The 125,094-nt window shown below is 35.2% G+C and overlaps 9 protein-coding genes, 1 long non-coding RNA gene and 1 other non-coding gene across 23 annotated transcripts; 5 read left to right on the top strand and 6 right to left on the bottom strand.

Moving 5' to 3' along the window:
• The first annotated feature begins 12,663 nt into the window (after nucleotides 1–12,663).
• TRNAQ-CUG (transfer RNA glutamine (anticodon CUG)) lies at nucleotides 12,664–12,735 on the top strand. Its single transcript has one exon. It is a non-coding gene; the product is annotated as a tRNA-Gln (tRNA).
• Nucleotides 12,736–14,777: 2,042 nt separating this feature from the next.
• On the bottom strand, nucleotides 14,778–19,494 carry LOC145581810 (putative glutathione peroxidase 2). Its single transcript, XM_081638838.1, has 6 exons — nucleotides 19,257–19,494; nucleotides 18,525–18,601; nucleotides 16,605–16,666; nucleotides 16,394–16,512; nucleotides 15,135–15,302; nucleotides 14,778–15,025 (listed from the first exon to the last, which is right to left on the bottom strand). Exons 1-6 carry the CDS (start codon nucleotides 19,395–19,397, stop codon nucleotides 14,993–14,995), a joined length of 600 nt encoding a protein of 199 aa, XP_081494964.1. The 5' UTR covers nucleotides 19,398–19,494; the 3' UTR covers nucleotides 14,778–14,992.
• A 5,273-nt stretch (nucleotides 19,495–24,767) lies between these two features.
• LOC145582877 (isoleucine--tRNA ligase, cytoplasmic-like) lies at nucleotides 24,768–39,598 on the top strand. Its single transcript, XM_081639918.1, has 27 exons — nucleotides 24,768–25,416; nucleotides 25,643–25,708; nucleotides 25,805–25,948; nucleotides 26,039–26,262; nucleotides 27,930–28,095; nucleotides 28,180–28,293; nucleotides 28,559–28,656; nucleotides 28,955–29,033; nucleotides 29,143–29,301; nucleotides 30,436–30,519; nucleotides 31,130–31,263; nucleotides 32,004–32,163; nucleotides 32,286–32,369; nucleotides 32,501–32,713; nucleotides 33,379–33,504; nucleotides 34,613–34,750; nucleotides 34,875–34,978; nucleotides 35,063–35,126; nucleotides 36,833–36,921; nucleotides 37,034–37,175; nucleotides 37,670–37,733; nucleotides 37,815–37,882; nucleotides 38,227–38,349; nucleotides 38,517–38,582; nucleotides 38,948–39,059; nucleotides 39,142–39,233; nucleotides 39,337–39,598. The coding sequence occupies exons 1-27, from the start codon at nucleotides 24,883–24,885 to the stop codon at nucleotides 39,439–39,441; spliced, it is 3,552 nt and encodes a 1,183-aa protein (XP_081496044.1). The 5' UTR covers nucleotides 24,768–24,882; the 3' UTR covers nucleotides 39,442–39,598.
• Nucleotides 39,599–42,028: 2,430 nt separating this feature from the next.
• Nucleotides 42,029–48,193, bottom strand: LOC145581808 (N-glycosylase/DNA lyase OGG1-like). 2 transcript variants are annotated; one of them, XM_081638836.1, is made up of 4 exons: nucleotides 47,947–48,193; nucleotides 46,701–47,502; nucleotides 45,780–45,990; nucleotides 42,029–42,721 (listed from the first exon to the last, which is right to left on the bottom strand). In XM_081638836.1, exons 2-4 carry the CDS (start codon nucleotides 47,465–47,467, stop codon nucleotides 42,503–42,505), a joined length of 1,197 nt encoding a protein of 398 aa, XP_081494962.1. In that variant the 5' UTR covers nucleotides 47,468–47,502; nucleotides 47,947–48,193; the 3' UTR covers nucleotides 42,029–42,502. The 2 variants fall into 2 exon arrangements, with proteins under 2 accessions (XP_081494962.1, XP_081494963.1); XM_081638837.1 differs by having other exon boundaries at nucleotides 46,701–47,496.
• A 2,031-nt stretch (nucleotides 48,194–50,224) lies between these two features.
• LOC145581807 (NADH dehydrogenase [ubiquinone] iron-sulfur protein 5-B-like) lies at nucleotides 50,225–53,415 on the bottom strand. Its single transcript, XM_081638835.1, has 2 exons — nucleotides 53,189–53,415; nucleotides 50,225–50,445 (listed from the first exon to the last, which is right to left on the bottom strand). Exons 1-2 carry the CDS (start codon nucleotides 53,336–53,338, stop codon nucleotides 50,347–50,349), a joined length of 249 nt encoding a protein of 82 aa, XP_081494961.1. The 5' UTR covers nucleotides 53,339–53,415; the 3' UTR covers nucleotides 50,225–50,346.
• Nucleotides 53,416–55,590: 2,175 nt separating this feature from the next.
• Nucleotides 55,591–58,381, bottom strand: LOC145582876 (uncharacterized). The gene is made up of 5 exons (XM_081639917.1): nucleotides 58,128–58,381; nucleotides 56,525–56,639; nucleotides 56,305–56,394; nucleotides 56,097–56,195; nucleotides 55,591–55,980 (listed from the first exon to the last, which is right to left on the bottom strand). Exons 1-5 carry the CDS (start codon nucleotides 58,193–58,195, stop codon nucleotides 55,879–55,881), a joined length of 474 nt encoding a protein of 157 aa, XP_081496043.1. The 5' UTR covers nucleotides 58,196–58,381; the 3' UTR covers nucleotides 55,591–55,878.
• Nucleotides 58,382–62,297: 3,916 nt separating this feature from the next.
• LOC145582875 (actin-related protein 9-like) lies at nucleotides 62,298–85,506 on the top strand. 7 transcript variants are annotated; one of them, XM_081639914.1, is made up of 20 exons: nucleotides 62,299–62,541; nucleotides 62,622–62,694; nucleotides 62,809–62,927; nucleotides 63,030–63,089; nucleotides 64,481–64,543; nucleotides 65,762–65,864; nucleotides 68,903–69,120; nucleotides 69,244–69,364; nucleotides 70,860–70,924; nucleotides 71,989–72,078; nucleotides 72,537–72,587; nucleotides 72,663–72,794; nucleotides 73,338–73,427; nucleotides 75,119–75,189; nucleotides 75,316–75,512; nucleotides 75,596–75,639; nucleotides 76,928–76,977; nucleotides 81,872–81,917; nucleotides 82,037–82,087; nucleotides 84,997–85,506. In XM_081639914.1, exons 1-20 carry the CDS (start codon nucleotides 62,539–62,541, stop codon nucleotides 85,051–85,053), a joined length of 1,704 nt encoding a protein of 567 aa, XP_081496040.1. In that variant the 5' UTR covers nucleotides 62,299–62,538; the 3' UTR covers nucleotides 85,054–85,506. The 7 variants fall into 7 exon arrangements, with proteins under 7 accessions (XP_081496038.1, XP_081496040.1, XP_081496041.1 ...); XM_081639915.1 differs by having other exon boundaries at nucleotides 62,301–62,541; nucleotides 84,992–85,506; XM_081639916.1 differs by having other exon boundaries at nucleotides 62,302–62,541; nucleotides 84,984–85,506.
• Nucleotides 85,507–88,106: 2,600 nt separating this feature from the next.
• Nucleotides 88,107–90,964, top strand: LOC145581806 (protein PSK SIMULATOR 1-like). The gene has a single exon (XM_081638834.1). The coding sequence runs from the start codon at nucleotides 88,463–88,465 to the stop codon at nucleotides 90,218–90,220; it is 1,758 nt and encodes a 585-aa protein (XP_081494960.1). The 5' UTR covers nucleotides 88,107–88,462; the 3' UTR covers nucleotides 90,221–90,964.
• A 2,574-nt stretch (nucleotides 90,965–93,538) lies between these two features.
• LOC145581805 (bet1-like SNARE 1-2) lies at nucleotides 93,539–98,368 on the top strand. The gene is made up of 6 exons (XM_081638833.1): nucleotides 93,539–93,659; nucleotides 94,225–94,372; nucleotides 96,835–96,891; nucleotides 97,000–97,059; nucleotides 97,155–97,240; nucleotides 98,039–98,368. The coding sequence occupies exons 1-6, from the start codon at nucleotides 93,646–93,648 to the stop codon at nucleotides 98,058–98,060; spliced, it is 387 nt and encodes a 128-aa protein (XP_081494959.1). The 5' UTR covers nucleotides 93,539–93,645; the 3' UTR covers nucleotides 98,061–98,368.
• A 1,503-nt stretch (nucleotides 98,369–99,871) lies between these two features.
• Nucleotides 99,872–104,152, bottom strand: LOC145582873 (ethylene receptor 2-like). Of its 3 annotated transcripts, none has more exons than XM_081639906.1 (4): nucleotides 104,019–104,152; nucleotides 103,760–103,912; nucleotides 101,703–103,550; nucleotides 99,872–100,779 (listed from the first exon to the last, which is right to left on the bottom strand). In XM_081639906.1, exons 3-4 carry the CDS (start codon nucleotides 103,443–103,445, stop codon nucleotides 100,240–100,242), a joined length of 2,283 nt encoding a protein of 760 aa, XP_081496032.1. In that variant the 5' UTR covers nucleotides 103,446–103,550; nucleotides 103,760–103,912; nucleotides 104,019–104,152; the 3' UTR covers nucleotides 99,872–100,239. The 3 variants fall into 3 exon arrangements, with proteins under 3 accessions (XP_081496032.1, XP_081496033.1, XP_081496034.1); XM_081639907.1 differs by having other exon boundaries at nucleotides 103,760–103,885; nucleotides 103,978–104,138; XM_081639908.1 differs by having other exon boundaries at nucleotides 103,760–103,879; nucleotides 103,978–104,138.
• Nucleotides 104,153–106,239: 2,087 nt separating this feature from the next.
• LOC145582874 (uncharacterized) lies at nucleotides 106,240–112,970 on the bottom strand. Of its 4 annotated transcripts, XR_014099970.1 has the most exons (9): nucleotides 112,131–112,970; nucleotides 111,514–111,594; nucleotides 111,119–111,203; nucleotides 110,735–110,816; nucleotides 110,363–110,528; nucleotides 109,206–109,275; nucleotides 108,996–109,033; nucleotides 108,826–108,876; nucleotides 106,240–106,819 (listed from the first exon to the last, which is right to left on the bottom strand). It is a non-coding gene; the product is annotated as an uncharacterized LOC145582874 (long non-coding RNA). The 4 variants fall into 4 exon arrangements; XR_014099972.1 differs by having other exon boundaries at nucleotides 106,246–106,819; nucleotides 109,206–109,257; nucleotides 110,735–111,203; XR_014099969.1 differs by having other exon boundaries at nucleotides 106,247–106,819; nucleotides 110,735–111,203.
• Nucleotides 112,971–125,094: the final 12,124 nt, after the last annotated feature.

Raw genomic sequence — 125,094 nt, 5'->3', positions numbered from 1 at the left:
GCCCGATGGTCTGCCCGGTGGTCCGCCCGATGGTCCGCCCGATGGCGCGCCCGATGGCGCGCCCGATCGGGCAAAGAAGACTTATATCGCAACAGCCCTTCGCCCGATCAAAAAGGCGCGCTCGGTCGGGCGGTGTGGCGCCCGGTCGGGCGCGTGTCTCTGATAGATCTTTTAAGCATCGTTTAGTTTGTTTTAGTTTAGGATTCTTGCTTATTATAAATATATTTTTGTTAAGCAAGTTTAGGATCCCTTTTACACTTCCTTATTCTTCCTTTACTTTTGTAATTCTTTTTCTTAGATTTTCTCTCTCTACTTAAGCTTATTTTCTCTCTCTACACTATATGCTTTGTTCTTTACTCAACTCTTTATTCTGATTACTTTGGTAACGATTTCTTTTCTCTTAATCTCAGTTATTTATTTTATTCCTTCTATCATGTTTTATTTTGTTGCTTTGATTAGTTTAGATTTAATTATGTGTGAGTAGTTCTTTTTCTAGGGTTTATGGGGATCCATAAATAATATGAAGGGGTAATTTATTGTTGTTAATTATCAATGCTATATTAATTTCCTATTGATTGATTTAATGCTCTGTGACTAGATTAGGCCTGATCTTTTATGCATGAGTTTGACAATATTGATTCGAGATTCGAGAGATGAGAATTGATGTTTAGGTCTAGTTTCAATAGGCAGGTTAATCTATAAATGGTTAAGTCGAGATTCGAGAGATGAGATTTAATACCGGTAGATTAATTCTGTGATTGTAATACGTAGCGAAAGCCCTTTATTATCTGGTTAATTGATGCATTAATGATTGGTTATTATGTTTTACCCTGGAATATTATTTATTGGTGAACCTATGCCCTAGGTCCTTAATTCATTGATTCCTCTTATTTTATTTTCCCTACTTATATTCTTCGTAGTATAATCTTTAAATCACAACAAATTGTTACTAATAATTTAGATTGCTATTAATTAGTTAGAAATAGAAAGACTAGGTTCCTTGTGGATTCGACCCTACTTCCCTATCTAGTTTAGTTAGAGGACTTAGGTAATTACTTTTGATTAGGTGATACGACTTTAGCCTGTCAATGCATCAATTAAAACCATAAAATATCTAAATGGTCCACATGGGGGATGTATGGGCCCACAAATATCTCCTTGTATACGTTCCAGAAAACTAATTGATTCAAAATTAATTTTAGCTGGTGATGGGCGAATTATTAACTTGCCTACTAGGCTACTAAGCAAGCAGCACATGAAAAATTATTATGAAGAATCTGCTGGCTCTTCAAAGAATGTCCACATGAATTCGTAATTATTTTTCGCATCATTATTGAACCGGGATGGCCTAACCGGTCATGCCAAACAACAAAATTATCAGTAAACTTCTGGTTTACTATAGCATGAGTTTCAATAGTATTGATTTTTGTGTAGTACAAACCACTGGAGAATGTAGGGAGTTTCTCCAAAACATGTTTTGTGCCTTGAGTTATATTTGTGATTTGAAGGAATTCTCTATTTTCTTCATTGATTGTCTCAATATGATAACCATTGTTGCGAATATCCTTAAAACTTAATAAATTTCTTTGAGACAATGGGGAGTATAAAGCATCAATTATTTTAATTTCAGTTCCCAAAGGCAATTTTATAGTGGCTCTTCCGGAGCCCTCAATGATATTTGTACTACCCGATATGGTACTCACATTAATCCTTTTCATCATCAAATGAGAGAAATATTTTTTATTTCTAAGTATTGTATGAGTAGTTGCACTGTCAGCAAGACATAATTCTTCACCATTCATAGCAAACTGAACTTGAGTAATATCCATGTTCTTCATGAAATAAAATATATGTCAAAATATTAAGCATAAAAATAAAGATGATAAAATAAATAATTCAATAAAAACACCCAAATAGTTCATAAATTCATAAAAACATATAAAGTCCTTATTACAACCATAGAAAATAACATAAGTAAATAACTAAATAAAGTCTAATGCTTAAAGTTGACATAAAATAATATAAATTTAATTATTCCCTTCCGGGGCATTGAAGAAATCACCAACTTCTAAATGAGTTGTACTACCGAAATCAAAATTATTCCCTTCCGGGGAAGTAAGGAAATTAGCAACATCGAAATGATTTGCATTGCCAAAATCAAAATCACCTTCACCATCTTCAAGAACAAGGTTTGCCTCAACTTTCTTTCCTTTCTTCAATGATTCTTGATAAAGTTCAATAAGATGCTTTGGAGTTCTACAAACCCGAGACCAATGGCCTTTTCCTCCACAACGGTAACATATATTAGTCTCATTTTTCTCTTTATCATCCCTACGTTCCCACTTCTGGTGGGAATGATAATTTGTGTAATGACCTCCACGACCTCTACCATATCCACTAAAACCACGCCCACGACCGCGACCACGCCATTGGCCACGACCGCGACCATGACCTCTACCTCGACCACTACTACTGGAATGGTCTCTATTGTTAGTTTCTTTCCCGTTATGGGTTGTCACATTCGCTTCGGGGAATGGATTAGAGCCAGTAGGACGTGATTCATGATTTTTCATTAACAACTCGTTATTTTGCTCAGCCACAAGAAGACAAGATATTAATTCAGAATATTTTTTAAAACCTTTTTCTCTATATTGTGTCTGTAGGACAATATTATTAGCATGGAAAGTGGAGTATGTCTTTTCAAGCATTTCTGCATCAGTAATATTTTCTCCACATAATTTCAATTTAGAAGTTATTTTAAACATAGCTGAGTTATATTCACTAACAGATTTAAAATCTTGTAATCTTAAATTCAACCATTCATAACGAGCTCTAGGGAGTATCACTGTTTTTTGGTGGTCATACCTTTCCTTTAGATTACTCCAAAGGATTTGTGGGTCTTTCACAGTTAAATATTCATTTTTGAGCCCTTCATGGAGTTGATGACGAAGGAAAATCATGGCTTTAGCCTTATCTTGAGGTGTTGCCTCATTAGCCTCCTTAATGGTTTCACCAAGGCCTTTAGCATCTAGGTGTATTTCAGCATCTAACACCCATGATAGATAATTCTTTCCGGTAATATCAAGGGCCACAAATTCAAGTTTGGCAAGGTTCGACATTTTCACTCAACGAGAGAAGAAAAAAAAATGTGTACAAAGTAGTGTATATTTCGTCAGCAATATTATGATCCTCTCGTTATATTGTTTGATTAATGTTTTCTCCGATTACCGATAACTAAAGCAATGGTGCTGATAACGTATTATAAAATAAAGGGAAAGGGAGAATAAGAGAGAGAAAGAGAGAGAGATGTAGAGAAATATTAGTGTTATGTCTATATTCATCCATTTCATGAACATCTATATATATACAAGATGTGAACAATGTAACTTATATGGACAATGAAGAGTCCATTCATGAGAGGATTAATGTGGACTAATGACAAAGGAGGGTTACAAGGATGCTATTACTACCATACTTAAGGTAGTAATAAAAGAGATATTTACAAGCTATAATGACCATCCATAATAACATATTTTATAACATTAACAACTAATTTATGGATAAACGAGAGAAGCGAGGAAATATGAATTAGTACAAGTACGTATGAAAAAAAAAATATAATACTATGTACTTCTTTCATTTTTTTTTTTTTTTTTTTGACGAGATCTTTCATTTTCTTTGGTTTGCAACATCACATTATTAAAGCACGTATATAATTTGGAAAAATGGAAAAGAAAAATCTAACTTTTACACTTTTTCCTCCTAAAAATCCAACCTTCATTTTATTCTTCAAAAATCTAACCTTAATACCCCCTTCATCTAAATGTCCATTACCTGTTAATGACCGGTTTTTTTAAGTTAGATGCCACGTGTCAGATATTAATAGGTCAATTGTTTTTTTAATTATTAAAAAACAAAAATAATTAAAAATAATTAAAAAACAAAAAATATCAGATTTCCGGCCACCATCCTCACCACCATTCCTCACCACCTCCATTAAATCCGGTCACCATTCCTCACCACCTCCATTAAATCCGGTCACCATTCCTCACCACCCTCCATTAAATCGGCCACCATTCCTCACCACCTCCCTTTCCGACCATCCTCCCTTTACCCTCCTTTTCCAGCCACCCTACTTTTCCGGCCACAACCCAACTCACACCACCGTCCAACTCCATTTCCAACCTCCATTTCAGCAGCCCCGCAAACCGCAACCACCGACTCCAAACCGCCCAGCCACCAACTCCAAACCGCTACAGCTCCTTGCTCAACCCAAACAACCGCACGCACAGCCCACAATACCATAAAACCACCATCACCACCACCCTAAACCTTCAACCGCAACACCGACATGAAAACAATTCAACAGCACAATTATAAAATACCCAATTGAAATTCAGCCCAATCAATCAATGATAACACAAAACAAGCCAAATTGAACAAAACCCACAAATTTAACAATCAAATTGATCAAAAACAAAAGAGATATAGAAAGAAATAGACCTTTTTGAGAGATTTAGGGGAAGGTTCCAAGGTATCAACGGTGAAAGGGAGAAAAGAGAGACGATGACGAGAAGTGGGTTCACATTTCATTGATAACTTCGGGAACAGACAATGTGTCAGCTAAAGAAGGGAGTCTCTCTCCTCCTTGGATGATTCCAGCGGTGGGAGGGGGTTTGGGAGTGCCTGCGCCAGGGGGAAGGGAAGGGAGATCGGCGTGGAGGGGCTGGGGGTGGTGGTGCTTGGTGGGGGAGGGGGTGAGGGGATTTTATAAAAACAATCGTGTCATGGTGCTAAGATGTTCTGGTGGTGTTGGTGGCGTACTGGTGGTACTAGTGGGTAGTTGGGTTGTTTTCGTTTTTGAGCAGAGAGGAGAGAGAAAGAGGAGTGAGAAAAGAAATTGAGGGAATTTTTTAAAAAAATAATCTTTTTAACCAGTTTAACAGGTTAAAGGTAAAATGGATCTATTAGAGAATGAGGAGTATAAAGGTTGGATTTTTGAGAAATAAAATAAAGGTTAGATTTTTAGGAGGAAAAAGTGCAAAGGTTGGATTTTTCTTTTCCAATTTTCCATATATTTTTAGTAGGTAGAAAATAAACAAATAAATTTTTTTTTTTTGAAGACAAACACGGGGAAATTTATTAGATCAAATCAAGGTCCGCCAAAGTTTGAAAGCTTTGGGGGATAGAATCCAAACAAATACATTCATTACTAGTACCCGTATCCCATCTAGCAGCTAAGTGAGCTATGGTATTCCCCGCCCGTCGAACATGAACACAATCAAAATTAATAAAAACATTCCTCATTCTACATATATCTTCGTAGAAGTGAAAAATTGGAGTTGCACCCTCTTGCTTGTCTCTAACCGCCCATACCACATTCATGGAGTCACCTTCAAGGATCACATTTGCATACCCAAATCTAGCCGCAAGCTGGACGCCATAGTAGGCAGCAGCTGCCTCAGCCACTTCAGAGGACTATCTACAGACAGTCTTCTTCGTTGCAACCATCAGGATTGCACCCCTTTCATCCCTCACAACCGCACCCAAACAAACTCCTCCAAGGGTGGGCACAAAAGCATCAGTATTCACTTTAACAAAGGTAGGAAGTGGCGGATTCCAGCTAGCACGAGAGAAGGAGATAGGAGCTGACACACTCCCACCAACTCTAGCATTATAAACACAATAATCCTCACACATCTTGACAAAGCATGTAGCAATCATCACCCCATTAATGTCATTCGAGTCGCCAAAAATTGCTTTGTTCCTGCAACACCATGCTGCCAAGGCAAGACACAAAAATATTCGAAGTTGTACTCTGTCTAATTTACTCGACACCCAACAGAATAATTCTTGAAAAGAAGACATTGGAGCATCATTTAACAGCTCAAGAAAACTACTCTGCTGCCATATACTTACAGCATGCGTACAGATGAATAAAGCATGTATTATTGACTCACTAGTTGTACCACATATCGCACATCTACTTGAGGGTTGAATGTGACGAAAATGCAGCATCTCCATCACTCCAAGGGACCCTTTGCAAGCCCTCCATACGAAGTGGCACAACTTCGGAGGTCCCTTTAAATCCCATACCTCCCGCCAAAGCTGATTCTCATTATCTCCATGTAGCAATTCCCATGAACGTATCTTTCCCAGTCTGCCCAGCCAATAAGCTGATTTTACAGAAAAAAGCCCAGACTTGGTAGGCCACCAAAACCTCCTGTCCTCCACCCCTACACGCGGCAACGGTATATCAAGAACCTTAAACCTATCTTCTTCATTGAAAGTGGCAGCCACCACCTCCGAATTCTAGCACATGTTCTCAAAATCAATGAGTTCACTCACACGCAAATCAATATCACAATGCATTTGGAGGGTCGGGATGGATCTTGAATCATCTCCAGTCAACCATTCATCTTCCCAAACCTTAATTGAGGAGTCATTACCCACTCTCCACTTTAACCCTTCAATGAGCAAAGATTTTGCTCCCCAAATACTTCTCCACGTGTAGCTCGGATCAAATCCTCTTGAAGCCCCACAAAAATCAGAATATTTAAAATACTTGGCCTTAAGGATTTTTTGTAGCATTGTATTATTATCAACACACAACCTCCATCCTTGCTTAGCGAGAAGAGACAGATTAAAGCATTTAAGGTCTCTAAACCCCATTCCGCCAATTAATTTAGGGAGACAAAGGTCTTCCCATCTATGCCAATGAATCCTCCTATTCAAGTTATCCGAACCCCACCAAATCAGGCTAATGTAGAGTGAATTTCATCGATAAGACAATCCGGAATCCTAAAAATACTCATCATGTACGTTGGAATTGCTTGTGCCACCGCCTTAATTAAAATCTCTTTTCCAGGACGAGATAATAATTTCTCCTTCCACCCTTGAAGCTTCTTCCAGATGCGCTCTTCGAGACAAGTGAAGACCGCTTTTTTATCTTCCAATAAGAGTCGGCAACCCCAAGTACTTCTCATGTCTATCCACTTCTCTAACCCCAAGAGTTTCAACAATTTCTTTTCTCCTATCCGACTTTACACATTTGCTGAAAGCTACTTCAGTTTTGCTTAGATTGACTATCTGACTGGATGCTCTTTCGTATGTACTAATTATATCAGCAATTTTAGAACATTCGTACAAATTAGCTCTTGTAAATAAAATGCTGTCATCTGCAAAGAAAAGATGAGACACCCTAGGTGCTCCCCTACAAATACTTACTCCATGAATCAAATTTTCTAATGCCGCTTTAGAAATCAGAGTAGAGAAAGCCTCCGCACATATAAGAAACAAGTACGGTGATATTGGGTCCCCTTGTCGAAGTCCCCGAGATGGAGTAAGGGCACCAGAAATAGCCCCATTGTACTTGAAGGAGAAAGAAACGCTTGATAGACATTGCATTATTCTGCTAATCCAAGCTACACGGAATCCCATCTGTAACATCACTTTTTCAATGAAAACCCATTCTACCCTGTCGTAGGCTTTGCTCATATCAAGCTTAAGGGCCACATTGCCATCTCTGCCTTCCCCCTTCCTTTTCATGGAGTGAAAAATTTCGAAAGCAATTAGAGCATTATCTGTAATTAGGCGATTCGGAACAAAAGCACTCTGATTTTCTAATATAAGAGAACTAAGCATAGGCTTCAATTTATTTGCAAGTGTTTTTGAGATGATCTTATACAACACATTGCATAAACTAATAGGCCTAAATTAAGACATTTGCTTAGGCTCATCACATTTCGAAATTAAAACAATGCAAGTACGATTTACCTCCGAAAGATCGATTTCACCCCTCCACCAAGCCTGCACAAATCTGATCACATCGCCCCAAATAATACTCCAAAATTTTTGGAAGAAAAGAGCATGCATTCCATCCGGCCCAAGAGCTTTATTCGGATGCATTTGAAACAAGGCTGCCTTAACTTCCTCTGTCGTCGGCTCCATATCAAGAATATCATTCATCTCGGTTGTCATCTTATTCTCAATTCCAGATAAGGCCACATCAAAATCCGATGGCCTACTTGAAGCAAATAAATCGCCAAAGTAACCTGCAATGATACAATCCATTTCATTTTTTGACGATTTCCATACCCCGTTCTCATCATACAAGCCGGCAATTGTGTTCTTCTTTTTTTCTTAGACTTGCTTTATGGTGAAAATATTTTATGTTCTTATCACCATCCCGCAACTCATTTTCCCTTGAACGTGCATGCCAATATGATTCTTCAAGCCTCCGAAGTTCGCTAAGATCTTGAGCTATCTCGATACATAAACTCAACCGACGAGCATCTAATTGTTGCCCCTGCACTTCTAGAAGCCGAGTCTCAGCCTTTTTTATTTTCTTTTTAATCTCCCCAAAAGTAGTAGCCGCCCATGAAGACAAGCCTTCCGCAACCCGAGCAATCCTCTCATGAATCGAGCTACCAGCCCCCACAAGCCAAGCATCCGACACAACCTGGCCGCACTCTTGTTTTGACAACCAAAGCGACTCGAACCTGAAATTTTTTTTCTTTTTTTCTTCCACCACACTGTCCCCAAACTTCAATAATATCGGAGCATGATCAGAATGACATATTGGGAGAAGAATTACCTCAAAAGATGGAAATAATGAACACCACCCACTACTTGCTACATATCGATCAAGCCTTTCACGAACAAGAGTCTCCATTGATGTGCCTCGTTGCCACATATAGACATTGCCTTTGAACCCCAAATATCTGCAATCACAATCATCAAAGGCCTCCCTGAAGGCATCTATCTGTCTTTCTCCGCGAGTAGCCCCACCATCTTTTTCATGCATACCAAGGATCTCATTGAAGTCTCCAAACATTACAATCGGGAGAGGTGAAGAGGCGTAAGTAGACCTCATCAAATCCCATGTCAAGTGCTTATTAGTAGCTTCCGGCCACCCATAAATACCCATCAGTCACCATGTCGGCACATTGTCAGCATTGCATACCACACCGCTAATGTGATGATCCGAGAAGCTACTAATATTTACCGTTAAATTACTCCACCATAACCCAATACCTCCGGATCTGCCAACTACTAATACAAAAACCATTCGTAAAACCACGCCTGTTTCTAATCAACTCTAATCTCTGTGAATCAATCTTAGTTTCCGATATGAAAACTACATTTGGCCGCTCTCTCCAACACCAATCCTGGAGAGCCTTAACTGTTGATGGGTTGCCAAGCCCATAACAGTTCCATGCTAAACTTTTCATTGTTGTTCGCGGTGTTGGTCATCACCAACATCCACTACTTGAAAATCAAGGTTAGTATCCGAGCTGTCACACCCACTCTTCAATCTCTTCACATTACCCACCCCATACACCTGTTCCCCATCCATATTCCCACCTCAACCTTTCCTCTTCTGTCCCCCTTTTTCATCAACAAGCATTGCATTCCCCTTAACAGAATCATTAGGAGAGAATTTCACCTTCTTTTTTGTCTTTTTCAATGAAAGAGAAAGATTATGCCCCACCCCAATATTAAATGTAGGTAACATACTATTATTTATTGTCTCTCCAACACCCCTCTCCAAACTCCCCACGCCATTCCCCTTTTTTCCATCCTCAGCAGCATTACACAAAACCCCCTGAGCAACTTCCATCATCATATGATTTGAGTCAACCCCGTGGCTCAAAATCCCAAGTGACCCCATCTCCCCATCCTCAAAAACATCACTCCCCATCCCCACGCCACTCACTATCACCCCAGCTTTCCCCTCCCTTTCAATCTCACTCCCCTTTGCCACACTCCCCTTCTCTGGCTCTGCAATCAAAATCAGAATATCCACTTCACCAGCCACCTCTTTATTTCTCCCAGTCACACTATTTTCCTCGACCGAAACCTTCTCATAGAGCACAGCACCCTTTTCTACCATATCATACTCATCATGAGCTTGTTTTGGGACAAATTGAAGTTTTTTTGCGGTCTGGAGCTTTCTGACCTCATCCACACTCTGTTTTTTGCCCCTCATTGGAGATGCTTTAAGCCAAGTTCCCCATCCAAGTCCCAGGTTACGATCATCATCTGGCACATTAATATAATCACACTCACTGTGACCCATAATTCCACATGAGAAGCAGAAAAACGGGAGTCTTTCATATTTCAAAGGAATTTTAACAATAATTCCTTCCCTGTTTCCAACGTTCTGGAATCGCCGTAGAGGTTTATTTACATTCAACATAACCTTAACCCTACGGTTCTTACCAATACCAAGCAGATCATCATCAATTTCAACTAGTTCGCCTAGGTTCGAGGCTATAGCTTTAACGTGAGCATTAGAACGACAATTGAACGGCAAATTTTCGAGGTGAATCCAAAAAGGAGCATACATAAGACTAACCTCGTTTGGTTGTTCATCTCCCTTAATTGAGTTAAGGACTAGCAGATTTTGTTCAAAACACCATGGACATCCAGCCAGAACCTTCTCCTTGTCACGCCAATGGAAAAATTGAAATACGAATAAATCAGGTCCAATACTCCTAATCAAAACCTTCCCTTCATTGACCATGATTGGGTAATTGTCCTCTTGAACGACTCAACGTTCACACTGCGATCTGTCAGAAGTCTCCCAACTAGCATTAGGGAAACCCTAGTATCTTGTTCAGTCGAATCAACATCACCAAATTCAACAATTTCGTTCTCCTCTTCATTAAGTCTTAGGTTTGAGCATTTTTCGATTAAATCGTCGGCCATATTGCCGGAGAATCACCACGAAAATAATGGTAGAACGTCCTCTCTCGCAAGGTAGTTCACCCTCTCTCTCAAGGGAGTTTTCAAATAGTAGTACTTACTCCGTAGCTTTTTGAGAAGCAATTTATTCAATGAGGCAATAAACAAATAATTTTAACACCAAGAAAATAATTATTTTTGATTAATATATCTATTTACATCATCTAATCAATAATCAATAACTATATATTAAAAGACACACCAACAATGACACGTGTCATCTTCTGGTGTGTCTTTAGTATATTTTTAATACAAAAATTTTTTATAAGATTGATAAGAATATACGCAATATATTTTCTTCCAAAATTTAGGAAAAAAATTCTTTTTTTTTTATGCAAAGGAAAAAAAAATCTGAAATAATATATTTACCAACTTAGATTTCTAACCCTATTTTCATATAAATTCCTATATAAGTAATAATTTTTTAATGTATAATGGTTATCTATAGTAAAAAAAATAATGAAAATATATCTTTCAACCTTACATAATTGGTGAATGAAATTTGGCAAATGTGAAATAAAAAAATAAATAAATAAATATGTCATCAGGATTCAAATTAGAAGAAAGCTTGAAAAAAAAATATGTAGTCATAAAAAAGGGAAAAAAATTAAGTTGGTTGGGATAAATAAGAAATAGGTTTTGGACCAAATTATTTTTTATATTTAAATATAGTTTTAAATTGATACTCCGTAATAAAGAGTGAAAAACCGTGCATGGCACGGGATCAAACCTAGTAACATAATACTAAAACAGATACCAAGAGTGACACGTGTCATTTTTTGATGCTGTCATTTTCCCTCCAAAACCATCCTCCATCTTTTCTTGCCAAAAACGCTTTAGAAAATATTTATATAATATGATTTGTTATTATTGGTTTTCCTATATCTTCTATATATACACATTTAACTAAAACTTTATTCTAAATATTATAATTCGTATCTTTTCTTGACAAAATCTTTGAAAAGAATATATGCATAATATGATCGATTCCCTATTTGGGCATTTTTTTGGGTAATCATGTTTTTTTATATAATGATATGCATTTTTAATTTAATAAGATGCATTTTATATTGTGTTGGGGAAAATAAACTAATTAATGTTACTATTTTCTTTTCTCCAAAAAATTGCAAGATCACTTTGACTATCAGCTAAACTCCATTTCCTCTATTAAATCTCATTTTACCATATCACATCTCTAATTTGTTTGTTTTTTCTTTTCACTTCATATGTACCAAGGACTAGATTATCAAACATTATTATTATTATTATTATTATTATTATTATTATTATTATTATTATTATTATTATTATTATTATTATAGTGAGTTACTTATTGATTTTTAAACTATTTCAATCATATACAACTTTAATTTACGCAAAATTAATTTTTTTTGGTTAAATTCGTGCATCGCACGGGCACTAATCTAGTATCTTTCTCCAAATGTGTGTCATAAAGTTGTGTTGCAGCCTTGCAGGTAAAAGATAGCGAGAAAGTATATATATACAAGTTATCAAATTGGTTCTTTTGTGAGAAGAGTATGCTAATATTTTCCTTTCATACTCCGTAGTTTCTTACTCTGTATATTATTAAAAAATAAATTATATGAGTATATATTTATTTGGAGAATAACTAACACCATTAACATAATAAAATACTACACATCTAGGGCCTGTTCTGATTTTTCGAATTGAACTGAATTGATTGGAGTTGAACTGAATTGAATAGAGCTGAAATGAATATTTTATGAGAGAAGGAAATTAGGAACTGAACTGAACTGAAATTAAGGTAAAGAGAACAGACCAGTTATGAGATTTGAACCTACTACCTCTTAGTCTACTGCACTTAAATGTTTTCAACTTTTCATAATAACATACTATTGTTACAATATGTTAAATGATACTACTTCAACAAAAGGTCCTATGGTCTAGTGGTCAGGACATTGGACTCTGAATCCAGTAACCCGAGTTCAAATCTCGGTAGGACCTTAAATTAAACATTTTTGGAGTTTTACTTTTTAACAGCATTATACGTTTATAGTGTACTACAACATATTTACATTTTGAATTATTGGTTTGGTTCGCTATCGAAAGCTATTTTTCGTAATTCCATTGATGCTCTTAATAACCTTAAACTGTATGCTACAACACGAGAAATTATTGAGAAGGCAAGAGAGATTTAGTCGGGGGAGCTTAGGGATTAGTTGATTAAACAAAGGTTTGATTAGCCTCATAGTCATATACAGCATAAGAAAGAATAAAACTCTAAAACATCATAATTTTCTTTTATCCCTACCTTATAAAAAGTATGAAATTGCTCTTATGAATAGTGCACAAACCATTATACCCCTCAAAATGTTTGTTTACCTTCTTACCCACATGTGTAATTTTGTAATTTCTTAAGACTCATCAATAAATTAGAAATTAAATGGAGAATGAAATAATAAAGTTTAAAATTTTCTACATTTAATTGGGAGGGAGGGGGGTTTATGGTTTAATTATATGACAACATTAGTCACTGGACAACGAAAGGTTGTTGCTTTTATGTGGATGTTTTTTTTCTTTATTTTGTGAAGGTCAAAATTAATGACTTACACATAATTGTGTTTAAAGGACATTGAGACTAATGAAATATATATATGATTGTACCAAAGTAGATGTACTAGGAAGAAAGGAAACCAAATTGACTACGGTAAAAAGGGGAAGAAAGCAATAAAAGATTCAAGGGAATTATGGGGATGTATAGAGCTTATTTTACCGCAAAACCAAATTGTTAGAAGCATTATTTTGTCCGTCATTTTCTGATTAAATTATCTGTTAATTATTGAACATTGTGAAATCACGTGTATTTGAATACTATTATATATTAATGCCACTACTATGTATTGTGATGCACCCTATACTGCTATATGTTGTACATTGTTGTTTCCAATTAGGCCAATGAGCGCAAAAGATATATTAGTATCATAAATTCTTATATAAAGAGTTAGCACGTTGTTTTTTTTGTCACTACTTAAATAAGGGGTACAACCTATTGTATTAGATTTCCCATAATATCCTACAACATTGAAGACAAGAGCCCTCAGCAGCGGACGATTAACTCCATGTGAAGTGCAAACACAAGCCAAGGAAAAATAAGGCTAAGGAATGGAGAGATATTTCTTTATCAATCCATTAAGTCCATGTCAAGTGCAAACACAAGCCAAGAAAAACTAAGCCGAAAGGGCTGACCATCCTGCCGTAGTAATCTGAAGTATGCCAGCCATGGCAAATGATTTATACCTCACCTTGGGTTGCAGACAAATTATGTTGCGGTTTTGTAACAGAACTAGCATATGACAATTATAGGGGGGAAGATAAATCAAGTATCTATCATCCAATCAACAACATAAGCCAATCTGCCCGAGGAGGATTCAACCAGTCTATCTAATAACAGACCTGTAGTTAGCAAAGCAGCAGCAGATAGCATATGGACCAAGAGAAACAGAAAGTTCTCATTACAATGTCTAGGTCTCAACTAGTTAGGCCACTTCATTCTTTAGTTGTACCACTTCTGAATTTGATCGAAATATTTCTTTTTTGGTAGTGTCCTAGAACCTCCTCTTTACTACTCCAGCTTTTAACTTAGTACTTGTATAAGTTGGCATAGACCTACTATAATTCATCCGGTAACTACTATCGACTTAAACTATGCAACATGAAATTACATACTCTAGCAAAAAAAAATACAGGTATCACTTCTTTATGATTGTGAATTTGTGATGGTACCTACAGAAACATTACCAGTGTTCTTTCAAAAGCTGATGAGACTGGTGCATTGTGCAAAACATTACCAATGGTAAATGATGTTAGACTTTCTGATATTTAGGACCTAAGACTTAGATTAAGAGGCAGGCTTCATTGACAATAATAATACTTCTAGTGAATAAGTGGAAATTGGAACAGCTTTGAAAATGCTACTTTCTACAAAACATAGGAGCTCCTTTATATTACTCAATTGACAAATTTTAGCATAACTTTGACAAACTACAGGACAGAAAATTTCATTGTTTACCAATCATAGCCTTGTCTAGAGAAGTATCATAGAAGCTCAGGGTATGTGTGAGGAACTGAGGATATTAATTTTGAAAATCAGTCCTATATTCCTTTACAATGTGATATACAGACAAAATTCATAACTTGTAATAACCTGCACAATCGTTGTCAAAGCCAAGTCTCGGATGCTATATGCCTGATGATCCAACCACTAAGATGATCCCAAGAGGTTTTGAACCTCACTCTGCAACAGAGAATTTAGAGGGGGATACAGAAATCAGACAAAACTAAAACATGAAGCTTTGCAAAGGACTTTTAACATTATAATACATCAAGAAAGTACTGAATCGAACCTCGATTTGTAGGGGGGAGGTCACAGGAGCATATCTCTCAACAACGCTTCCTTGTCTGTCCACCAAAAATTTTGCAAAGTTCCATTTGATCTCATCTACTATTACTCCGGACTTCTTTGATTTTAAAAACTTGTAAAGTGGTGCTGCATTCTTCCCATTGACATCTATCTGTGGAGTTTCACATAAGCATCTTGTAAGTTGTGTATACTCCATGGAGTTGTTAAGATTCACAAGATAGCAAAATGAAACGCAACTTAAGGCCTTAAGGAGTGGGGGAGGATGAGAACTAAACAATGTGTTTCTACTCTCCAAGAGTAATAGAGATCAAAGTCATTAAACCAAGGACAAAAATTTGCATCAAGTGCTCATCTAGGCTTGGAGATAAGTATTTACATGTTTCTTTTTTTTTTTCTTTTTTCTTTTTTTTTTTTTATTTTACAGTTTCCAGATCACCCAGAGGACATTAATCAAGTTCATTTACCAATATACGAACGGCAAACACTTTTTAAGAAAGGTGCATTCTTATGGTAGCAATACAATCTTGCATTCAAAATGGTGCCAAATTGACATCATAAGACAATTTTCAATCAGCATATAGCCATATAATACTTGAGCTATAGCATGAAGTCTCAGCAGGCATTGTTACGCTTAAGCAGCAATTTTCATTCTAGTAAATCTTGAGTAATGACCCAAAAGAGATCTATCTTTCAACTGTCACTAATTTTAGATGCAGGTAAACATATGATAGAAAATAAGGAAACAATCAACTAAAACAAGATGAGAGGTAAGTATGGCATCATTTTTAAATCTGAGAACCTCCTATGCAAAAAAAATATTCCTGAATTTACTAAATTCCAATATATTCACTAGAAGCAAATTCTTGTAAAACATGGTTAGACTGGTTCAAATCCATACAATAGTTAAACAAAAAGTAATAAAATTTACAATAAAAAACAAGGGGTAAAATGTTAGGTTGCAGTGATTTAGTCATTAAAAAAAAACCTCTTGAACATTAAATCATTACCAAAAAAAAAAAAAAAAAAAAAACTTGAGAAAAGGGGGGTTAAAATTAACCATTTGACAGGATAAAAAAGAGAGAGACAAGTGTAAGATCTAACTAATAGATACTCCGTATTAAGAAAGTATAATATGATTTAAAAATATCTAAGTTTATCTTTTTACATCAGCATATTCACTACTCTGTAGTAAGTTCTTATTTCAATGCTTTCCAAGAATTCCAACTATGTGGGATATATTACCTTCTGAAATAAAGGGAATTCTGCTTTAAAAGAAGAGCAGACAGCTTCATTGATTTCTTCATTACTTCCTGGTTCTTGCCATCCAAACTGATTACATGGGAAGGCTAAAATTTCAAACCCTATCACAAAGATGACAGCCAAATCAACGTACAATTTAACCATTAGACGCTGCAAGCAAAACCTTTCAAAAACTGTAGAAGAGAAAACAAACCTTGGTCCTTGTACTTCTTATACAAAATGTTCAATTCATGGTAGTTTGACTTTGTTAAACCGCTGCAAATGAAAACAAAGATCTCATATAAGCAAAATGCCAAAAGGAAAGGACTGAGTGAGAAAAAAAAAAAAAAACTGAAGTATTCTTAGCACTCTAATCAAAAGACTTAAATTTTGTCATGTTGAGCAGAACCATGAGGATCAAGAGGATTTAGCCAAAATTGTACTTCTTACAAGAACACTTTTCCAACGTTGGAAATGCCAATAGATTGGGAGCAACAAACCAGGTTGTATGTTGTGCCGGGCCTGTTCCTAATGCAATTACTGCGCAACTTGCTTGCAATTAGGTCTCTCTCATAACAGGTGACTCGTTTGGGAGCCTTAGCTCTTGGTAGAGTCTCCTAAATATGGGGGATCACATCCAATTAACGAGGAAAGAAATACACTGCTAATTTTCTATATCCAGTAGATCTCAACCATTTCAATGCAATTAGTTGAACGCCTGTAAAACATAAGAGTTACAGTTTTACTTGCAAAGCCAGATCAAATTTGTGATTGCAAGGTTTTCAGTGTGCCATTAATCAACTAACCAAGGGTTTTATCTTGTTTCTCAAGGCACCAAACCTTCCGTGTTAGTTTGTGAATCAAGGAGAATCTTATGACCACATTCAACATATATTGAAATTGTTAATTGAATTGTATCACATAACACTTCAGTATAAGACCCTTACTTTTACCCAAATTAATATCTCATAGAGCATTAACATGTCTCACACTTGGCTTTATAAGACTAAAGCAATACATACATTGCCTAACTTATGCTCCATAAAGATTGGTAGTTTCCCTCAGCAATTAACAGCTTTAAAAAAAAAAAAAAAACAACAACAAAGAAATTATTACATTATGTACATCAAACCACAATTGTTTTTGAACCTCACAATTCCTGATTTTCTAACAAAGTAACTTGAAGCTAGACTTGATGATAAAGTGGGATTCTTTTGATTGTTCCCATAGAAAAAGATTTCAGCCTTGACCAGGATATATTATAGGCAAAGCAATTGGGACCTCGTCAGCTTAAATTGGGTCTCATCTCACGTTTCATACTTATGCAGTTATGCACTTACCCAATAATTTTACCACTGTAGATTGATTCAATGGTTCCTAGCACTAAATTCCTGGTTTTTGGGAAATATGTGAATTCATACCAATTTGGTTTGGTCTAAACATAAGCATTTAATTTGAACATGCAAATGTACCAAATAGAGATAAAGCATTTCATAGTTTACTTATCTCTTTACTTGAGAGAAATGGTTTGGCAATGGAATATGCAAAAGACTTTCACTTAAGTATCCCATATTTAAGCAACTCAAGGATTTATAAAAAACATATGCGGAGTATGATCTACAATTTTGTATTTTGGATTGACCATGCCGTTCTGGGAACCAAACTTGGAAGACAACATATGATACTCCTATATCTCGGTATTTTTTCCTAGAAGGATGATTTAATAAGATGGCTATACAATCAAATGATCAAATCTGACAAGTGTCAAATTAAAATCCAAATCTCTTTTCCCAAATTTCTAGGAAAAGTATAAACACTTGTTAGTGGGTTGCAAGATGTGTCATCAAGATGATCAATGGGCAAGCAAGTCTGCAGTGATAGTTCTACGGAATTTCAAGAGGAGAAAAGGTACATGGTAAAGCTAGATGAACTAGGACGAAGATATCAGACAAGACTTAAAGAAGAGTCCATTGCACTTGCCGCCCATTATGGTTCATGTCCCCAAGCCCATCACTTACCCTATAGCAACATCACTAATGATGAACTTTGAAAACTGATGAGAATGATGCATATATGAATGCGGAGAAACACAAATTGAAGTAATGAACAGAAGGATATAGAGGATTGTATATACCATTGAGAAGCGACATTGACAATCAGAAGAACCTTCCCCTTGTAAGTACTCAAACTTACATTTTTACCATTGATATCCTGTTAATCCACAAAAAAATCAATATCGACAATAAAATACTAGTTTTGACAAACTACATCCGCATACAGTAAAAAATATTGGAATCCAACTTAGTTGTTTTGAATATTTCATTATAAGAAACATTATCCTCCATAATCAAAATCAACCTACTAAGTTTATCCCAATAATCAACATCAATATCTAATGTTACATTTTCATCTCACAAAACGCAGCATCAAAATCAAATGATCAAGGCCACAATATCAGATAGTTTCTAATATGACATATTGTGATCAAATAATCATCCTCAAAACACAACCATAATGCTGCTTGACATCTAATGTATTTGATTATTTTCATAAAAAAAAAAAAAAAAAAAAAAAAAAAAAAAAAAAAGCCAATAATCACAACTACCATTTTGTAATCAACCGCGACAAATAATGTCAAACTAACAAACAATTCTTCTATTCCCAAAATTTGAACTTAAAACAAATATGAAACATACACTTAATCAAAAACTTTAAAAACAGTTGGGATTTTAAACTTCAGCACTGCAATTCACACACTTACAACATAAACATAAAAAGGGGACAAATCATAATTGTAGTTGATAAATAATTAGCAAAAAAATTGAACCCAAAGTTCAAATTAATTAGATTGGCAATTGATAATTACCTTGACAGTGAAATCATAAATAGAATTGGGTAATTCTTCAGGTGATTGTTGAGAAGATAGAGATGGGTAGATGTAAAAAAGAGTAACAGCAAAACCGAGAAAGAGGAGAGAGACCAAGTGGGTTAATTTCCCAAAAGCCATCACTTGAACTTAGAGATATGAACTTTGGTTTCTCTCTCCTCTTCTTTGATCTGGGTAGTACAAGACTGGGTAGTTGGGCACATTGAATGATCCCCAACAATCTTCCTTGGCTTTGTTGTTCATTCTTGACAAACATAACGATGTTCCTATAGGGGATGAGGGTCGGTCATAGCAGGGGTGTAAATGAGTCGAGAATAGGGGTGCTAATTGAGTTGAGCAGTTTGCGAGCAACTCGTACTCGATTCGGTCAATGTTCGGCCAAAACTCGACTCGAGTTAGCTCAACTCGAATTCGACTCGACTCGAGATGTTAACTAGCACGAGTTGAGCAAACTCTAACTCGACTTGATAAGCTCATGAGCAACTCGATAATTTATTATTAATATAGAATTTGCAAACAAAATTACTATCTTTAAACAAATTTGATACTTATTAAGCCTTAATATATATCATAAAAAAAAGAAAGAGTAAATTTTTAATAATATCTATATATATAATAAGGAAAACAATATAAATTGAACAAAAAATAAATAAAGGCATATAATAATAGAAGGACCAAAATTTTAACGAGCAGATTGTGAGCTACTCGACTCGACTCGAAACTTTAGTCGAACAGGTTTTATTTGCTCGAAACTTTAGCGAACATGAGTTGAGCACATGTAAAAAGTTTTCTAGTTGAGTCGAGCACCCCTTAGCTCGTGATCGACTCGCTCGATAAACACCCCTAGTTGAGAACTTGAGATTTTAATAAACAACTCGAATTCGAGGCTATACTCGTTTATGTTTGTTTGTCAAATGAATTAGCCGAGGTTGAATGGATGTTTAATCTTGAAATAAACAAACTTGAATAAATCGTATAATACTATGTAGTGGTCTATTAATGTTCATGAATAAACTCGTTTATAATATACTTCGAATGAAGTATGATTATACTTCTAGATTGATAAAAGTTGTTCTCTTATTTATAATTATTAACTTTGATTAGTTGCTTTCTTTTTAATTATGATGATTTTTTTTAAGATTAAAAGTTATAAAAAAAAATTAAATATAATAATAATAAATCATTGTTGAAACTAGCTAAGTTAATACACATGTTGTCCATATGAAAATTATGATGTAAGGACGATCAAGTCTGAACAAAATGTTGACCTTGGTTGTTGGGTCACCAATGTTTGATAAATACCCGTACGAATAGGTCAAAAGGTTTTGTGTGAGACCGGATTCACGTGAGACCGGGCTCAATGACAAAAGGCCAACAAAAAGGCGCGGGCAAATTAAATCCGATCGCGAGGCCCGTGACACCAACTCTGCCTTAGTACTGCTTCTTCCTCCATTTTCTTGGATTGTTTTTCGTTGTTGTTGATACTCCGAAGAAGAAGGTTGAGCTTTGAAGATCGGCTTTCGAGTCTAGATCGAGAAACTACCGATCTTTGATACTTCGACCTTTCTCTCTCCTACAACAACCAAAAATGAAGTTATAGGAGAGAGAAAATCGGATAAAAAAATCTGGTATCACTAGAAACCAGAACAACTATGGTGCGTGGAAAAATTAATAATATTCAGAAAATTAAAAGAAATTTTCTTATCAATGCCAAGTAGTGTCGGTTAAGAATAAGTAGTCTCCATTTCGTATTGCTTTGTGTAAAGGTGTTGCACCTTCAGAATCTTGAAGATTGATTAGATTTTGTGCGATTAATCTGTAGAAAGTCTTCATACCCTCACTCAACTTTTTGGCGTAAGTTTACATAAACAAAAGTCAGAGTTTGTTTGTTGATGAAGATGATGAGGTCGGGAAACATTAACAGCTTAATATCAAACAACAATAAGTCTCATACTTGACCAATATAACCTATTATCAAACAAAATAAGTCTAATACCTGACTAATATAACCTATTATCAAACAAAATAAGTCTAATACCTGATCAATATAACTTATTATAAAATAAAATAAATCTAATACCTGACTAATATAACTTATTATCAAACAAAATAAATCTAATACCTGAATAATACAAACTATTATCAATCAAAATAAATCTAATACCTGACTATACTAACCTATTACCTACCAAAAAAAAAACTTAATATCTGATCAAACTAACTTATTATCAAATTAATGAAAAATAATCTATTGCTAATAAAAATAATCTAATATCAAACATTTATAATATTAAAACTGACAGAAATAATATAATATCGAACTTTTATAATATATGACACTAATAATCTAATATCTGACAATAATATTCTAATACATGACACTAATATTCTTATACATGACACTAGTATTTTAATATCTGACAATTATATTCCAATACATGACACTAATATTCTTATACCTAACAATAATATTCGTATACATGACACTAATATTTTAAAATCTGACAATAATATTCTTATACATGACCCTAATATTTTAATATCTGACAATAATATTCTAATACATGACGCTAATATTCTTATACCTCACAATAATATTCTTATACATGACACTAATATTTTAATATCTGACAATAATATTCTAATACATGACACTAATATTCTTATACCTCACAATAATATTCTTATACATGAAACTAATATTTTAATATCTGACAATAATATTCTAATACATGACGCTAATATTCCTAACACCTAACCATACTAATCTATTACTAAACAAAAGATTCCTAACACCTGACCATACTAATTTATTACCAAACAAAATAAACCTAATATCTGACTATAATAACCTAATATCTGACATTAATAATCTAATATCTGATATTACAAGTACTAATAGCTGGTCGTGTAAAATAATCTAAAACCAAACACTTATATTCCTATATCTAACAAAAATGCTCTAATATCTATAATATTATGTCTAACAAAATAATAGGTACACAAGAATTGACAAAATCAATTACAAAATCAAGGAGCTTAATATGGTCTCTAATGGCACAAGAAGCAGCCCTTTTATTGAAACCCATTTCGATCTCTTAAACTAATCTTCATTATCTTCGTTAAATGAATTTTGTTGAATAACACCAAAGATGTATTATGTTGAATAATTTCATCAGTTGATGAGAATGAAAAACATAGAACTCTTCAAATAAAGATCTTAAAAGGAAAGAAACACATAAGATGAATTCTATTGAATAAATCGAAGAAGATGAAGGTGAGAAATACGACGACATATTGGAGTAGTAGTACTGGTGAGACAACAACTGTTCTCGCCGCTGACTGCCGGCGATTGTCATCGACGTCATTTTGTGTGTAGTGTTAGATTTTCGGGCCGTGCGCGGGCCGGTTAATAAAATGGACTCACTTGAGTCCATTCTACGCAATATTTTTCGTGAATAGGTAGTGTATTCGGATCACCTTAGCTCATTCACACACCTTATACATAGCATATTGATCGGTATAGGAGACTTTATTGTGTCAATACTTGAACTCTCTTGAATTTAAGAGTTTGTTGCAATGAATTTTTTCCAAATCAATAATATGCAATGATTTCGTATAATAATTTCCAAATCAATATATATATTAGTGTATTATGTTATACTTATCAATTTGCTCTTCACATTTTTTCAAAGTCATTGTTTTGCCACTATATCTAAAGTCATAGGTAAACTTTTTATATGAGTAGCTTTTGGCTTTTGGCATCACCACTATTACAAAGCTAATTTGATGTAAATTATTGCATTAGAATTGTATTTAACCTATAAATCTACCTCTTTACTTAAATGAAAAAAAAATAAAAATTCAAATTTTGGTAGAGCCGGTGCCACCTAGGCCCCATTATAAACCTGCTAATGCATCCGACCAAAATAACAACTAGCCAATCCAGCCAAATTGAACAACTAACAATCAACAACCTATTGCTAAACAAAGCCTTAAAATTCACTAATAGTTATTAGGGTTTGAGTGAAGAAATGATAGGATTAGAGGAGACGCAAGGTGGCTAATAACTATTTATATTAGATAAAAATAAATAAACTTGATAGGATTTTTTTATCACAAACTTTCAAATGTAACTAGCCACATGGTGTGACCATCTTTTCGTGGGGTTACTCCATTAATGTTATACAAAGAATGAGTTAGTAATATAAGGAATGCTATGTTAGTGTTGTATGGGTTAATTTATTATTTAAGGGTTATTCAATAAGTATACTAAGATTTAAGTCTTGTTTGGTAATTAGCCGTTAGCTGGTTGATATAGCTAGTTATATCAGCTGATTTGACTAGCTGGTTGTAAATAGCTAATTATGTGAAAGTGTTTAATAAGTAGCTGTCTATTATTTACTATTTCAGTGTATTACTAAAAGAACTAATTGTTAAGCTAATTGCAAAAGGCTCTTATAATGAGTTTTTTCTAAAAGACTTTTTAAACCCCAAAAACTCGTTTAATAAGCTATATATCGAACACCCCAAAATGTTTTTATTTATTTATTTATTTTATAATGGTCAAGCCTCTAATAGTGCTCAATAAGCTAATACCTTAATAATTACGGACTAAGGGCTTGATTTGATTGACTAAACTGAGATGAATTGAACTAAACTAAACTGAATTGAACTTATTGGAGCTGAACTAAACTGAATATTTTATGAGAGAAGAAAATTATGAATAGAACTGAACTTATTGGAGCTGAAGTTAACTGAACTGAAAATAAACGGAAGAGAACACGTGCATTTTTTTTTTTTTTACAATCGGCCATACTAATTACTGCAATTATTCTATCAGTAATCAGAAAAATAAGGTAAGGAAAAAACGCTTTTCCGAGCTAAAAAAAGCCTGAAACAGCAAACATCTCTAAATTCCCCATTTTGTATCCGTCTTCTCTAAGGCAATGCTTCCCCCAAACTCAGCCACTATCTCTACCCTTCGCCACTGCACTTTCTCTCTCCTCCTCTTCACACCCTTCAACAATGGAGGACGTATATGAGCGAATTACGGAGTATGAGTTAGTAATATAGGGATTTCTTTGTTAATGTTGTAAGAGTTAATTTATTATTTAAGGGATTATTCAATAAGTGCACTAAGATTTAAGTTCTATTTGATAATTAACTGGTTGATATAGCTAGTTGTATCAACTGATTTGACTGGCTGGTTATATTATGTGAAAATATTTGGTAAATAGTTATTTATTACTCATATTAGCTATTTCAGTGTATTTAATACTAAAAGTACTAATTGTTCACAAAACTAATTGCAAAATGCTTTTATAATGAGTTTTTTCTAAAAAGACTTTTTTAACCCTAAAAACTCATTTTATAAGTTATTTACCGAACACCTAAAATAGTGTTTTTTTTTTTTTTTTTTTTTTTTTTTTTTTTACAATCCGCCATACTAATTACTGCATCTTTTTTTATTCTATCAGTAAACCTCTCTAAATTCCCCATTTTGCATCCGTCTTCTCCAAGGCAACACTTCCCCCAAACTCAGCCACTATCCCTACCCTCTGCCGCCGCACTTTCTCTCTCCTCCTCTTCACACCCTTCAACAATGGAGGACGTATGTGAGGGAAAAGACTTCTCCTTCCCAAAAGAAGAGGAAAAAATTCTCAAATTCTGGGATGAAATCAAAGCATTCGAAACCCAATTACAAAAAACATCAAATTGCCCTGAATTCACCTTCTATGATGGACCCCCTTTTGCTACTGGTCTCCCACATTACGGCCATCTTCTTGCTGGTACCATTAAAGATATTATAACCCGGTACAAATCTATGACGGGTCATCATGTGACCCGTCGATTTGGGTGGGATTGTCATGGTGTGCCGGTTGAACATGAGATTGATTCAATGTTGGGGATTAAGAGTCGGTCCGATGTGATTGATATGGGAATTGATAAGTATAATGAGGAATGTAGAGGGATTGTTTCTAGGTATGTTAAAGAATGGGAGGAGGTTGTGAGGAGAGCTGGGAGATGGATTGATTTTCAGAATGGGTATAAGACTATGGATTTGGGTTTTATGGAGTCTATTTGGTGGGTCTTCTCTCAGTTGCATCAGAAGGGGCTTGTTTATCGAGGGTTTAAGGTATGGTTTTGTTTTGTTTTCGGGTTTTTGAGTGTTGCGGAGGGGTAGTGATGTAGACGGGATTTGATTTGTGGCCTCGGGTTTTACTACCGAGGTTTAATGGTCTATGTTAGATGATATATGCTGTTTTTGATTGTTTTGTGATGTGGGGTTTAAGGTTTTGGTTTGAATGTGAATGGTTGTGTATGCTCTTTTGATTCAATTATGTATATACTGTCTTTTGCAGGTTATGCCGTATAGTACTGGTCTGAAGACACCTCTATCGAATTTTGAGGCCAATTCTAACTATAAGGTTGGAAGCATTGTTAATTGCTTTGATTTGTCATAGTTGCACATGATTAGTTTATGTGTTGAGTTGTTTGTGTTATTGACACCATAAGTTATGCAGGAAGTACCTGATCCTGAAATCCTGGTGACTTTTCCCATTGTGGATGATCCTCATAATGCGTCGCTTGTGGCATGGACTACTACTCCATGGACTCTTCCTAGTAATCTTGCATTGTGTGTCAATGCCAATTTTGTCTATGTTAAGGTGGGTTTCTTGTTCTTTTGTTGATATGGACTAGCATTTCATTCTGCCTTCCTACAAATCATGCATTGTGTGTATATATATTTTGTGCAGGTGAGGAGCAAATCTACTGGTGCTACGTATGTGGTTGCAGAGTCTCGTTTGTCGCAGCTTCCTAAAGACAAAGTAAAAACCGAGAAATTACCAAATGGATCAGGCGGTGAGGCCAAGAATACTAAGTCTAAAACTAAGGGTTCCACATCTGAGAAAACTGCCCCGGAAGATAGTTCATATGAACTGTTAGAGAAAGTTCCAGGTGCATCCTTGGTGGGTCTGAAGTAAGTAATTCTTCTCTTGGTATTTTATTTTACGTGTCCTCCATTCTTACTCAAGAATTGTTTCATTTTGTTGGTAGTTGATAATACTTCATATATTCGAGATTTTTCCTGAGATGGGTTTGGCAGCATTTAGTTGTTTTAGTTCAAATCAGCTTAAAATGTCTCATGAAGTTGAAAGGTGCTTTAACTTAGGGTTGTTGGACTTCATCAAGACATCATTGTCACTGTAATTAGTGCTAAGAGTTGCTGATCGCTGTAGAATAGCTAGGCAGCCTAGGCATAAAATATATTCCTTTAGCTATTAGCACTTATCCCTGAAAAATTTGCTAGGAGATTGTTTTGAACTCTTTGGTCAAAAGATGACTGATTTATAGAGAAGGATGATAGACTTGGTAGTTGATAATATGTTGGATTAGAAGAAAGGAGACCCTTTGAAACAAAAGGGGGCTTTGGTAAATTTATGGTTGACCATCTGTGATATATTTGCTGCACCATGGTCTCTTGTGAATGATTCCAGCTGATGAAGTTCAGTTGCTTCACTACCTAATAGTTGGTAGCACCCAGGAACAATTCTGTTAGTGGTTGGGTTGGGTATCTTACAGGTTTGGCCTCAGCCCAAAGAGTCAGGATGTGCATGCAGAATCTTGTTTTTTTTTTCTACACCTGTATATAAAAGAAAAGAAAAAAATTTGTATGAGAGGGGTAATTTGGCTGTGTGCAGATGCTCTCTGTCTGGTTAGCTTGTTTTACGGAGGCCCCCCACATGTAAGGGAGGGAGGTTGAGGTCATGTACTTGTTGGTGGAGCTTTTGGATCTTTGATTACCTGAGATTAGTGACTTATAAATGTTTGTGGGGGGGGGGGGGGGGGGATGTATATACAATGGTTGTTTTATGGAGGTCATGTACTATATTCTGTATTCATTATCTGAGCCATGATGTTGTCTTATGGAAAGCGCTGTTTATCAAAATCAAGGGTCAGGATAAACATTATGATGATTGTTTCATAAAAGGATTCATTCTGGTATTATTGCTCTGATTGTATCATTACATATTGTGATGGTTGGAGGGACTAGGGATTGGTAGTTTAATAGTATTCTGCTTCTATAATATTGTTGAATAGAAGAGCACCCCATCGTTGTATAACTTGTTTCTCTCTGTGTCAAGAATTGGTTTTGAGGCACAAGCCTTTTTTTTTTCCTCTTTTCCTCTCAAATCACATTGCTTATTGCAGTCCTAGTCTCCTAGATTATGATATTATTGGACACTTTGGGTCAACCTCTGGAATTGAGTCATGTTCATAGAAACTAAAATGATTGTCTTGGCATAGTTAGTTTACACTTTACCATTATTGAAATACTTTCAGTATGCCCAATGTTGGTCTGAAGTGTCATTTCCATGTTCTGATTAGGTATTTTGTTCTATGAATTTCTCACGCCTGTTTTCTGTTTTATTCATTTTCTATTATATATTATATATAGAAATAAAGGTAACAATACTGATAAAAATAAAAACTCTGCTTATTTAAAGCTCTAGGACAACTCAAATGTTGCGTCTCTGGCTCGATCTTTTCTTTTGAAGGCATCTTGTCTTCTCTTTTGCATACTTTTTTTCACCTTCTCTTGATTCAGGTTTTCAAAATTATAATGTAATGAGCTAATGGTTGCAGGTACATTCCTTTGTTTGACTATTTCAAGGAATTTTCTGAGGTGGCTTTCAAGGTTGTGGCAGACAACTATGTGACTGATGATAGTGGAACTGGAGTTGTACATTGTGCTCCAGCATTTGGAGAAGATGATTATCGTGTTTGCCTTGAAAACAAAATAATTGAACTGGTTAGCTACAAGCTCTTTTAATTTTTTATTTGGATATCTCTACATTAGTTGTCTGGCTCTGATTTTCTCACTTGGCATGTTCAGGGGCCAGACTTGATTGTAGCTGTTGATGAAGATGGGCGTTTCATCGAAAGGGTTTCTGAATTTAAAGGACTATATGTCAAGGATGCTGACAAGGAAATTATTAATGCAGTAAAGGCAAGGATGTTTGATTTTTCTTATTCCCTAATGAAAAGTTTTTTAAAGGAAGAAAGAGTTTTGTAGCTTGGATTGACCTAGGCTTACCAACATTCATGATTTTATGGGGAAAACTGAAGCAGCATATTAAAATAGTTAATTTGTACTGTCAGTCCAGTGTGGCAAAGTACCTCTACTGCTGGTGCTTGTTATTTTATTTTTGAAATTGGCTTGTCTTTACATATGCGAATTTGGAATTCTCATGCTATTTCTTTTTTTTATGCAGCAACGAGGCAGGCTTCTCAAACAAGGAAGTTTTACTCACTCGTATCCCTTCTGTTGGAGATCTGAAACTCCTCTTATTTATAGAGCTGTTCCCAGCTGGTATGTACTTTGGGAATTTGGTGCAATTGTTTTTGACTTTATGTTGAGAATTGATTGTCTAATTTTTGCTTGTGGAAATTGTAGAAAATTGAGTACTGCACTGACGTTATGCTACAATATTACATTCTATATCGGAGATTGACTTGGCAATCAAGATATTTCTTATAAAGTGTTTAGCTATCATTATGTGTCATAGAGCTAAACATGTTTGTTTTTTTGATGCAAGAGCATGTTAAGTCATTTGTACTAGTTTGTGATGTTTCCTACTAACTGATGTTTTGCTAAAATTTATCTGTAGGTTTATTAGAGTGGAAAATATCAAAGACCAATTGCTTGAGAACAATAAAAAGACTTATTGGGTTCCTGATTTTGTCAAGGTTCTATTTCATTTGTATCTTTATATGTTTTAATTTTGTCTTCATGTTTCTTTTTGCCGTGTTTAACATTCAAGTTTTATTTTTAATTTTTAATTTTTATAAAATTTAGGAGAAACGTTTCCACAATTGGCTTGAAAATGCTAGAGATTGGGCCGTGAGTAGAAGCAGATTTTGGGGAACACCGCTTCCTATCTGGATGAGTGAGGATGGAAAAGAAATGAGAGTCATTTCTTCCATTGAAGAACTCGAACGAGAATCAGGGGAAAAGGTTTGTCATATCCTTTACTACTTAAGGCTAAGCTGCTACTTTGCATCTTTACTGATTATTTTTATATCCGAGTATACTTAGTTAGTTTTCTTAGCTATCATGCCGTAAAGTCATAATTTGGTATAAAAATTGTGTTGATTTGGTTGGGATGAGGTGAAGAACCTAGGAAAAGACCAACCCCCCCCCCCCCCCCCCCCCCTCTTTTTAGCAGTGACTTATGTTAATGTAGTTTACAACATGAGGTTTTGGCTCTGACTAAAATAGTTCTTAAAGTCCAAGTTAATGCAGGAACTTCCGTGTATGTATATATATATGTACTTTCTCCGTTATACTCAAAACACTTTCCATTTCACACTTGCCAATGTATTATTTCAATTAATAATATCTTTAATTATCATCTTTACCACTTCTTATTGTATTTCTTCCCTCGATATCTCTCTCTACTTTTTAAGCTTGCCAAAACCATTAGGGTATATATATATACATTTGCTGCAGTCTTGCAAATATAGAGAGTAAAGTTTTGAAATTTATTGCTGATCATTTTTATTTAGATCTTCACCTTAAGGAAGATCTGAATACCTGATAATCCAGATTTGTTCACGCCTTAAGGAAGATACTTACTTAAGATAGTGCTAGCTCTTTCATGTCATTATCTTTCTCTCAGCGTGTGTAGACTAGGCAACTGATTATTGCTGGCTTAGCATTTTTCATTCATCTTCTGAGTGCTTCCTTGCTAGTTGTCTAAATGGCCCCTCTTCTCTCTTATCAAGAAAAAATCATTTAGGACATATGGGACTTCATTTTTTGATGATCTGTTACAGATTATTGTTGTGTTTAGCATTACTAGTCAAGAATATTAAAGGTGGTTATTACGTGGCCTACCTTGCAAGCAATATTGGTTAGGGAAAGTTATAAAGGGAAATGTGAATGTCCACTGAAAGCAATGACCGAGGGTTTGGTTAAGTGAAAAATCTGCCGTTTGCAGCATGCTGTATGTGTTATGTCTTATATCTGGTAAATATAATGGTTGAGAAATAAAGTTTGCATTTTTCTCATTTTCTCTGTCCTTATTTTTTGTTGGTTGAATTGAGTACAATTTTATGAGGTGCTTTACTAACTGTATATCCTCTACAGGTTACTGATTTGCATCGGCACTTCATTGATCACATTACTATTCCATCCAAGGATGGGAATGGTGTTCTCCGACGTGTGGATGATGTAAGACATTTTAATCAGTGCATTTTTATTTATGATTGATGTTATACATGGAGGTGGAATTAGATATGAAAGGGTGTGACTTAGACAGTTAGCCACCATTTTCTTTAAGTTTTCAATTATAATATTCTGGCATCATTACTGTGTTGCCTAACTTTTGACATATCAGTTCTAGGGATTTGTGTAATGGACTTGAAGTATGTATATAGAGATCTTATGTAAACTAAAACTTTTGAAGTTACAAAAAAGGAAATACAAACACAACTGTTTTATTTGTTTCTAAGATAGAAGTGCTATTATAAAAGAGTAAATTTTGTTACTGTGAATAGAGAGAAGCCAAGAAGTGCTATTCACAATTCATGAGTAACATGTTTGCATAAGAAGGCAATTGCATCATTGTACTTAGTTGCAGTAGCCTGACAAATTATAGTAGAAATTAATTCATCTTAAATTATTATAACATGTTAATATAGTTTGATTCAAAGGGCAGTTGGGCAGATTTTTTTGCAGAGCTTACATTATTTTTTATCCCCCATTTATTGTATAGAAAAAGGTTATGTATGGAGAAGATGAGTATAAATTTGTAATATGTTCTAACATTATTATTTTGCAGGTTTTTGATTGCTGGTTTGAAAGTGGTGCTATGCCTTATGCATACATTCACTATCCATTTGAAAACCGTGAGCTATTTGAAAAAAATTTCCCTGGACATTTTGTGGCTGAAGGTCTGGATCAAACTCGTGGGTGGTTAGTATCTTCCTCATAATATATACTCCTTTGTGCTGTCCTAGTTTTCTGTAGGTCTATGTATAGAAGACAATATCTGTAGGATAGCCAAAATAATATTCATTGAAAATATCCGCTGAATAGCCAAAATATTAGTTATTGACTATATTTGCAGGAGAAATTTGTTATGGCGTGGTTTTGAATTTTTTATATTAGGCACCCTATAATTGAAATATAGTTCCTCGTTTTTTTATTGCACCATTTGATAATTTTGTAAGATCCCACATGACTATATTTTTCCTTTATAAAGTACGAAAGATAGTCAAAGGAGTAATGGATAGTGTAAAATTGCAAATGGTGCATATTTTAATACATCCGGCGGCAATTTAAAGGTCATTTGAAAATTTCGCTGATGTTGTTGAAATAAGTCTGTGTCAAAAGGGGAGTTTATAAATTGTGTAAAATTGCAAATGATAAGGTCACTTGAATCTTGCTGATTTCATCAAGGTATCTGTGTGCGTCTGAGTCCTTAATCTACTAAGGAGCACGCCTCTTTAGAGGCATTGGTGTTAATGTTGATGAATTTCACCCTTGGTATGATTTATAATAATCAGCAGAAAATCTAAGTTTTCATAGTGGTCTAGTGTTACCTTTTCTTATTGTTGCTCTTTCTGTCCTTATATCATGGACAGGACAATACAAAATATGTGTGTAGTGTGTAGCTGTTAGCTTGTTTTTATTTAGTTCACTTCCATTTGTAGGTTCTACACATTGATGGTTCTCTCCACTGCATTATTTGGTAAGCCCGCTTTCCAAAATCTTATCTGCAATGGGCTTGTCCTTGCTGAAGATGGTAAGAAGATGAGTAAGAGACTCAAGAACTACCCTGCACCGTCAGAAATTCTTAATGAGTATGGAGCTGTAAGTGTTCTATAATCTTCCTTTTTTTCATTTGTTCAGTCTTTTGCTGCAGCTTTTCGTATGGAATCTTTAATATTTAACAGGGTGATTTTAAGTCATGACATGGTGTACATTTTATACAGGATGCGTTGCGCTTGTATATTGTAAATTCGCCAGTTGTACGTGCAGAACCCTTACGGTTTAAAAAGGATGGTGTGTTTGGTATGGTAAGGGCTACTTACTCTATATTCTTAGTCTTTTTTATTATGAGAATGTCTTCCCTTAGAGTTTGTGTTTCTCTTGATATATGCTAATATTTCATCATGCTTTATCATTTTCTGGTTTGATTGATGTGCAGATCAGAGATGTCTTCCTCCCATGGTACAATGCATATAGATTTCTTGTTCAGAATGCAAAGAGACTTGAAATTGAAGGTTTTGGAACTTTTATTCCAACTGATCGAAGCGTGCTAAAGAACTCCTCCAATGTCCTTGACCAGTGGATCAATTCGGCGACCCAACACCTGGTTCATTTTGTCCGACAAGAAATGGAGGCTTACCGATTGTATACGGTTCGTAACTTGTTTCTAATTAGTTGTATTCTCTGCCTTATGAATGATTATATCTTTGATAAGGCACCAATCTTTCCACAGGTTAGGGTATATCCTTTTATTATACAGAGCTTTCAAAGTTGTGATTGGGCCCTTTTACTGTTCTGTATTTTGATGGGCAAAGTGAAATTTCTTATAACTGGTCATTATCTACGTTTTCATTGCCCATCTTATGTGCCATACTGATCTACATGTTTCACTAAACATTTCTAATGGAAGTAGCTTCTTTTGTCATTCTGGAGATGAGTTCGCCTACATCCTTTATTCTAGATTTTATTGGAACCTAGTGTAAAAAGATAGAGTTTTGCTACCAAAAAATATATATAGCTCTCTTCTATTATTTTGGTGTTACTTTGTAAGGCCTTTCTCTAGGTTTTCACTGGCTGCTGTAAATTGTGGTGGTCTCGTTTTTGTTCTGACCAAGTTGCTAGATGATTCTTTTTCTTTGTTAAGTTAATATTATTTTGCGAACAATTTTTTTAAACCAAGGGTCTATGAGGTCCTGGCTTGTATGAGTTGTATCCCCTGTAGTGTGCTGATAATTTAAATCCTTTTTATTTAGACTTATTTAAACTACTCAAATGGATTGCTTGAAATTGTTTTTGACTTCTTTATGTCCTTTGCAGGTGGTTCCTCAACTACTAAAATTTCTTGATGATCTGACAAATATCTATGTAAGGTTTAACCGTAAGCGGCTTAAAGGTCGCACAGGAGAGGAAGACTGCAAAATTGCACTGTCCACTCTTTACCATGTATGTTACTTTTCTTCACCTGAGTACTGATTATCGATCCTTCATTGTATGCTAGCTTATATATATTGGTCTCTAATAAACTCTTATGTTCTTAGAAGAGTGATCCTTTGGGGTTCAAGCATGTTAAGGTTTTATTTTCTCTCTCTTATGTCCATCCATAGACAGTACTACCTCTAGTCCTCAATTTCACAAGTCTCACATGTTTGATATTTTAGTTTGACTGCAAATATATAGTAAACTACGTAGATAAATAATAGAAACTATACCATTAGATCATTATAAAGAGTTGATAGTGGTTTTTATTAACACGTGCTAATAGTAATCAAGAACTAATAACAAGCTAGTGAATCATGGGCTCCTTATATATTGAAACAGAGGGAGTTCTAGAGCATTTTTCCAAGAGTTGGTATAGGAATAAATCGCTTTGTATAGTAACGGATCTCAATATTGGCATTACATTTACCACAGCTTTAGCAATGTATCATAATTTCCCTTGTTTGCGCCATTGCATGGTAGATAGCTATGATGTAATATTTCATAAAAGATTTGAGGATTATATATGTTGATTATTTGTTTTCTAGATATCTCATACGTTCACATTGATAATGTTGCATTATTGAATGGATTCATATTCCATGTTCGATGCAACTGTGTACTCATGCATAGAAACTGCCAAACCTCCTTTAAACTAGTGGCATATGTATAGATTTTTTGATGGATTTGGTTGACAAGGGTTTCTACTTTGAAGAGGTTGCTTTGTATTATGTGTGTCTGTGGGTCAGTATCATTGAACTATCCTGGTTTCCTTTAAAATTATCTAATGGAATTAGGCCCTCTAGCTCAGGCCGCCATCTGCCCAACACGTGGTTGGCTTTGAGAACATTAAACTCTTAGCCTCTTGGTCTGAACTCTGAAGGTATGAGTCTATCCGCGGTTTAAATGAGTATCTTTGAAGATCTTCCGTCACAAAGTTAACATGCTGAGTGGTCTGGAAGTCAATGACCTTTCTTTACGCATTGGAGGAGCTGCCATTATGGCTCTTTGCAGCAATCTGTTAGATTAAGCTCTTGAATCATATTTCACTTATTATCTGAATTTTTGGTCATAGGTACTGCTAACTTCATGCATCGCTATGGCTCCACTGACACCATTCTTTACCGAAGTTCTTTACCAAAATTTGAGAAAAGTTAGTGATGGGGCTGAAGAGAGCATTCATTATTGCAGTATCCCTGAAGATGAAGGAAAGGTAGTCTCTTTGGCATGAACTTCAAGAAAAAAAAAAGGGGGGGGGGGGGGGTTATTAATTTCAATTTTGTAAAAGGAATCTTAACTCAGTTATGGCTCACTGTAATTTAATATTTCAATTCTAGGGAGAAGAGCGCATTGTACAAAGTGTTTCAAGGATGACGAAAATCATTGATCTTGCACGTAATATCCGTGAGCGCCACAACAAGCCCTTAAAGACACCCCTCAGGTAGTATTTGTATCTATTATGCTGTTTTATTTTTACTAATCTTTCTACTTGCTCATGAGACTTGTTGGTTATTGGAGAGTACAGGGAGATGGTGGTGGTGCATCCTGACAAAGATTTTCTTGATGATATTGCCGGGAAACTAAGAGAGGTACATATATTTCAAAGGTGTATTTTGTCCATTGCTTAGATTTAATTCGATTAAGTCTTGTGTACGAGAGCGGACCTTAATAGTAAAGATTGCCATCAGTCAGTGAATTTAACAACCTCTTTATTTCAAACTGCCCTACCCCTTGAAATCCTAAAAGCAATAAAGAAGGAAGATACTCTTAATTAAAACATTGCTTATTACTAGCTTCACATCTTTCTGTCATTTTTAATAGGCCTGTTCACGGATCGGATACTCAGATATCAAAAATTGATATCCAAATCCGATTTGAAAATTTCGGATATCCGATATTCGGATATCCAAAATTTTCAAATCGGATACTTAGGATATCCATTATCCAATATTAAGTAAAATTGATTATGATTACTTTCGAAATTTCACTAATTTTACCGCTTTCTTATTGCTAAGTTGTACAACATTTTTTAACAAAATAATAGTCCTTTTGCAAAAATCTAATTTTAAAAAGAATTATAGATATGATGTTTTATCATATAATTTTTTTTATTATGAAGATAAGAATGATTCATATGATATAGTTATGGAATACCATTCCAGGGAAATAAAAACCAAGAATTTTCTTATACTTCTAATTACAACAAAACTAAAGACCGGTTATTAATGGAATTCCTTGTCGGCTCTCTGTGAAACATTTGTTTGGTCAAGGGCTTCCAAACACATCATAAGCTAAACCCGTGCTAATATATATTATCATCAAATATATTAAGAATATTATAATAAGTTAATAATACAAGGTCAGTTTTAAATGAACAATTCAAAATTTTAATACTGTATATATTTCACTATTTTAGGCTATATATTTTGGATATCGGGTATCCGAAATTTTGAAAATCAATATCCAAATCCGCATCCGATATCCGCTTTTTCGGATCGGATATCCGATCCGAAATGAAAACTCGGATCGGATATTAAAAAATTCGGATCGGTTGCGGATCGGATTCTCGAATAGTTTTGTACAGACCTAATTTTCAATACTCTTGATCATGATTTTGTCACATTTGCATGCATCTGATAGAATTTGATGCCTTTAATTCATCAAATATTAGTTTGGTTTTTTTTTGTTTGACTATCAAGTCATTCTCGTTTAGCAGAGATTCTTGTACATGATTATTTACAAATTCAAATTGAAATTAATCTGTTGGCTATTACAATCCATAGGAATCTGATGAACGAACATTATTTCAAATTTGGGTGTTGTAAATAAAGGTATTGAGAAGGATTCAAAATTTTTTCTGAGACTTATTTCACTTTCACACAAATCAAACAGGCTATGTGTATGGTCTATCCCATCAATATAACCTCCTTTGTTTTCTACTCTCGTGGGCATACCTTTTTTTTTTTTTTTTTTTGTGGGGGAGGGGGGGGGGTATAAATTGATGGTAGCACCATGAAATTTGTGGCCCTGGCTTCTTTTAAGCTGACAGTCTGACACACTGATTTTTCCATGAATTTTAGATGTCCAAGAAATAGCTGTGAGCATGTGTGTTAAAAAGTTTAGTGCAGGGACTAATGCTCTTGGGATGGGCCTTTTTTGTAATAACAATTTGTTCTGTGCTCTCTGGAGAACTATGTGTTCCGCTATCTGTACATCTTTCTTAATTGTTAACCCTCTATCACAAGGAAATTTTCTCGTCTAACTGTTTTTTTGTTTACGGGTCTGTGAATTGTAGTATGTTCTGGAAGAGCTTAACATAAGATCTCTGGTTCCCTGTGATGATCCATTGAAATATGCATCTCTTCGTGCTGAGCCTGATTTTAGGTATGCATGCTAGACAACTCTTTCTCTCTCTGTTGAGGTGGAGGAGTTGAAGTGCTTTTTTATTTGCTCAACTTTATCTGGTTTTACTTATGATATGTATCTGTTCTCTTAGTGTGCTTGGCAAGAGGCTTGGCAAATCAATGGGAGTGGTTGCAAAGGAAGTCAAGGCAATGTCCCAGAAAGATATATTAGCATTTGAGGAAGCTGGAGAAGTAACCATTGCTGGCCACTGTTTGAAGCTGGGTGACATTAAGGTTCATTTGTGCGCTAAATTTTTATGTGACATTTAGTTTAAGAGTTTGTTGTTTTTTTTTAATGAAAATGTTGGATAATTATTGTTATTTTGTTGCTTATTTGATGTGTGATAAAGCACTGTAATGGTTAGCTTGACCTAGGAATGTAGGAAGCTTTCTGTTTTCATTTAACATGAATATCATAATTAAGAGTATATGATTTGCCTGAACTCTTATATGACCGTGTCAAGCAAATTAATATCAACTTAGAGGATACACAGTCCAAACAATCACACAGAAGTGTTGTTTAATCTGGCAGAAATTAACTAAAATTCTGAACTCAGTGAGGATAAAGTTTTATATTACGTAGATTTTGTTTGTAATTCATAACCCAAAACAAAAATGGAGCAGTCTTATCATGTACTCGTATCTTCTCATTTGTACCCCTAGAACTTACTTTGCGTTACTGAAGTCATCAAGTCATTTAAATGTACTATTGTTATGTGAACTTTCAGGTTTTGAGGGATTTCAAACGGCCTGATAATACAACAGAACAGGAAATTGATGCTGCTGGAGATGGTAATAATTATTGTAAATTAATTTAAGGTAAACTTGTTAGTTTGTTGTCAACCCATCTGATAGCTTCAACTCCCTGTGTAGGTGATGTCTTGGTTATTCTTGATTTACATCCTGACGAATCATTGTTTGAGGCTGGAGTAGCTCGTGAGGTATGTTAGTTATAATTCTTAATTTTTGTGTTTTTAGTAAATGAAACATTGACTCGTATCTTCTGTCTGCTTCATTATTGTACCATTCTTCTGCTAATACAAAAGGAATTTAAAGTGGTCTTGTTGTGCCAAGGTTTCATTTACAGAATATGCCATGTATTAACAAAATTTACAAGATCCTGTTAAATGTTTTTGTCAGCATTGACATTATAAGTACACTGTTTCCTTGAAAATTAGTTCCATTTAGAGTTGAGGTTGAATTGACAGTAGCCTATAAAAAGTGAAACTAAAGCTGCAATAAAATTATATCATCCTCATCAATAATTATTTTCCCAAAATCTTAGGTTGTTAATCGCATCCAAAAGTTGCGGAAAAAGGCAAGTCTTGAACCTACCGATGTTGTGGAAGTGTACTTCAGTCCATCAGACAAGGATGCACCAACCTTGAAGCAGTTTCTGAGTTCACAGGTAACAAGATCCTTAGTTTTTGAAGCATAATTTAAGTTTTTGATGTTTTTTATTTAGTCTATCGTGGCTTTGCATTTTTTTATTAGTTTTTGACTATTTTCAATTACCTTTTTCCTAATATTTGATACTGTTAAAATCCTCAAACGAGTATATGCTTTGTTGTGCAGGAACAATACATAAGGGAGGCTATTGGCTCCCCGTTACTGCTTGCAGAATTCATACCTTCTTATGCAGTAAGTATTTCTGTTTGTTTTTTTTGCTTGGTTTGCAGCTTTTCTTTTATGCATATTGTAGTATCTTACCTTTTCTTCTAATTGATTGTTGTGTCACTCTTGAGTCCAACTTTTATGTACTCCCTACGTTTTTATTTATTTATTTATTGAATGCAACACTTTGACTTGTGCGGAGTTTTATGTGCTTGAGTTGAATTTGTTAAACCTTGTCAAGAGATCGTTTATTTTCATATTTATTTATTAATTTTTTTTTATTGCTTGAAGCCTATATGCCTGTAGGCTGTAGCCCTGCAATTCTATGAAAGATGTTGCAGTTCTTATCAGATTTATTTGAGCATTTGCTACTGGGTCTGTACAATTTACAGGTTATTCTCACCGAAGAAACTTTTCACGGTGTATATGACATGTCGTTCACTATTAGTTTGTCAAGGCCAACATTAGTATTCAATGATGAAGCTCTACTCAGTTTATATGAAGGTTTGAGCTCGTAGATCCCATAAAAAATATCACTTAACTATAAGTTTAGGCTTGAAGCTCACAACACATTTTGCAATTACAGGAAACACGACCTTTGCAAACGGTTTACAGGTTTACCTTAGATCAAGAGATTCTAACAAGCTGAAGTCCGAATTTAATGCTGGAAATGGCAAGGTACTTTTCATCTACAATGCCCCTGTGTTTTACTGTAACTTAGATTTCTCTTATTTTTGAGGAAACTGGCTCTGATTTTTTTCCGATTTTAATATTTTCTCAGATTAGGGTTGACTGCATCAAAGATCAACCAGCAGTGGAAGTATTGCTGGGTCAACATGTATTCTTGAGTGTTGGAGATCATTATCTGAGCAGAAAGTCCGGGTGAAAGACAAACTTACATCATACAGTAACTTTTTTTCATTATTTATAATTTTCATTTTTGCGCACATAAATTGCTAACATCAAGATTAAGGGTTGTTTGACAAATTGTTGTCAATTTTGTAAAATTTCTCAATTAATTGAAAGAAAGCAATATTCACTTACACACAGGCCTTGAATTTAATTTATGCTAGTCTCCTTGTCGTAGGCTCGTAGGTACTCGAGTTTTGAATCTTTTGATACAGAATTGCTTGATATTGTTTTACTGATTTTCATCAAATTTCTTGACCCCTCTAAGGGCCTGTTCTGATTGACTGAACTTAACTTAACTTAACTGAATTTATTGAAGCTGAACTGAATTGAGTATTTTATGAGAGAGAGAAATTAAGAACAGGACTGAGGGGGTGTTTGGTAAGAAATATGGAAATGGAATGGAAAGAATTTTGATAAGAAGGGGAAACGGTAATCAAAAGTGTTACTTTTATTTATTGTTTGGTATTATTATTATTTATTTATTGAAGTAGGAGAGCTAGCTTTGTTGGAAACGGTAATTGTTTCCTTGGGTGTTTGAGCGGAAACGAATTGGAGTGATCTGTTACCACAAAGTAATGGTATTTGTTTCCCCACATCACAAACCAAACAGCAAGTAACAACAACTGTTACAAGAATCCGTTTCTTTGATTGAAAAATGCCATACCAAACACCCCCTGAATTGAACTTATTAGAGCTGAACTGAATTGAAAATAATGTATAGAGAACTAAGCCCTAAGTCACACCATACCACGTTTTTGGTACGGAGTAATGGAAATCAGGAAGGGGGAAAAAATACATCACTCCACAAGTATCAAATCATGGAGAATTGGAAATATTTTCCCAACTATAATTAAGATTAATTTGGCCAGATATCTTTTTTTTTTTTTTTTTTTACTTTATGTAATCACAATAGATGGTCAAATAGAGTTTGTGAAAAATGTAAAAGCCGATATAATTATAGAACGGAGAAAGTATATTGTACTACCTCTGTTTCATATTACTTACATTGTACTCCCTCCGTGTTTTAATAAGTGTTACACATATCAAATCCGGCCGTATTTTAATAAGTGTTACACTTTCTTTTTTTTTTTGTAAAAAGTTACATTTAAATATTATAATTCTCTCATCTCATGGTCCCACTCAAACCAACTACTATTTTTTTTATATATCTTTTCCCTCACATTCATTATTTTTCAATAAATTATTAACCCTACTATTTTTTTTATAATTTTTTAATATTTCAACTACCCCACTAATCTCTTATTTTATTTAACCAATTAAATTGCCTAAAACTATATTTCGATCAAATTATAACACTTATTAAAATACGGAGAGAGTATTATATGTTAAATCGTTGTAAATAATATGAAACGGAGGGGTTGTGGACTTGTGGTTCACGTATGAGGCTATGACCATTTGTTTCCAAGACAATTGTCACACCCAGCACCCAAGACACCTATTTCCAAAGACAATTATCACATGAAAACAACAGTGCTTGCTACAATTCATTTACTCAACTCACTCCCTAAACGACACCTGCCCAACATGCATTCACTACACTTTACTTGAGAAAAACAACCATTTTTCACACCTCCTATCATATCCTCTTGACTACTTTCAACTAAATCACTTTGTTCACTCTAACAATGGAAAACATCGATTGGAATTCAGCCGTTGTCGGAAAATTCTTCGGTCCAAATCCAGCAGACAAATCCTTAGTCCAACAAATCGTTGTCTCTCGATGGCTTAAAAGGGGGACAATCACAGTTGACAACAGTCCTAAAAGTCCTTACTACATCTTCGTCTGCTAGAACAACATACATCCGTCGTAGACGGTCGTATCATTACTTTGAGACATTAAATTTGGACCCATTGCAAAACTATGGATTCGTGTTTGCGACCTCCCTTTGTGTATGTTATAATACCCTTGTTGCGGTCGTCACTTGTTGAATCTTGTTGGACTTGTGGAAATCATCGAAACATGAGAGTGAATCTTTTGAATTTAGGATTGGGTGAAGGTGGCCAATCTGGCCATGGCATTAACTAGAACGGAGATGATGGTGGTCATTAGAAGTGTTAATTTTATGGTTTCTTAGTTTTTGTAATTAAGTTAGAGTAATTTTGTCCAGTTGGTCTAGTATATCAATGTGTAATTTCCTAATCATCTTTCTTATACTAGATTTTGTACTCATGCTATGTACCTTTTTTCTTTTTCTACTTAGAAAAATATTTATTTAAGTTAACGTTCTATGAATTATTAAAAAAAAAAAAAAAGTACCCCCAAGGTTTCTAAGATATGGTGCCTCTTTGTTTAAAATGTGAATCGTGTAATTCTACCATTTGCAAAACAATTTATCAAATATTGGTTTTACGTTTCATAATTATTGATTTTACGTTTGGATAGCTAATGCATGTGATGCTTAAGTACTAATTTGGGACAATGACTAAAATGACACACCAATAAATTACTTACGGGGTTGCAAAGTTGAGATTTCAATTTGGAAGCTCAATTTCTAATGGAAAAATCAATTCTAGTTCTTCAAATTCTAAGAATATGGGGCTTTATAACATACAAATATAAGCAACTTTCGTGAAAGAATGATTTTGTGTAAAGAATGATTTTGCAACAATACATCCAAACAGAGGCAGAATTTCCAGAAAAGCCTCTTACTAGTGCAGAAGTCTGATGTCTTTGTGTAAAGAATGATTTTGCAACAATATTTCAGGTTGAGCTACATAATTCCAATTGCAATGAAACGTCTAATAGATGCAACTGTAGAAATCTCACCAACAACATACATTACCATTTATGTACCCCACTTGCTGGACATAGCTTCCAAATCCTCGTTTTGAAGTTGAGCAATCTTCCCCCCTTCCTTGACCATGGGGGCAACAAAGTCCAGAGAAGTAGCTTTAGTAGCAAGACGAGACCCAGCAAAGAGACCAGCCCATGGATCAGAAGGCAAAGTATCATTTGTTCTACGTCTCAAATCTCCTATATTCACAACTTGGCTACACACACGTCTTCATTTTCACTAAAAAACTTTTTTGTCCAACAGATTCTTCTCTTTCATATTGCAAACTTCTGATGGTATGATAGCCTTTTGAGAGGGCAACTCAGAGACAAAAAGTAGGGTTTGTGCCCAGCCAGCATATTTCCCATACCTTGTAACAAATGCTTCAGCCACACTGCTGCACAGCTTTGATGTCATACGGACACCTGCAAGCTCAGGCATAAGGTACCTTGTAGCAACCTGCCCAACACACCGTCACCGATAGAAGCTCAACAAATCAAAAAATGACTTTAACAAAAAAAAAATCAAGAAATTACAACTGTTTCAACCAAGGAAAGCAAACATCCCTTGATTGATGCATGCAACTTCCCAACTGCCCAATACTATTTATTTGCACATTCCCTTAATTGGATTTTTGAGCTCTTGAAATGAGCAAATAAACTGAGTGAGAAAGTTCTAAGAGCAAAGGAGCATAAAATATTATTGAGTACATAGAGCTAGGTACATCTGTGTGCATATTGGAGCTTCTAATTGATGTAATAGTTAATTGAATTCAAATTTAATCATAAATCCTTTTCCTTTAATTATCTGCCAAGTTTATGACTAATTAACCAACAGTGTTTGATTTTTGCAGGCAAGCAATCAAACTCCTCAGGTACAACGATACCCTATACCCCCCAAGATCCAAAACAACTAAGGGGAACACTTGGGGGCGGGGTCTTGGTTTATAAGGATCCGGTCCAGATGTTAACTATACGCCAACCATTAAAAGGTAGAAGTCCTGAAAGATGAATTAATCTCACGAAAAATAAAACTGGGTGGAAAAAGCAACCTCTCAGCAGGATATGAAGATTGTTTTGTCCTCAATATGCCAACTCATGACAAATGCAATAATAATTTATTAAATATAGATCTTGTTCACAACTGGTTTATGAATGTATAGGCTGGACACTAAGCACTATAAGCATAAGCAATGCATATCCTTCAGCTTTAGCTATCCTATAAATATCTTACTAGAATAATGTATATATGCCAATACATACACTACATATCCATTAAACATTAGAGTTCACACCATGGTTGTGACAACCAACTGAAATTTTGATAAACGTAGACCATATTTAAAAAATTCTAAGGAAAGAAAACTCAGCAATCAGCACCAAAGGTCCCTTCAGCTTCCAAACACTCCCTCCTATTTATAAGCAGCTAATTGACGCAGACAAGCCACCCTCATGCTGCTTTAGACATGAGAATGAAAATTCTAGTCAGCAAGTAGCCGCAGAGGCCCTCGCCTATGATGCAACATCACATTTGACCTTGTACTTTATATGCTTTATATGCCAGAATAGTTTCGACAAGACAACAACACCATGTTATCATCACTCCCAGTACCTCTCATAACTCTACATACCTTTTTATTTCTACTTTTTTAGTTTGTCTGTAAGCTTGAGCCTTGCAGACCTTCACGACTCTATATACCTTTTTATTTGTACTCCCTGCCTTTCTGGTTCATCCTAAAGGGACTGCTTCGATTACGAGGTCAAACTTTGAACATTATACAACATTAAAAATTATGTGGGATCTTACATAGATGTGATGATAAAATTGGGACAGAGAAAATAAAATTAAATGGTGAGGATAAGAGATCATGTGAGTAGGTAGGAATGTGCATAATAAGACTGAAACCAGATGTGATTTTCAAAAATTTAGGGATTTTCTTGGGGGAGGGGGGGGGTGGAAGCAAAAAGGTCCAACAGATCCAACACCATACCAAAATTTATAGGTCCGGCCCCAGGCCCTAGAAAGCCAGATTCCAGTTCCAGTAACTGTCCGGTCCGATTGTTTCTGGACCGTATGATTAGGTTGCAAATTCTTCTATGAATTTACTAACTGACCAGTCTCATACTCAACTCAATTACTTACTCCTTGCCCACCAGGCCACCACCCATTCTCTCACTCTCACCAGTTTTTTTTATTTACTTTTTACATTTTTCTCCACCACTTCCTGACCACAGGAAGTTGCCTCAGTATGCAACTCTTGTTTTCAATCACACAACATCTTTTCTAATAATTTTGAATGTATTACAACATAAATGTCCCTCTCATTTTTTTTACATGTGGTTATTAACACTCCTAAAATCACAACGCCAATAAGAGACAAGATTGTGCAACATAGAATAACTTAAAGATGATGAATCCATTATATTGTGAAAAGCGAGAAGTTGGATGTACACAAAGTAAAAAGTACGGATGCATAGAGACTCTTCCCACTATACTCAAAAGGCGATGACTACTAGACTACTTCATAGTATGGGCTCAGTTCTCCACTTATTGAAATAAGTTTTAGCGATAATAAGTTTAGCATAATTAATTTTTGTTTAACAAAATTAATTAGCAAAAATAAGTTTAGTTTAACAATAATAAGCTTAAGAGAAAAGAGCCACATAAGAAACAAATTATCATCATAGCCTAAAGCTTACAGAATAGTCTCTTCCAACTTTACAATGAGTTTTTAGTATTTGGGAAGAAAGAGGGGAAGAAGTGAGAGAGAAGGAGAAGGAAAGGAAGGAACTAGCAAAAATTATGTGAATGGAAGATGTTGGTTTAGAAGGATTTGAATTCGACAGAAGATTTGGAAGGAAAATAAAAGGGTAGCAAGTTTACAATCTTTCACAAGTCTCACTATGAACTATTCTTATTTATCTGAATGTCAGAGGATCGAAAATTTTAAAAACACCCTTTTCAACCAATGACAACTTCCATTGGTAATTGGGAAATCGGACCAAAACTTCTTGATTTTATGTATCAAAGGGTACAATATTTCTATCCTTCGAGTCTTTGACGCACCTAAGGCACACTTGAGGCACACAGGCAAATTTCTTTAATTGTTGTATGTTGTGCGCCTCACGTCAAAGAGGCACACTAAGCCGCGGCCAAGGCGCAGCAGGACCTTCATCGCCTCATTGCCCCTTGAGCCTTTTTATACATTGGTCAGAATTTAGAGAAGATCATCTGCCAACACTGATAGTCCATTTCAAATAAGGTCAACTGAAAGTTTAATTCATTTAACTATTAGGTAGGCAGCGATGCTAGAAGTATTTGGCTTAGAAAAAGCATCAGGGAACACACATGACAAGAAACAGTTCACCCCCCTTTACTTAGCCCAACTGATTGTTATCCAAACAAAGGAAATTGAACCTTCTATTCCTCCCCCTCCCCTTCCCTCCAAAACTTCTATCCAACCACAAAGTCAGTAAAAAAGAAGGCCATAATCACTGACAAATTTACAGTTGTTTACCTTCCAGACATGAGTGTCAACTGGAACTGCATGATGTTGATCCAGGGAGAAGAGAGCTACACATGATGCCACCTTTGGACCCACACCGGGAAAAGTGGAGAGTTCATTTATGACTTCTTTAAGGTCCAATTCACGCAAAGAAGAAAGCCACTCAACACCACCACCAGGCTTCAATTGCAGGGCTTTTATTGTGCCAACTATATATTTTGCTCTTTTCATGCAAATCAATAATAAATGGGACGTCAAATTACATACAATGATGACATGAAAAACTATGCACTCTGACAAAGGTAAGAAGAGGACTCATTATTTATTTAAAAAATAAGGATGCATAAAGGCACATTGGGAATTGTATAAGATAATCTAAAAGGCTGAAAAAGTATAAAATAAATTAAAACAAAACGGAGGTGATGGCCAAGGCACAGAAGATCAAAGGCAAGATATAACAACTTTTTTATTATGAATTGGCAACCCTCACAATGCCACTTAAATCTTAAGAAGCTCATGTTAGTAATGCATTCACACCAAAAACAATCAAAAACTAAACAATTGATAAAATTTAGTGTGGAGCTAATTAGCTCGTGGCAAAAAACATAGCACCAAGACTTACACTAATTTGTTCGCCAATGTAGCAGCAACAATAATGGAGGAGCTCAAAAGATCTCAACTCAAAGTCTCAAACTGGTTAAGCAGCCTTTATAGTGACATCCAACAGTACAAAACCATGACATTCCAACCACAAAAAATCATGATATTTTGACCAATCAATTTTAGTTGAGCATACATGATGTTATAACTTTAAGTTATAACAATAAAAGAAAGCAGAAGAATTCCTTTCTGTTTGCAAGCCATTTTATCTTCAAGATAAAAGACAAAGAAAGTGACAAACTAATCTAGATGCAAAATGAGGGGAAAACCAACCTATAACCAAAGCCAGCCTCCCTTAGCTCCTCTTCAGAGATCATGGCCAACCGCTCCAATGACGGAAATTGATAAAATTGAAACCCCTCAACACTCCCCAAATAATGACCTAAAGAAGAAATGTAGTCGACCATTCGAGTGATCCTTTGAATGTTATTATTAGACGAACACAAAAACTGAATGAGGCACTCCAAAGGATCCTGCCTAAGCACACGGGCACCAGCCAAATGAGGTGCTAGCTCAGAAAACCTCTGATCGGAGGCTGCAAAACTCTCCCACAAATCAGCCAGACGAATACCCACATTGAGAAAATCAAGCAAAGCTAGCTTAGCATCCTCCTCCTCAGTGAAATTGGAAATGGAACTGGAAGTAGGACAGGTAACCGGGTGAAATTGGTAAGCGACATCACCATTTTCAAGGTGCTTCAAGGACACCAAATGAGACTTGACAACGCCAGTGTATTGGAGTGTCCCTGTTTTCTTCCACCTGAAGGTCTGTCCAGTAGGAAAAGTCAGGAGCAAAGACAACTCTTGTTTCCCCAAATCAAGGGGCACCCATTTATCAGTTGGCATGTTTTGGATTTTGAGAATTCGAGACAAAGATCTCTTAGACGGTCTATTTGAAGAGTGAGACAAAGTTTCTGAGTTAAGGTTTGTTTTGGTTTTAGCAAACTGGGAGATGTCCACATTGCGCGGAGTTGGAGGGGTTGAGGGAGCTGTGCACTTAACAGCAGAACCAGGAGAAGTAAAAGGTCTCCTCCGCTTCATGATTGGTATTACAAGTTTTACAGCGTTTCCTGAAACTGGCAACAAGTCATTGGAGAAGAGTGGTCAACCACTTCATAGTTCATAGCGTATATCCTCCAAATCAATCAATCAATCAATGCTTTAATCCCATAAGTGGGGTCAGCTACATGAACAATAATAATATGCTAGTTGTATCACAAATATGCAAGCCCAATGCACAAATTAACATGCTGATAATTTTGTAATTCTCCCAATTCTCCATAATAATGGCTCATTGAGCAACAAACAGGAAACGATGAAGCAAAAGAAAAGGTTCCATTTAAGCATGAAATGATTGAAGTTCCTAGTTAAGGGAAATTATCCCAACTAAAGCAATGACATAATCGTTTCAAATTAATTTGTAATCTTAACTGAAAAAACTAATTCTGGATTCAATAGTTCAGAACTTATTCAAAATCTCACCAATAAAAAAGAAGCAGAAAACAGATTAGAATACTCACTATTGATTCCGGCGACTTCAAGTTAACCTACAAAATCGATGAATTTTTCGAAACCCAATACGAGCTACCGTTAGAAGCATGCGATGCCCATTAAGTTTGAGTTTGATGGATGAATGAACATTTGAACAAAGAGAATTTAATTGGCATAAAACATAAATATCTCAGGAATTCTTCAGCAATGGAGATTTTTTGGTTAGAGAGGAAAGAAGTATTGAGGAGAGGATGAGTAGTAGCAGAACGAGTGGGAATCTGGAAAATGAATGGGTAGTTTGGTCTTCATAAAACATTTCTAGCATTTACTACATCTCTTTTAAATTATTTGCATTGATTAGACATTTTTATTCATATTTTACGGCAAATCACTACAAATAGTTTGAAACATACGTAATAGTATACCGTACGAGTATTTTTTTTTTTTTTTAACTGCATTGCTGGTGTGTTTTTGTACTCCGTATTATTCTAGAGTTCAAAAATTGATAATTCAAGCTATTTATAATTGACGGTGCCAAAATAATTTTTCCGTTAAAGATGTTAAAGAATTGAAGAAGAAAAAATTGACGGTGTCAAATTAACTACTCCCTCTATATGACACAGTCAAACATTGCATGCATGCCATAGTTTGACTTTATTTTTATATTAATAAAAATTATTTAAAAAATTATATTATGAAACTTTATATTAAAATCTACCTAACATATTTTATGATAAAATATGTTTTAATTATATCAGTAAAAAAATATGGTCTAACCTAATACATGAATAGTGAAAAAAAATGTCCAACGTTTTATGTATTATGAGACGGAAGGAGTATTCCATTAAAGAATTGAAGAAGAAAAAGTTCAATAGTAGCTTCAATGGAGCTCCCGAGCAGAGGACGATAAACACCCTATCCTTGAAGTTGTTAGTATTTGCCATTGAAGTTGTTGCTCTCATTAACGTCACTTTACCTTTATTTCTGATTTACTTAAGATTAACCTTTATTTTAATATACGATATGCTTATTACTCCGTAAATTCAAATGGCAACACATAAATTTACATTACTGCCACAGGAAATTGTTTATCCTAGTGGTTTTTGTTCAATCATTTTTTGCGTGGAGTAAAAATCTGGTTTCATTTTAAATGTTTTATCAAAACTTTTGTAATCTGACTGTATGAGTTTTTCCCATCCGCGCTTCTTTGATGTGGTAATACCGTAATACTGATGCTACTAAATATCCAAATATTTGTAACCTTAAAATTATTCGTTTACATGCATTCCCTTACTAATATTACCATTACCAACAAGGCAACAACTAAAGTTGGGAAATTAACGGAAAGAGCTCCCCAACCGTTAGACTACCCTGAACAACAATGCCTAAATCTAGTTTGACAAGAAAGATAATAGCATGAAACAAAATAAATAAAAATAAAAATAAATAAAAACAATAGAGTGCAATTCACCTAAGAAACCCTAAGTAGAATTATACCCCAAATCAAAGGTACCATAAGTGGAATTTTGCCAAATTTGAACTTTTCGAAGCACCCAAGATGATCAGTGTGTGGTTTCTACAGGCGTGGGTACCTTGCATCATACAGCTGTTTCGCGAAAAGAACATATTATACAAATGTAAAGAACGTAAAAATGTAATGAAAAGAACATACTATTAAAATATAAAGAACATATACCCAAAGTAAAAGAAACATATTTGCACCAAAAAAGAGTGAAAAGAATGTATGTTCATGTTCTTTGATTGCCAATGCAATGTAATTTTATTTGTGATATAATGTTCATTGCTTATTGTGTATTATTCTTTGAATTTTGTCTTAAAATTATGGTGGATATACATAAATCATGTTCATTACATAATATTTTCATGTTCTTTGATTGCCAATGCAATGTAATTTTATTTGTGATATAATGTTCATTGCTTATTGTGTATTATTCTTTGAATTTTGTCTTAAAATTATGGTGGATATACATAAATCATGTTCATTACATAATATTTTCATGTTCTTCATTAATATTACAGATGTTCTATATATATATATATATATATATATATATATATATATATATATATATATATATATTAAAAAAAAATGTTCTTTACAAAACAGTTACATGTTTTTTATAAAATAACTATATGTTGTTTATAAAATAGCTAGATGTTCTTTCCGCGTTATTTGTCTGTACTAAGCAAGATAGAGGCTGCTGTACCTTAAAACTTTTAAAGATGAGAATGTTGCAACAATATTTTGTGCAATGTTTATTTCACATAAACCAAGCAGAACAAAAATTCTCTTCATCAATTTGCACATGAAAAATTGACAAACTCAAAAACGCATATAATGCAATTCCAGTCGAAATCAAATAACAGAATTTCTATTACGGAATTCCAAGATTTATCATAATAGCTCATCAGTGATGAGTATCACTATTGTCTTCGCCCTTGGCCTTCCTTGCAGCTGCTCTTATCTGACGTTGCTCTTCCTTGTACACCCTGTTCCTTCGTTGAAACTGCAAATTAATCAAACAAATATACTTAATTACGTAGGAAGCCTCAAAATAAAGTATGCCAATAATGTGCCTAACCATGTTACTGTATTTTTGTAGCTTTTATCCTCATCACTTAAATTAATTAGTGGCAAACTGGGTTACACGGTCAAATATAATTAATGTATTAGAAAAGGAGACAGCTTATATGCGTCTTATAATATAATTTATGCGTCTTATAATCTAATTAAGATGGAGTATGTGATTTGGGACAAGATGAAAGCTTCTAGTGAGAGCCTCCGTCCTCAGATGTACTCTTGGTTGGCAGTCTTGGCACCATCAGTGCAAACTGCATGAGCAGGGATGTTTCCATGATCTGAGCTACCAATGAGGCATTGGCATATTTGGCAATTAGTTAATTTGGTAACCTCAGATCATGGAAACCAAAAACGGTAAAGAAAAAAAATAATAATAATAATAACTATAAAGCAAGCATATTATCAAAGGAAGCAAAAGAATTCTCCATTGGCAACCTTCAAAGCCTAGCTGTAAAAGTTACGAAATATGACCTAGCTAGCCATAGTCATCATGAAGATTTATTCTCTTTGTTCCAAAAACTGTTCATTTTTAGATGTGCCCAAGACATTGCCCAAATTCCCATGATGAATTGATGACACTAGAAAATTAAATTTTAATTGGATGAAGGATTTACAAGAAACTACATCAAGCAGATGCCACCATTGTTTTTCATTTCTAAATATATAATGAGCACTTAAGGGTCATGAACATATATGTATCTTTACATCATTTCAAATGTATTACATGTCATTTATGAACTAGGAAGCTCAGATTTTCCACCAACAAAAGGTTGGCTTATACTTCAATCAATCTCAAACATGAATAGATAACCAGATTTGGTCAGTTATCATAAACCTAGTTCGCTGCATCACTAATGATCTGGTATCAATTTCAGAATTCCCATTCATTTCCTGTAGCCATCTTCAAGAGGAATTTAAAGTTTTACTATTTGTATGATGAACTCACACTCCATCATGTTGAAGTAAAACCGTCAAAACAGGAAATTGTCATCATCAACTGGATTTTCCTACGAACTAATTTTTTATACATATTTTTTTTCTAAGAAGAACCAAGAAATCATGTGTTAAATATTGTAGAGTAAAGAGTCCAACAAACCAGCGTGGAAAATTTGTGCACCAATCACATTGTACATCAGAAAGAGATAAACTCATAAAGACCCCAAGACATACATTCAAAGAGAGGCCAAGAAAACAGCTTTATCCCACAAACAAACCCAATAAGAAGCCTTACTTCCAAAGTCCTAATCATTCACCCCAATTGAACACCTACTTAATCGCTAGACAAACAGTCATCAGGGGTAAAGACAGGTATAACATACTATGGGTCACTTGAACCTGCTTGGATGAGTCCAATAGTTTGCTTCTACTGAAGGATTTTACACAATATACATGAAACAATAACAAATGAGGCCACAAAAACACCTGATTACTAGGTTCAATATAGCATATAGGGGCAATTCTGTAACTTTCTACACCTGCATGCCGCGCTCTTATAACTGACAGCTTACATGTTTCTACCAAGTGACACTGGTTACTAGCAACCATCAAACCTCAGAAATCTCAGTTGTTGTGAAAAGGATCCCACCTAATACTGAGCTACTGTAACCACTTAACTTACCACAACAGATTCCTGAAAATACATAAGCCATACCTTGGCTAAGAAAATCACTTCCAAAATATGACATTATGAATTAGTACTCCAACATTGTCATTCAGACTATAGATAGAACCCAGAACTAATCTAAACACTAGGCTTCATAGTTTTATATATCTACTATTTATTGCTAATTTACTAATTTAGCTTGCTCAAAGACCAACCATGAAAGGGTCCCGTTCTCTCTCCCCTTAAACCACTCTTATTTTCATAGCCTAAATAGACTTGTAACATATCTAAGATCACTTTAGATAACAATTGTAAGGGTGTAATAGAAAGAGAACGGGAGTTAGTTTGGCAAATGGGATTCATATAATGTTGACAATATATAAGAGTGCGAGTGAAATAAGGTTCGATTTGGAAATTTTGTTCAACAGGAAAATAAGAAAGCCCAAGAGGGGTTAATATTCATAAATTAATTAGACTATATCTGATACTTTGAATAATAGAAGACAGTCCAGCTCAAAACTACTATATTAATAATAAAGATCAAGGCCTTTTTCTAAAAATGTTCAATTTCCCTGAATATATAATCACAACAGTGAGTTACTAATGAATTTTTGTATGGTTATACCTAGGCCAATTGATTAATCTCTACAGTATCATTTCATATACATTTAATCTCCAAGCAACTGGAATCAGAAAAGGCTGAAGCTTAAACTCCTAAAAAGTCAGACACCAATCAATTTGACAATTACAAAGCCAGAATAGTTTGAATAAATACGCGATCAGAAATCAAATAAATATCCAAAAAAATGCAAGCAGCAATCTTCAAAAATTTTAAAAGTGCAACTCCTCAAATCAAACAACAAAAAATATATATAATTATAGAACCAAGATCTACTATTCAAAAAAAGAAAAAAAGAAAATCAGTAGGCAATAATAAATTAGGGTTTTTATAAGGGGGCAACAATGTAAGAATTGGGGAAATGCAAGATCGGAAATTGAAGAAATGGGGACGATGAAAGTGAAAAAAGGAAAATGAAAATGGAAAAAGAGAGAAAGTAAAAGAAACCTCTTTGGAGTGATGAAGGCATTCAAGGTAATCTTCGCGAAGGAGAGAGCAGTCCTTGGGTTCACGACAACGAGACATACACTCACTGAAGTCAATCCAGAAGTCGTAGCATCTTCCCTTGTTACCTGATATTCCCCAACCTGACGCCATTGAAACTTTCTCTCTCTTCAACTCGTTTTTCCGGAGGAGAACGATGAATTTTTGGTTTTGGAGGTTTCACTGCACAGACCTGCCAATCTGCTCATCTACTTTGCATCGGGCCGGGCCGGGTCGGCTCAAACCTACCATCCAATAATTTTTTTATTAAAATATACTTTTAATCTATTCACCTTATTTTCACTTATTTAAGGTAAAATAAATTCAGATAAGTTCAGCTTAGGTGTAATTCAGATAAGTTTTAAAAAGGTTTGCCCAAGTACAGATTACAACTAAAATAAGTTTTAATAAGGTCTAATAAATTCGGATAAGTGAAAATCGGATGAATAAAATACAAAACAATAAAACTTGGGGGTTGTTAAATACCGCCCTCGATTATCTAACTAACGCCCGCAAAATAAAATAAAATTATGTATTTATCCTTATAATAACGATTATAAAAATAATTAATTTTACCTCAATTTTACACTTTTACCGTTCTCTCTAGTGGTCAACGGCCACTAACGCTCACCAAACAACCACCCCAACCACCGTGAGTTTCAAAATCAAACAAATTTTTTAAATTTTGCAAAATCAAATTCGTTAGATCTTATGGACAACGACGAAATACCAGAAACACAACCTTAGACGCTATCCAAAGGCTCGTCGAACCGTACGGAATCGGTACATCGCGATAATTTTTTTAAAAAAATTCAAAACCCAAGAAACGCCTAGAATTTTCGAATACCCTAGGCTGAAACGCCTAGAATTTTTCAAAAAAAAACTAGGCGTTTCAGCGTAGGGTATTCTAAAAAACTAGGCGTTTCACCTCAAACGATCAGATTTTTCATACAACCACACGGTTGTTCGCACGAACTAGGCGTTTGAGCCTAGGACGTGCGAAAAATCTAGGCGTTTGCCGCGAATTCAGAAAATGAAAAAAAAAAACATTTTCTCCGTTGGCAACCGACTTCCCTTTGTCCTTATTCGTTATTACCGCGGCTGTGTAGATCATGAAACTAGAGGTAAGGAGTTGGTGATTAAAAGAGGAGGAGGAGGAGGAGGTGGTGGTGGTGGTGGTGGTAGTGGTGGGTAGTATGAAGAGGGGGATAAATTGAGGGGGTAATTTTTTTTGATTAAAAAAGGGTAAATTTTTAATTTTAGTTTATTTTGCAGGCGTTAGTTAGATTTTGAGGGCGACGTTTAGCTTTCCACTAAAAGTTCTTGTTAAAAAAAAAAAAAAAACAAACAAACAAAAAGCATATGTTTGTACCAAATTAAACCTAATTTTCCTAACAATAAGGTGAAGAAATTATGGTCTTAAATTGGGTTAATTTCTCTTTCACTTTTGCGATTTTACCCCATCTTTCATTTACTTGAAGAAAATATGGTCTTAACTTTGGGTTAATTTCTCTTTTTTTTTTTTTTACTTTTGCGATTTTACTGCGTCTTTCATTTACTCGTATTTGATTTTAAATCGAATAGTTCTATAATCTATTATGCTCCATCAAAGTTTAAATTTTAAATTTTCAATTTTAAACCAAGTTGTGTTTGCCTTATTCACTGCATTTTCTTTTTACTGAAATAAAATTATTTTTGCTAAAATGAAAATATTCTATTAAAACTAAATTAATTTTATTAAGTCGCTATTATATTTATTTTTAATGATTTTTACTGATTAAAACTTAATTTTACCAAACTAAACTTATATTTATTAAAGTGAAATTAACAAACTTAAATTAGTTTTACGAAATTATTTGAATAAAGTAAAAAGAATAGGACGTTACTGGTAAAACCAATACTTCCACAATTTTAATTAAGTGAAAAGAATCGGGGTTGCAAGTAAAAATATTAACCAAATGTGGAGCAATCTCAAAAGCACACTCAAAAAAATATGCAAGCACCAAAAAAAAAGGGATGAAGAGAGTAGAGTAATTCATTGCCCGTAACTAGATGCCCAAAACATCATTTATTTGTATAAAGAAAACTGAAGTACAAGATTTACAACCAGTAGAACAGGAAATAGAAATACTTGTATAAGATATTGGTTAACAACTAAATATCCCCAAAAGACTAACTTGCCAGTTGCCATAACTAGCCCCTTTTAAACAAAAGATGTGACTTGTCTTCATAGAGTGAACTAAAGATTCTAACCCCTCAATGAATTTTTTCTTCTTTTTTTTTTTCTTTTTTTTTTTTTTTTTTTTTTTGAGCAAAAATATGGAAAAGAAACATCCCCTGCAACCTTCAAGTTTGAAGGCAGTATATAATGAGTCTAAATATGACATGTATCACCATGAAAATATGAAATGTGCCTACAATATCTTTGCATTAACATCAATATAAGATTTAAGTCTACGTTGGAAAAAAAAAAAAATACAGCAAGAGCCAAAATCAAGATACTACGGAGTAGGTTAAAATAAAGGAGATCCAGCGACAACTAAAAGGGAATGGATACAATGGGTACAAAAATTACGTCCAGAAAAGGGTAACAGTTCTCATAATCCTTTGCTTGTGTCCTTGTCCTCAGCTACGATTAAACTCCCAAACTCTTCTTACATTGCTTTAGCCTTGGGGGCCTTCTTCTTTACTTGCCGTCTTGGCATAGAATTCTTCATGCCAATGAAGAAAAGCAAAGCGCCAAAAAGTGCCAAATTCTACAAAGTAACAGATTACAGCAATGAGAAACACTACCTGAATTCTAAAGCAGAAAAAGAAAGCAAGCAAGTCTGATGCAGAACTATGTGCATTGTATACATCATTTAAACCTCACCTGGGTAAATTTGACAAAGAGTTGCGCAAATTCCTTGTGATCAGCATCATAGTTGTAAAAGTCATACAGGATAGGGGTAGCAAGCACTTGGTGCAAAATCTGTATGAAAAAACATATAAGGGAGGCAAGGCAATGTTAAACCATTACACTACTTGGTCAGGGGCTAGAGGCTGAGCTCAAAAGAGGGGCAAGATTAATGTCTACTTACGAGAAGATAAGCTCCAAAAGAGCTTCCCAATATGAAAAGAAGACTTCCAAGTCCCTTCAAGACTATTGAGGCAGCAATTAAATGCTGCATCTGTTAAAAAAAAAAAAAAAGGGAGAACAGCTTAACAGTAAATAAAGTATTCAGGTAATAATCAGAATGATATTACTTAATACGGTGATGCCATGATGGTAATAAACAAAGGGGCAAAATGAATTTTCACCTCAACTGAAGGCAGTTTAAACCCAGTGTGTGATAACACATGTTTAGAGAAAGCATTGAACTTTGGATGCAATGCCCTAGCTGCGGGCCCACCGTCAACACCAAAGTCATTGAACCTACACAAAAAGGAAACAAAATTTTAGTGTAAGAACAGCATAATGGTAATGTAGCAGGTCCACAAGCAAAATCACCACCCTAAAAGAAATGGTAGTGTTGCAGGTTCACACAAACAGAAAATATGAAAACAAATAATAATGGAGAAATCATAATGTATAGAGAGAGAGGTTATGCAATTCGTTGAAATCATAACGTAGAGAGAGAGGTTATACCATTCTAAACGAACACCCCTTTTCTTATTAACATCATGGTAAATTGGTAATGCCAAAAAAAAAAAAAAAAATCAAAATCTTGGAGTACCCAGGTTTTCAATTCCATCTACATCATTTGAACTTTGTGGCTTGACACCCAAAAAAAGGACAGTGATTACCTTACACAGTAACACATCAATATAGAAAATTAAGAAAGCTTTCTTAGCTTTGGAATGTATCAACACTTCAGAAGTTCAGATTACTAATCCTTTCCCAAAACTTGATCTTAAAACGTCACAAGCATTACAAAGTACATTCATGAAAAGTAGTAAATTCCATAAGGAATTAACCATGAATGTGTAGGTAAGCATCCAGCAGAAATGGGAAAGCATGATCTAAATAAGAGCACAATCACTATTTACAAATGCATTAGTTTATAAATTATAACAATTTCCAAACTCACAAGGTAAAAAACAGGAAATCGAAATATAAAGCTAAACCCCTTCTTCGAGTCAGCGAGTCAGGTAAAGTAACTAAAAAAGCATACACTCCCTTAGTTCCCAAAGTTTCTGACTCAATCGTGCATCATTGATCATTAATATTTTTAAACATGTAAAGCCAAAAATATAGAAAGTTAAATTTTGATAATTCACATTGAGACAATAATGATTGAAACTATGCACATCTTTTACATACATTGTAAAATACGGACAAAATTGATTCGAAGAAAGCACAATGATAACAGTTCTCGGAACACAACTGCTTCTAAAACGATTTATTAAACTTCCAAGAGAATTCGCGACTAGAGACAAGTCGACAATAAGTCAATCTAAGCGAAGGAATCATCGAATAACGAAGATCTGAAGAGATTAAAGTCAACAATCACATATGGGAGACTGATCTAGATCTTAAATCAGATCAAATCAATCAATTAAATCGTTTTACGACAAATCCAAGCTGCTCTTAGCACTGAGTTCACCTCTAAAATTGAATGCCAAGCACTCATGCAAGTGAACAACACAACTAAAAGCATCAGATCAACAAACATCAAAATCAATTTGCAACAAAGACCTAAATTTCAGATTACACAAAAACGTAAATTTCAAATTCATCAATACTTCAACTTTCTACTCAAAACCCTAAATTTAACAATTACAACAGCAATATATAAATTAACTCCAAAATAACTCAAATTAAAAGAAAAATTAAAAAAGAGAACACGAAAAAACAAGCAGATCTAAATGAAAATTCAAAAAAAATAAGTATTAAAATCAGATTCATTAAAAAAAAACTCACTCTTGCCAAACAGAGAGGATGAAGACAGAAACGAAGAGTACTCTTCCAACAAACGACATAAACGCCATTGCTGTTGATTGATTTTGTTTCTCTCTCTAAACAAAGTTTTCTCTCTCCTCGATCTAGCCGTAAGATAGAAGACAGAGATTCAATGAAGGAAGAGAGAGAAACAGTGAAATTGCCGCTTGAGATTTCAAACGCCTTTTATAAAATTATTTAGTGTTTGTCACTTTTTACAAAACCATGAAAATAAAAGTAGGTGGGGGGAGAAGGAAAGAGAGAATTGCGAGAGTGAGAGAGTGATGGTAACGTGATTTAATATATGAGATATGGCGTGGGGCCTACTGAGTGTTAACACGTCTGACGGACCAATCAGTTTTTTTTTTTTAAATGAAAGTTGTGTGACGTGGATGCATGTGCTCGCGAGTGTTGTGGTAGCTTGCTCAAGCGCGTTGTTTGAGCTATTGAGCATCCATTATTTACGATGAATGTTTTAATGCACTTTGGTTTAAATCTTATAGCTACATGCTAAGGTCTAAGGGCCTGTTTAAGAGCCAGCTAAAGATGGGCAACGGGCCATGCCGCCCATCACCGCGTGCCGTGCCGGTTCAGCGGCGGGTCGTGCCGTATCGTGCCTAAATTTGGCACACCCCACCCCACGGCACGGCATGGCCCACGTGCTTGGCGGATCGTGCTGTATCCGGCCGCGGGTCAGACCGTATCACTTCTTTTTTTTTTAATATTTAATAAATGTAAATAAAAAACGATATATATATTAATACAACTTAATTTTATATAAATAATGTTATTAATTTATGTTTATGTTAATATAATTTATTTTGAACAACTTTATTTTCATTAAGGTTATATAAATTATTTATCTAATTATGTTTAAGTTTATATAAATAATTCTATTAATTTAGCAAAAAAACAACAATACATATAATAAAAAAAAATTACGAGTGTCGTGCCGGCGTGCCGACCCACGGACCGGCCACCCGCCGTGCCTCGTGTCGTGCCCGTGCCGATTCCCAGATTTTTGTTCATGGCACTGCCCACGGCCCGGCACGGCATGGCTCGTGCCCATCTTTAAAGCTAGCCCATGTTGATCTCGGAGAGAAACATAAGGTGTTTACCTTGACTGTTGAGAGTCTATTATGTACACTTGGGTGTACTGTACACCCGGGGTGTATATAACAATTTCTAGTTTATCTTTGGGTAAAAACGTCTTTTTGTATGTAAAAGTAAGGGTTTGTATGTTAGCACAGGGTGGACGGATTTCTGATGTTATATTGGCATTAAGTTCACATAACTAACCATGGTTAGTTGTTGTCACCTACCCTAAGCCAAGAGCACTGATTTCAGCGACACGTCTTTCTTCTTCAATCTGATTGTTTCTTCTTCAATTTTCAAGTTTGGTTGTTGTTATTTGGTTTGGGAATAATTTACATTGGAGGCTCAAATTGAAGCTGGAGTGCAGGGCATAAGTGAATGAGGTGGGATGTTCTTCTCCTCTCCTCCCCTCCTCTCCCCTCCAGTGGCGGAGCTATTAAGGGGCCTAGGTGGCACCGGCTCCGCCATTTTTTTTTTAATTTTATTAAGTTAAAGGTGTAAACTTATAGGTTATATACACTTTTAACGCAATAAATAACATCAAAGTAGCTCTGTCATAGTGGTAATGCATTGAATTTGTGTTAAAGTCTTGGGTTCAAGTCTTTATACATTTATTTTTTTATTTAGTGCCCCTCCACCTTAAATATTCTACATCCGCCACTGCTCCCCTTCCATGGCCACAACAACCACCTATAATCGCTCTTTGCGGCAATAACGGCTGGCTGAACAAAAAACACCCTAGTAGCAAAATATGTAAAGTGGGGCCATATTAACCCTTTATAGGAAGGGATGACAAAAAGGGAGGTTGTTAATAGCCATTATCGTGGTCGCGCTATTGAAGACGGAAGGCGGTGTGATAGACTGCTAGTGGTTGTGCAGTGGTTCATTTGGTAGCAGTAGTGGGTCGTCTGGTAGCAACGGTGGGGTCGATCTTAAGGAAGAAGAAGAATGTGTTAGTGGATTTGTAGACGAGAGAAAAGGAAGAACATATATAGCCAGAGTTCAAGATTAAGAGCAACGTAAAAAAGAAAAAGAAAGAGACGGTTCCAAGATAACGGTCGTTATTTCTGTTTTCTTGCTTTATGGCCCACTTGAAATATGTCAGAACTTTTGTTGAATAAAAATATTTTTTTATTGACTGGGCACGCACATCAATGCATTTTAATTCACTTATTTTTACGTATTAGATTTGATCTAATTTTTTTGATCTAATTTGATTGGATTTGGTTTGGTTTGATCTGATTTGAGTGGATTTGATTTGGTTTTTGATCTGATTTGATTGTCTCATTTAATCAAATTTTGATTTTAAGTATAAATACAATAATCTATAATGAAAAAATATATCAAGTGTGGTTTTATTAATTTCATAATAATGTTTTTTTTTAATTTTTTATTATCGCACATAAACACAATAAAGTATGTCAGAACTTATTTTTGATCTATTCTTAACTTTTGAAATAAGTATAAATAGGTTAAACTCAACAAGCCCTAACTATATTAGTCTTGTGCGCTATACAATTTTGACCCAACTAATAAAAGATTAATTTTGTTCCAAATACGAATTATTGATAAAATTCGATATTACAATGTAACTTTCATAAAATAACAAAGAGAAATTTGATAATTAACACCAACAATTATTATTTTTCATTGGTTTAAAAAAATATATATTATTTTTTTATTTTACCACAAACAATGTTCAAAACCTTTAATTTTACCATCACTTTTGCCTAATCGCCCTTGCATAATGTCATACCCTTCAATTTTCCCTTTTTTTTTGTTCTTAAGCCTTCATTTTTATGTTTTTTAATTTCCTTTAGTGATGCACGGATGCTAACCACCAATTTTTTTTCCTCGCAATTTCTTCATTTTTTTGATTCTCTCTTTCCTATTCTTTTTCAATTTTTTTTTTTTAATTTTTTTCAAAAATTATCATTCAATATGTAATTTCACTGTATAAAAATACAAAAGAGGATAAAAAATGAACATCAAAGACGACATTGGAGGGGTACCAACTACCAAGCTTTGAAACCTATACTTTTCAAACTTAAGCATATCAGACAAAAGGCTAGTAAAAAGAAAGGTGCGTAGCCTTTTCATAGAAAAGGATTAATCTACTACGATACTATTTGTACAATAATGTAGATTCAATTTTCTAACTTTTAATGATAACTTTCCAAACCCTTAATCCTCAAATCTTCTCAATTTTTATTATATACTTCTTCCGTTTCTTTTTAGTTGATACGTTTCCTTAGTCACGCTTGTCAATGCACAAATTCAACCGTTAATATCTTTAATTATCAATTTCCAAAAATTATAAAAAGTTAATATTTTGAAAATATAGTTCGTGATGAATCTAACAAGATCGCACATGACTATATTTTTCATTACGTATAAATCACAAAACACGATCAACCGGAAATGTGTGAATAGTGCTAAAATCAAAACGTGTCAACTAAAAAAAAAAACAGAGGTAGTATATTTTTTAATTTAATGTTATCACTTGTCTAAGTTTTCAGCATAATTTCCACTATCATCTGACATACTCACTTCCTCACATCCAAATATATGAAGTATATTTTAACTTTCCCTTAACAACAATATAAATACGTACCAATCATTAAAGCAAGGGTAATAACTTCCCTTAGCCTTCAATTATACTCTATCTATGAGTGTACGTTTTACATCTCCTTGTGCTGTTAACTACTCCCTTGCTAGGTGGGTGGTTCCACCAAATGGTGTTGTCAAACTTAACATCGATGCTCATGTTGCACTGTTGGCTTGAGGATTGTTGCTCATAGTTATAAAGCGAAAATTGTGCTTGCTGCTATAAAAAGGTGAAGGACATGTGGGATCTCGCACTAGTTGAGGCAGTTGTCTTACGATATGGACTTCAGGTGATGCAGCGCTTTGGTTATGCTACGATTTGACATTATTCAAAGTGTCAACAGTGCTAGTACCGGTCCAGCTTAAGCATTTCTAGTCTTTTAGGATATTAGATGGTTATCAAGTTCCTTTAATTTCACTTATTTTTCTCATGTACATAGAGCAGGCAATACCGCAACGTTATTCTCACTTTCACGGATCTTGATTTGCAATAATAACGTTTGCTCAAGATACATATCCCGTACTAATCACTAAAGCACGGGTTATGCTCTACTCGTAGTAATAACGAGACTTGAGAGTTACCCCGGACATCGGTGGTTTCCTTGATCGGGAAACTGCTGTTCCAGTCGTGTCATCTACTAATTAAATCAAAACAACACTGGAATCCTGAAATTCTCCAGCATCCGTCATCATGGTAAACCTTGCTTCTCTCTATCTTTCTCTGCGACATCAACATTTCAAATTGCCTCCAATTTTAAATTTCTTTTTTTGCAGGATTACCTAAAAACGGTTGTTCCATCTCAATTCGTTGCTGAGCGAGGTGCTAATTTAGTCATCATAAACCCAGGTTTTTTCTCTTACAAAACCCTAATTTCTCCATCACTTTATACATTTTTTATTTTTGTTTCGGATTTTGCACCTGAATTTGCTGAAATTAGGAATTACATTGTTTTTTCATTAGGTTCTGCCAATGTAAAAATAGGCCTTGGTACTCAGGATGCTCCATTAATTATCCCTCATTGCATTGCTCGTCGAACCACTGGTGCTAATTTACATCCTAGAAAAAATGTCGTAGATCAGGTCTGTTACATCCACATATTTGCACAATTGCACTATCATTTTTGTAGAGATATTTTTGTGAGCTATGTCGGTATGTTATGGACTTATGGTGTTGATTTTCAGGCGTTAAACTCTCAGGTTACTACGGCACAACATGTTGAGCGCGAGAGAGCTTACGACACTGTGAGTGAATTTGCTTTCTTTCTACAAAATTAATCATTTTAGGGATTTGTTGTGCTCAAATTTGAGTTTTCCTAGCCTTGAGAAAAAGAAATAGAAATAGACTTAATCATGAAAATTATGGCTTAGGATTCAGAACGAGTGATAACAACCTCAATAAAGCATGAATTATTATGCCTCTATATTTGACGACAATATTATGACAAAATTTTCTATCCCCGCTTCTGCCTTTTGGTGCTCGCGGTTATCTTCCTCACCTCAAGGGTAAGGTTATAATTATCAAAAGGGATGTGTGACTCAGTGTGAGCATTCTGCATGGTTTTATTAAACTTTTATTACGAAGGTATGTAGACCTAGTTAAGGATATGTATCGGGATGTGTCAACAAATGTGAGGACATGCGGAGGGTTGACAAAAGATTTCCCTATTACAATCGGATTGCATCAAGGGTCTGCATTAAGCCCTTTTCTTTTTGCAACGGTTCTAGATGAATTAACTAGACCAATTCAAGATGAGGTTCCATGGTGTATGCTGTTCGCAGATGATATCGTTTTGGTGGATGAGACTAAGGATGGGGTTAATGTCAAGTTGGAGCAATGGAGGCAAAGGTTGGAATCTAGAGGGTTTAAGCTAAGTCGGAGTAAGACTGAATATTTGGTATGTCGTTTTGGCACTCAGAGGGGGACACGCAATGAAGTGGTGAGTTTGGATGGAAAGGATTTGACCATGAGTGAATGTTTTAAGTACCTAGGGTCGATCATCCAGAAGAATGGTGACATTGATCAAGACGTGACCCACAGGATTAAGTCAGGGTGGCTTAAATGGAGAGCGGCCACGGGAGTGTTATGCGACCGCAGCATTCCCTTAAAGTTGAAGGGAAAATTCTACAGGACTGCCATACGACCAGTGTTGCTCTATGGTACAGAATGTTGGGCTTCTAAGAAAGAGCATATTAAAAAGATGGAGGTTACGGAAATGCGCATGTTAAGGTGGATGTGTGGAAACACTTTAAGAGATAGAATCAGAAATGAGGTTATTCGCAAGAAAGTAGGTGTGGCGGGCATTGTAGATAAACTAAGGGAAAATCGTCTGCGTTGGTTTGGACATGTAAGACGGAGACCCGAGGGTGCACCGGTGCGAAGAGTGGAAGAGTGGGACCATGGAGGGATTAAACGAGGAAGAGGGAGACCAAAGATGACTTGGTTGGAAGGAGTGAGGAAGGATATGAAGTGCATGGATTTACGTGAGGATGAAGTTTTGGATCGTAAGGGATGGAGGAGAAAGATTTATGTTGATGACTACACGGAATAATCAAATTTGGTTCATGTTAGCCGACCCCACTTTTGGGATTAAGGCTTTGATTGATTGATTGATTGATTGGTCTATTCTTTACAGATTGCTTCCTTTCTCAAGATCCCTTCTTTGAATGAAGAAGTTTCCAATTCCTATTCCAGGAAGGTGTGTTGCTCTTTCATGTTTATTAGCATCAATTTTATATTTGCAGAGGATTCCTATGCTTTTATGATTTGTTGTTGTCGATGAGGCACATGAGGTGTTAAGTGTAAACTTTTACTAATTGCAGAGCCTGTTATACAGTTAGTGTTTTAATGTACATAGCTAGCTTATACTTTTTTAAATTTTTATGTTTTGATTCTTTAGATATTTAAAGGCCGTTTGGTTGGGGGTATTCATCAAAGAGAATGGGAATCAAGCGCCCCGATTCCCTTTGTTGTTGTTTGTTAGACACTTTTTTTCATTCCCTTTACCCTCCCCATTACCCCAAATCCTTCCAACTTGATTCCCCACCCTCCCTAGGTTTTTCCATTCCCTTTCCTTAGCCACCACACCAACACCATACCTAGACCAGCCACCACCATCCTAATCTACCACCACCCATCCACCCTTGCTGCGCCTCCACCGTCCCTCGCCGCACCTCCACCGTCCATCGCCAAAGACCGACGACGAGAGCTCTTCTTGGAAAGACTGTCCATCGTCAAAGACCGTTCCTGCGATTCTCCGACGACGAGAACTCTTCTTGGACGATTATTGACGATTAATCAACTCATTCAACAAGCAAATCTAAATCTAAATCAGACAAAAATCGAAGTTGAATCACAAATTCAAAAACCAGAATCAAATTCAGAATAAGATTTAGGGGTTTTTGCAGGGAAGGGAGAGTATTTCGGGGGGAGGGGAGGGCGGCGAGGGATGGGGGAGCTCCAGCGAGGGGCGGCGAGGGGGGGGAGCTCCAGCGAGGGGCGGCGAGTGGTGTGGTGGTTGGGTGGTGGCCGGACAGTGAAGGAAATATGTATTGTGTGGTGGTGGTGTGGTGGTGAGGATGGTGGCTTGTTTCCCTTTCTTATTCAAAACAAACAACATAGTATATTTGGGAGTTTTTCATTCCATTCCTCTTCTTTCCCTTTGTTCATTCCATTCCGATTACCCTAAATAAACCAAACGGCCCCTTGATGTTTAACACACATGTTTATGAAGTGCGCAAATGATGTAAGGATTTCTTTTGTTAGGTGATTTGGAAAGGAGATCATGTTTTTTTTCTTTTTTTCTTTCTAATAAATGATATACGTAGTTGTTTCATGCGCCTCATAATTACAATAGTTCCATGTAAACCTTACTTAATATTTACCCTTCCAAATTTTGTGCATATTTGTTTTGCAGATGTTACGCCTTGATGGATCTAACCTTACAACTTGCAAAAAAGAACCAGAATTCACTTGGACGGATGTTTTTGAGAAGAAACTTGATTTTTTTCCTGCATCAGGTAATGTTATCATTCTTTTCATTTGTCCCTCTTTCTTTTGTTGTTGGGCTTCGTTGTCTGATGTGTTTTTCTTAAGCAAGAAGAAAATCTTGATATGGAGACTATTAATCTTTCTCGGATTAATACTCAACTAGGATTTTCTTTCTTAGCTTAATTGCTCGTCTTCTCGACTAGACAATAATTTTTAACAAACCAAAATTTATTAATCTTTCCGTTTCTAAATAATTGACACAGTCAAACTTAGCACACATGGCAATGCATAAATTTGACCTTAGATTTATATGATTAAATGCTTGTAAAAAATATATTCAATAATATATTGGAAAAATTAACATTTGCTACCAGCAAAAGAATCGTGTGTCACATTTGCTACCCGTTTAATTTATTTTTTTATTTTTCTATTTTGCTACCATCCAAATCCCTAAAATATATATTTCACTACCAAATGGCTTATGCCGTTACTGTTTCCGTTAGTTGGGTTTAGCCACCGTTCAACCACCTTGCCGCCACCCCTCTTCAACTGCCACCCCCTCCCCCAGCGCGCGGCGCGACCCCATCCCCTTCCCTTTCCCCCACCTACGAAGCCAACCCCCCTCCCTTTTCCCGTTCTTGCTGCCTGACCCCACCCCGAACCGGAAACCACCCCCTTTCCCTTCCCCCCACCGGAAATCAGCCCCCTCCCTGATCCCCCCATCGAAAATCGACCCCCCTCCCCTTCCCCTACCCTTTCGGCCATCCCTAGTCCTAAACCACCAGCCCCAAACCACTTCCCCAAAATCACAACCACCCACCCTCCCCTCTCCCCGTAACCCACAACCACCCAGGGATCCTCTCTCCAAAACCACCACCACCCACCCTAAACATATGGAAAAGGTTAAAATTGGAAATTATTACCTCCTCATCACCATAAAATCCTGGACACTAAGCTTTAATGGCATTATAGAAACAAATTAGGAAGCAAGAGAGAGAGAGAGAAGAAGAAGCTGGTGATTCGATTTGATGAGGAGGGGCGGTGGTGACGACTTTTATGGAGGAGGAAGTGATAGTGACAAAATCTTACGATGGTGGTGGTGTAGTGGTTGTGAGAGAATAAAGAGTGGTGGTGAGGGTGGCTTGAGAGAGAGGAGAGAGAAATTATGGTGGTGGTTGTTAGAGAAGAGAGAGAAAAGTGGTGGCGAAGGTTGCTTGAGAGAGAGGAGAGAGAAATTATGGTGGTGGTTGTTAGAGAAGAGAGAGAAAAGTGGTGGCGAAGGTTGCTTGAGAGAGAGGAGAGAGAAAATATGGTGCTGTGGGTGGTGGATGTGGTTGTGAGGGAAGAGAGAAGATGGGTTAGTGTTTTGTTAAGGGTTGATTAAGTTGGGTTAAGAAGTTAATAACATATAATTAATGTGTTAACTAGATTGAAGTAACGGTCTATATAAGGGGTTTTTTTTTTTTTTTGGGTACACATAAGTTGTAATATCTGTTTTTGGCAAAAGTTGCATGAAATAGAAACGGAGGTAGTATCTTAAAAATAATTACCAAAATAAAATCGCATAATTTAGTAAACATAAGTTCTGGTAAACATAAGTTCAGTTTAGTAAACATAATTTTAGTTCAGCAAAAAAATTTAGGAAGCAATAAAATATGGCTGCAAAGGGAAAGTGGAGCAAGTAATTAAATACGGAGGGAGTATCCACTAAAATTAATTTCTGTTTAGTTCAATAACAAACGATTTTAGTTTAGCATAAATAAGGTGAAGAGAATAGAAGCTAAGCCTTAGAAAAAAACCTTTACAATTTCTAAAAATAACAATTACAACTAGGAATGACAATGGGTTAGATTATGTAAGATCCGACTCCAACTGTTACACAATTGAACACAAAATCCGAATCTGAATACTGAAAGTCCAACTCCGACCAGATGCGAACCGTAAACCGTTTGTAAAAGAAATTTCTACATCGTACATAATTGCAAACGAAATTTCTACATTATTACAGATAAATGTTGATTTAATTTTTATGTAACTAAAAAGGTCGACATCTTCAAATTCATAGGCATAGTTCAAATGTTTCGTTAACATTTTTTCTTATTGACAAGCAACAAAGCTAGATCTACAAATTGATAAGAATAGCTATACATGAGAACCAAATTTGGGTTCTTTAAGTTGATATAAGAGGAGAGAGATTAACCGATGACATATAAAAATTATAAGGGTAAAAATGGGGGAGGTTTTAGAGAAGAGGTAGTTTTAGGATATATTCTACTAGAGAGAGAAAGAGAAGGAGAGAAGGAGATGTAGTACTATAGATGAAAGGAGGATAAAGGTCATAGTATCACCCAACGAGAATAAAATGGCATGAATTAGTCTAAGGGGGGTCATTTGGTTGGATCATTTGGAATGAGTTGGAATGGAGCTAGAATATATTCTATCTAGTTTTTGTTTGGTTGTGTTTTTTAGTAATAGAATCTCATACCCAAGGGGGTTCTAACTCCCTCCCATACCCACTTCTCCCCCTAGAGATTCACAATCCATTCTTTTAATGAAGAATAGAATCCATTCCAACAATAAAACCAATAACTTTGACTAGTATGGGGTTTAGAATCCATTCCTCTCTAGTATGAGATTCCATACCAATTCATTCCAATTTGATAAACCAAACCCCCCCTAAAAAGGGTTTGGCTCTTTATACCCAATAAACAAATGTAGCACAAGCGATAAAGGTATAAATATCGGGTCTGACTTAGACTCGGGTTGGGTCTGTCGGACCTCTAGCAGAATCCAAGTCCCGGACTTCTACATTTGGACTCGTTTATTTCTCGGATTTGAATTGGACGTTTTTTTTTTTTTTTTGGATCGGGTCGGATTTGGATCAAATTTGGATTGAATTGCCATCCCTAACTACAACCACCCCCGGCTTCATACTCATCACAAATCACTATCTAGAACTTTTATTGTGCATTAAAGCATATCATATATATTCCTCAAGCATGCAAAATTATGTGGGATGTCTTTGCTTACTACTTTTTTTTTTTTTGCCCCTTGCCTTACACTTCAGTGATACATGCAGAAACTTCAACAAACAATGATGTCAGTGATCACTTGTCAGATCTTAACAGTGAACATAAGGAGACTGCTTCTGTCAGTGAACGAATATACAGGGAGTTCATATGTGGTGAAGAAGCACTAAGAATTTCACCATGTGAGCCGTTTTGCTTGAGGAGGCCTATTCGCCGAGGTCATTTTAATGTTTCTCCATATTATCCTGCACAGCAGGTAGGCTCTTTTTCTAAGCTTAAACAATGTTTGCATTTTTTTTTTAATCTTCTGTTTCCACTTCATCCTTGGGATATGTACCCATACTCAACAGATTATGTTTGTTCTTATCACTGTCTGCAGGTACTAGAAGACCTTCATACTATTTGGGAGTGGATCTTGACTGAGAAACTGCATATTCCCTTAAATCAAAGAACTACGTATTCTGCTGTTCTTGTTGTGCCAGAAACTTTTGATAATCGCGGTACAAGTTATATACTTCCTTCTGTTTTTCTTTTATCGATCAATGTTCTTTTCATGGGAGTTAATATGTCACAATTTGGCCTTTCTGTTACTTTGTTTTCTTTGAACATGTGGCTCTAGCCCTTTTACTTTGTAAACAATGAGTACTCCTCCCTCATATTAAAAATATCAGCATTTGCTTGCTATGCTAAATGTTGCATGGTCTCACTGCTGAAATCAGGACTGGAAAAAAAAATCAAAGAGTGCTGTGTCACATAGTAAAGTCATATAGATTATGGCTATTTTAATTTAACTCTTCATTTTATTTTCCATACCCGTGTTGGAAACTTGACACTTGAACAAGTTATAGAATCAGCCACTTAAATCATCTTGAACCACAACTATAAAAAAAATGTAGAAATAAAAGGAAGAAAAAGTAGAGTAAAAGACTATGTGCCATATGTGCTCATGCTTAACAAGAATTAGCAATCAAGTCATCCTTAAATGGCTGTATGTATATTACATTTATGCCATGTCCTATCTTAGGAGAGTTCCAACACCCCCCCCTCCCCCACCGTGTCTGAAATTTCCAACCTTGATGTGTCTGATCCTTGGGATATGTACCCATACTCGACACTTGTATCTCTGTCTGAGTAGAGCATAGATCATGGCTTGGTGTGGCCTTGGCTTATATCAACAAAAAAAAAAAAAAAAAAAAAAAAATCTTCTTGGAAAATTCTTATTCTTCTTCAGTTGACCTTGTTTGAGTTACTTTAAAGCAGAATCAGAAAAAGAAGCCCACATAATCTTCTTATTCTGCTCTTGTTGACCTTGACCACCTTGTTAGCACAAAGGAGACAAGCAAATTAGTATTGCTGGATCTTTAAATAATAACATGTTTACAAGAGGGAAATCGTTTGTTTTGTACTTGTCATGATAAACCTGATGGACTGCATTGGTTTCTGATGCATGTAGCAGGATTTTCACTTCATTTCCATTTCTGCATCTCTGGCTATACATGAGTCCTTGTCAATAGGTTCCGAAGGTATTAAATTAATATCCTGAAATTAAGGCTGAGATATGTGGTCTTAACTAGTGCTTTACTTTTAGAGTATATAAGCTGCTGCAACGCCGTGGTTGTTCTTTGTGATTTATTGACTAAATTATCTTACTGGAAGTTAAATCCTTTGATTTGCTGGGTCAGTGTCACGTTAACCTTAGTGAGCCTAACACCAATTCACACATGTATATCCTGCTTTAGGTCCATGATGACTATTTTGTCATTTTTATTACTTTGATGATCAATTACATAAAATACACGATTATGATGTCAAGCTCAGACTTAAGATATCTGGGGTCTCATACTCTCATTCTTATCTTCTCTTTATCAAGAAGTTTTGCTGCTACATTATATGTACGAGATTCCAGGCATGTTTTCAAAAATCTAGAATCATTGATGACCTTCAGGGCATCTTGGACCTTATGATATACTCCATTGCTATTGTTTTCATGAGCAGAAATAAAAGAGTTGATGTCCATAGTATTGGGAGATCTGCGCTTTGGTGTTGCGGTTGTTCACCAGGTTAGAAAATGCATGAACTTTGGTGTTTTTCATTTTGTATGATGTTGCAAATCTTCCATGCATGATCCTTAATATAGCTCTTTCAAAAATCTAGCATTGTATAAACCTTAAGCTTTGTACATATGCTCACATGCCATTATTTTTGTTCAGCCCTAGGTATATTCTTGTAGATATTTGTAGTGAACCAATGAGGATTTTTTTGTCCTTTTGAACCACATTTTTATTTTATTGTGAGCTAAGCTAGAGTCTAGGGCTTTAGTAAGCTCACGCATAATGGAGAGTAGAGGCCTTGCTACCATTTGGTATCGGAAATTTAAAATACCCTTAATGAATGAAAATACAATCTTTGAAACGAAACACTGTGAGATTAAAACCAAAACTTTCGTTTTTTTTCACTTGAATTAGTAATGGAAGCATGGTTTGAAAATATGGTTTTGGTCACAATCACAGGAGTGGTTTGAAAATAAAACACCCCATATTTAACTGGACAATTTTGGTTCGTTCTATTGAAGATCCTTTACAATATGGCTGGATCTAAATGATGATGCCGTAGTTTTACACCAGGAATAGAAGCAAACAATCAACTCAAATATCCATTACCCTTAAAAATGATATTGTTAAAACTTCTGAAGACATCCTGTATGTTGTACTGAATTTAGAAGCGATTTTTGAATACATTTTGGTATTGCTGTCAGTTTGTACTTGAAGATATAGGTGCTACTTAACCAAACAACTATATTTTGAGGTCGCTCCTAATATTTACTTGCTGTCAAGAAGTCCCCTAACCTTTATCCTCTATTTATCTTGTTTTTATTTTTATTTTTTTTAACCTTTCTAATTGTCTGTATAATATTTTTTTGCAGTGAACAAATTTTCCCCTGCTTTTCTTTGTGCTCATACATGGTCCTTTTTTAACACATACCTGTGGCTTTTTGCTTGTATGTGGAAATATATCATGATCCATTTTACTTATATCTTAATTCTGATGTCAATTGTTGGTTTTGTCTGATTAATAAATTATTGGTGATTGGCAAATAGTAAGCATTTATGTAACGATTCTTCAGGAAGCTCTTGCTACTGTCTTTGGGAATGGGTTATCAACGGCATGTGTTGTGAATATTGGTGCCCAAGTCACTTCAGTCATTTGTGTTGAGGTATGCCTCATGCTCTCTCTCTCTCTCTCTGTGTCTCTCTCTCTCTCTCTCTCTCTCTCTCTGTCACCAGACTCACCACTGGTAATTGTCTCATTGCAAGACGCTTCTTATAGTGAAAACATTATGCAACTTTTTACTGTCATCTAGGTCAGTAGAGGAATGTAGCGCAATGATTGGGCTTAATCAATATGTGAGTGAACATTTGTTGCGGGAAACTTTGTGAATAAAGATTTAGTTCAAATTATTGCTCTTCATCACTTGCTCCAATTGTAGGTCATCAAGGCCTTGAGTTTAATTGTAGATATTGTATTTACTGAAGTATCGGAGGCTTTAAAGATGGATTAATTCCAAATTTCTAATGATATTTCTTATTCTACTGTAAGAGGAGGTGTATTTTTTGAAATGCATTTCTTTATATTGCGATCCAAATCAACTACTCATGTGGCATGAATCACCAGGATGGAGTTGCACTACCTGCAACAGGAATTACGTTATCTTTTGGAGGAGAGGTGTGGTGCAAATCCTTTATACAAGTGCATCTGTATTGTTGATTAAAGCAGCTAAGAATTTTGTGATTTGTTCAGGATATATCAAGATGCCTGCTGTGGACCCAACGTCATCACCAAACTTGGCCACCAATTCGAACTGATGCAGTGGCAAAACCTATTGACCTGTTAATGCTTAATCGACTAAAAGAGTCCTACTGTCAGATTAAGGTGATTCTTCAAAAATGAGATTTTTCTTGCTTGTCTGGTTAAATAAATATGATTTAGAGTATGTTGAGTATGTTGGTTATAAGTTTCTCTTTGGTACATAAGAAGATAAGAAGTTGTGTAAAATAAACTAGAACATTTATTTTAGTGCATGCTACTTCTTTATTTAAAATGTTGCTTTGAAATAATAACTTAAATGTTAGATTCTTCTTAATTCAGCTAATAGTGGGTGAGGTGATTTGGATGAATCATTAGCCTTCTTAGGTGGGTGTTTCTCATGATGATGCAACTAGTGTAGTAGCTAGTGTTCTAGAAATTCATTTAGCTTGTTGATTTTCCCTATACTTTGGATTCTATTTGCTGTAGCTCTTGATTGGTATAGATGGGTATCCCCTTCTCTATGTACAACTCTTGTGTCCTGTACATTCTGGGGAGCCTGCATTTACGTTCTGGGCTTATAGAATTCAAAGTAATGAACATCTTTAGATTTGTATTCTTGGAGTGAACATGACAGGCTCATCAAATTAAATTAAATTACGTATACAGGAGGGTGACACTGATGCTGTTGTGGTAGTTCACTCGTATGAGGATGGCACTTCAGTTGGAGCTCATAAAACAAGGCTAACAGCTCTTAATGTAAGTTTCTCTAATGATAGCTGTATTGCATCCTAATAGATAACCTGTGTTTCAAGTCTCCACTGTTTCCCTTTTAGTTTGGGATTCTTGATGAAAAGTCATTGTGACTACTTCTTTTACTATAAGTCCATAATAATCTTTCCGTATTCTGCAATTTTTATTTTCTTGTTATTGCTTCATGGGCAGGAATGCATATTTTTAGAGTCCGTGTAGAAAAGAGAGAGCTCATAGCCACATTTACTAATGTTGCAAGTAATTTGCGACTTCATTGCATTTATAAAAAAATAAATAACAGAGGAAGTAACTTATTGTACAATTTAAGTGACAAGCTGAGGAGATAATATTTTCAGTCATTTTTTATGATTGCTACCTGTGGGGGAATGCATATTTTTGCAGCTCGTGTAGAAAAGAGAGAGCCACTAAGGTTGCAATTAATTTGCAACTTCGTTGCATTTATAAATAAATAATTAAATAACGGAGGAAGTGTACAATTTTAATGACAAACCAAGGAGATAATATCATCATAGTCATTTTTATCACTTGGGAGCTTTGAAAAGATCAATTAACTAATTAATTGACTTTACCAAAGACTAATGCTATTACCTTGTCAAAAGTTCATCAAATTTCATAAAATGGTTGAGGTTGAGTTCAAATTCAATCCCTTACATCCCTAATCTGTGTAATGGTAATGAATTTATTTGTTAGTTGTTGGTAGTACACTTTAGTTGCTTAGTAAAGAAGGTAAGTTGCAAGAAAGAAAGATAAGAAGTATGTTTTCAACTCTCCTCACCTTTCCTCTATATCCATTTGTAAAAATCTAGGATGTGTTGAGGGTTTTTGGCGGTTTACTCAATAAGCCAATGAGAGGATAAGAGAGCTGTATAGAGGTACAAATGAATATGATGTTAGTCCCATAATGAGTATCCTTTTTTTTTGAAAGTGGTAATTGACTAAAACTATGTCAAGTCTTTGTTTTGTGGTAGCCATTAAACTACTAGACATGCATTGTACCAAACTACCGGTGTATCAATGCCTTTATAACCTTGTTTGACAGGTGATATTAACTGTAGGTAATGATTTTGAGTTTTTATGAAATTTGAAGGAAAGCCTCATGATATTGATGATAGTGTTTTATCTTAATGCTCTTGGCCTCTAGGTGTGTTCTTTTTTATTTATTTATTTATACTACCTCTAGCTTTTACAGGTAGTAATAAGTAGTATTGGAATATTTCCATTAAATAAATAACACATATATGTGCGTGTTAATATGTGCTATATATTCGTTTATAGCTTTTTTGCTATAACGTTTTATCCAGACATTCACCACTCTTGATTTCTGGAGCCTCTATATTTCTCGTTGGTTAGTTCATCTAACCATCTTAGAATATCTTTCACATATCTGAATATTTTAATCTTATCTTCACTCTTGTATTAAAACTGTAGCTAAATGACTACTAGTCTACTAGAACATCTGTTATGATTGTTAGTGTTTATTTTGACCTTTAACATTATTGGTTTCAATAGACTGCTTTGCATAGCATTTAATCACCTTCAAAATACCTCTGTGGAATTTGTTGTTCCCCTCTCCCCCTACCCCTCCCCTCCCCCCAAAAGAGTCCTAGTCTCTAAATTTCAACTTTTCAATTAAAACATGTACAGTGTTCTTAACCTTTTTCACTTTCTTGAATTAGGTACCTCCTATGGGCTTGTTCTATCCCAAGCTTTTGGTCCCAGAAGTATATCTTCCACCGCCTCGCACGTGGTGAGGGCATCTCCTTTGAGCATTATATATGACTACAAGGAGCTTGTTAATCTTTAAACCTAAATGATAAAGTTCTGTCCTCACATGTACTCATTGTTGTAACATGTATAGATTCTACTTTGCCAGGTTCCATGATTATGAGGATATGTTGGAAGATGCTTCAAATGTGGAGTACCCAAGGAGACCAGATGGGTCAGACTTGTATCCTGGCTTCAATGCAGGATTTTCTATGTGGGAGGGTTATACTGTTTTTACTAACAAGCATAAGAAAGAAGAAAACCTTGGCCTTGCTGAAGCCATCACAAAAAGCATACTCTCAACCGGTAAAGCTAAAAGATTCCATGAGTGAATGTTCATGTTTTTCACTATGATATGATATTTTATTAAAAGCTTTGATGTCTGGCAGGGCGAATAGACCTTCAGAGAAAATTGTTCTGTAGCATACAACTGGTGAGCTCCCCGGAAATAAGCAATAAGTAGTAGGCAAAATTGGCCTCAACAGCATGAACTATTAACAAGTTGCATTCAGTAGCACGAACTTTGACTAGTAGCTCAAACAGCACGACCTATAACATAAGGTGCACTAAACATCATGAATAAATTTTGCCACCTGAGATTCTCTCGGAAACCGCCATACTTATTATTTTTTTTTTGTTAATTAATTTTTAAATGCAATTTAGTTAGGCTTTAAAATATATTTTGAAATGCAATTTAGTTAGGCATCAAGAACCATACTAATTACTTGTACATTGTATTTTTTTTAAGGTGATGTTCACTGTCTAATTAGCCCAATATTTTTAAATTATTAAAAAAACAAAAACAAAAAATTAAAAAAAAAAAAAAAAAACCCAAACCTGCTGCTCCCTTGAATGATAACCATTCCCCCGCCCCTGTTGCCATCCTTGCCTAAACGGCGACCACCCTAGGCAAGGGTTCGCCCCTACTTACCCCCTTCCTTGCAGGAGTAGCCTCATCGCACCCCACCGGTCCGCAACCCTTTCCCCACCCCTTTCTCGCCGTTCAACACCCACCCTGAAGCAAGCAATCTATTTCTGGAATTTGGCTATGGTGAAGCAATCTAATTACACGGCCAAAGTCCATACCAAATATCTCCATTTTTTCTGATTTTCGATTACTTTGGAGATCCTTTCAGGCACCTATTCGCTTCAGCTTCAATTACCCTTTTACAATCTGGTTTTATAGTTGGGTGAGGTGGGGTTCCGATCGACGCGGTGGGTTTCAAGGTGGTTGTGGGATTTCGGTCAGTTGGGGTGCGGTCAGGTGAGAGGGGGTGGTGGGTTGTGGTTAGTGGTTGTGGGTGTGGCCGTGTGGGGTCAGTTTGGTTTAGAGGTGGCGGTGGGGGATGGTACTGGTGGTGGTTATGGTGAATGGTGCTGGTGGCATGTCACCTTCAAGAACCATACTAATTACATGTTTTTTTCATATATAAAAAAAAAAAAAAAGCCCAACTAAATTGCATTTAAAAATTAATTAAAAAAAGAAAAATAATAAAATATTACGTATGGGTAGTTTTCGGGAGAATCTAAGGTGGCAAAACTCAGTAATGATATTTCGTGCACCTTATGTTATAGGTCGTGTTGTTTGAGCTACTAGTCAAAGTTAGTGCCGTTGAGTGCAACTTGTTAACAGTTAATGTTGTTGCGGCCAATTTTGCCGTAGTAGTATCTTTCTAAATACATTTTGATGCTTTGAGGAGCTAAAGTGCTGTTTCTTTTAGGGTGGTGGTGCATCTATGACTAATGGTCTCGTTGCTGCTGTAGAAGACAGGTAAATTTTCCTTTATGGTTTGACGTATGGACTGATCAGTCTGATTTTTCTCACCAGCAGCTTTTAAGAACTGGCTTGGGGGCAACTTGTCAGCAAAAACTGTTGATAAAAAACCCTTTTGGGACCCCTTTCTAATAACATTGCTCAATAATGTTTTTAACAGTATACTTCGCTATGACATAAAACATACTTTGGTATTTAACTGTTACTTAAATGACTCAGTTGCTTATGTAAAAAAAAGAACTCGATTCCTGCCATATTCTGAACGCTACATGCCAGCTGTTACGGTTTTAGAAGCTCTTTTCTAATGTCACATCCTTGTTAAATGGAAAAGCACTTGTCATAATTCCTAAAGTGTAAGTTTGACTGGAAAATCATGCCAGTGTCGTGTTCTAACGTGGCTTTTTTTTTTTTTTTTTTTAATTTTATTTATTTTAAAATGAGCAGATGGTGAGGACTTTACCCTGCGTTAGATATTTGGTTGATTAGGACTTTTAGGACGCCCTATCTACTACACAAAAACTCATGTTTTGTGTGGTTGTTTAGATTTTGTGAAGGGAAGGGGGATCGTGGATGGTTTAGGGAGCTCATTACCCCTATGGGCCGTTTGGTTCTCAAAGGGGAAAGTGAATGACATAAAGAAAGAAAAAGAGGGAGAAGGAAAGCAAAACCCCCATTTCTCTTAAGTAGTTTGTTTTTTTTTAAAAAAAGGGAAACATACAAGTACTACTACCACCCTTCCCTTCCATCGTTTCATCTACAACAACCACCACCACCCCTCTACTGCCATTTCACTCCCCTATGCTGCCGGTGCTCCTCCCCCATTCTGTGGACGACAAAGACGACACCGCCCTACCCCCTACCCCCTGCTGACGCCAACACCCTTCTCTCTTTCCTCTGTATCCTAAGTTCCTAACTTCTCTTTTAGTTGTACTTTTTTTGTGGAATTTCTTGATGTTTGGGGTTGGTTTTAGGGTAAGTGTTGTGATTTTCAAATAATTAGAGTTGTTTTTGGTGTTCATGGGTTGGTTTTCAGCGAGATTAGTTTTTTTAGGTGGTTGTGGACCTTGTGGTGGTTTCCTGGTGGGTTGGTGGTGGTGGGAGGGTGGTTTCTGGTGGGTTGGTGGTGGTGGGAGGGCGGTTTCGGTGGGTGGGGGTAGGCTTTCGGAGAAGGTGGCTGGTTTTAGTCTTTAGAGGTTGGGTGGTGGTTGGGGTATTTTAGAAGTTGCATAAACTGTAAGGTTATCCCAGGGGAGAGTGTGGTCACCCAACACCGGCTATTGGTAATGACTATTCGTCTGAAAGAGAAGGCGAAGAAAAAAGTTAGACAAGAAGAACCAAGGATAAGATGGTGGACCCTAAGGGATGCAAAAGCTAAGGTTTTTACAGAAAAGGTAATTGAAGAAGCGGATTGGGATGGAGAGGTGGATCCGGACATGACTTGGTTACGAATGAAGAACTGTTTCCTAAGAGTGGCCAAAGAGGTCTTAGGGGAAGTAAGGGGAAGAACTTCGGTACAGAGAGATACTTCGTGGTGGAATGAAGAGGTGAAAGCAGTAATTAAGCAAAAAAGGGAATGCTATCAAGCCTTAGGAAAATGTAGGAGTGATGAAACCTTTGCAGCGTATAAGGAGGCTAAGAGTAAGGCAAAGGCAGCTGTTCGCCAAGCAAAAGAAAAGGCATATCAGGAGGTTTATGAAAAGCTTGATTCCAAGGAGGGAGAAAGGATCATTTATAAGATGGCAAAGAGAAGACAAGAGGCAAGGAAGGATATTGGCATGGTGAAGTGTGTCAAAGATAAGAACCAAATGGTCCTAGTGCAAGAGGAGGGCATCAAGGACAGGTGGAAGGGGTACTTCGATGAATTATTTAATGGAAGTAATGGAGTTGTGATAGGAGATACCTCTATGAGTGATGAAGAAATCAACATGGAGTATGTGCGAAGGATTAGGAGAGTAGAGGTGGAGATTGCACTGAGGAAGATGAAACCTAAGAAGGCGGTTGGCCCTGATGGGGTACCGATAGAGGTGTGGAGGTGTTTGGGTAAGATTGGTATTGATTGGTTAACAAACCTTTTCAACAAGATATGGACGGCTACAAGGATCCCACAAGATTGGAGGAAGAGCACCTTGGTCCCGGTTTATAAAAACAAAGGAGACGCTCAAGATTGTTCTAACTATCGAGGAATTAAGCTTATGAGCCATACTATGAAGTTGTGGGAAAGGGTGATTGAACAAAGGTTGAGGGCATGCACAAGCATTTCAGATAACCAATTTGGTTTTATGCCTGGGAGATCTACTATGGAGGCAATCCATTTGATAAGACAAATGATGGAGTTTTATAGGGTAAAGAAGAAAGATCTTCATATGGTCTTTATTGATTTAGAGAAGGCATATGACAAGGTGCCAAGAGAGATACTTTGGTGGGCAATGTTGAAGAAAGGTATCCCACGAAGGTATGTAGACCTAGTTAAGGATATGTATCGGGATGTGTCAACAAATGTGAGGACATGCGGAGGGTTGACAAAAGATTTCCCTATTACAATCGGATTGCATCAAGGGTCTGCATTAAGCCCTTTTCTTTTTGCAACGGTTCTAGATGAAGTAACTAGACCAATTCAAGATGAGGTTCCATGGTGTATGTTGTTCGCAGATGATATCGTTTTGGTGGATGAGACTAAGGATGGGGTTAATGTCAAGTTGGAGCAATGGAGGCAAAGGTTGGAATCTAGAGGGTTTAAGCTAAGTCGGAGTAAGACTGAATATTTGGTATGTCGTTTTGGCACTCAGAGGGGGACAAGCAATGAAGTGGTGAGTTTGGATGGAAAGGATTTGACCATGAGTGAATGTTTTAAGTACCTAGGGTCGATCATCCAGAAGAATGGTGACATTGATCAAGACGTGACCCACAGGATTAAGTCAGGGTGGCTTAAATGGAGAGCGGCCACGGGAGTGTTATGCGACCGCAGCATTCCCTTAAAGTTGAAGGGAAAATTCTACAGGACTGCCATAAGACCAGTGTTGCTCTATGGTACAGAATGTTGGGCTTCTAAGAAAGAGCATATTAAAAAGATGGAGGTTACGGAAATGCGCATGTTAAGGTGGATGTGTGGAAACACTTTAAGAGATAGAATCAGAAATGAGGTTATTCGCAAGAAAGTAGGTGTGGCGGGCATTGTAGATAAATTAAGGGAAAATCGTCTGCGTTGGTTTGGACATGTAAGACGGAGACCCGAGGGTGCACCGGTGCGAAGAGTGGAAGAGTGGGACCATGGAGGGATTAAACGAGGAAGAGGGAGACCAAAGATGACTTGGTTGGAAGGAGTGAGGAAGGATATGAAGTGCATGGATTTACGTGAGGATGAAGTTTTGGATCGTAAGGGATGGAGGAGAAAGATTTATGTTGATGACTACACGGAATAATCAAATTTGGTTCATGTTAGCCGACCCCACTTTTGGGATTAAGGCTTTGATTGATTGATTGATTGATTGATTGATTGCTGGTTAGGAGGGGTGTGGTGAAGGGTGCTGTTGGATGGGGTGGTTCTGGCGGTGGTCGGGGTGGGTCTGACAGTGAGTGGGACAATTTCGGCGATGATGAAGTGGTGGTGGTGTGGTGTATTTGGTGGTCTTATTGGTGCTTAAGTTGGTTGGGTTAAAAAGAGTTAGGGGGTTAGGTGAAGAGAGAGTGACGATTTGAGGGTGAAGCTTGAGATAATGATGGTTTGAGATTTTGAGGGTTTAGAGAGAGAGAGAGAGAGAGAGAGAGAGAGAGAGAGAGAGAGAGAGAGAGTGATGGTGAGGCTAAAGGAGTAAGACAAGAAACATTAGGATTTTTGACATTTTGGGCCTTATGAAATCTGTACTCTACTAAAAAGTAGCAGCCAAATTTAGGCTCCACAATTTCAGATTTGGAATTGGAACCGGTTCAAACGGGGTCCTAAATTTTGGAACTGGACTAGACCAGTTGGACTGGGTCCAAGTCTGGAACTGGACCTGCTAGGTTTAATCGGTTCCGATTCAAGAACTGCGTACCGGGATACTTGCACACCCCTACCTACACATGATGACATGAAATGTGTATTAGCAAATGGTTCTGGTAAATGGAAGCTAATTAGTGAAGACTTAGCACTTTAGAAATGAGGAACATAGAAACAACAATTAAGGGTGTTTGGTTGGGCCTTCTGGTATATATTTGAATGGAGTAGAATCCATTCCAAAATTTCCAATGTTTGGTTGGGCAATTTTTTTGTCATGACACCCCATATCAGTAGTATTTAATTCCCATTCAAGTCCCCTACAATCTCATACCGCTTCACACCCTAAGATTCTAAATCCATTCCCACCCTAGATTCAAGCCCTAACTTAGTAAATTCCATTTTAGTTTCAAATTATACAAATTTAGCAAGGTTTGGTCCCATATCCATTCCATATTATTTTGTTGGGAATATGATTCTGTTTTCTCATGCTGTCCTTTTTAAGTCAAAGATCATCTTAGTTTTCTCTTATATGATGATTCTCTCTTTTCTCATTGGAGGAGATAAGTCTCTTGCTTGGAGGGAGACCATGAACTGTTGGTGAGCAAACTGTGTTGCTGTGTTTTTAAAAGGACTAAATTCAGGAAAATGGGATAAGGGGTTTGTTTATTTTTATTTTTACTATTTGTATTCCCACAATTGGATAGAGAAGTAAAAAGAAAAAAAATAGGTAGACTTAAATAGTATAGAAATTGTAACATGATCTTAATTTGCAACCCTATTGGAAATCCCTGTTCTGCCACTCAGTCTGCAGCTTATTGGTTTAGCACTATTCAAAACAGAATTTTATACTGCATGACTAGATTCTTTCTAAAGTACATGTTCCTTTTTTTGACATACTTCCTTTGTTACTTGCAGGGTCTTGCATGCAATCCCTCCAAATGAAGCAATTGACACAGTTGAGGTTTGTGCATACATTCACTTCTCCTTTGTTCATAATTATTTACTCTGGATTTACCAAGGCTACTCTAATCCTCTGTATGAATGTCATTGATGAAGTCAATTAAACAAATATATTTGTAGGTTTTGCAGTCAAGAAATAACCCAATCTATGTTTCATGGAAAGGTGGAGTGGTAAGTAAAGGCTTGTACAATTTTTCTTTCTTTCTTTCGGTTTTTTTTTATTTTTTTTTTTATTTTATTTTATTTTTAATAGTAAAAGAGGAACATTATCATTATAGTAAGCCAACTGGCGCTTACAATCACAATAAACCCTTATGGCTTCGCTCCTAGTTTGCTCCCATACCATGATTAATTATCGAGGTTAAAGCATGTTCCTCAATGGAAATATATTAATGAACCGAATTAGGGGAGTGTTATTATGGGTAGTTTAGTATGTTAGTAATTATCAAATGTAGTACATAAGGGGAAATATGCAATGAAGTCAGCCCCGTTTCTGAGATTTTAGTGGCCTATGGGCGAACTTACGATTTGGGGCCCTATTTAAAAAGTGATATTTTTTTAAATTTTAAGGGTATGCAAAAACCAAAAAAATATGAATATTTTTACAAGACTTAAAGCAGACTGGAGACATAATGTTGAGTAACTTAATTCTTGAATTTTTCATATATTTCCAACTCAAACATATCCACCATATGTACCCCGTAGTATATACATCAAAAGACATAACTTAAATCAAGACAAAAAAAAAAAAAAACTTAAATCAAGATAAAATAATTTCAAAAAAAAATTAATCAAGACAACTTTGCTTTTATTTTAAGACAATATTCAAAACATTCTACATGCAACTAAGCTTAACCCTCAAAAATTCTTGGTAAAACCTAAGCTAGCTTATAAAAAATCACAGTACAACAAAATTAAATACATCAAAAATATACAAAATCACAAAAAATGGAACCTTTAAGAGGTCATCATGAATAAATTAAAGCTTTTCAATGGAAATCATCATTGCTAACGATCTCGATCTACTCAATCCCTTTTCATCATTCTTCACCTCTTTAAGCCTTAGATAGCCACCAATGATTATAATCTATAGAAAACTATCGTCGTTTATTTAATTTCCCTCTTTATAATTTTTTTTCTTCTTCTGAGAATTATTGAACCTAGCCAAATTAAAGGATTAATTATAGTAGGTAGTATTAAATAGGGAGTGTAACTGTTTTGGGAAATATCTATAGTAATTAGGGAGAGTAATTATTGTGGGGAAGAGAAATCTTTTCTCTGTAATACTGCGTGAATACATGAAGGAGTATTAAGCATTAATTGGGCTTTGATTTTTTTTTTTTTAATTAAACTAGACTCTGCTTTAACAGATTTGGGCTTCCCATTCCGGGGCCCCGGGCGGCCGCCCCGGCTGCCCTGCCCCAGATACGGGGCTGAATGAAGTAGGAGGTGCCACCTAGAGGCATCAAAACCACACCCGACCCGGCCCGATCCAAAACCGACTCGAAAAATATCCGATTCAGATTTCGACTCGTGGACTCAATAATTTAGCATGGCTCAACTTTAAAAATTGTTCTCAACCAAACCGAAACCGAAACTGAATCGGACACTAAGATTGGGGGAAGGAGAGGGAGGGAGGGATCTATTTTCCCTCTCTTTAAGCATTATCCCTCCAGAATCGGATATTTTTGGAGGGAAAATGGAGCTCACCTTTCCCCTTCCTTTCTCTTATCACCCTTCCCCCTCTTTCCCTCCCCTTTCTTTCCTTCTTTGCTATCCAAACCGAGCATGTAAGCCAAAATATAATCCAGAGGCAGTATTTTGTTCTAATTGCATGACATGTTTCAGTTTGATAATTTTTGTGTACCTAGGGAAATCACAATTTTCCATTAGGACGTTTTGCCACAACAATTTCATTGATGATACCGAATATTGTCTTAGTTTATTCACCCCCTACACTCCTTCAGGACATTAGTTTTGAGCAGTTTAACTGGTACCTGTGGTTCCTAATGACTTTCTCTGCACAACAGATTCTTGCCATTCTTGATTTTAGCCGTGAGGCATGGATACACCGTGAAGATTGGATCCGCGGGGGCTTGTATATTGGGAGTAACAGAAAGTACAAAGATTCTTATTATATACAAGCTCAGCCTATGTGCTATATGAATTCCTGAGTTGTTTCATGTAAACACACTAGAGGTAGTATATTAAGTGGCCAGGTTAGTTTAGCTGCCCTCTAAAACATCAGTTGGCACATGGCAATTGTAATAGTTGAAACTGGTGTTTAATATTGAATGGGGAAAATAGTATGGCGTTTGCTTGCCTGATACCCTATGAGTGGTGTTTGTTGCAAAAAGGTTACTAGTGGACTTATGGTTAGCCAAATATTTTGATGACTCCTTTAATAAATTGGAGTCCTTTCAACGTCTTTGAATAGGTTTTTTTTTTTTTTTTTTTTTTTTTTTCTCTCTATTTTTTGTTGCAAACCAAATTCATGGCTTTTGTTTCATTCCAGATATGTACCGAGTGTATTTCATTTATAAGCGCTTAATTCACATCAAAATTAAACTAAAAAGTTCTACATAAATAAAACTAAAAAGTTCTAGATTAAAACTATGAATTCTGATGATTAAAATGAGTATTATGTAAACACACTCGGTCATTGGCGAGTTTGAATTTCCAGCCTTGGTAGTTTATATATTCTACAAACTTGACTCTTTTGTTTGAGTTCTAAGATTATCAGTGTTCTGTAAGACCTTGATCGTTCTTATATTATTTCTATCAACAGTATTTGTGTGGGTTGTTAATTATTTAGTGTATTATTTTTCTGGGTCTTATGATGGTTTCCTTGGAATTTTCAAAGAAATCAAAGGGGAAGCTCAATTTTGAATCCTGAAAGAGGGGGATAATATCATAGAGAGGATGAGTTTTTGATTGAGTTAGGGCTTGTTCTCTTAAGCTTAATTTCAGTTCAGTTTCTAATTTCCTTTTCTCATAAACAATTCATTTTAGCTCTATTCAATTCAGTTCAGTTCAGTTTCAATCAGTTTAACTCAGTTCAGTTCAGTAAACCAGAACAGGTCATTAATCTGAATTTCAAAAAACTCCAAAGCTGTATTGGAAATTTGGAAGTCTAGAAGATGCGATGGGTATGTTAGTCTTCAACTTAGTAAAGTTGATTCTAAAGCAAATCAAAAAACGAATTACAGTTCTTATGAGCCGGGACACCCTTCTTGAGGCACAAGCTGAGTCAACAATGGAGAGAGACAAGGGAGAGCAACTCTTCCTAATGAATTTTATACTCCTTCTGTTTTGTAATAATTACAATACTTTCTTTTTGCGTTCGTCTCATAATTATTGTAATATTTTTTTATTTTGTAATAGTAAGGTGGAGATCCACTAACCATTAAACATATCTACTTTATATTTGAAGTATAAAAGTTCACCTTTGGTCTCAATCTATAATTTTCCTAAAGCTCTGTGAACTACGTGTAGCAAAACTTGTAATTACAAAACAGAGTGTGTAATAAAACAGTAGAAAACCAAGGTAAATTTGGTCTAGTTGTAAAGACTACACCTTTTGACTCTGACTCCTTGAGGTTAAGTTTTTAATTCTCCACTAAAGATACTTTGAGAATGAAAGATCCCTTATGATTCTCTCTTATTCTCAAAGTATCTGACCCGTAAATATAGGACAAAAAAACCGTAAAGGTTGAGTACTGTAGATTAGTTGGAGCTAGAAACGTGTAGACCACATGCTAGTGGGGTCTATATAGTGAACAATATTTATAATCCTTTCTCTCTCTCTCATTGTGGGTGATAAGTCAGTATTCTCCACAAACACAAACACAAACACAAACCCAATAATAAAGCAATCTCTGATTTAATGGCGGATACTTCTTCATCCAACCGCCGACGTCAATCAAGCCGTCTACAACGTCGAGCCCCAGCCTCCATACAAGTTCACCGCCCCACTGATTGGAACGTTGCGATTCCCCTTTTGTCCCCTCTCGCATCATCCCCACCGTCGATTAATCGAGCCGTTGAGATTGATTCTTCCGCTTCCCAAACGACGTCGTCTAGGGCTGAACAAACTAAACCGGTTGTTTTCAAGAAGTGGCAGCATCCTGCCGCCCCCTTTTGCTATGATTCCGCTCCTTCTTCGCTTGCTCCTTTTGGTTCTTGTAGATTTTGATGGTTTTTTTATTTTTTTATTTTTGAATTAGAGAAAATAGGGTTTGCTTAGTTTGTCATAGAGTATTGTATAGATTTGAATTTTTGGAATCAATAAAACTAAAGGGGTAGTACGATTCGGTGTTTTCAAATTTTGTTTGTTTATTACTTTAATTCTTGTGTTACTGTTGGATTAGTTTGAATACACTGATTCGCCTTTGAAAAGGAATACTCCAGGCTAATTGCTACAGCTACAGTACTCACTTATTCATTGGAATAAGTTAATTATCTTAGGACGGAAGGAGTAATGCACTAATAAGTTAATTATCTTGGGACGGAAGGAGTAATGCACTAATGCATCTCAAACCTTGTTAAGGCGGACACATAACTAACTTGCATAATGTACCACACTCAAACCCAATGTTCAATGCCCACAATTTACCTCAATGAAAACACCAATGCTGAGCTAAAAACGGGCTAAACTAGAAAGCCTGGCAATCAGCGTCTTGTGCAAGTCCAACGATTTTGCACCTACCTTATTAATTTGCATGCTCTCGTCTATAAATATAGGTTTTTTTTTTTTTTTTTTTTTTTTTTTTTTTTTTTTTTTAAGTTATTTTTTATTATTTTTTTTAATCAACTATTATGCAGGTTTTAGAAAAACATACTTAGGGCCTGTTCAGTTCAGCTCCAATAAATTCAGTTCAGTTCAGTTAAGCTCCTAATTTCATTCTCTCATAAAATATCTATTTCAGCTCTATTCAATTCAGTTCAGTTTAGCTCCAATCAGTTCAGTTCATTTCAATTCAGCTCCAATCAGTTCAGTTCAATTCAGCTTAGCTCAGTAAATGTGAGCATGCCCTTAGTGGAGTAGTGGGGAACTCACTTTGTAGGTCACAAGCTTGAGTCCGGTCAACTACATTTGTTTGGGAGTAGAGGGATTTTCTTACCTCTTCCTTATCAAGCGTTGATTTGTGGAGTTGGGCAGTTGGGCTGGCTAAACCAGTTTATATGATGATTGATTGTTACCACCTATTATTATTGCTAAAAATAAAATATTTGAATTATATAACGTAAGATTACATTTGCACAACCGATTAGATCTTTACGATTCAAGTGGTCACAAATAGTTAAATTTTATCCTTCAAAAAAAAAAAGGTTAGATTTTGTGTGTTTTATTCAAAGACAACTATTAACATAATACTAGGGTTTTATATTGTATGTGTATGTTCAAAAATTGCAAATTCCACATGTCAATGCTAGAAATAAGTAAAGGTTAATTCAACCAACCACTAACTCATGGTTAAGTTCGTACCAGCTTTGTCTCTGAATCCTCAAGATCATATGTGAGTTAAAATCTCATTGATCATTGCAAATGTTAAACTTTAATGGATTGATGTATCTTATTCAATTTTTGGTTTCCTTGAAATTTTCCCATCAATGGTTTAGGAGCTCAAAACCAAACATTTTGTGACATGCAAAACCTTAATCGAATAATTTTTGGGACGCAAATAAAAAATTAACATGCAAACCGAAATAATTCTTGACACACATAACGAGACATATATATTTATTTAACTACAATTTCAAGCTCAATTTAGGACATTTTCTGATTCACTGAACTAAACCGAACCGAATTGAAATGAATTGTTTATGACAAAAGGAAATTATGAACTAAACTGAAGTGAAGCTGAAGAGAACAGACCCTTAGACTTTTAAAAACTAAATGACCACCAAAATATTAATTGAATAATTTTTAACACGTAAATTGAGACATTGTATGTTCAAGTGGGGTAGTATAGTCTTTTACTTAATTATTAGTTATAATACATACTTAATTTCTTTTATTTTGAAAAAAATAAAAATTAAAGTTGGTAAAATTGGAAAAATGGAATGGGTATCAGGTGGGGTCATAGTAGTTGACAAATTGAGAACCCTACATTGACCATCCCACTCCAATAAGTACATTTACTTTACCATATTTTGTTATTTTGGGTGGGAGTGAGTGGGGGTTGGAATTTGCTGCCTACTAAACCAAACAGAAGATAATTGGTTTTCATTTAACATACAAATACAAAAGCTAACCCCCTCTAATCACATAATTAATTCAACCCTATTTCTCTGTCTTTTGAATTTCAGAAAAAATAATTTACAACAATCAATGCCTCTTTCCCTCCATTGCTAATATCTTCTCTCTCCTCCTTCAATTCATTACTCCCCTCTTCTCTCTCTCTCCTCTGTCCCTGAATCAATTTAATTAATTTACCCCCTTCTGCTAAAATGCACCCTTGATCCCAATTTTCCTTTTCTTTCAAAGTTGAGATCTTTCCATTGAAGAAGAACAACAAGAACAAGAAGAACCCCAGTAAAGCAATGGTTGCAGAGCCTTGGTTACTGAGAATGGGGAATCAGGTAAGTAGCAATCTGAAAAACTCCCTTCTTTTACACCCAACAAGCACAAGTAATAGTAGTAGTAGAAAGAAGAAAAGTAGCAGTAGTAGTACTAGTAGTTGCTCTAATATTGGTATCTTGTCATTTGAGGTTGCTAATGTTATGTCAAAATTGGTCCATCTTCATAACTCTGTCTCTGATGAAGAGATCTCAAAACTGAAGCATGAATTGATTAAATCAGAGGGTGTTAAGAAATTGGTTTCTTGTGATGATTCTTACCTTTTAGAGCTTGCTTATTCTGAGAGGGTAGATGATTTGAATAGGGTTGCTGAGGTTGTTTCTAGGTTGGGGAAAAGATGTACTGAGCCAGCTTTGCTTGGTTTTGAGCATGTTTATGGGGATATTATTAGTGGTAGGATTAATGTCAAAGATTTGGGGTTTTTGGTTAAGGATATGGATAGTATGATTAGGAAGATGGAGAGGTATGTGGGTGCTACTGCTAATTTGTATGGTGAATTGGAGGTTTTGAATGAATTGGAGCTTGCTACCAACAAGTTCCATTTGAATCATAACCTTGATAGTCGTAGGGCTTTTGATCAGAAGTTGTCTTGGCAAAGGCAGGATGTCAAACATTTGAAGGATGTTTCTCTTTGGAATCAGACCTATGATAAGGTTGTTGAGCTTTTAGCCAGGACTGTTTGTACCCTTTATGCTAGAATTTGTGTTGCCTTTGCTGATGTCGATGTGCTTCGAGGAGTGCCTCCTGCTCAGCCTGTTGTCAAGAGCATTGGTAAGCTTGAGAGTCGCCGCAGTCTTAGGCTTATGAACCGGAATAATTCTTTGCATAGTCAAACTTGCGAAAAGAAGCCTCCTAGTTTCAAGACTCAATCTAGTCTGAAAAGAAGTGAATTAGACCTGCTTCATCGTCAGGATTTAGTTTATCCTTGTGCTCCTAGTCCAGGGAGGATCTTCATGGAGTGCCTTAGTCTCAGCAGTTCAGCCTCAAGAGTTGATGATGATGAAGATGCATTTTCTTGCAGTGACCAAAATTCCTTTGTGTCTGAATTCAAAGTTTTGGATGGCATGAAAAAGGAGCATCCAGACTGCTTAAATCGCTCCCAAGCTGGATTTCGTTATAATGGGGAACATGGGCAGCTTCAAGATTCAATGAATGCCTCACGTTTTGGCCCCAAAAGTAGGCTGGCTACTCATGCTACTCCATCCACTGTCGGAGGTTCTGCTCTTGCTCTGCACTATGCTAATGTCATTATAGTCATAGAGAAACTTCTTCGTTACCCACATTTAGTGGGAGAGGAAGCCAGGGATGATTTGTATCAAATGTTGCCAGCTAGCTTAAGAAAGTCTTTGAGGATAAATCTCAAGTCACACTTCAAGAACTTTGCAATATTTGATGGCGCGCTGGCTCATGATTGGAAGGAAAACCTTGATCAGATCTTGAAATGGCTAGCTCCTTTGGCTCATAATATGATCAGGTGGCAAAGCGAGCGCAATTTTGAGCAACAACAGATTGTTTCAAGAACAAACGTTCTTCTACTTCAGACCCTTTATTTTGCGAACAGGGAGAAGACAGAAGCAGCAATTTGTGACCTTCTTGTTGGTTTGAACTATATATGCCGCTATGAACATCAGCAAAATGCTCTGTTGGATTGTGCTAGCAGTTTTGACTTTGGTGATTGGATGGAATGGCAACTGCAATGCCAGGCTTCTTGTCTCGATTGATGGGTTATATGAATGAAGTTAGGGTTTTTTCTTGGTTTAATCAAATACAAAGATACAGATCACTTTGTTTTTGTTGCAAGGCATCTAGGGTTTTGGCTTTGGCTTCTCAAGTACTAGTACATACAAGTAGTTTTCTCTCACTAGAGAAAGGAAGTAATTTTTTCTTCCAAACATTATGTATGTACTTTTGTACATAGTAATGATAATTTCTCATATTTTCATCCTAGATTTCTTTCAACTATCCCAATTGAAGCTCACGTTTTTGGAATTAACATGTACATGGATCTTTCCAGCTTCTCCCTTAGTAAGGTTATATATTTGCGTTCTGCCATTTTTCATGTAAATAGACAGTTAGTCAATGGTTGAGCTATTGTGTTGGTATCCGCAGAAAGCATTGTTTGTGACTGTGTGATAGTTGTATAATTAATCTTCTGTTTTAAATTATGTAATCTGTGTACATCTGCAACTTCTATGGTCGAGATATGATAGGAGTCACCAATCTGAGTCATTACTTCATTTGAATGATGGAAGAGCGCTATCCACTCCCTGTATGATTCGGATCCAGATTTGGTGTAACCGTGTAAGGTTTAAGCTCCAAAACGCCGACTTGAGGAAAAAGAATATATTATGAGGAAGCAACAAATACAAGAGAGGTATGATTTTTCCCATTCTTTATGAAGTGCTTGTATTTGGTATGAAAACATTCTTATCTCTAGCATCCTGACGTTTTGTCATTTGTAGCATTGTTACAGTAAGTAAACCGCTTCTCTAGTGACGATATTAAACCTGCTCCGTATGCATTAACCATGTCTTTTTGTGTATTGTCGCAACACCTAGTGATGGTGGTTGTGAAAATAGTAATATACTTGTGACATGAAAGCATGTTGCCTTTTGTGTATTGTAATAATTGTATTGTAAAGCTAAAGGATAGGGATAAAATAGTATAAAACCCACTGATCCATAGATTTATCTTATCTGTCTTTGTTCTGATACGAGTATATTTTAATGAGCATAATGACCTGTTTGTAGTGGTAGTATTACCAGGGATTTGATTATGGCTGGAGGGAAGAACATGAACTTGCACTTTGTTGGTTCATTATCAAAACCACACCTAACGGCACTACGTTAACTTGCACTAATATAAATTTATCTCCCTTTCTATGTAGTGATCGAGCTTAATCCGCACTTATGTTCATTGTTGAGTTTCCATTTTCCAGCATTATCAATTATGAACCGGCTTTTCTGGAGTTTTGGTCTTAGGGTCCAAGGGGAGCCTGCCCTTACAATTTTTCCTGCATATCATATACTTGGCATACGTCAAAATATATACGTAGTACCAAAATCAAATGTAAAAATACTTTGTATATGTTTGGTTGAGTAGTATATGAGTATATACTAAGGGCATGTTCTCTTCACCTTAATTTCAGTTTAGTTTCAATCAGTTCAGTTCTTAATTTCTTTCTCTCATAAACAATTCAGTTCAGTTTAGTTAACTCCAATCAGTTTAGTTCAGCTTAGCTCAGTTCAGTAAATCAGGACAAGTCCTAATACAATAGTCAAATGTCCAAGGGAGTATGTTTGTTTTTAAAAGGACGTATGCAATTTGTTGCAATAAAAAATTTGAGAGCATTTCATGATTTGGATTGTCCTTTACATCGGAAGTGTAGAGTTAGGTGTTGACATTTTTGTCAAGTAAATATAGTGCAATTATAATTTGACCTGCTTTTACAACTAACTTTGGAAGCTGGTTGTTATCAGGGTACTGAAGCATTAACACGAACCATTAGTGACAACATGTATACACTCCATAAATTGTATTTTCCTGAACTGGGGTGTTCACCACATTTATGTAGCCAACGTACCATATTTTACACAATTGGGGATATCAAATAGATAGTAGATTTATTTGATAGATTTTGGAGTCTATTCATGACAGATTATTCTATTTTACTTGTATATAACAGGTAAATTTCATATCTAATTCTCATGTATGGAGTAGACTGATAACGAAAACTTTTTTTTTTTTTGCATGTTCTTAACTACCAGTAGTATTAACAGGTGAATTTGAGAGTGGAGGTAGTACAGAGTAATTTGTTCAATTCATACAAGCAACAATGATTTTGGATGACCAACAAGAGTTGGCCCAAGTTCGAGTGATCGAGCCTTACCAAATGCAAAAAACTTGTGTTGGGAGACTTATCCACCATAACCCATGTGTGCAATTCGGGTCGTATCCAGATATGGTTGGAACCTGATGGGCATACTGAAATCCATGATCAATAAACTTGAAATTTCTATAAGCTTGATCAATTTCACCAATCCATCACTTGAATTCATTGAGACAAAATAATCCATCAAATTGACGAATTTCAACTTAAATCCATCCCCATCTTAAGCCTCACACCAAAAGCCCATATGATCAATTGATCACCAACATTTTTCAATCACTGCAATAGAGAGATATTTTGTTGAATCAATTAAGTAGGGGCTAGTTGACACAACATAGCTAAATCGTTGCTCGTTAAATTAATCTTAAACACAAATAGCAATTTTGTCCTAAACTTTGCGCTATAATTACTTCATATTATTAGCCACCTCACCAAGTCCCTAAACTATAAATTTTGCACTCTGTATTACTTTAATATCATGTCAGCTGGTCAAGATCCCTAATTATGCCACATCACTTGTTCAGTCCCTAATCTTTGCCAAAACAGCCTAATATCTAATGATGACAGTCGGGTTTTATTATTTGTGGTGACTATAATGACCCACTTTGTAGTTGAAAGACCAAAATACTACGAATACTAAAGTTTAAAAGGCCGTATTTGACCTTTAATGAATTACTCCATACGAGTAAAAGATGTCCTAAAAAGATGGATGGTCAAATAAGAACCAAATATACTAATAAAATGTTGGCTCACCTCTTAAGAGTTCCTAGCCTATCTACTAATTGGATAGTCGTGAGATCCTAGAGATTTAGAGTTTGAATCTTTCCAAGTAAGGGTACTTTATAATAGGGATTCTCTTTTTGTCTTTTACTCGCAAGTGTCTAGCATGCATAGTTGACGTCTAGTTACGCTGTCAGGGTCCTTCTTAGGGCCTGTTCACATTTACTGAGCTGAACTGAACTGATTGGAGCTGAACTGAACTGAATATTTTATGAGAGAAGGAAATTAAGAGCTGAACTGAAGTGAACTGATTGAAGCTGAATTGAACTGAAATTAAGTTGAAGTGAACAAGTCCTTGGTCCTTACAATTAAAAAAAAATACTGTAATAATAAATAAAAAAACTAAAAATCAAATGTCGTATCCGCAACTCCAAAAACGGGTATTCTTGAAATTTTGGTTATAATGGAGGTCAACAGTTGAAGCTGAAGTTGATGATTCGTCGGTTCCTCTAATTTTAAGTAGAAATTTTTACAAACATGAGTTACAGAAGGTAATTTCCATCCACTGATCTTTCTTCAATTTCGTCAATTTATTAATTTCCGTGGCAATCTGATTTACTCTTACTCTTTGTGAATTATTATCAGATTTACTTTGATCAAATTTAAGAAAAAAAATGGAAACCAATTTTATTAATTTCCGTGGGTCTCGGGTGGGGTCGCCGGCGATGGTAGGGATCGCCGGATGGGTTGCTGGGTTGGGTCGGGTTTTGCGGGCAGAATTGGGATGGAACTGTTGTTGAATATTTTAGGGTTCAATCATCGTGGAACATGCTTAGTTTTTAATTTATATGAGATTATTGTATTCAAACAATTATATACATGAATGAATTACTGGAATTGTATATTGAAACTTGGGAGGATTGGTTCTGATTTGCTGTAAGTTAAGTTGTTTGATTTGCATTTCAGCACATTCTTGCCTGAGGCTGTTGCTTCTGTTGATTTGCCGTTAGTTAAGCTGTTTGATTTGCATTATGTTGGTGATGAATTGATGATTGCTATTAGCTTTCCTGTTTGAAGCATTGGCTTAAGTTGGGGGTGTTATCTCTTGATTTTCAGAGAGACTCGTGCTTCTAAAGCTGGCCTTTTTGATGGATATGATAACATTGAAGAGGGTGGTCTTAGGGCATCTTCAACTGACATTAGTGAAAATGAGAATGACAAAGCTCTTGATAGCCTAAAAGACCGGGTTTTCTTTTTGAAGCAGGTATGGATCTTTTTTTTTTTTTTTTTTTTTTTTTTTGCATCAATTTTAAGTTCAATGTTTCTTAGTTTGAGCTTTAATTCAAATTGTCATGCCGCAATAAGGACACAGGATGTATGTTGCTTAGCAATTAGTATTTTTGTTGTTGTTTAAAGCTCCCAATCAGATGTACCTATGCACACACTCGTTTCTCTTTAACAAATTAAATAGTAACAAAATGTTAAATTAATCGAAGGAAAATTTGTTTGAAAAGACCTTATATAGTAGTCTTTTTGTGACAAAGGGCCTTTTATATATAAAAAAAAAAGTGGCAAAGTAGAACCTTAAAATGAAGGTTTATTTATTTTTTATTTTTTTTAGGAGGGACCTTGCCCTTGAATTAGACCTTTGAATATATTTTTCCTAAGTGACCTTTGAATATATTTTTCCAACTTAGGAAAAATGGTAGAGCCGTGCAACCCTTCAAGCAACTCATTGATCATCGAAATTGGATATGATCAGCGTGTTCAAAGCTCAATAATCGACCCCAGATTGCCATGATTGGTCCTTCTTCACTACGTGTATGGCTGTACGTGGCAAGAAAAAAAGGGCTACATGAAAGCTTAATAATCTTGGCCTTCAACCTTTCTTTTGTACTCATGGTAGTAGTTAGGTCAAACACTCACCTTTTTTCTTCCCTCCTTCAACACGATGCCCCTAATCTGTTGGTAACCCTTCTGACATCTCAAATACCTAGGAATTTGATGCATTACCTCAAAAAAATTCAGAACCTCCATCCCCATTCCTCCACGAGCTCTAGTTTCCTCTATTTTAATCATTTCCACCAATACCACATAATTACATTCTCATCCTTACAACTGGTGCGTTTCATAGCTTTTAAGGAGACTTGAGTTTCTTTAAGGTCAAGTCAAAATTACTATCGACCGTAAACCTCATCACATGCGTTTTCGAACCATCTCACCATTCTCAAGGACACCCAAACTCGCTACCTTGGGTGATTGGAGCCTGGGCGCTCTCCATCACAAAAGTGGAGATGAAGTTGTGAGTTGTGGCCGTATCAATCATCACAATCACTTCTCTATCTTTTACCCGTCCTTCATCTTCATTATTTTTGGGTTGGCGATGTCAACTATTGACACCTCCACCATTGTCCTTCTCCTCCCATTCGTCATCATAGCTCCGGTTCCCCATTTCCACCCCGAGTCCTTCATCGGCCACCATTAACACACTTTGTTCTCTCCTTTTACACCAGTGACCTTTTCTCCATTGACAAAGGATGATCACATTTTATTTCAGTTACATAAGTATTCCACTTACAAAGGAGGAACTTGATACCATTAGGTTTGGAAACCTAATGCCCCTCATTTTGTTTTGTAATATTTCACAAACAATACTACCATCAATTCCATTTCGCAGACTTGGGATTTTTGATCTATATTATAGATATGCAGTGACCTTTTATCTTCAGCACTTAGGTTCAATTATTGGTATTTTTGGGCATAGAAGAAGAAGAATCAAACTGTAAAGTATTAGATTTTAGGACTCAAATGTACAATATTTCTTATTAAATTTGTTTGTGAATGTAAGTGGATAGAGAAACATATGGATTCATGTTTTGAGGAGAGAGAAACGTATGGATGCATGTGATGAGGGGAAAGATAGAGATTTAACAACCTAAAAAGGAAAGAAAAAAATTTGTAGCAAATAATGTGTAGCATCCATATTTGGCAAAAGTTGCAAATAATATGAAACGGAAGTTTGTACAAGTATTTTTTAATCATACTTCTTGAGTTATTGAGTCGTATTCAATGTTACGAATTAGTTGTCTGTTGGATCTGTTGATGATATTTGTACTTAACAAAAGTAAAATTATGGACATAATGATCATAACCGAATAATATACTTGTCCTATGGTTTACAATTTGCTAGAATCCTTTTATCAATTTATATCATTCCATGAAAATACTTTATTTTGATTCTTCATAGGCTTGTAAGCCATGCTTGCTGGGTTTTTTCTGCTTGTGAATCCTGAGGTAATTGTCTATTCATACATATGCACTACGTGCTTTGATAGAGTTTGCTGAGTGAAACTGCTTTTAACTTAAGTAAGCTTTTTGTGGGGGTTGAACAATTCAAAGTCTTCACATCATGCTAAACACTATCACTACTTGACTTGAAAGGATTTGATCTGTGTTTCTGGCTCTTTTGTTAATTCAACATTCATTCTTTTCAAATCCAACACTTAAAACCTTATATCTTTGTGCAAGGCTTGAATTTTTGTCGCCATTAGGCTAGAGTTCACCGCTAATCATGCCAGAGTAATACTACATTTGAACCATAAATGGAAAAGAGTACAATCATTTTGAAATGCAGTGAGATTTCTGCACATCACTCCTAATCTTTAGATCTCTTTAATCATGTTAACATAGCCAATTCTGATGATGTTTGCTTTTAACTCGTGTCAGTTGTCTGGTGATATACATGGTGAGGTTCTTAGTCATAATCGTCTCCTGGATCGGATGGTATGTAAGTGTATACCTTGCTTTTAAAATTAGTAATTTGGTACGTGTTAGATCATCATGCTTGACATTTTTTTTTTCCGATTATTATGAACTTGGATACTGATGCAGGGGAATGAAATGGATGCATCAAGAGGTATATTGTCAGGAACACTTGACCGCTTCAAGATGGTAAGATGATATCATGTTAAGTTACTTGTATATTCTTGCATCATTGTTTTGTTGTTCTGTTGACATTTTCGTGTGTTGCATGTATAACATCTTAGGTGTTTGAAAGGAAGTCAGGACGTGCAACGTGCAAGCTTGTTGGTTTCCTTGTGGCATTTTTTTTGTTATTGTACCTCCTCATTAGGTAAATTTAATCTTGTTCAGTTCCAGTTATGATCATAATATTAATGGTATGGTAATTTCCTTGCATGTACTTTTCCCATCCAATTCTCTGAGGTTTATGTTCTTGAATGAAATTTCTCCTTGCATGTCTCATATCTGAATCATCTGAGTTCGTATGATAATTTCCTTGCATGTACTTTTCCCATCTAATTCTCTGAGGTCTATGTTCTTGAATGAAATTTCTCCTTGCATGTCTCATATCTGAATTATCTGAGTTTGCAAGCAATTGATTTATTACAGAACCTTTTTTCTTCTTATTACTAAAGTAATCATTAGTTGCTCATGCTGGCTGGGATGAGGAGAGGGAATTGCTAAAGATTATCAATGAGCAACAGAAAACTCTTGTTGGGAGACTCACCCACCATAAGCCGAGGTGTGCAATCCGGGGCGGATCCAGATGTAGTCGGAGCTAAGCTCCAGTGGAGCGGGTGGGGCAAACTCAAAAAAAAAAAAAAAAAAAAGGGATCAGAAGTTGCTTTGTTATAATATTTTCATCTTTTTGTTTAGATGGGTACTCAACAGACCACTTCACATAGAATAGGATTCTACACTCAACCAGAACCAACAACACCTGTTTCTTGTTGGGATTGTTGATTTTGTTTTGATTATTATCCTAAGGACTTAGCGTTAAAGTATTTATTAGCAACAATGGGTCATCTCCTGTGGTTGAGCTGCAAAGCCTTAGTCTTGCGTATATGTGCCTAAGAGCATATTTTCACATATTTCCACTGAATAATTGATATGTACAATATATTTACAGGGTCCATGGACATTCTATGTAATGTGAAGTGAAGAAATGCAGGCTAGTTTACGTATGAGATGCATGAGTGAAATTTTTCTTGATATGAGGAGCGGCAACAACAGCGTGGATGCACACTTGCATGTATGAGGGGGTGCTAGATGAAAGGTATGTGCACTTTTGGCAAGCTAACAAGCCAAATGCATGTGTAATTTTCTTAGCATAATATTTTGACGTAAAACTGACTAATCATTCAAGCATATACAAATTTTGGTACTGTTTTGTAAAAAGGACAACGGCACTTTGTATAGTTGGGAGGGAAAGATTTAGTCTTTGATCTATCAACTTGAAGTGATGGTGTGTGTTGGTTATTGACTTGTTGTATTGGATATGCAATTCACTGTACAACTGAGATCAGCTTGAATTTGATTTTAGCCTTTAAAATGGGTTGGTAAGAAGGCTATTTTGAACTCGGTTTCAATTATGATCAAGCTGCCGGCTATGGACCGAGGGCAAGTCCGGCAACTCCTAGATGCTTTTTGTGTTTCAAGTTGGAACCCTTTACCAGGATGTTGTCCACATTCTTCTACTTTGGATACATAAATTTATATTCTTTGCATCTTAATCAAATCGAAATCAACTACTTTTGACGGGTTAACATATCCAAAGCATAGCCAAGGACACAACGGGCAGAGGTGGAAATCACCATAGTTGGCATCGTCATGGACAACAAGTTCAGTGACCTATCATCACTACCAATGAATAGGAAAAATTCCTGTACCACTATGGAGGTATTGTTTGAATCTGTGGAAAATAAAAGCGAGATTTATTTAGGAATAGAGGGACTTGAGAGAGTATTAAAAAATATTGCAAATTGATTTTAAATTTATTTGAAACTTTCTAATATATTCTTACACAAAACAAAGTAATCTTCAGATATTTTAGTTATGAAAGCTGAATTTGTTATCTACTCGTAATCATATTCTAACTAATATAGTTTGACAAAATTATGAGAATTAGGGATAATTCAAGTGTTCCTGGATTAATTAGTCATATTATAACCAATTTTAAGTGATTCCGGAATTAATTCTCATTACTGGTTCTAGTAGCTCTTTCGAGTCTCAATATAAAAAAAATAAATAAATAAATAAAATAAATATTATCAACTGTTAAGCATGATTGTACAATTTTAAATTATCGACTGCCGTGCATTCTTAAACCAAGTTGTTTTTTTTTTGCTAATTAATTAATTAATTAATTGATTAATTAAATGTGGGGCCTCTTTCTGTTTGGGGTAAGATGATGTAATTATAAAATGAGTACTCAAAGTTCTCTTAGATCTGCTTCATTTCATGTCATCCCATGATCCCATACCCTTGAGAGAGTTGAGTGAACCTGAATATAGTCAACATTTATACTTTAATATTTTATTTATGGAGAGATGCAGTGCACTCTGAGTATTTTCTTTAGAACAGACACAGCGAAACAACTCCAACTGCTCTTGCTAACCACTTGGCTTTATTTTTATTTATAGTCCACTTGCAAGCAGCCTTTATTTTTATTAAATTACAAAGAGGTTAAGACGATAATAGACGTGTTTGGCAAAATTAGATGTTGTAGACCTCTTGTAGCGTACTCCGTAATAAATACTCCGTAGTAGCTAACTGAAGATGCTATATGAAAGTATGAAACACATGTTGCTTACAATTATGCAGCAAGTACGTGTATGCACATGCAGTTTGCAGTTCTCGGAATGAAATCATAATTATTCCACTTATTGTGTGAATGTGTGATGCTACTAAATTTTTAGAATTAATTCTCAGGTACGAGTAGTTGTTGAATATAATAGTTACAACATTATTGTTTCAGTAATCAGTACAATCAACTTTTACTTGTGTATATATAAATATAATACTAAGTATATCAGGTTAATTGCCAAAGGTAAAACCACAGATTTACCTCAATTCTTAACATCAATCTATAACTGCATTTTCTCAATATGTGTTTCAATGTAGATTTACACTTTACAGCATCTCCTAAACCTGCTAATTCCTCTAATTTCCTTTCATCCACCAAACAAATGAGATACTTTCCCCTACCTACTGATTTACCTGTGTATAAGAGAAACCTTGGAGCTCAACTTCTTACACTCCGTTTGAATCGTAAACAAGATTTTTTTTTTTTTTTTCTTTCTTACAAAAAAAAAGTATCACAAAATCGCTTTATTTGGCTGCACTTAAGACTCTACGAACCTCATCGATGATTTCCTGTAAAAGAACTGGTTTTCTGATAACCCCATTTATCCCAACCTGCTTAAACCTCTCCCAGAATTCATCATCATCAGTAGCTGTTAAAGCAATAATCACAGGCCAGCTGCAACTTCTGCTCCTGAGCTTACAGATCTGCGTTGCAACTTCAAACCCATCAAGCTCATTCATATGAAGTTCTAGGAGGACTATTTGGTAATTTGAGCTTGATGGACCGAGTGCACTAAGACACTCAAATCCTGATGATACGGAAGTAACTAAACAACCCAGCTTCTCGAGTAACTTTTTTGTCACAGCCCTGTTGATATCATCATCATCGGCTAATAATACTTGAAGGCCCTTTAAACTAAAGTTGGAGGCGTTATCTGATGATGGTTCTCCTGATTCAGAGATCGTTATTCCAATGGAAGGTCGTAACTGGAAACGTAGGACCAGTGCCATACTTTGAGGAAACCCCTGAGGATTTGGGACTACCCAAATATTTCCTTGCATCAACTGTCAAATTGTAACAACAGTCAGAAATTCAATGAAATCAAATCATTTTCCTGATCCAAGGACCTAATTAAATCTCTGCCTACATGCATTGAAGCACAGTTTCTGGTATATTGTTGTATTTTATGTAAGCACTGTGTGACAATATCAGCATAACAAATTACTCAGAACCTATTCTCAGGAATAATCATAATTTCCAACAAAAAAAGGCATAAGAATTAGCACAAAGAATCCCCAATTGAAGGCAATAGATTGATTAAGCCATCTCAGCCTCAGAAAGCATACCCCTTATAGATAATTATAGGAAAGTGGGCCCCTTTTCCCTGCTAAGACACCACACTACTTCCACAAATCCAGAAAAGAAAAGAAAAATAAAGAATATAATAATACAGATCCCCAGCAAGAATCTATTGTTCCAGAAATATATAATATTACAAGTACATCAATTCACTAAGATCTATCTTATTGTGGCATCTTGAATTCTTTACTGCTTATGATTAAGATACGTTCGTTTATAACCCTTATACTAATAAATGATGTCGAATTACATCGTTAAGCACCTATGAGGTCAAACAACTCCCCAAAATTTGTAACTGATATATATACCCTACAATGTACTCCCTCCATCAAGATAAAATGTTACTTCTTACTTCCAAAGGAGCTGCTTAGGTGAGCTATAAGAAGTAGCATTGAATGACATAACAGTTTGAGAATATTATGAACGAAATCATGCTATGAAAAGGAAAGTGAGCAGCATATTGGGAAGGTTCAAATTAGAAACTAAGGCATTGATATAGGGTTAGACGGAGTGCTACATAGCACCACGCTGCAATAGCTACTTGTTCAACTAATGTTTGCAAATGTTTTGGGTGGGTGCAAAGTGGAAATATAAACAAACTGAATATAAAAGATATAGTTTCCCTAACCTGAACTAGCTTCTGGCAAACACTGAAACTCAAGTCGCGATCCACAATCTCATTACTGCATCTTGGACCACTGTAGTTTGAGGCCAAGGCTGAATCGTCTGTAAAGATAGCAGTATTGGTAATCTCAAATTCAAATCGGATATAAACATTTCCATCAGAAGAGCCTGATCGCCAGGTTGCCCATCTTTGATCATTCCTCCCTTGACTTCCATGTTGAGAGTACACCCGGAGAACCATAGACCCACCACCGGTGTTGTTCTCCACCAAGTTACCTACCATATGCAAGATCACCTGAAATACCCTTTTTTCATCACCCAATACATTATCAGGTAAAGACCTATCAACTTCAATACTAAAGCCAAAACCATTTTGAGCGCACAAGCATTTAGCAAAACAACCAGCTTCAGTTACTAAGGCATGGAGCCCAAATGATCTGAATTCAGATGGAAATCTTCCACTCTCTTTTGGTGAATCGTCCATCACATCATTAATCAAAAGCGAAAGGACATTGCCAGTTTTCATCATTGTATCAACAATTAGTTTCTGTTCACTGCTTAATTTCTCGTCTTTCAGTACTGAAAGCAACCCGAGGACTGAGTGCATTGGCTTTCTCATCCCATGGCTCATCACTCTCTGAAATGAGTTCCTTGCTTGACTAGCCATCAATGCATTTCGCTGTGCCTGTTGCAGTGCACGATTCTGCTCGGCCAATTGATCTCTCATGAGCTGTGATTCCTCTAGGATGGCAGCATGAGAGATAGCCACAGCAACTTGATCAGCAACCACCTTGATAATCTCAAGCTCAGGATTGGTCCATGACCTCTCTTGGCCACACGGAAGAACCAGGACTAATATAGCATAGCAAGCCTGCATCAACTCAGGAGTTCCTCCTTTAAAATTTGAGACCTTGAGCATTGGCATACGTATTGCAGCGACAGCACCAAAATGTTCCAATCCTCCACTGCTGGCAACAGCGAGGGCTGAATCTGGTCTGAGTATCTGGACCTCATCTCTCTCCTTAATCTTTCTGACATCAGGATCAGCATAGGGCACTCTGCAGTGGCTGAAGCTCTGAAAGTTCCTCCCTTTTAAACCATGAGTCAAAATGACCTCAGTCCTATTCTCGTTGGGCATCCAAACAGCACAAGTCTGCAAATCCAAGGTCTTAGACAGCTCAACCATGGTAGTATGCAAGATAGTATGCCTATCCAAAGACTTTCGAATCTCGTGAGTAAGCATCCTAACATGCCATCCAGCCTCACTTTGTCTCTTAATCATACCAACCTCTCTACCCAAATCCCAAGTCTTCTTCTTCAACATAAATTCTCTGACCTTGACTTTGAGAAGCAAAGGGATGAGGGTGATAAGGGTAATGGCAGTAGCACAAGAGACAAGAGCAGTTAAAAACTTAAAAGTGGTGAGCGCGACCGCAAGTTGAAAGGCATGAGGACCATAAGTCCAACCATTAAGCAAATGGGTCATACCACAAAGAACAATGAAGGCTATGAATTGGAACAGAACCCACTTAAAAGGAACATTTGAGCAGCTAACAAAATAAAGGAGCTCAATTGGGATACTAAAATAGGCAACAGCAATCAAGAAATCACTCACCCTTTGACATTCTAGAATGCTCTCAACACTCCATAGCCCCTCATCCTCACAATTGCATCTTGGGTAACCATTCTCATTGGCCGAAGCACAAACAACCACAAGAGAAATCAACAGAGATGCCCTCAACAACATTTTTAATTATTAATTATCAATATCAATTAGGGATTATTGATTATGAATAAGCCCTCAAATGTAGTTGTATCTAAGATTCAAGTTTCCAGCTTCCAACTCCATAACCTGAGCAATCAAATACAGTAACAATTAGATTATGAAATTAGGAATGGACCCTTTTGCATTATTAAATCCTTGTTGCTATTCCTCCACTTACTTTCTCTAAATAAATAAAGGATCCCCACCATTTTTATGTTCCATTCCAAATCTTCAAATCTCATACAAGTATGATATTCAATCAAAATATTAAAAATTCAAAACAAAAAAAAACCAACCTTGGAATCTTGAAGAGAAAACCCAGAATCTGAATTAATTTATACAACCGGCGGAATCCTGGTGTTGTTGATTGGATCTTTCTCTCTCCTCTTGTATAGCTGCTGCTGCTGTTGCTGTTGCTGTTGCTGTTGTTGTTGCAAGAATTTGGTTGTCTAAAATTAGAACAAGAATAAAAGTATGAATACAACAATTAATTAATTGATTAAGCCTTCATTACCATAATTAGGATTATAATTGCAAACAATTCTTTCCGCCCACCTTGCAACGCAAAAAGCGGTGTTCATATTCCAAGAATTGACATAGAAGAAAACTGGTAGGAAAGACGAAAGAGAGAGTCCATTTGTTAGTGTAACAGAAAAACGTTAATTTTCATTTGGAGGGTGGAAGTCGAGCAGATGTCAGCGCCGTTGTTTAAGAACAGCGGTAATTAAATTAGTGACTAGTACAAAGCGTGGGGTCATGTTCTTCTATATGTTACGATTAAGAGAACTTGGACACTTGAATCCTTCCCCCCCAAAAAAATAAGAACTTGGACACTTTTGCCTTTAAACGTATTTTTCATTTTAGGAAACTATTTATTACTACTACTTTTATAGTTGTACTAGTTGTTGGCCCGCGCGCTACGCGCGCGGTCCCCCAATGTGATTTCGTCTCGTGATTAGTGTGTAATTAGTCGTATTTTATGTGTTAATGTATTTTAATTTTGCTAATGATCACTTTAGTTATAGTACATAATGATGCAAACATAGAGGCTAGAGTGGGCAACATCGGATGGCATGCTGAAGGCATATGAGCATGTTATTAAGGGGAATGATTGGCGAGATATTTAGCATTTTGTTATAACAGAAAGATTGTACGAAATGAGTTATTAATATAGTTTTAGCATTGTAATGGCTTTATCATCAACTAATCAAATCATTACAACTGTTCCCTAATATTTTCTTGAATACAGTCTTGTTTTTTTGGTGAACATCCTCGAGTATTCCTTTCTTTCTTTAATCATCAGGCTTGATCCTCATCACCTAAATTGCGCATAACTAATGCTTGAATTAAAACTGGAGTCGCGCAGTCCCCCAATTTGGTGATCTATCCTTGGTGATTAATGTGCAATTATGCGATGATATATGTGTAGATTATTTATAACGTTTTATTATTTGTAACAAGTTAGGTATAGATGTTGGCGTTGATCAAAGTTGAAATATGATAGAATAGATTGTGCTGCTAAGGAATTAATGTAATATATGGGTAAGTTGATTAAAATCATTGAAAAGTACAAATTACATCAATGTGAGCCAGTGAGTGTGTGATTAAAGGATTGGTAAATTAGGTGTTGTGAATGGGGAATTGGCAAACTGGATGATGCGATAAAGGAGATTAGATGATTAACAAACTGGGTGGTGCGATTAGGGCGATTGGAGGATTGGCAAATTGGGTGGTGCGATCAAGGCAATTGGAGGTTTAAGTGGAGGATTGAAAAACTGGGTGGTGTGATCAAAGTGATGGAAGGATTGACAAACAGGGTGGTGCGATCAAGGCGATTGGAGGATTAGTAAAAGGGAAGTTGCTTGCATCAGTTTAATGTGTTAATACCAACCCTTACTCAAATTAAAATGAACATAGACAAGTGTGGTTAGACTCCTAATTTAAGTATATTGTATATAATACATATACTTATTGAGATTAAGAGAGGGAGGTCGGAAGAAAGATGGAGATAGAGAGAAGCTGAGAGAGACAGAGGGATCAATTACTTCATTCTTTTCTCCTAGACCCTCCCCCCCCCCCTCCCTTCTCAATCTAGCACAATATCTTTGTTAATAGTGCTTTTATATAATTCATGTTCACTATGAGATAATCAATCACAATGAGATAATCAATAAGTTTATTTCAAATAAATCCATCTCCTTCTAATCTCTCCTTTTAGCACTTATTTCAAATAAATCAATCAGTTCAGCTCAACTCAGCTCAGTTCAGCTAAATTCAGTAAATGTGAACATGCTTTACTCTTCTCCCAATCTCTGCTTTTAGCACTTATTTCAAATAAATCCATCTCCTTCTCCTTCTCCTTCTTGCCTTGAATCCTTTTTTTTCTTTTGGAAACCCCTTGAATCCTCTTTTAGATTGACATAATATTCTAACTGTACTATTTCATACTGCAAGATATCTTCAAAAAATGCTTTTGATACTTATTGCAAGCTAATAAATCAGTTGATGATGATGCTAAGTAAATAATTATCTTAGGATATTCATTAATTATAACATGAGTAGTTAGTTGAAATTTAAAAATGATTGATCACATAAAGTTTTTAACATGCTCCGATTAGCAAAATGTGACGGAAGTCATACTTGTTAACAATAATGAATTTATAAATTTTAGGTTGTACTTTTTCCCCCTCCCCCTCTAAATATATTGTGTATTCTTTTATCTTTTATTGTAACTTTTTACATGAATACACATTTTACATTACTTTTTTCCCATCCCTCTCTCAATATATTGTTGAATAACTGATACTTGAATCATTGCAAGTGTTTGGTAGGCTAACAGCCAGGTGAACTGGGAAGAGCACTCGACGAAGCAACCACACTCAACTCCATTATTAGAATTGTCAAATTAGGCTCCAAAAATCATTTGAAGTTCTTGCTTGAAACATCAATTAAGTAACAAATTTACCTGCTAAAAACTCTCATAACTTTAGAATATATGACAAATATTTCAATAACTATGTACTCCGTATTATGTTATTCAGCTCTTAAAAATTAGATTCATGATTTTGAGCCCAAAAAAAAAAAGAAAAAAAAAACAGAATAAAAGCCTATATCAACACACAAATTTGAGTTTACACCATTTTTCAAGAACCCTACAAAAATACTATTCATAACAGAAAAAATAGGCATAACATACACATAAATGAATGTAAGAACTCGGAATCATGTTGGTGCTAACTCTTACAGCTTTGACTATCCAACCATTCCATTGCAATTCAGCCGTAAAATAAACACATATCTGCAATATTTTCATTTTCTTGAACATTCAACCCCACCATCAGCGCAAACACATAAATCTGCAAGAATTTGGAACTATAAGCACAACAAAGAACAAAAAAAAAACAATTCAAAAACTTTTTGATAGCATAATTTTGGTCTGTACATGAAGAGCTGGCAGGTCACTATTTTTGATAGCATATTTAACCAGATAAAGGTTTAATGGAAGGATACAAGAAGCAAAAATACATGGAATGGATCAACTTATTCTAGTATAGGGTGTGTGTGTGTGTGTTTTTTTTTTTTTTGAAAAAATTTCTAGTATAGTTAGCTGAACCAAGAGTCTTAAGACTATATTAATTTAAACACCCAGACAAAACTCTATATAATTTCTGAAGTACAAGCTGCTGTAAAATTAGGGTCCTTAAATTTCTGAAGTACAAGCTGCTTTTGCCTCCCCCCCGTTAAATTACCCTAATTTTACATCTTGATATCCATAAAAATGACTTTCTTGAGAAGTAGTAGCTGTGGGCAGATTAAAAATCAGTGATGTAACTTAGATAGCAACTGCGTGATGCTGCCCCCCTACACATGACATGAATTCATCATCTGTATACCGACATGACTAAACTGAGTTTAATTTTACTTGTACTTTAGTAAGCTCAAATTTGTGCTTAATTCAATTAGGCTCCAAAAATCACATAAAATTCTTCACACTTTAAAATATTAATAAATCACTCGTACACTCTTTACAAACTTCATTAATATGATATAGAATATTGGAAGAGTAGATTGTGAAAACAATATAAGGTGATTAACAAAGACATCTTCACATATCACAACTCAAGCCACAGAGCACAAATTATGAAACAATCATCAAACAATACTATAGTACACAACACACAAACAATATAAGTATTAACCCAACTTATTTATGATAATCTTATATCCTTATCATTCAGAAAATATAGGTAATTCAATAATTAAGCTGGGACAGTCAAAAGGGTAAAGGATGTCATCAAACCATCATGAGATTTCAAAATCATCAGGATCCTGCTTCTATAAGAAGTGCAGACAGTACAAAACACACAAACAATATAAGTATTTGACATCAAAGTTGAGAATATAATCCTAAAACTTAAGTCTATCTCTACTTGCTTAGTTTTCCCTTGTTCTTGCAGCTTCCTATATCTTTCATGAGCCCTCTCTGTTTTTCCAATTCCTCCCTAAAAAATGAATACATATGATAGTCATATTATGAATAGTGTCGCCATCTTCACTCAAACTAACTCAAAATCATGCATCAGATATAACCAACTAATAACATCACTTTAAGTTGAGCAGATTTTCTTTCCAACCGATAAATCTAGGCTGGTTGCTGCAAAGTGTTACAAACATGCCAAGCTTCATACACAGGGTGGTATGTAATCCATATCCGACAGCCATCAGTCCAGTTCCTACTTTGTCCAGTATTATTGTAGCCACTCTCTGAAGATCTGTCTTTTGCAAGGAGGATCTTAATTCCTTCTAAGGATTTCTTCTGTTCACTCGAATTCTTTACAAAATGCACATCCTTCCTTTCTTTAGAACTACTGCTGATCAAAGTGCTTCAATTCTCGTCCTTAGAATTATCACCCCCCCCCCCTCATTCTCCCTCTCTCTCAGACTAAGTATGACCCTCCCCCTCTCTTCCCCCTCCCCCCTCTCTTTACCTCTCTCCTCCTTGCCCCTTTATATCTCTCAGCTTCTCTCTATCTTCCTCTTTGCTCAAACCTCACTTTCTTTGTTTTTCCTCCGACCCATCTCTTTCTTTATCACTCTCTCTCTCTCTCGGCCATGTTTTTTCTTTATTACTCTATATATTTCTCTTCTGACCTTTATATATATATATATATATATATATATATATATATATATATATATATATATATATATATATATATATATATATATATATATATATATACACATTTCTCTCTCCTCCCTAGCCCTTTAAATCTTATTCAATCAATCACAAACAAGGATAGTACGCATACATTACAGAGTTAACTAAAAAAACACAGCAAATAAGGTCTGATAGACCAACCTTTAGCCACAACTCCAAGTCATGAGGATCAGGCACTGCAGTTTTGGGGATCTGCAGGGAATTGACAAACCAAAGATAAATAATCCTGCCATATCATGTCCTAATAATGTATTGAATTCGATATAAGAGAGTTTGAAAACATGAATGTATTTATTCAAATCATATCTTACCATTTCACTGATGGGTGCAAGCGTGTCGAGTCCCTTAGCTAGCAGCCAGAAGAAAATGTGAAACATAAAGTTAGAGCAGCATCTGAAAGTTTGTTACAGAATTTCATGACAGGAACCTTTTATGTTAATATAATTAATTTCCAATCTGATATTTGATAGAAATAGAAGTTGATGTTATAATTAGTTAATGTTAAAAAATGAGTACATTACATTGATAGTAGCTTGGAGTTCCTTTGCTGTCATATCAAGTCCAAGAGCATAACTTGAAAAGTCAAGATCACTGCAATTAGCTTTCTTTCCAAATTAAGAACAATTGTAGTTTTAGATCATTAGGATACTAAAGAAGGATTCTAATTCAAAAGGATGTTGAAAAAGTTTTAAGTGGACTACTTTCACTCTTCCTACGAATTACTCGTATGCTCTTAAATAGTATGTGTATGATGTCACATGTTTCTCGTACCCCTTCCCCAAAAGACAATTATACATGAAAACATACGTAGTACAAGAGATAGTCACGGTATTATGGAGTATGAAATTTCAATTACATTCATAATAACGAACTAAATCAATTGTGATCTAGGAGTATTATTTCGAGTTAGAAAAAATTCAGAGTATTCACCATACAATATTGAGCTTGTCATCAAATCTCATTGCTAATTGCTTTGTGACAGACTTTTTAATAGTGATTCTATATTACTTATTATTGTACATTTAATTTAAAGCTCCAAATGTGTCAAAAAAAAAAAAAAAAAAATTGAAAGCTCCAAAACAGTGCAAGTAATTTTCTTTAGTCAATTCTCCCACATTTATACTCCTATGGATTAAAAATGGGTTTTGGGCTGCCAATTAACCTGATGGGCCTGAGCACAGTGGTCAGTCCAAAACTCCAAAAAGACCCCAGTCATTTCATGACTTACCAAAATTCATTTTATAAAATTAGATTTAGATCCCAATCAAATGAATCAATTAACATTGATTATTAAACCAGAAATGAAAATTGCATTTTCATTTTGTCAAATGGCTAACAACTATTATCGTTAACTATAATTAAACATTGGTAAAAACTTTTATAGAAATAATAAGTTTTTTTTTTAATATTATGAAAATTTGTGTTAATATAATGAAAATTTGTGTTAATATCTATTTGAGTCATAATCACTGTTTAAATAAAATAATAAAAAAAAACTACAGTTAAGTTAATATATAAATCGTGCAAAAAGTCAATGCGTGTCAATTATTCTAAAATAGATAATGGTATAGCAGGTTGCGTTCATTTTCACCATATTTCTCAATGATTAAACTTCAATCAAATGCGGCCTATTATATATAAAGAGAGTAAAAGAGTAAGAAGGCGAAGAGAGACAAACCTCCAACGCAATCCAAGGCCTGAGATCCAGAAACATCGCGAGCTTTCTTGCCAATAACAACAGCAAGCTCAGCTTCATACCAAACTTGCTGCATTGAAGCTGGGATTTCAATGGTTCCTCCATTTTCCAAGTATGATGATGTTGGCTTCAAGAACAACACTGGTTCCTATTCACCCAATAACACAACAAACAAATCAATCCCCCATCACAAAATTATAGTCACGTACTCACGTTACATAACCTTGTTAACATGTCCGGAGACAGTTGTCACATAGATTTACTAAAGGCTAAAATCACAAATATATCAAACTGTGGTTGATTTTATTGTTATACCCTTGCTAAAAAGAACAAAATTCAGAATAATATGCTTACTTGCACTCTGTTATAAGCAGGTCAATAGCTTTGTCCCTTTGTTTCTTGTTTCTGAGCAGATCCTTTGGCACTGCTTCAAGGACTACTCTTCGTAAAATTTACACATCAATAGTCAAAGTTCATTCAAGAAAACAGATCATCCTATTAACTTAGACAATCCAAAAAGAATAAATAAGTGGGGAGAGAATCTACTCACAAAGACAAAGGCAAATAGTATACATGTATATTTCAGTTTCATTATAGTTGCTATAGGCACTTAATTATTAATCCTGATACAAAAAAGTATGCTGGGCGGAAAAGATGAAGTGACATGCAGAAAGAAATTTGAATGCATGACTCTGCAATATGAAATTTTCATCCAAGTACAATAAGCTGGCCTGTTACCTGAGCATTTCCTCTCAATCTAAGCTCAGACATCCATCCTGTATCAGCATTGTGTCTTCCCTCGAGAACTAACTTTGTCCCTTGACTGACCACATGTAAAATAACTTTTTTTTAAAAAAGGTTCAAATACTTACAAAATCATTGTCAACAAGAAGACTCCAAAAAAAAAAAAAAAAAAAAAAAAAAAAAAAAAAATCCTCTCTTTTCCTTTCTCTTCATCTCTTACACACGCAAAAGAGGAAAAAAATGCAGATAAAAACATATAAATTAATTTGTATTGCACCCAAGGAAATCAAAGTATTTAGAAGAGGAAATAATATAAGAGCACAGCAATTGTCATCTATTGAGTATAAGAGCTAGCTTGCAAATTGCAAAATGTGTTCACCAGAGCATACCTCTTAAGATCGTACCATACAGGAGATAGATGTGTAAACTTGTGGCAGAACCTTTTAGCTAGATCATAACCAGCCGAGTCCCTGCACCGTTTGATTAGGTTGCAACTATTAGTGTTGGAAACTGGTTTAGCAAAAACAAAAATTTTGAGAAAGGCTTGATAGAAACCTAAAAGGAAACACACCAATAAGAAATCAAGGCTAACTCAATCAACAATAATAAGGTTTATCATCTAATTGCAAAGTTTGAACTTTAGTTGAGTATAAAAAAAGCTTGAACTTTAGTCCTACATTTGTTAAATAGGTGCTAAATTTGTTGCTTAGACATGTTCCAAACCCCATTCTCCGGAGCATATAGCGTTCTCCCAGAGGTCAGCACTAATCACACCAAAGCTAATATGAAAAACAAGTACTTAAGTTCACGTCTCTTTAGCTCATTGAGCTACCTTTCGGATTAAGCTCGTCTAAATTTTTTTAAAAAAATAAAGAGCCATAACTAACCCAATAATGCAAATAATCCCAAGGTATAATTGAATTACTTGAAAACATTACATATCAATGCAAAAAAACGGCGGTAACTATTGAATAAAACAAATTTAAGATTAGCAAAATGGGGTTACCTGCAGTTGAAACACAGATCAGCAATTTCACCAGATTTCAATTCCCAGCCTTTGCCTTTCTTTCATCAGACTGTAGAATTTGCCCCACAAGACGTGTTCATGCAAATTCTTGACCCCATTAAATTTCAAAAACCCAAAAAAAGCTAGCAAAACTCCACTCCAATTAATCTGCAATATTAAAGATTAAAACTTTAGATTAATAACAAAACGGTGTCGATTTAAGGAAAACAACGATCAATTATCCAAACGCATTTTCAAACAAAAAATACCAAAATTAAAAAAATAAAATAAAATAAAAAAAACACATCACAATTACAAACTTTAGACCCCAAAAACTTTCACAAAAATCCCAAACAGCCCTCTCACACGTCACAATATCTCCCCTGCAACAACATCAGCCCACAAACCTCACCGATCGCGCACCACCATTAATTCTCCACCTACGCCCAACAACAGCCACAAGCAGCCCATCAACCACCATCACCAACACTACAACAGCCACTGCGCATCTCCCCTACTACACAATCGCACACCCCCGCATTTCCCCTGCTACACAACCACATAAACTACTACTACTGCTACTCCTCGCCACTTCACGGTAACATTCTAACCGCAACCAACACAATCTAATGCCAAACAACAGCGGCATCAAGCAACCACCATTCGGCACCTCAAAAGTCTAATTTTATCAACAAAACCCACCTGATTATGAATAAAACCCATCAAAACAAACAGAACTTAAAACCCAAAAAGAATATGAAATTACCTCAGTAATCGAATTTGAGAAAATTACTCCATAAGATCAACCAAAATAAATTGAACATGTACCCTAGATTTTCGAATTGATATTAGATGATTATTAAATTGATAAAAGATCTTACCTCAAGGAGCTGCTGTAATGGAGAAGAGATAAAATACAGAGTACTCTTCGAGCCCTCATTTGAAGCTCGGAGTAAGCTTCAATGGAGGAAAAGGAAAAAGAAAAACGAAAGGGAAAAACTTGATTTAGCTAACCAAAGAGGATGAATGCCACGCGTCAGCTCATTCAGAACAGCATGAATATCAAAGCGAAAAGACCAAAATAGCCCTGTCAATCAGGGAAGGGTGCTAAGGGCAGGGGAGGGCATAAAAGTCAATTCTCTGTTCATAAGGAACAGTAAATTGGGAATAGTAAGGGTGGTTGGGGCTTTTATAAGGGTTATAGATTTTTCATTTTTGAGCATCCAAATTAGGGGAATCGAGCGTGTAGATTATGAATAGTGGGTTGCTCGACTCTTGCTCAATAAGTTTCAAGTCGAGCCGAGTCGATTATGAAATGCTCGTTTAATTTAAAGGTTTATTTCTTTGACATTTGTTATTCTCTTTATATAAATTTTTCCAATTAAACCGTATTAATTTAAATTTATTAAGTGTCAAGGTAACTCTTTGTTTTTATAAATAAAAGAACATTTGAATTTCTTGTACACTTATTGAGTTTCGAGCTGATTAGAGCGAGCAAGAATCAACTCGAGTCGAGTTTGAGTTGCTCTCGAGCTGCTCAACTCGATTAGCACCCTTATCCAAACCTCTAAAATTTAAATACTTAGGGTCCGTTTGGCATTGCTGTGGTTTTCTGTTTTTTGGTTTTTTGTTTTTTAAAAGTATGTTACATATGTTACATAATGGATCAAAAAATATTTAGACTTATTAAAATCATGATAATTTTGAAAACTGACAACAAAAAAGTGAAAACACCTTTTTCTTGTTTCTTGTTTCCTGTTTTTGGTTTTTAGTTTTAAAAAAAAACAGGAAACTGAAAACCAAAAATGATTCCAAACAAGCCCTTAGATTGTAATTTCTGAAATTATTTTTAGAGAGCTACAAGGACTAGTGATGAGAATCAGAAGGAAAGCTCTAACAACTTGAGTTATGCCTCACTCTCTTATGTCAACTTTTGGAATATTATATGTAGTGGTTGGGTGAGTTTACAATAAAAATGAATTCACCCATTACTTTTTTTTTTTTTTCATTATAACTACATAGTTTTTAATTAACTTTTTTTTTCCCTTATGTCCCAATTCTTGTACAAATACAGTAGTAAATGTTGAAAATATTATACAGAAATTAGTATTTTGTATAAAGTTGTTTTTCCTACCCATGTTATCAGATTAAGCACTTTGGAAGTGGGGGAAAGGGTAAGGAAATCATCACCCCTAAAGTGTCTCTAGTGAAATTTGATCCCATAACCTCCGAATTGTGAGATACGAAGTATAAACTTTTGTAATTAAACCAAACTTTAGCTTGGTGTATGGAGTATGTGAATATGATTGAAGATAGGGAGAGGGTGAGAGGGTTGGATGAGAATGTGAAATAACAAATCCCAATCCAATTCAAATTCCAATTCCATTAAAGTGTGTTAATTGATACAGTTACGTAAGATGTTCATGTTGTTTGTACATCCGGTGGTGGTGTAAGTGTGTAACATTCATTGAATATGAATATGAATATTGACTGCTGACTGTACTCATACAACCTTTTGTACTGAAGCCGAGATATAATCTGGTAAGGTGTAGTCCACTGTTAGCATTTTGTAGCCCTTTACTTGAGATTTCATCCCTGCACTTTGATTCCTCTCTTATCAGGGCCCACACCCACAGCCCCACAGGCCACAGCCCCACTAGTCAAGTCTCAAGTAGTCAAGTCCCATATTTTTCCTTTTCTTTTTTGGAAAGTGAATGGAGAAGAAGGAAAAGAATTTGTTCCTGCTTCTCCCACTATACTCTTTCTAGGAATATCCAAAATTTCTTTACTTACAAATTATACTCTTTATTTTTTAATAATCGAAACACTTTTATAATAATTGCTATACTTCCTAATTGATAAAGAAACGCTACTCGTATTATTTTATTACAGTATTAATTTGTCCCGTTAATCTCACATGTATAAATATTTTACGGTTTTATCACCATATACCATTAAATAATTCGTTTATTCACCATATTATCCATAAATTAATAAAAAAATTTCAAATTCACCATATACTCATGAGTTTGATAAAAAAAGTCACCATATACCAAAAGCTAATTAAGCTACGTGATAGCATATGATTGGGTTTCTTTTAAAATAATTATTGAAATAATTATTAAAAAAAAACCCCACCCACCACTTCGCAGCCAGCCAACCACCCTCCCTGCATGCACTGCCCTCGGCATGAATCCCCCCTAAACCCCCACGCTGACGCCACCCCAACCTCGACCCCTCCTTCGTTGCCCAACCCCTTCCTTGAAGTCCTGAACCACCCCCACCCTAAAACCTCCCCTCCCCTCAAAAAATCTCCCTAACCACTTGTCGACGCCCAAACCCCCTCCCTCGCGTCGGCAAATCCAATTCACCCCCTCCCCCCAAAACCATCACTCCGAAACCCTAAAAACCAAAATCTAGGGTTTTGAGTCAATCAATTTGCATAAAATATTTGACGGGTTAAAAGTGTAAAATTTAAAAAAAAAAAAAAAAAAAAAAAAAAAAAGAAAAGAAAAGATGGAGTATTGGTTAAAATTCTGCATTGGCAGGTATGCTGGTTAAACTTGGACACTAAAAAAACACCGAGAGAATATTGTTATATGTGCATGTTTAAAATAAGGATTATTTTACAATTGTTGTTGTAGTAAAATTTTAACCATGGTAATTGTAAAGGTTAAATCTTCATTAAGACTATGATTTTTATTAGTATTTTTATTTTAATCAATTCAAACATTTTTAACCCGATGGTATGTTCTTGAGGGGTAAAATCTTTGAGTTTGTGAATCCCCTAATGAGCAACTAGAGTAGTTGGTGTGTAATAAAAATGGAAGGAGCGAGGGACAACCGGCAGGGCATTTTAAATTGTTAAGACGAGACATTGAAGACATACTCCCACTCCTTCCGATTCTTACTCTTCTTTGGCCAATGTCAAGCACATGCAGCTCACCGACCCACCTTGCCATGGATCCCTTACCTTTGTATTCCCCTTCATAAGAGCAATACTATGTATATTTACCACATGACTTTGTAAAATTAAGTCCGCTATTTAGTATATAGCGTATTGACGTGTGACGGGTACATAGTAAAACAAATGTAAATTATTATCCGATCCCTAAATAAGTATCTCTTAAGAGTAAATGTGCTGAAAACTTGTAAAGGATAGAGTAAATGACTATTATTCCGTAAAATATTGACGATGTAACAAAAAAAAGTATGTACATATAGTATTAGAGACCGCTTAAGACTTATACAATCATATGTACATACAAAAAGACAACAAGCAAGAAGTATTAAAAGTGTACACAACATTAGATACATATACTATGACAGCCATGTAATTACATTTATAATAAGATACAAAATATGTAGTAATTTCGTTGAATTGAATCATAAACCACTTAATTAAAATGTCTTTTTTGTTGAAATTAAACTAGCTAGTCTAATTGTTTTTTTCCAACACATGACGCTATTTGACTTGTAAGTTGTAAGCACTAAAAAGCCATAAACCTTTATTTATTTTCCTCTGAAATCCAATATATAGCTAAGGTCATGTCCATAACTCTCATAGTAGTACATTAAGCTTAATTTTAAATGAGAATTTAATCACTTAAATTGGTATCTTAATAAGTTATATTCTTCTATATATAAAGTACAAGAGAGAAAATTAATAATTAATTAAGTGCAATTGCCAAATACCTCACTTAATAAGTTAATTTAACAATATATATATACTACAAAGGAGCTTATATAATCATCAACTTAATTAATTAAAGAGCATGGCCTAGAAAAGCAGTATATATGTTATATGTACATCTTCACCTAAGCTAGTATCAAAATACCTTAAATTAAACAACAACAACAACAACAACAACAACAACAATGATATAAGTTTAATAAGCCGTAACAAACTATGTATTTATCTCCACACATAACATTGGTATAATAATATATTCATTCATCTTCATTAATTAGTATAATTGTATATATAAAGTACTATATTATGGATCATACCCTAAACGAAGCTCCAAATCGATGTCATTATATTCATCTTCTTTCTTCTTGTTCTTTTCTTTAAGTTGTTGATGATATTGATCAATGTTGGTTGAGCTGATCCTCAAACTTAAATCAGCACCCAAATGATCCTCATACACCCCAAAAAGTCGAGTTGTACGTCTGTTAATAAAATGATTATGATTTGGATGTGACGACGAAAATATGTTAGGGTTATTAGGAAAAGGGTAGTACCCTTGACGAAAGGAAGAAGATGAGTAGGTCGATATAGGCTCCATAGTTGTTGACTTGAAAGAAATTGAAGATGATGAAGAGAAATTATCATAATTAGTGGCTTGTTGTTGTTGTTGTTGTTGTTGTTGTTGTTGTTGTTGTTGTTGTTGTCTGGCTTTGGCTTTATCCTTCCTATGTATGTTCATGTGCCCTCCTAAAGCTTGAGCATTGGTGAACCCTCTCTTGCAGTAGTTGCACTCGTACGTCCTTCCTACACCGGTGTTGTCGTTTTCGCTATCGCTCTCTTTGTCCGTTGATCCATCATCAACCTCCATCTCTTTACTCCAGCTCTTTGAATTCCCATACTTTTCCATTTTCTTTTTTCGATTCAATTATATGTGTATATGTATTTATTCAACTCAAACGCTTATGTATGTTTAGTGAGTAGCTAATATATCATAAAGGATTTGAGGAAATGGGTGTGTGAAGTTTTTATTTGTGGAGAGCTTTATTTATTCATGGAAACCCTAGCTACGAAAGTTGCACTTTTTCTAAGTTGTAATTAATTTTAAACTCTCTTATTTATTAGGGGATGGGAGGATGGACCATGCATTTTATTTGGATTGTAGATACCTAGTTAGGATGTTATTTTTAGTAAGAGTATAACTACAACATATATATTTGCGTAGTTCCACTTTGATGATGACTAAATTCAAACTCTAAAGGTGACATTATATGCTAATTGTTGGTCTCATTAAGGAAGTATTTGTAGTCTCTCTTTCAATCCGTCCCTAAATAAAAGTCTCATTTTTGATTCTAAATTAGAAGTCTCAATTTACATTTTATCAATCAAACCCCACTATCATTTTTTTATTTACTTTGTGCGTGTTTTTGTTATTCTTTATACACTTAGACTTTTATGATCAAGTGGTCAACCTTAAAAAACATTGACTATAAAAATTCAATTCATAAAAATCATATCATGTATTCATGTGTGAGATCTTGTTAGTTTCGGATTGAAATATATTTTCAATTTTTGAATTTTTACTCGCATTATCTTATTGAATATAATCGTTGTCTATGATAAAAAGTATTATATGTACAACTGGTACAAGTAATAAGCACATACATACATATCCTAGCTAGTATAACTAAAGGAAGTAAGACAAAAAATGATGGAGGAGCCGTAATATGGTATATGGTTAATGTGTATACAAGTCGAGGTTATAGAATAGATAGTTAAAAAAAGGAAAAAATTCTAAAAAAAGGGAAAAAATTCTAAAAAAAGGGAGTAGTAAAGCAAAGAGTTATATTAAATGAAGATGGTGATGGATCAAAAGTGATAGGGAACTAATTAACGTACCAAATATAATTAGCAAGCTAAGGCGTGCAGTAGTCCTTAGTCTTTATATACATAAATGAGTTACTGATGGGTATATCAAACTAATCAAAGTAAATTTTGTGGCGTCAATTTGTGAGAAAAATATCACTTGTAATTAATTCAACTAGCTAAGTAGTGGCGTATCTCATTAATTAATTATAATGTTATAGCATGTGACTACTATCTAGCTACTACGTAGTTTTTACCATTTTAAAAGATCTACTAATGACTCCATTAAGAAATAATCTCAAGTGATGAGTCGGTTGTTTGCAATCCATTCTAATATAAAGTATTTTATAATGGAAAAGTTTTTGCAACTCACTCGTCCATTCTTTGCATCATCTTACGAATTGAAACAATTGTATGTCTCGCTCTCTATGTTAATTAACTCACGAAATATCTCTGAGTCATATAATATTATTTGGAATCATATATAGTGGCCTTAGCTTAAGAAGAAGAGAAGTCAGAAATTTTAATGTGAGGAGGTTGAGACTACTCACTCTTTTTTTTAGATGTATCACTTTTAAAACCACTGACTTTTAGGTAATTTTCGAAGATGAGAGAGATAGATGATGGAGAAAAGTAAAAAGAGGACCATGTAATATACTAGCTCCGTTTTTTAAGTTGACACGTTTTGACTTTAACACTATTTACACATTCCCTTTTAACCGTATTTTGGGCATTATGTGTAATGAAAAATATAGTCATGTGGGATCTTGTTAGATTCCTCACGATATGTATTTTCAAAATATCAACTTTTTATAATTTTTGTTTCTCGGTAATTAAAGATATTAATGGTTGAATTAGTGCATTGGCAAATGTGACTAAAGAAACGTGTCAACTAAAAAAAACGGAGGAAGTAAGAGAGAGAGAGAGAAAGAAAAAAGAGTAACCAGGTAATATGAGAGGGATAAAGAAAGTTTATTAACCAAAAGGATAAGTGATGCATCTGAATTAATTTACTTCCATTTGAATCTAACAAAAAAATAGAGGAAATTCGAGTATTAAATAAAATAGTACTCTGTATTGTATTTTCTACTTTTTTTTTTTTTAGTTATGTTATTGGTCTATAATAAGTTAACTTTGAATTTTTTTTTTTTTTTTTTTTTTTTTGATCCAGAAGCAACTTTAACCAAATTTTTAACTCATTTAATAATAATAATTCAGCACATTATTATTTTGTTATAACTTCAAAATAATTCTAAATTTCTAATTTATAAAATCAGTGCTCAAAGTGCAGTGTTATGCAGTGCCTAAAGGAGCAGTGAAATGCCTAAGGCAAAACTCATAGTAATGCATGCACCTACACTAGCTAGTTTAAGCATCTGATACGTAGTATATACCTTAGGGAAATAAGGACCTTACCAATTACACTTGGAACAATATACAATACTACTAAGAATCCCTTTATTTATTTATTTACTAGATTAGTCTCGTGCGATGTACGATTTGATCAAATAAAATTGTCTGAATTTGTTTGTTTGTTTTTTTTTTAATTTTTTTTTATTTTTTTTATCAATACTAAATATAAAACAAAAATAAAACATTAAATATTAAAAAAAATAGAGCTCATAGAAAAAATGAAAGATGAAAAGGGTATCTAAGGAAGAAAAATTAGATTATTATTATTAAAGATAATAGACCGTTTTAAGAATTTGATACTAATAAAAATGTAGCTGATCAGAATTTTAATAAAATTAAATAAAATTCACAAAATGATGATATCATTTTTGTTTTGGAGGAAATTTTTGATAATATGACATGTGTCCAATGAATGATGTCAGCGGTTGCTACTTTAATATTAGTTATTATAGATTTTTTGAATGGTAGAGAATCCTATATAATTAAACTTAACACATCTAATTTAACTCGTTGCTAATTACGTAGACATATGAATTAGGATATCATTTTTGTGACTAATTTGCATGCTCAGCATGCATGCTTGTGAAGTTGTGAATTATAATGAGCTTAATTACTATCTGCAATTGTTAAATTTTGGGGAAAATATTTCTATGTATTTTCTCATTATTGTATATTTCCATTCATTATATTCGGGCACATCAACCCTAATATTCCTAGATATCTTAACTTCCTAAAATATATCACAATAGCTCACATTTACTTTATCTTCTCACAAGATATGCTCCTAAATATTATCACAATAACATCTTTATATTTCATCCTTGTTAATATAAACTAGACTCCTAGCTAGTATTACAATAATATCTGATACGATATTATTCTCATAATATTACTCTCTCCGTTCCACAATAATGTTTTTGTTTGAAATTTTTGACTTTTTTTTAAAAAAGAGAGAATCTTCTAAATTTCTCTTAATCTATAAGAACAAATTTAGTCATGTAGGATCTAGTTTGATTCCTCTTAATGAGTAGATTATTAATATCTAACTTTTATAATTTTTGCTAGTGTGATATTAAAGATATTTGCGGTCAAAGATGGAAAAAAATTTGCATCGATTTACGAAACAGGAACATTATTTTGAAACGAAGGTATCACAATATACATTTATAACTCAATAGCAATCGAGCTAATATGAATGTGTCCATGAGATTGATACCTTCAAACACTGATCAACATAGATGTTTATTCTTGCATGTAGTAGTATCATTTTAATTTATGGGGACCGAATTACCTTAACTATCCGTTTGATACCCTAATGTTGTTTTTGGTTATTTAGGGCCTGTTCTGATTTACTAAACTGAGCTGAACTGTTTATGAGAGAAGAAAATTAGGAAATAAATTGAATTGAATTGAAATAAAATTAAGCTGAAGAGATCAGGTCCTTACTCAAATCTTTTATAAAACAGCGTTAGCCTAGCTAGCTAGTAGCTTCCAACATCCCTAGAGAATATTACTCTAAGCTTCCTTTTCACACTTGCTTTTCTTTCTCATTGCGTATACCCTTTGATTTTTTTTTTTTTTTTTTTTTTTTTAAATTTTATTTTTGGAGAAATACTCATTCAATTAATTATATCTCGAAAGAAATGTTCTTATTTCTCATAAAATGTAACGCAAAATAGAAGGTGGGGCGTTAGTTGATATATAGTTGAAAACTTAATGATTAATAATCACCTAATGATTTAAATGTCGTTTTAAATACCAGCAATGTTCTTAGTTTCTTACAACAATTTTATCCCTCTCACCCACTAGATAGGCTTCATTCACTACTTGATTTTATTAACTTCTTCATTACCCACTTTCCTCACAGTAACCTTTAATTCATTATTCCTTTGTTTCACACGTTGTGTTTTCTTTATACCTGGCCTATTGATATTAAAAAAAAAAAAACATTTTCATGTAAAATAATGATATTGTTTGATGTATTTACTTCAAAATAATATAAACTTTTATATTTATTATTTTTTTTTAAATTTTTTTTTACTTAATAGAGTAATATTTACAGATATATATTGATGATTGAAAACATGAGTTGACAAGTGTGTTTATAGAATTGAATCACATACATCATACATGAGACATTGCAGTGAGACCATATATAATATGTGATTGTTACAAAAAAAAAAAAAAAAAAAAAAATGCAGCAACAACGACCCAAGAAGTTCTATACTCGTAAAAGAGACGAAATAGTTGGGCCAAGTCCAAACAAATTTACGTGCATTAATATATAGTTGCATGACACAGTACGTAGTACGTAGTAGCTTAGGTAGCTAGGCAAATAGCATAAACTTTACAAGTGAGAAGGACAAACTAATTAAAATATTCCAACTAGTATATTTTTGTAAGTATGCGAATAATGTCTTAATTAAGTACCTCCCCAACGTTAGTTGCTACATATGAATAAGAAAAGGCTTGTCTGAATTCTCTAGTGCTTCACTTTACAAATTACTTGCCATTATTCTTTATAAGGAAACTCCATCATTACATTTCACATTCAGTTACAGCTTGTTGGGAACGTGCAATCCATCAGAATTTTGGGAACCTCAACTATTATTATTCATCCATACACATACAAGTTTCTAAAACGAACATCTATACAACATATATATACTTCTTCCGTCCCTATACAACTATATATATACTAACTATAGCAGATATAATGTACAATATACGTAAGGAATTCTCTAATCCGTATGTCAAATGAAAATCTACATATAACACCATATGTAGTGTTTACAATTCAATATACTCAAGTATACACTCTCTATTACATAATACTTGCACTATTTTCACATTCATTCTTCTTTATTTATTTGTCCAATTATGTGAGTTAAGAGTGGTGAAAAATATTGTCATATAGGAACTAATTAGATTGATTTTGATATATTGTTCAAATTCTACACGCTTTATAATACTAACTAAAAGATAACTTAAGGTGTTCATAGTCAAAGTTAAGAAATGAAAAACTGTACAATAATATTAAATGATGCTTAGGAAATAAAAGAACCAATATATATGGTATTGTAACGTACGTAAACAAAATACAGTATAATTAGTTCATCATTACTTAAAAAGATTTTCTCATATTGCACCCAAAAAAAAAAAAGATTTTCTCATAAATATGCTTCATCACTTCTAATTTTAATAGAATTAAGAAAGATGAGAGATATTCATCTAGTCTTGAGATGAGGAGCTGATCGAGCGAGGTTGATTACTTGAATACTATGATTTTTGGGGGAAAACATTGTAGCCTAGCTAGCTTCATATGTTCATACATACATTGAAAAAATTAAATTAAAAAAGAGCAAAAGAAAATTAGTGCAATATTAATAATAAAATAAAGGCAAATAAGAAAAGGAACAATTAACCAAGGCCATATATATGGAAGTAACCAAGGCCATATATAAGTTCAGTTCAGTGCAGTGCCCTAATTAATAAAAATAGACGACGAACTTAAATAAATGATAAACATATAGCTAATTATGCTAGTAGTTGTAACCAAGACGAAGTTCTAAATCCAAATCCAAATCCTTGTTGAATACAGCAGCAGCGGCGGAATGATGATGAATATTCATCTCTAAATCCAACCTTAAGTTGATGTTGTTAGGAGTACTAGTAGGAATAGGAGGTCCCACCAAATTGTTTTGCTTCTTAAAATACTGAAACTGCTTTTTAGTAATAACATCATTATGAATGGACTCATTAGATGGTGGTGGTGGTGGTGGAGGAGCGGTGGTTATCATCGAAGGAGGCGATAATGATGATGAAGACGACGAACAAGTGTCTAAATGAAAAGGAGGTTGAATAGGGGGGATGTTAGGGGTACAAGGAAGAGGAGGAAGATTTAGATTAATACTATAAGTAGTATTAGTATTAGTATTAGGGTTATTATTAAGAAGGGATAGTTGCCTTAACTGAGCTCTATCCCTTCTATGGACATTCATATGTCCTCCAAGAGCTTGAGCAGATCTAAACTCCCTCTTGCAAAAACTGCATCTGTATGACCTTGGTGGCCATGTCGCCGCCATCATCATCATCCTACTCCTCTCTTCGCCTTCATCATCTTCATCTTCGCTTGCATATGTTGATGATGCCTCCCATGCTTTCGTCTTCTTCTTGTTGTAGCAAACATATAAACCGCTACTATTAATGTTGTTTCTTCTTTCCATTATATTTTTCTACTTTGGTGGAGCTTGATAGCTAAGTGAGATGTATAGTAGGAGATGTGGGTCAGTGGGTGTTATATATCAAGTGAAGGAACTAAGATAGTTCAAGTGAAGAAACTAAGATAGTGTAATCTGTAATGTACTTGTATATAAAGTGAACAAGTAAGCTAAGCTAAGCTTACTAAAACTGAAACATTGGTTTTTGTTACTTGAATTTCCTCCTTTTTAACTCTTTCCAAATCAAGGAATTCATTCAAATCCACGGATGTTCTTCTGCTTCCCCCTTCTATCCCTTCTCAATTTTTTATCTGTCAAATTTTCATCATTTCAAAAAATAACCTCAATCAATTCAATATTATTGCTACTCCCTTCTTTTTTCCATTCATTTAGTTGACCACTACTTTGACTGCAAAAATAATTCAATACTACCATACATATATGCACTGTAATAAATTAAGCATGTACTCTCTATAGTTCATTGGACATTATTATTACTCCTAATATTCTAGATGCTTGGAAAACTATATATATTGATTCACAACTGTTGTTGAGATGATCAGAAAATTATAATGTTGATTTTGATTCATATATGGAACTTAATTTATTCCTCTAATTTTTTTAAGTGTCCCAGTTTGACCAACACACTTGTCATCGCACAACTTTATCTAATGATATATTTAATTATCCATATGTATAAATTATAAATACATAGTAGTTGATATTTGAAAATACTGATTTGAGACGATTCTAACAAGTATTCATTGATTGTAATTTA

This window comes from Chenopodium album, chromosome 15 (genome assembly GCF_948465745.1).
Source record: "Chenopodium album chromosome 15, dcCheAlbu1.1, whole genome shotgun sequence".
Taxonomy (NCBI): domain Eukaryota; kingdom Viridiplantae; phylum Streptophyta; class Magnoliopsida; order Caryophyllales; family Amaranthaceae; genus Chenopodium; species Chenopodium album.
The sequence above is the reverse complement of the archived record's forward strand: the minus strand, read 5'-3'. Positions and strand labels throughout refer to the sequence as shown.

Excerpts from the sequence above, each read along its gene's own strand:
- LOC145581810 (XM_081638838.1), bottom strand. The coding sequence starts at position 19,397 with ATGGCTTTTGGGAAATTAACCCACTTGGTCTCTCTCCTCTTTCTCGGT. Across the intron at positions 16,667-18,524 it reads GTCAATGTCGCTTCTCAATG|CGGTTTAACAAAGTCAAACT; the intron begins GTATATACAATC and ends TTTCATTTGCAG. Across the intron at positions 15,303-16,393 it reads AATTCCCTTTATTTCAGAAG|ATAGATGTCAATGGGAAGAA; the intron begins GTAATATATCCC and ends GAAACTCCACAG.
- LOC145582877 (XM_081639918.1), top strand. The coding sequence starts at position 24,883 with ATGGAGGACGTATGTGAGGGAAAAGACTTCTCCTTCCCAAAAGAAGAG. Across the intron at positions 32,370-32,500 it reads AGGATGGTGTGTTTGGTATG|ATCAGAGATGTCTTCCTCCC; the intron begins GTAAGGGCTACT and ends ATTGATGTGCAG. Across the intron at positions 37,883-38,226 it reads AGGCTGGAGTAGCTCGTGAG|GTTGTTAATCGCATCCAAAA; the intron begins GTATGTTAGTTA and ends CCAAAATCTTAG.
- LOC145581808 (XM_081638836.1), bottom strand. The coding sequence starts at position 47,467 with ATGAAGCGGAGGAGACCTTTTACTTCTCCTGGTTCTGCTGTTAAGTGC. Across the intron at positions 45,991-46,700 it reads GAGGCTGGCTTTGGTTATAG|AGCAAAATATATAGTTGGCA; the intron begins GTTGGTTTTCCC and ends TTGCATGAAAAG. Across the intron at positions 42,722-45,779 it reads TTGACACTCATGTCTGGAAG|GTTGCTACAAGGTACCTTAT; the intron begins GTAAACAACTGT and ends TGTGTTGGGCAG.
- LOC145581807 (XM_081638835.1), bottom strand. The coding sequence starts at position 53,338 with ATGGCGTCAGGTTGGGGAATATCAGGTAACAAGGGAAGATGCTACGAC. Across the intron at positions 50,446-53,188 it reads GCCTTCATCACTCCAAAGAG|TTTCAACGAAGGAACAGGGT; the intron begins GTTTCTTTTACT and ends ATTAATTTGCAG.
- LOC145582876 (XM_081639917.1), bottom strand. The coding sequence starts at position 58,195 with ATGGCGTTTATGTCGTTTGTTGGAAGAGTACTCTTCGTTTCTGTCTTC. Across the intron at positions 56,395-56,524 it reads TTAAACTGCCTTCAGTTGAG|ATGCAGCATTTAATTGCTGC; the intron begins GTGAAAATTCAT and ends TTTTTTTAACAG. Across the intron at positions 56,196-56,304 it reads CTTTTGGAGCTTATCTTCTC|ATTTTGCACCAAGTGCTTGC; the intron begins GTAAGTAGACAT and ends TTTTTCATACAG.
- LOC145582875 (XM_081639910.1), top strand. Across the intron at positions 63,090-64,480 it reads GCGAGAGAGCTTACGACACT|ATTGCTTCCTTTCTCAAGAT; the intron begins GTGAGTGAATTT and ends TATTCTTTACAG. Across the intron at positions 75,190-75,315 it reads CTTCCACCGCCTCGCACGTG|GTTCCATGATTATGAGGATA; the intron begins GTGAGGGCATCT and ends CTACTTTGCCAG.
- LOC145581806 (XM_081638834.1), top strand. The coding sequence starts at position 88,463 with ATGGTTGCAGAGCCTTGGTTACTGAGAATGGGGAATCAGGTAAGTAGC.
- LOC145581805 (XM_081638833.1), top strand. Across the intron at positions 94,373-96,834 it reads GGGTTTTCTTTTTGAAGCAG|TTGTCTGGTGATATACATGG; the intron begins GTATGGATCTTT and ends AACTCGTGTCAG. Across the intron at positions 97,060-97,154 it reads CACTTGACCGCTTCAAGATG|GTGTTTGAAAGGAAGTCAGG; the intron begins GTAAGATGATAT and ends ATAACATCTTAG.
- LOC145582873 (XM_081639906.1), bottom strand. The coding sequence starts at position 103,445 with ATGTTGTTGAGGGCATCTCTGTTGATTTCTCTTGTGGTTGTTTGTGCT. Across the intron at positions 100,780-101,702 it reads TTTGCCAGAAGCTAGTTCAG|TTGATGCAAGGAAATATTTG; the intron begins GTTAGGGAAACT and ends ACAATTTGACAG.